Genomic DNA, 144,179 nt, shown 5'->3' on the forward strand with positions numbered 1-144,179 from the left:
TTGTACTCGATGATTGGCCTAATGAGGGAAGAGTAGAGGGAGACAATGATCTCTTTCTTCCTGGATGCAAAACCCTTTGTAATGTCATGTGCCACATAAAAGGACTTTCTGACCACAGTGGCAATGTGGTGGTCAAAAGAGAGGTTGCTGTCAACCTATGTTCCCAGATCTCTTATAATGCCTTCTGAGTTCAGTGGACTACCATCAATGTGGTAATTCATGGGAGCTGGGTTTTTCCCAAAGGGGATGATGACACATTTTTTGGCATTGAGCTTAAGGCCATGGTTCTGACACCAGTCATCGGTCTCAGTGAGGCCTTTCTGTAGGATGTCAACATCACTTGGGGAGTTAATAATAGCACCCAACTTGCAATCATCTGTGAACTTTGTCAGCCAGAGTCCCTTTGTGTTGGCCTGGACTTCAGAGAAGTAGATACCACACAGGAGAGTACCCAGGACTGAACCCTGTGGGGCTCCACTCATGACTGGTTGGCAGTCTGACTTGGAGTCAACTACTTTCATACTGTGGGTTCTACCTGTGAGCCAGTTTGCAACCCACCTAGTGATATAGGTGTTGATGCCTAGCTTAGTGAGTTTTTCTATGATTCCTGAGTGGGGAATGGTATCAAAGGCCTTGGCTAGATCAAGGTAGGCTGTATGAACCACCTTGCTTTCATCCACAGCTCTGGTGACTGACTCAAAGAAGTTGACCAAGTTGAGCAGGCATGATCTAACCTTCACAAAACCAAACTGTGTGGGATCCAAAGTTTGGAGATTCCTTATATCCTTGTTTATTAGGTCCATGATGATGCATTCCATAGCTTTGCACATCAGACTTGTCAGACTAGTGAGGTGATAGTTCCCACGGTCTGTAGTCGCTCCTCCTTTGTGGAGAGGGATGACTGTAGCAGTGCGCTATTCAGTAGGGACAAAGCCTGAGGTGAGGCTGTGATTGAACAAGGGACACAGGTGAGGTGCCAGTTCAATCTGTAGTTCATGTAAAACACAGCCAGGGATATTGTCAGGTCCCATAGAAGCTGTATTCTTGGCCTTGGACAGTGCTGTTTTAACCTGTGCAGCAATAATACTGGGTGCCTGGCAATCTACTGGTATTGTGACTGGTCCCTTAGGGGGGGAGAGAGGGGTAAAGTTGGCACTGAATCTGTTGGCCAGTATATTGGCAATATCTGTTGGCTTGGTATAAGAGGTACCATTGTGCAGTAGCTCAGAGCAAATCTGGGTATTGCCATGGAGATTCTTTGCATAACTATAGAAGGCCTTGTGGTTGTCTTTACTATCTGCTGCAATTCTCTTTTCATAGCTAGCTTTAGAGGATCTGATGAGGGATCTCAACTTTTTGTTGAGGCTGATAAGGGAGTTTTTCCAGTCTTGGGACTTCACCTTATTCCACATCAGTTTCCTCCTTATGGTGTAGAGTTTGTTTATGGCAGGGGACCACCAGATTGGCTTCCTGTTTTTGGAGGAGAGTGTCTTGGTCTATTGGGTATGGCGAGAGCCATGCATTTGTGTACATGTTTCTACAGTGCATTGGTGTATGATTCAGCAGTCATGCAACTGATCTCCATTTGACACCTGTGTTTTTAGGAGCCCAAAGTTAGCTTTGAAGAAGTTTTTCATTGTGGTTACCTTTGCGGGGGGGGGGGGGGATTTCCCAGGTGATTAGTTTGTGGTCGGATCTAACCAGGGAGGAGGTGACTATTGGTGTAGAGCAATGATCGCCCGTGTTAGTAATGACCAGGTCAAGGATGTTGCTACCTCTAGTGAGGGTAAGAACAATCTGGTCCAGGGCATTAGAATTAGTGAATTTCAGGAAATGTTGGGCAAGTGTATTGGTATATGAGTAGTTTTACCGGTTAATGGAGGGGTAGTTGAAGTCACCCAGTATGAGCGTGTTAGGTTGTACCTTAATATACTCCAGGGTGCTTAGGAACATGGACTGTGAGTCTTGGGACATGGTTGGGGACCTATAGCAGGCTATGACCTGAATCGCTGTCTTACCCAATGTTAGCTGCTCCTGAAGTATCTCAGATGCATTATGTTGGGCTACCAGTCTGGAGGTGTGTGCATCCTTTATGAATATGGAAACACAACCGTCTTTGGAGCTTCGGTCCAAGTTCTGGGGCCGAAAAGGTCTGGAATGAGTTATAGCCCAATAGTGCAGGGGTGCTTTCTGTTACCTTGAACCAGGTCTCTGTTATGGCACAAATGTCGATGTTCTCCATTTTAAGGAGTGCTTTGAGCGAGTGCATTTTGAGATTTAGACTTCTAGCATTGAGCAGCATGACCCTCAGATTGCATTTGTTTGTAGCTGTTATGGTGGTAATTTGGTTATTGGAGCACCACCTAAAAAAGGCACTATAGGGGTGGCAAGAGCCTAGGCCAGTATCCGGAAGCCCAAGGGTGACAGATGCCAACCATCTCTGGGAAACATCAAGGTCTGTCAATCATGTCATCCAAGGCAGACAGATACTGGAGCCCCTTAGAATGACACCAGAAACTTAGACAATTGTTGAAATAAATCATTGTCTGCTTGATTGGTCGCAAGAGGCATTGGATCACTTGGAGAGGAATACAAGAAAAATGTTTCAAGCTTATCAAATATGTAAAAGTTGCCTCCTTGAAATGGATTAAGTGTTTAGATCTGCAATCATAGGACTGCATACACATCTGCTGACTTCATCAGATCCAAACATAGTGAAAGTTTTAAAACATGTGATGAAGTCTAACATGACCTCCTGCTTAGTTTAGCAGTATCTATCAGTGTCAAGTGGGAATGGAAATCAAGCCAGAAGTAGACAAAAAATCAGGCAAGAACTGAATGTGCCAAAAAAACAAAACAAAAGAAAGAATAAAAAGAGAAGGATCAGATGATAAAGTAAGAAATCTATTAGAAGCATAAATATTGTTGCAAGTGCAGAAAACACCTGGAGCAACATCATGTTAATCAGGATCTGACAAATGAATGGCTAAGGAGAGGTGAATTTAAACCAGAAAATGAAAGGTTAATATTGGCAACCCAGGATCGTGGACTAAGTACATGTATTCACAAAGTCCATTGAACATGCAAGAGAAACAGAAAAATGCAGATTCTGTAAAACCAAACTGGAAACAGTTACACATGTTGTAGATGGGTGTGATACATTAATGGCAGAGGGCCTGTATACTGAAAGGCGTAATGTGGCAACACTGTTGTATTGGGGATTGTGTAAACATTGTAAGTAGCTGAGAAGGATTGGAAACATGAGCCACAAAGCCTTATAGAGAATGATGAAGTTTATATCATATGGGACAATCCATTACCAAGAGTTCAGAAAATCAACGCAAGAAAACCAGATATAGTAGTCCACGAAAAGAAGACAAAATTAGCATTCATTACTGAAATTGCTACACCCATTTATTACAGTGTCTTACATACAGAGAGACACAAATTCATAAAGTACCAGGATTTGCAGGGAGAAACGAAGTCAGTGTGGAAGAAAGATACCCAGATAGTTCCAAAAGTAGTAGGAGCAATGGGTTTCATAAAAAAGAACTTAGAGTAATTTACAGTACCAGTATATGTAACTCAATAAAGATATCTAGTCACCACCACTACAAAGTCCCCACCCAATACAATGTTACTATTTTCTCTGCTACCCCTTATGCTTGTTCCATATCTCCTCACCTGTTACAAAAATCAGTATTACCTAGGATTTAATTACCCAAAATGCCTAACCACCACCCCAATAGTATCAAATATGACAGACTACCTAATAAATCACCCTATAGCCAACTCCTTAACCTGTATAAACTATCAACCTTTAAGTTCCAGATACATTAGCTCTAAATCCAAACACTACCAAAAACTAATAAATAAATTCTTGAAGCTTATAATAAGCTTACACTATAACTTCACAATGGATGGGGATATCCCCCCAAACCCTGGCCCATCCACTCTTAATAAATCTAACTCCTGTACTAGTTACCCTACCAAAACACTATTAATAAATAGTCCCCCAAACTCCCTCCTGGCCTGTCACCTAAACATTAGAAGCATATACAATAAGGTACATAACATGCATGGTTCACTCCCCTGATAGACTTTGTCTAACCAAAACCTGGCTAAAACCATCAACTTTAGATAATTAGGTATTACCACCTGGGTATAACATACATAGGCTAGACCACACTGCCAGGAAGTGAGGTGGGGTGGCTGTACTCTATAAATCTACACTAGATGTTAATATGGACCCCACACAACCACCCCAAGTTAATAATGCAGAAATTCTGTCTACCAAACTGCAAATTAATAAAAACAAATGTATAAATATTATTTGTATGAATATTTCCCCAGGGAATAATGCAACTACCCTAGAAGATATCCTCCACTGGTTATCTAGTTCCTATCCTCAAGAAACAATAGTACTTGGAGATTTTAATATAGACTGGAACATCTGTTCCTCAGAATCTCCGACCATCCATATAAACCTATATGAGTTTACACAGATGATATCCACCCCCACCAGGATAGGCAGACCTAATCATAAAGAAAGTATACTAGATTGGATACTCATCAATAGTCATCCCCAACTGCATATGTCAGGGACCACCCTGATGACCTAAGTGATCACTTACTTACCTATATAATTAAACATAAAGCCATCAACCCCCACCAGCCCACCCTCAGAACAGTGAGAAACAATAAGAACTTTAACCCTACCAAATTCCAGGATGAACTCAAATCATGCAATTGGTCAGTCCTAAAACACTTTCCCCTGGAAGAAGCTGTTGTTCACTTTAATAACAAATCCCTTGCTGTTCTTAATTCTGATGCTCCTGCTCGCTCCATTAGAACTAAAACAAAAGTTGCACCATGGCTTTCTAGAGACACAAAATCAAAAATCACACTCAGAAACAAAGCATGGGCCATGTGGCATACCACAACCCCCCAGATCAAATTAGATATCGACAGCTAAGGAATGAAAAATTTGTCTAGAAAAAATCCATTTTACTAGATAAAAAAAAAGAACTACTATTGCTATCTACGACATAAAAATCAAAACAACCCTCAAAAGTTTTGGGCAGGTATAAATAAACTACTGCACCCAGGACAAACCACCACTCCAACCCCCGCAGCCTCTATTGATAAACCCCCAGAGGATATTGCTAACACCTTCAATAGTTTCTTGACTGAAACTATCCAGTCCCTGGCTTGCCAGCTACCTCCAAGTTGCCCTAGATCAAAGACAGCTATTCCCAGTACCCAACTCTCCTTCAGCTTTCAACCGGTTTCCTCATAGCTATATTGTCACCACTGGCTAAAATTATGGAAAAGTTCATCCATTGACAACTGCTGCAATATCTGATCCAGAACAATCTCTTGGCTAACTCTCAGCATGGCTACCACACAACACGGTTTCCGTCCACATCACAGCACTACCACAATCCTTCTATTCTTCACTAATCATATAAACCTTCACAGGAATGATAACAAATATGTATCAGCCATTTTCCTAGACCTCTCAAAAGCATTTGATATGGTCTCCCACTCCATTCTACTAGACTCACTAACATCATTATCCTTCACCTCCTCTGCTATAGCCTGGTTCAGAAGCTACCTATCTGACAGGCAACAAAGAGTCCAGTGGAAAGGAACTCTGTCTACACTACTTCCAACCACCATAGGACTCCCACAGGGCTCTATACTAGGCCCACTATTGTTCTCTTTTCAGAAATAGCCTCAATAGCTCTACACAACATGCCACAATCATACAATATGCGGATGATTCAAACCTGATCTGCTCCGCCTCATCTCCCACCACCCTACATACACTTACTTAAGATACCTTTAACTCAGTAGAAAAATGGATATCAGGTATCTAACTAATTCTAAATCTCAAAAAGACAAAACTGCTACTATTTACCCCTAATAGATAAAAAAACCCTCTCCTTTATCATAACATCTAAGGACGGCACCACCATCTCCCCTTCTAACCACACCAAATGTCTGGGCATTGAAATAGACAATAATCTTCATTTTGATGTTCACATCTCATATACCATAAAACTAGTACACAAAAAGCTAGGCTCCCTATACAGGCACAAGTCCTTTCTCTCACAGAAACCAAGAGTCACTCTTGCACAAAGCCACCTCCTCTCAACTCTATTATACCCAGCACCAATCTTTTTACCCAAATCAGACAATATGACCTAGGCAAACTAGAATCATGCTACAATAAAATAGTAAAGTTTGCTACTAACTCAACCTATAGAACCCATCACTGTACTGCACTAAAAGAACTAAAATTGCTTGAGCTTCCACAGCTACTAAACTATCACCAGCTGGGCACAGCCTACAACATTCTCAAATATCCTGAAAAAACCCTCATTATCCAACCTACTTACTGCCTAAGATCTAGTGAAAAATCTCTCCTCTTCATCACCAAGGCTAACAATAATGCAAGGAAAGCACTCTACTCCCACAACATTGCCAGAAACTGGAACTCTCTTCCCCTATCCATGCCCACTGCCCCCTCCACATCCAAATTAAAAACTCCCTCAAATCGCATCTTCTTAGTACCTGGTAATGCCCTTGTATCACATAACCCTACCCACACTGCTATTAACTCCCCAAACTCCTCTCTGATCACATGCTGGATCTCTGATCCCCTGTAGGCTTGGTCATCTCAAAGGGTACTTTTAACTGTAGAATCTTACTTGACATATTTTCTTCTGTTTACAATGTATAACTGACATTGTCTTTTTACCTATGTTCTATATCTTCTTTTACATGGAGTGTTTTATTAATTTCTTGTTATATTACTATGCTCAGCATACATGATGCAACCTGGTTTGTATATTATGCTGGATGTACTGTATTTGTATAACTTGATGCCGGAGCTTTTCTCCCTGGGCCTCTGCTTAAACTGGACCTGGTCCAGTTGGAATTTCCCAGTTAACAAATGTGAAATAAAATAAATAATAATAAATAATAAATGGCTTCAAGCCTTATCATAGCACCACCTCAGCCTTCCTAGCCTTCTCTAATGCCATAAACCATAACCGAAACAATAACAAATTATCCTCAGCCCTCTTTTTAGATATCTCCTTGACTTTCAATAAGGGTGACCACCAACTACTAATCCACACTCTGAAATCAATTTGCTTAGATAGTTAAGCCCTCCAGTGGTTCCAATCTTATCTGAGTGATAGACAACAGGCCATCCTACCTAACACACTGGGAGTCGCCCAGGGTCTATACTAGTTCTATACTATACTACTCTTCTGTTTTACATATTTATTAATGACCTCTAGACTATCATCCCATATGCAAACTGCATTCAATATGCGGATGACTCCACTTTGATTTGCTCTGCTACCTCCCAGTCAGATCTGTGGACATTATTCCAGAATACTTTTAACATATTCGAAAAGTGGCTTTCTGATCATCATCTGATCTTAAACCCCAACAAAACTAATCTGCTACTTTTCTCCCCTACTCATAGGTCCTCTGCATTAACCTTTTCCATAAAATCTAATAATGACACTATAATCTCTCCAGATGCCTATATGAAACTCCTAGGTGTTATTGTAGACAACCTTAAATTTGATATCCACGTCAGTCAAACTATCAAAACCACCAATACAAAACTTGGCTCACTATATAAGATTAAACCTTTCCTAACCCCACCTGCTAGAACTGCCATCACACACTCTTATCTACTTTTGACTCTTCTTTATGCTTCCCTTTTACTTACCAGCTTAAGCAAAACTGATCTTAATAAACTCTCTAGCTGCTATAATCACATTGCCAGATTTGCCACTGGCATGCCCTACAGGATAAACCACTGTAATAACCTAACTTATCTTGGGTGGCTAGAACTGCCCAGCCTAATTCAGTACAACCAGCTTATAGTAGCATATAAAGTGCTTAACCAACTGGAAAATACACCAACACTTAAACACAGTATACCCCCTTACAGTAACCTCAGACCACTCCGTTCTTATAATAGACTCCTAGTTCAAACTGTCAAAACCAACAATTCAGCCGGTGGCTCTCTGTTTCCCAACTCTGTTGGTAAAACTTGGAACTCACTTCCTGCTGACATTACTCTAGAACCCATCAATTCAATTCAAAAGTCAATTCAAGAAAAGTCTCAAACAATATTTTAAATCACACTGGCTATGTCCTTGCACCAAGCCTGACTAGCTCTCTCCCTATGATTGTGTGCATATATTATTCATTTGCAACTCTGCTGAGTCATATGTTTAGGTCTTTTACCTTATGAAATCTTAATTTTGACAGATTGTATAACTTGCTTGTCTGAACAGAGTCTGTAAACTGTTTTTATCATGTATTATGTAATGTTTCTTCTGTCTGTACCTTGAAGCTTTTCTCCCCAGGCCTCCACTGAAAATGGACATGTATCCAGTTGGACTATCCCGGTCAACAAATGTAAAATAAAATAAAAATAAATAAATAAATAAATAACTCAATATGAATTACAGAAGGAGTGAATACTGGACACATTACTGGAGGTGCGAAGAGCACTTTTGGCTAACATCAAAGACTGAAACAATACTAATTTCGTGAACGTTAATCATACTTGGACTTATGAATGGAGTCCATTCCTGTCATAGTACTAGAAACCCAGAAATTTGGAAAAATTAAACTGAATTCTCTCTGTATTGCTTTCCTTCTGGTACTTGTAACTCTTTGCAGATCCCTTCCTGGACTCTTCTAATGAAAAGGTCAGGAATTTGCTAAGCATTTTATCAATTATCCAGTTTGACAGCAGCTGTTTGGCTGTCTCAAGCTGCCAAATGAATGACTACTGAAGTAGATGGTTGATTGATTTGTGCAACAGAGATAGTTGCTTCCTTGGTAATGTTCCCCTTAGGAGGTCATGGTTGTGTGACCATGTAGTATGTATATAACAATTAAGGATGTCAGGACAGAGCCCAACCCCCAAATAAAGTATGTGTTTGTGGTGTGCATGCTAGTTTCTCTTACTGATCACAAAAGTATGCTATATGTGCTCCTTGCTTGCCTGGGTTACTTTTGGTGATTTTTTTTTTTTGTAATCAGTAGAATGTGCTCTAGTCAAAATGCTGTTACATCAGTGAAGCATGCATTGATGTAATAGCATGTCAACTATTGAAAACATACCCATACATTTTATATACATACATATATATATATATATATATATATATATATATATATATATATATATATATATATATATATATATATATATATATATATATATATATATATATATATGTATATATATATATATATATATATATATATATATATATATATATATATATATATATATATATATATATATATATATATATATATATATATATATATATATATATATATATATATATATATATATATATATATATATATATATATATAGATAGATATATATATGGGTCCCCTATGAAATGCTGAATGCACAGAATCCCGATGCAAAAAATACTGAGACAAAAAGCCCGAAACCCCACATTACCGAAAGACCAGAAGCGCAAAATTCAAAATCCTGATGTTAAGGGATTTTGAGTTAGTGCTTCTGGTGTTGCGGTTCAGGTAAATATGTGTGTGTAAGTGTGTTTGTGAGGGGCTTTAGTGTGTGTAAGTGTGTGTGTGTGTGTGTGTGTGTGTGTGTGTGTGTGTGTGTGTGTGTGTGTGTGTGTGTGTGTGTGTGTGCGTGTGTGTGCGTGTGTGTGTGAGGGACTGTAATGTGTGGGTGCGAGTTTGCCTTGTGTATATGTTTGTGCGATCTTGGAGTTAAAATAATAAAATAGGGGGGCTGTTGGGGGCACAGCCCCCCACATGGGGAGTGCAGGGGGGTGAAGACCCACCTGCTTATCTTTAGTGTAGGGTGGTTTGTTTGGTTATGGGGGGAGGGTGTGTGTATGTTTGTGTGTGTGCTGTATGTATGCATTAGTTTCGCGATTTTGAATTTCGCGCTTTCAACGTTTCGGTAATGTGGGGTTTCGGGCTTTTCGTCTCAGTATTTTGGGCATCGGGATTCTGTGCGTTTGGGATTTCGTAGGGGATATATATATATATATATATATATATATATATATATATATATATATATATATATATACACACACACACACACACACACACACACACACACACACACACACACACACACACACACACACACACATATTGTAATATCCTCTATTGAATGTATATTATATTAAAAGGTTATACTGCTGTTAGTTCAAATCAAAAGTCACTTTTGTCAACTTCCATAAATTTTGAACCGATGGTTAATCAGCTTTTGTTCATAGTTTCATAGGTTCATAGGTAGGTACTAGGCTATTGGCCCAATGGCCTATATAAGCCTAGCCAAAAAGGTACCCTGGCTTTCTCCACCCAAGAAAATTATTTTCCTGTGTCCCTGTTGAGCAGAGCCACAGAAGTGATCCCCGGGTTGAATTTCCTATTTCCCATCCAATCATCAAGATTTTTCTTGAAGAGTGCTAACGAGGAGCTCTGCTTGACATAGATAGGTAGTCTGTTCCAGATTATGGGAAGTGTCTGGGACAGGAATCTATCCCTCCAGCATGTTCTGTTTATTGTGGTGACAAGGTTTAGGTCCCTACAGCATGTAGCTCGGAGGGATTGGGATTTTGTTAAGTGGAGCATGTTCAACAGCTCTGGGCTTGACATAGCTTTGTATGTTAGGCAGAGACTGCCTCTGAGTAGGTGATATGCGACGGAATAAAGCTGGAGTTTTTTGAGATGGTCTGCGTATGGCATCTGTTTGAGGCCAGTAATTCTCTGTGAGGTATGGTACATACCAAAAGGGCATTGTACTCTATAATGGGTCTAATGAGTGATGAATAGAGGGGAACAATGACCTCTTTTTTTCCTGGATAAGAAACCTTTTGTGATGAGATGTGCCACATAGAAGGATTTCCTGACCACTGTGGCAATGTGATTATCAAAGGAGAGACTACTGTCCACCTGTGTCCCAAGGTCTCTTATCACACTTTCAGTGTTAAGTAGACTACCAGCTATGTGGTAGTTCATGGCTACAGAGTTTTTACCAAAGGGGATGACAATGCACTTTTTGGCATTGAGCTCGAGGCCATGGCTTTGACACCAGGCATCTGTCTCAGTGAGGCCCTTTTGTAGGATGTCCACATCGTTAGGAGTTTTGATTATGGCCCCTAGTTTGCAGTCATCTGCAAACTTCATTAGCCAAAGAACTTCTGTGTTAGTCTGTACTTCAGAGAAGTAGATACCAAACAGGAGAGGACCCAGGACTGAACCCTGTGGTACTCCACTTGTCACTGGTCTGAAGTCGGATTTGGAGTCTGCTACTTTCACAGTGTGGGTTCTGTCCGTGAGCCAGTTGGCAACCCATCTTGTGACATAGGGATTTATACCTAGTTTAGTGAGTTTATCTATAATTCCAGAGTGGGGGATGGTGCCGAAAGCCTTGGTGAGATCTAGATAGGCTGTGTGAACCACCTTACCCTCATCTATGGGTTTGGTGACTGCTTCAAAGAAGTCTATCAGATTTAGGAGACATGATCTGTCTTTTACAAACCCAAACTGAGTGGGGTCCAGAGTTTGGAGATTACCAATGTCTTTGTTTATGAGTTCCATGATGATACATTCCATGGTCTTGCAGACCAGGCTCGGCAGGCTAATGGGGCAGTAGTTCCCGGGGTCCGTCATGGCTCTCCCTTTGTAGAGTGGGATAACCATCATGGTGCACCATTCAGTAGGCACAAAGCCTGATGGGAGGCTATGACTGAACATGGTACTTAGGTGGGGTGCCAGTTCATTCTGTAGTTCATGTAGAATGCAGCCTGGGATATTGTCAGGTCCCATGGATGCTGTGTTCTTGGCTTTGGACAGTATGTATTTTACCTGTGCAGCCGTGATTACAGGATTTTTGCATTTGTCTGGTATAGAGATGGGCCCTCTAGGGTGTGACAGGGGGGTAAAGTTAGCACTGAACCTATCTGCCAGGATGTTGGCAATATCAGTTGGTTCTGTATATTTAGTGCCATTGTGTTGTAATTCAGAGCAGATCTGAGTGTTGCCATTGAGATTCTTGACATAGCTATAGAATGCTTTGTGGTTGCCTTTAGAGTCAGTGGCATTTTTATTTTCGTAACTAGCTTTGGAGGATTTTATGAGGGATCTCAGCTTCTTACTGAGGCTGACCAGGGAGTTACTCCAGTCATGGCATTTTACTCTTTTTTGCAACAGTTTCTTTCGTCTGTTGTAGAGTTTGTTTATGGCAGAGGACCACCAGATTGGCTTCCCTGTTTTTGGAGGATAGCATCTTGGTTCTGTTAGGGATAGCATGATCCATGCACTCGTGTAAGTGCTTATAAAGTGCATTTATGTAGGATTCAGCAATCGTACCTCTATTGTCCGTCTGCATGGGTGTCATGAAGTTTGCCATTTCTGTCTTAAGAAGTGTGAAGTTGGCTTTGAAGAAGTTCTTTACGGTGGTTTCCCTAATGGCGGGGTGGGGGTGGGATGTGGATGTCTAGGGTGATGAGCTTGTGGTCGGATCTGACCAACGAGGAATTGACCTCTGGTGTGGAACACCAGTCGCCCATGTTGGTAATGACCAGGTCTAGGATATTGCTGACCCTGATAGGGGTGTGAATAAGTTGATCCAAGGCGTTGGAATTTATGAATTCCAGAAAGCATTGAGCAAAAGAGTTGGTACATGAGTAGTTTTCCCAGTTAATGGTGGAATAGTTGAAATCGACCATTATGAGGGTGTTGGGTTGTACCCTAATATTTTCCAGTGTATCAAGAAATGAAGAATGGGAATCCTGGGGCATGGTGGTGGGTCTGTAGCAAGCTACAATTTGGATTGCGTTCTTGCCCAGAATTAGTTGCACTTGGATAATCTCGGATGCATTATGCTGTGCAACTAGCCTGGAGGTGTGGATATCCTTAATGAATATAGACCACCTCCACCTTTAGTGCTTCGGTCCAGGTTAGGTGGCCGAAAGGTGTGATATGAATTATAGCCTGGTAATGCAGGGGTGCTCTCTGGAGCTTTGAACCTGGTGTGTTGGCAGTACTTGCATGTAGGCAAGCAGAGATTTCTTTTAAGGCCATGCTTTTGGAAATACTGAAAGTGTCAGCATTAGCAGTCAAAGTGTGTGTAAGTGCGACTTTTTGCAGATTAGGGTTGAATTTAGGGCTAGGAAAAGGGATACATTTAATGCCTTGTGTGTGTTTGAATTTTTTATGGGATGTGAGTGTGGGTGTGAGTGCTTTTGGGTAGGGGATAGAGCAAGGGCTAGGTGAGGAGATAGCCTGTATTTTCTTTGTATGATAACTTATGTTCACTGTGTGTATATGTGTGTCAGAGTGTCTTGCATAGTGGTTTTGTTAGTGAAAAGGTTATTGGTAAGATAATGTGTACACATGGGGTTAGAGGCAAAAGCAGGATTAGGGCTAAAATACATAAGGAGGGTGGTATAGAGATTGGCAAACTTTGAGGGTTATAATGGTAATGCCCATCACCACAGCTTGGTATTGCTGTCTATCTACTTGCTCAACTCAGTTATCAAGTTAAAATGCCTTCCCAGTAAGTAGTATTTCAAGGAATAAAGGGCCCACCTAATTGTTAAACACCCTCCTTCTGTGGTGAAGTATATCCTTCCCACATTGCATGTGTTGGAATACCGCAGTTCCTAAACTTTTCTCTAAAGTATCAGTATATAAGGTGAACTATTTAGTAAAATCAGGAATGACCAAAACAGATTCAGAACACAGCTTCTTTTCTAGTTCATTAAATGTTCTGTCATCCTCAAGAGACCATTGCACCTTGACAAAAACTTTGCCTCTTATGTAATATGTCAAAGGATAGGCAGTACCTACATAATTAGGCACAAACTTTCTGTAGTATCCAGCTAGCCCCAGAAAAGTCTTCACCTATCTTTTCATTAAAGCTACAGGCCAGATTTTTATGGCTTTTATTTTTCCTTGATTATGACATACCACTCCTCTTTTTATGCAATATCCTAACATCTTGGCTTCCACCATACTCTGTTTACTTTTTTTTTAGCATCCACATCTGCCTGTCTTATGTGCTCTAACATGGCCTGCTCTTTTGGCAAGTGAGACTCAGTCCCCTGAATGATGAAATAGCTCAGATGGGAGCAGGGGTGCCCTAGGCAAAGGGCTCCCGGTGTGCCCCCCCACACACCATCTGGTGATGGATGGGAGAGCGTTTCTCAGGATGAACCTGAAAATGGTCTATTTGTGTCAGTGTTTTACCACATTTAACAAATGAACAAATAAATGACCATCTCAAGTAGGTATGCTGCAGTATATTGGGAATGAGGCTTCAATATATTATCCATCATGGTCTGAAAGGTAGCTCCATGTAGGTCAAATAGCAACACTAGGTACTTTAACAGACAATCAGGAATTACAAAGACTTTTTCTGAGAGGGCAAGTGATATCTATCACCATCCCTTTCTCAAACCCAGTATTGTCAAGTATCTGGTGTTTCCTAGCTTCTCTGTCTGCGGATCACTTCTGGCCATGCTATTCAACTTTTCAAAGTCACTACAAAATCTAATACTTCCATCAGGGATAGGGACTAGCACTGCTATACTGTTCCATTCACTTTGTTACTTTTCTCTCACTCCTACCTCGAGCATTGTTTGAATTTCCTCTCTTAATGTTTTTGTGATTCTTCTGTTCTGTACAGTCTTAGTCTAACCATTTCAGATGTTGTGTCTGTATTTTTTCCATCAGTTTTTTTCTCCCCAACACTGCTGAAAATATTCTCTTATTACTTAAGAAAAATTCTATTAGATCTTTCCTTTGTATGGTTTATAAGAATTCTTCTAGGCATACTTCACTTGGAGTTTATTTGGTCTTTCCTGTGTGAACTTCATCTTGAAAGCTCTCCACAGAGGTTTCTATTTCTTTCTATGACTCCAGTAAATTAACATGTTAGACCTGATATGTGTTTCTCTTTCTTGGTTAGCTAACCTTATACTTCACTGCATGTACTGTTTAAATCACTTTGAATGACTGAATGATCTTTGCCACGTGGACAAAAATTAGTTTTCTGTAGGAAGCATTAATATTAAGAACATATCTCCTGAATTAAACACTTTAAGTGGACATTTTTATTATAAACTCATTGTTGCATCTTCTGAGCTTTTGTCATGTGTTCCTTCACGAAGGCATGACCAGACCGTTTATCCAACAAACTAATGTAGTATTTTGTCACATTTTTCAATAATGTCTTCTCTCCTTCCAAATTTACTAATCAGTGTCATACATTAGTTTTGGATATCTGCTATATAAATATTCAAAGGGAGCAAACCAAGCTGAAGCTTGTGACACCTGTCTTACAGCAAACAGTAAGTAGGATAAGAACTGGTTCCAGTTCTTGGCATCCAATTTACTAATTTCTTTTAGCATGAACTAGGCTGATATCTTCAACTATTTGATTAATTTTAAAGCACTGACATAACTGATTTAGTACCAATGACATAAGGGAACTGCCTTGGTAAGTAAGTATCTCTTTAAGGATACTCAGTCTGGAGATTAATAATACCAGTTTTCTGGTGATACCCTTAGCATTAGATTTGCATTGTACCATTCTTTCTGGAAACCTTGTAACCTAGTTCAATATGACTAGTATGTATTGATATACATTATTAAATTGTATTAATGGCATCCACAATGTTCATAGGTTCATAGGTAGGTATTAGGCTATCGGCCCAAGGGCCTAAGTAAGCCTAGCCAACAAGGTTCCCTGGCTTACGCCACCCAAGAAAGTTAATTTACTGTGCCCCTGTCGAGCAGAGCCACAGAAGTGATCACTGGGGTGTATTTCCTATTTTCCATCCACTCATCAAGATTTTTCTTGAAAAGTGCTAATGAGCAACTTTGCTTGACAGATGGGTAGTTTGTTCCAGGGTATAGGAAGTCTCTGGGACAGGAATCTATCCCTCCAGCATGTCCTGTTTATTGTGGTGACAAGGTTTAGGTCCTTAGAGTGTGTAGCTTGGAGGGATTGGGATTTCTTTAGGTGTAGCATGTCCAACAGCTCTGGGTTTAACATAGCTTTATACGTTAGACAGAGATCTCCTCAGAGTAGGCGACATGCTACAGAGTAAAGCTGGAGTTTTTTGAGACAGTCAGTGTAGGGCATCTGTTTGAGGCCAGTAATCCTCTTTGTGAGGTACTTCTGTGGCCTTTCCAGCTGCTGCAGATGTCTTGTGAGGTACATTTCAAAAGGGATGTTGTACTCTATAATGGGTCTAATGAGTGCCAAGTAGAGGGGAACAATGAACTATTTTGTGATGAGGTGTGCCACACAGAAGGATTTCCTGACTACTGTGGCGATGTAATTATCAAAGGAGAGACTACTGTCCACCTGGGTCCCAAGGTCTCTTATCACACATTCGGCATTAAGTAGACTGCTGTTTATGTGGTAGTTCATGGGTACAGAGTTTTTTACCAAAGGGGATGACAATGCACTTTTTGGCATTGAGCTTGAGGCCATGCCTCTGACACCAAGCATCTGTCTCAGTGAGGCCCTTCTGTAGGATGCCCACATCATTTTGGGGACTCGACTATGGCTCCTAGTTTGCAGTCATCTGAGAACTTCATTAGCCAGGGGCCTTCTGTGTTAGCCTGTACTTCAGAGAAGTACATACCAAACAGGAGAGGTCCCAGGACTAAACTCTGTGGTACTCCACTTGTCACTGCTTTGAAGTCAGATTTGGAGTCTGCAACTTTTACAGCTTGGGTTCTGTCAGTGAGCCAGTTGGCAAACCATCTTGTGATGTAGGGATTTATACCTAGTTTAGTGAATTTAGCTATAATTCTGGAATGGGGATGGTGTTGAAAGCCTTGGTGAGGTCAAGATAGGCTGTGTGAACCACATTACCCTCATCTACAGCTTTGGTGACTACCTCAAAGAAGTCAATCAGGTTCAGAAGGTATGATCTGCCTTTCACAAACCCGAACTGGGTGGGATCCAGAGTTTGGAGGTTGCCAATGTCTTTGTTTATGAGTTCCATGGCTTTGCAGACCAGGCTCATTAAGGTAATAGGGCGATAGTTCCCAGCATCAGTAGTGGCTCCCCCGTTGTGGAGTGGGATAACTGTTGCTGTGCACCATTCAGTGGGCACAAAGCCTGACATGAGACTATGATTGAACATGGTGCTTAGGTGGGGATCTGTTCGTTCTGAAGTTCATGTAAAATGCAGCCTTGGATGTTGTCCAGTCCTATGAATGCTGTGTTTTTGGTTTTAGAGAGTGCAGCTGTTACCTGCACAAATGTGATTACAGGGACTATGCATTCTTCCTTTATAGATATGGGACTTTTATGGGGTGGGGGGTAAAGTTAGCACTGAACCTGTCTGCCAGGATGTTGGAAATATCAGTTGGTTCTGTAATTTTCTTGCCATTGTACTGTAACTCAGTGCAGATCTGGGTGTTGCCATTGAGATTCTTGACATAGCTATAGAATGCTTTGTGGCTGCCCTTAGAATCAGTGGTGATTTTGTTTTCGTAGCTAGCTTTGGAGGATCTTATAAGGGATCTCAGCTTCTTACTGAGGCTGACCAGGAGCTCCTCCACTCATGGGATTTTACTCTCTTTTGCAACAGTTTCTTCCTTCTGTTGTAGAGTTTGTTTATGACAGGGGACCACCAGATTGGCTTCCTTTTTTTGGAGGATAGTGTCTTGGTTCTGGTTGGGATAGCATGATCCATGCACTCATTTAAGTGCTTATATAGTTCATTTGTGTAGGATTCAGCAGTCGTAACTATTGTCCATCTGCATGGGTGTCATGAAGTTCACCACTTCTGTCTTTAGAAGCATGAAGTTGGCTTTGGAGAAATGTTTTACCGTGGTTTCCTTAATGGTGGTGGGGGCGGGATGTGGATATCAAGGGTGATTAGCTTATGGTCAGATCTGACCAACGAGGAGTTGACTTCAGGTGTGGAACACCGGTCACTCATGTTGGTAATGACTAGGTCTAGGATATTGTTGCCCCTAGTGGGGGTGTGGATAAGTTGATCCAGGGCATTGGAATTTGTGAATTCCAGAAAGCGTGGAGTGAAGGAGTTGGTACATGAGTAGCTTTCCCAGTGAATGGTGGGGTAGTTGAAATTGTCCATTATTAGGGTGTTTAGTTGAACCCTAATATTTTCCAGTATATCAAAAAAAGAGGAGTGGGAATTCTGGAGCATGGTGTGGGATGTGTAGCAAGCTACAATTTGAATTGCAGTTTTGCCCAGAGTTAGTTGCACTTGGATAGCCTTGGATGCATTATGCTGGTCAGCTACTCTCGAGATGTGGATATCCTTAATGAATATGAACATACCTCTGCCTTTGGTGTTCTGGTCCAGGTTAGATGGCAGAAAAGTGTGGTATGAGTTATAGCCTGGTAATGCAGGGGTGCTCTCTAGAGCCTTGAACCAGGTCTCAGTCACTGCACAGATATCAATGTTCTCCATTTTAAGGAGTGTCTTGAGTGAGTGCATTTTGAGATTTAGACTTCTAGCATTGTGTAGCATTACCCTCAGTTTTTGCTTACCTGTTCCTGTTACGGTGGTGAATTTGTCATTTGAACCTTGCCTAAAAAAGGCACTATATGGGTGGTAAGACCCTTAGCCAGTATCTGGAATCCCAGGGGCGACAGGTGCAGGCTATCTCTGGCAAAGCACTGTGGTCTGTCGACCATGTCGTCCCAGGCAGACAGATACTGGATCTCCTTAGAATGACACCAGAAGGTTAGTCAATTGTTGAAGTCAATCATTTTGTCCTTGTACTGTGGTATCATTCTGGGTGATAGCAGAATGCTACTCAGGGCTGGGTTCATACCAGCCTGGGCTATAAGATCAGAGTGCTCTTCCATGTCTCTTTTCATGTAGTCCAGGGAGGTAAGTCTCAGGTATTTCACACCAACATGGACAATGATAGAGTCATATTTGTACTTATTTTGGAGTGACCTGAGTGCATGCATTATGTGCTGACAGGCAGCTGACAGTAACCTTCTCCTTGTTTAGCCTGGTGAGTGGGACATCAGTGTGCCTGACTATAGAGTCACCTATGCCTAATGTATTGGGTATGTTATTTTGCTTTATGGGCTGTGGTTTATTGGCATGGTGAGTCTGTGGGCTATGTGTCATTTGGGTTGTGTTGGGGGGGTGGAGGTTGCTTGCGTCACCAGGCTAAACAAGAGTTGCGGGAGCTAGGTCTGACTCTAAACCGGTTACAAGTGGCGTTCCCCAGGGCTCAGTCCTAGGACCCCTCCTATTCAGCATATACTTCTCAGAGGTACAGGCAAGCACATGAGGACTATGGCTGACTAAGTTCACAGATGACTGCAAACTAAGGGCTATAATTGACTCTCTGGCTGACACAGACATTCTCCAAAAGGGTCTCACTGAGATTGATACCTGGTGTCAAAACCATGGCCTCATGCTAAATGCCAAAAAGTGCATAGTCATCCCCTTTGGAAAAAACAAAGTACCCACAAACTATCATGTGGGTGGTAGTCCCCTAAATATGGAAGATGTAATAAGGGATCTGGGGACCCAAGTAGATAGTAATCTCTCCTTTGATAATCACATTGCCAAAGTGGTTAGAAAATCCTTCTATATGGCCCACCTAATCACAAAAGGGTTTGCATCCAGATCGAAAGAGGTCATTGGGCCCCTCTACGCATCACTCATCAGACCCATCATAGAGTACAATGCCCCATTTGTGATGTACCTTACAAGACACCTGCAACAACTGGAAAGACCACAGAAGTACCTCACCAAGAGGATCACTGGCCTGAAGCAGATGCCCTATGCAGCTTGACTGAAGAAACTCCAGCTGTACTCGGTTGCATACTGCCTACTCAAAGGTGATTTCTGCCTGACATACAAGGCCATATCCAACCCAGAATTGATGGACATGCTCCACCTAAAGAAAACCATATCCCTTCGAGCCACACGCTCCAGGGATCTAAACCTCACCACAACAATAAATAGGATGTGCTGGAGGGATAGATTCCTGTTCCAGTGACTTCCCATGCTCTGGACAAGATTCCAATCTACATTAGGCAGAGCTCCTCGCTAACCCTCTTCAAGAGGAACCTTGATGAGTGGATGGGAAACAGAAAGTTTACCCCAGGGATCACTTCACTGGCTCTGCTGGACAGAGGCACAGGGAACTAATCTAAGGGGGAGGCTAAAGCCAACACATTCCGGCTAGGCTTATAAATGTCTTCGGGCAGATAGCCTAGTACCTAACTATGAACCTATGAACCTATTTCTGCTTTGGAGGTCTCTGTTGCTTGAACAGATTATTATTAAGAGCCTCCGCAAATGTTTTTGTGTTTCTATGTGTGGATTTTGATGGTGTAGGTTTAGTGGGACTATGTGATGTGTGTGGTGTGGTGCAAGTGTTTACCTTCTCCTCTTGACTGTCAATTTCAGTCTTGGTTGAAGAGAGCTTTACCTCCAGTTCGGCTAGATAAGTACATCTCTCACAGGCTGTGGTGTTGGGTGGTAGGAGGAGAGGGTTGTCTGTGTACATGAGGCAATTGCTACATTGCCCCAAGATGCCCAGATTCATCAGATAGAGAGGAGAGAACACTGGGAGCTGACCCTTGGACATGCCTGGATAAAAAATTACTTTCCTCTAGACAAGTGAGGAAAGTGAGTATAAGAGCTGCTTTTCTCTAATCAACTGAGGAAAATAAGTACAAAAACTGCTTTCCTCTAGGTAAAGAGGAAGGGTGAGTGCTGTAGTAATTTGTAGCTTATTTAGTTCTAACAACAAGTTCTGAACAAGTGCTGAGTACGAATAAGCAAATTCAAGTGCTAAAACTAAGAATCTCTACCTGGATCTTGTGGTAGATAGGCTACCTAGTGCTTACCACAGCACATTCAAATGGGATCTCTGTGGTAGATGTTGAGATCAATAGTCTTTAAAATCCAGGATGGGGTGCTATTTTCTGCCAGTCTGAACAAGAAGCACAGGAATGTTCTAACTCTTCATTATGCCTGGCCAATAAAATCTGGCTAGCACTCTTGTCTTAACTTTGTCCATTTCCAGGTGACCTTCTAACCTGTCACTTTGAGCTAGTTCATCGGTCCATAGGTTCATAGGTAGGTACTAGGCTATTGGCCCAAAGGCCTACATAAGCCTAGCCAGCAAGGTACCATAGCTTACGCCACCCAAGAAAGTTATTTTCCTGTGCCACTGTCCAGCAGAGACACATAAGTGATCCCGGGGTGAATTTCCTATTTCCCATCCACTCATCAAGATTTTTTTTGAAGAGTGCTAATGAAGAACGTTGCTTGACATAGATGGGCAGCTTTTTCCAGAGTATAGGAAGTGCCTAGGACAGGAATCTATCCCTCTAGCATGTCCTGTTTATTGTGGTGGCAAGATTTAGGTTTGTAGAGCATGTAGCTTGGAGGGATTGCGATTTCTTTAGGTGTAGCATGTCCAACAGCTCTGGGTTTGACATAGCTTTATATGTTAGGCAGAGATCACCTCGGAGTAGGCAATATGCTACAGAGTAAAGCTGGAGTTTTTTGAGGCACTCAGTGTACGGCATTTGTTTGAGGCCAGTAATCCTCTTTGTGAGGTACTTCTGTGGCCTTTCCAGCTGCTGCAGATGTCTTGTTAGGTACATTCCAAAAGGGGTGTTGTACTCTATAATGGGTCTAATGAGTGACGAGTAGAGGGGAACAATGACCTCTTTTTTCCTGGATGAGAACCCATTTATGATGAGGTGTGCCACGTAGAAGGACTTCCTGACTACTGTGGCGATGTGACTATCAAAGGAGAGATTACTGTCCACCTGGGTTCCAAGGTCTCTTATCACACATTTGGTGTCAAGTAGATTGCTGCCTATATGGTAGTTCATGGGTACAGAGTTTTTACCAAAGGGGATGACACTGCACTTTTTGGCATTGAGCTTGACACCAGGCATCTGTCTCAGTGAGGCCCTTCTGTAGGATGTCCACATCATTTGGGGACTTGACTATGGCACCTAGTTTGCAGTCATCTGCAAACTTCATTAGCCAGATGCTTTCTGTGTTAGCCTGTACTTCAGAAATGTAGATACCAAACAGGAGAGGTCCCAGGACGGAACCCTGTGGTACTCCACTTGTCACTGCTTTGAGGTCAGATTTGGAGTCTGCAACTTTTACAGTGTGAGTTCTGTCAGTGAGCGAGTTGGCCACCCATCTTGTGACATAGGGATTTATACCTAGTTTAGTGAGTTTAGCTATATTTCCAGAATGGGGGATGGTGCCGAAAGCCTTGGTGAGGTCAAGATAGGTTGTGTGAACCACCTTACCCTCATCCACAGCTTTGATGACTGCCTCAAAGAAGTCGTTCAGGTTCAGGAGGCATGATCTGCCTTTCACAAACCCGAACTGGGTGGGATCCAGAGTTTGGAGATTACCAATGTCTTTGTTTAGGAGTTCCATGATGATATGTTCCATGGACTTGCAGACCAGGCTCGTCAGACTAATAGGTCGATAGTTCCCGGGTTCAGTGGTGGCTCCCCCTTTGTGGAGTGGGATAACTGTTGCCGTGCACCATTCATGGGCACAAAGCCTGATACGAGGCTATTATTGAACATGGTGCTTAAGTGGGGAGCCAGTTCGTTCTGAAGTTCATGTAAAATGCAGCCTGGGATGTTGTCCAGTCCCATGGATAATGTGTTTTTGGCTTTAGAGAGTTCAGCTTTTACCTGTGTATTTGTGATTACAGGGACTCTGCATTCTTCCTGTATAGATATGGGCCCTTCATTACTAGTGCTCTGTAAAGTTTTGCATGTGAACTTTATGTAGGATTTCTTCCCTTCATTGCTTTCTCTTTATAAGAGGCCATCTTTTAATTCAAAAGAAGGATAAGATGTAATACAAATTGTTGTTTACTATCCAGGTTATGTTGTCTCTTGACTTACTTAAACTATTATCTCCTTATTCTGCTTTTCTTTAGAGTTAATGTGTCTTACTTTTAGATCCAAGTTACTCAGAATTAGTTTCTTCAGAGACTTGTCTTGAGGTAGACACTATAGCTTGAGCACCCAAAAATAATGTAACTTCTTTTTTATGTTGTCCACTACCAAGGAAAAGTCTAGGTGAACCTCTTTACTGTCTCTGAAATCTGTGCATGCATCTTGAATACTCCCTTTCTGTAGGTTGCTCCTTCTCTAAGTATGAGTGAGTGGGGTACGCTCTTATTTTAGTACTCACTTAAGTAATGCTGTTCTTCTACTTTTGCTTCAATTTCTAAGCTAATTCTCTTCTTGTAAATTTCTGTCTGGACTTCTGCACTGAATTGATTTTTACTTTAGGGTTTCCTATCAGTTCACTGTAAGTCCCAGTAGTGATATATTTTACAGCTTTGGGTTTCTGTTGCTTTAGCTGTGGGACATGTTTGTGATAACTGTCAGGATAATTTTTATTAACCACAAACAAATTCTGGCTTCTTTTGCATGTTCTATAACAGCACCCTTACCCTGGTATATTTTTTGTATCTCTGTATGAGAGTTATTGTCTTACATTCCCCCCATTCTCATAATGAATGGGTGTATCTGCATATTCTTCTACCTCTTTTTGGTAAGTGTATCAGCCCACCACACTGTGTCTATGCATTTTCCATCCTCTCGAGTTTTTCACAGTACTTCAAAATAGGGAAAATATTTTCCTGGTATTATATCATGAGTCAAATGAGCAGTTACGGTCACAAAATCTAATAGTTTTCCAAAAACTGTTTTAATTATTATATGAGTAAGATTATATTCTTTGATAACAACAACAATCCATAGCATCCCTTCTTTTTAGATGTTTTCAGTGTTATGCATACATACTGGGGGCCCTTGACAAGAATAATCATGCTTCCAAAGTGTAGGATGACTTGAACTTCTCCTCCACTTAGACATATAGTACACTTGACTAGCTTGGTTGTAACACAATGATACAGTGCTGGTCCAAATATTCTAGCTATAGTGTTATCACATCTATAGAGACAACTTCATGTTCTAGTATGAATTTCAGTTTTCACTTTTCTACTACAAATATTCACTTTAGTATTATAGCACAGAACGTAACAAAGTGACATTTCTCTACCACATTGGAAATAAATACACATTGCTTTTTTTTTATTGTTTTTTTTTTTTATTTCCCAATGTCTCATTTCTTACTACAGTATGAAAGTTAGTATTAGACAATTTAGTTCTGAATATTGTGTCCCTAACTAATAAGAATTATACTAAAGTTACAAGTATATCAGAGTTTGTTGGAACCCTTTGCAGTATCTGTGTCCCTGCATTAATAACTTAGGCAAAGTTGTTTTAAAACTGTCTACTCTTAACATTTCTATCATTTTCAATGTCCTATTGATGTCATGGTCTAGCTGTAACAACTTTAAATATGTTTTAAATCATGCATCTGCACTGTTAATCATCGTGTCAACATTAACAATCTGGTTTTAATTGTTATTACTTGTAGGCTGTGACTTCTATTCTCACTCCAGGGGACTGGATTACTGATACAGAAGTGCAGTATTAGGGGGTGATGAACTTACTGTGTGATCTTTCAGATGGAATGTGAAAACAAAGTCCCATCTGCTTGAATTAGTGATTGCTCAGCTCATTGTAAAAGATCACATGGCACCTATAGAAAATAGAAGATGTCCTTTAATTAACACAACATGAACAGAACATTATTTACATATTTGCATTATATAGATATTTGCAGGTGCATATCTATACATTTACTATTTATAGTTATTATTCTTTCATAACTGGCCCCACTCCTTCTTCGACAACCATAATCTAATTTTTTGCAATATATCAACCAAAACCCTTTTCCCATAAAAACTTCTGTTCGCTCTTTCATTCCAAATAACCCATATCACATAAAATCTTCTTGGTTTTATAATATCCATACATAAGCATATTCATATATACATTGTTTACATCACTGACTTCTCAAAACAAATTTCTTCACACTGCTTTTTCCAAGGTTTAGCCACTTTTGTCCATTTAAAAAAATGCTCTGCTATATCTTACTCCAGAACAAACTAAACATATTCTTTCAAGTTTCTTTTTATATAACTCATTTAATACCTGTCTCCATAGGAAATACTCTACAATCTTAGTACAACACTTTGTGCTTACTTTTAATTACTTTTAGACTTTTGGTAAATTTTCCCATGGATCTACATAATAATATTGTTTTATTACATTATTATATTGCATCCTTCTACTCTTTTCTATCTCAAGTTTCATTCTCCATGTTAGTATTTTTTCTTGATAATTTTATTTTCTTAAGTCATATATTTATCTCTTTTTTATTATTCTTGCCATCTCCCACGTTTTTTTGTGTTTATAATTAAATAATGCCACTATTAATGTATCATTCTTTTCATTCACCTAATTTAATATTCTATACAAGTTTAAAGAAGCAAAATAAACTACTGGATTTATTTACCCCAATCACCCTGCATCTTCACTCATATAAAACACACTTCTTTTCATTGGATTCAGTCTTGAACCCCATATGAAAGAAAACATTAATTCCACAATTTCTTTTTCATATTTTTCTGGGATCATATACACATTTGACATATATGCTATTTTTCACATTAAAACAGAATTTACTCTATAAACACCCTTCCCTGAATGCTAATCTATAAATTATCCACATAAGACATATTTCTTTCATTTCTCTTATCAAACCCTCTCATTTCCTTATAACTACATCCTTTTCCCCAAATTTTATCCCTAACAAAGATAATTCATCAATTGAAAAATACACCCCTCCAATTTTCACATCCTATAAGACCTTACTTGTATCTCTATTCATGGTCATTCCTGTTTCACTTAAACATCCATTCAGACAAGCCAGCACTTCCCTCATCCATATTTTATTATTAGCAACAACTACTGTGTTGTCTATATATGTCAGGATTACTTGAATAACTCCTTCCTTTTGTATCACATATCTAACATCTTCCATTTTATAAGCTACTTCACTCACTATTGCTTTTATTACCAATGCAAACAATATTCCACTCATGGTCCTTCTTTTATACCATAATTCATGCATATTTCTTTACTCAGCCACCTATTCACTAACACTCTTATTTTTTTATTTTGATATGCTGACAGACTAATTATTGTACCTATTCCATACTCTTCCATAACTTCCCACAAAGCATTATGTCGAACTGTATCAAATTTCTTACTAATGTCAGCTACAATAAGTTTCACATCTTCACGTTTACTTATAATATCATCCACAATTTCTCAAACCACCAATAATAATTCCTGCCATACCTTCCCTTTTATACCATGTTTTCTTCCATAATCACCTTCATCCGTCCTTCCATTCTCCTCTATATTATTCTCATAAAAAATATATTCTGTAGTATTTAATGTGATAGGTCTTCATTCTTTTTTTTATTTCTTTCTTTTCATCTTTCTTCCATATAAATTTTAATATCCTACTATGTAAGTCTTCATAAACAAATCCATCTTTAAAACATTAATTCAAAACATTTACAAAACATTCTTTACCCCAATCACTTAAATTCAGATAAATTTCTTACCCTATACCATCTGGACCTGATACTGAATCATTTATTTTTCTCAGTATTTCATCTAATTCACTAACAAATTTATTTTTCAATTTTTTCTTTAACTTATTCTTGATTTTTTTTTTACTTTCCATTCTCTCTCATTTTCTTTCTTTTTACTCTTTACATATTTTCTACATGCTGTACTAGAATACGTATACACACGGTCCGATTACACTGTGTGCACATTGCACTGTGGTGCATACATGGTAGTACACTGTTTTAGATTCAGTAAATGGCTCTACAAAGTGTGTAGAGACATTAAAACAAGGTAAACAATGTAGTAATTGAAAAAAAATGTAAAGACCGAACTGCGAGTAAGAACAGTGTATTTAATGAAACGAGTTTCATTTTGTGATACAAAAACATCTTCAGATTTCAATATCAACAAAAAACGCATTTAAAAACCATACTGGATTGTCACATGAGTTACAACAACCAATATGTGTTCTCTTGGCATACCAGGAAGAACGACGTAATAATTAAAAGAACATTTACACGTTAAACATTTTAAGGGTAAACTAGATATAATACCAGTAAATAATCACACATTAAAAAATATATAAAAAATAATAGAAAAACTTCAACTGTAATTTATCAAAAATGTATTTCATCTTTTCAAACTTTTTAATTTTAATAAGCAAGTAATGCTACATGCCTCATTTATACCTAGATAACTAAAGGCATCCAGCATCAATTGCTAAAGTAATTCTAGCTCCTCTAAAAGTAACAAAACTGGTCCACCTCTCCCATCTAACTGTACTTGATCTATTGCTCTAAATGTAAAAAAATATCCCCTTGTCGTCTCAGAATGCTTTGCTAAAGCATTGTCAGTTTTATCCATTTCAATTGCATACAAGTGTTCATATACTCTTTCATGGAGGTTATGCTCCATCTTACCTATGTAAAATGTTGGGAAAAACTGACATTTAGCTAGATATAATACTAATTTTGAATTACAAGTAAATTTTTGTTTTAATTTAAACCTTCTGCCCTTCACTTCAAAAGTGCTCCCTATGTCCATGTGCTTACAAAATTTGCCCATTCCACATCTCTGCATGCCAGAATGTTTACTGAACCCTCTGTTTCTGCTTTCCAAGAGGTTCTTAAGATTACATCCTCTTCTGAACACTGTTCTTAGACATAAACCTAATTTACCTAAAAGGTGAACATCATTGTTTATTAGTTCCCAGTTTTTAAATATAATATGTGACACAATTGTGCTGTTCTTATTAAAAATTGTAATTAAACTGAGATTAAAATTAGTGTTCATATCCACCTGACTACCTTCCACATGAGGTAGCTGAAGTTGACCCCACGGTAATAAGCAATCAGGATTGTCGTGTGTCTCATTCTGGACTACTGAATTTTGCAGAATCTTTAAAATTATACCATTTGCCCTTTTATACTGGACTTCCTTTATTAAGGCTTCTATTAACTTGATGGGGTAACCTTGTCCTTTAAACATGTTACTTAAACATTCACATTTACCTATAAAATTCGAATCTAATGAGACTATTTTCGCTGCTCTAATTAATTGACCTTTTAATATGGTACACTTTTGTGTGAAAGGGTGGCAACTAGAGAAATGTAAGAAAGAGTTAGAATAAGTACTCTTTCTAAATATCCTAGACACATATCTCTTGTTGTCGAAATCTTTACTCAATTTAATATCTAAGTAATCTATTTCTTTATCATTAAACTGAAAGGTAAATTCAAGAAAGTTAGTTGCATTGTTCAGATAACTAACTAATGCAGTTGCTTGCTCAAAGTTTCCTTTTAACAAGATAAAGATGTCATCAAGGTAGCACAAATAAAAAAATAGCTTCTCCATGTGGTTTGGGTACTTAAACATATACTCCCTTTCCCAATAAGCCATCACAAGGTTGGCTAGGCTAGCACCACATGAGGAGCCCATGGCAATCCCTATTTTTTGGAGATAATATTCTTGGTCAAAAATAAATGTGACATGCTAATTACAGCATAAGCAGCCGAGTTGTATGCTAATCAACCAATCCATGATGGAGGAGCTATTCAACAAACTATAAAGCAACCATGTAGACTCAGTGCTGGTTTTCCCTACATATTCCAAAACCTATTGAAATACAGCCATGGAAAGGAGTCTACATAGAAACAATGTTAGGGGCTGCTGTTGCTTTAATTTATGTGTATGTGCAACAGGCTGAAGTCTATGCTGCTGTGCTGCTAACTGACCAAGAAAGAGAAGAGTTTTCAGACCACATTTAACTTATCATACTCTACATGACATGGAAATTGCAGAGTGCTACAGAGAGGATAGATATACACTACAGGAATTCTGCAATCTCTGTCATTCTCAACTCAGAGACAGGGCAAACTGAGGGGAACCCATACCAGTGCATAGCACTTAAACTTTTAGCCACAGGTACCTTTCAGACACCAACAGGAGACATGCTGGGGTGTAACAGGCATCAGCACCAATGATTCTCTATCATTTCCTGAATGCTATCCTCCAACATGGAAGTGACCACATATACTTTCCCAGTACTTCTGAGGACAGGACCATTAATATGCAGGAGTGCCACTCTGTAGCACACTACCCTGAAGTAGTGTGTGCCATAGATTGCACACATATAGAAATTAAGACACCACCTGGGAAACACTGAAGACTCTACATAAAGAGAATGGGCTTCCACTCTGTTAACTGTCAAATTGTGTGTAATGCCAAGGGAATCATCTTGAATGTGTGTGCTGGTAATCCAGGCAGTTAACACAACTCACATATCTGGCACACCTCCCAGATGTATCACACATTCACTAGGGGGATATCCCACATGGTCATTTACTAGGGGATGCAGGTTAAGCACTGAAACCATGGCTGATGACGCCCATCAAAAATGTACATACAGCTGCTGAAGAATGGCATAATGAGGCAAAACTCAGACCAGAAATATCACAGGGTGTCAGTTTGGGCTGCTGAAATCATGGTTCCAGAGCCTAGATACATCTGGGGAGTCCTTCAGTAAATCGCATGTACTGAAATATTCACTATGTACCATACTACACATAACTGAGAAAACAGAATCAACAAGGAGAAGGAGCACACATCCCTCTACCAATGGCTAGGTCTCCACAACCACATGCAGGTGAGGAGTCAGAGGGGGAACCAGCAACTTTTGTCTGTTTAGGCAGACATAGGCATGCTCAATATGCCATCGGATTGTCTAAGAGGCAATGCATAGCACACTCACTCACCACCTAAGGGGATAAACCCTTCATCCTATGCACATACATATAGTAACATTGACGCCAGGCAATGCTCACAACCTTTACCTACCCATGTAATGGCAGTGTACTACTAGCATCAGACAGAGTCAGCCCTGAACTAAAACTGTTTCACCTGCTGGATTTAGAAGGAAAGTGTTGAGCCTGGAGTGTATTGTGTAATAATACGAATGAAGGGAATATCCATGCATATTGTTACTTGGCAGTGTAAGCAAGCAAAAGGAGGGTGATTTGTTCAGAAATTACTTTAACATGTGGCAGCAGAGACTTACATGACTTGTATGTGTCCATTATAAAGTAGTAGGTTTCAGGCATCAAAGATTCGCACAGTCATACATCTCAAAAGTACTGATGGTCACCAAATGTCATATGTTTGTATTGGAAAAACATTAAAGAGAGAAGTTAGAAAGTAATGAGACACATTTCAGTTTCAAACTTCACAACACTCACAAGATCATTAACAATACTGATGCAAAAAATGTTTGATGCTATCAACTGTCTAACTTTCTAAGACCAATATAAGTCAAATGTACACTTACCAATTCAACATCACAAATGCAGATATAAGTCAGCTGTGCACCATGAGCATCAGACACAAAGCTTATGTATCCCTGAACCCAGAAGACAAAAAACATGGAAATGGCTCAGTTATCATCACTTGCACAGGGTATTGTAAGGGGGCAGGAAGCCGAGGCTTACATAAAAGGTTGGTGAGTGTCTGTGAGTAAAAAGAGAAGCAGACAGACATTTGGATAAAGTAACAAATGGCCAGTAAGACAAAATGAGTTTTAAGCTTCAAGGCTGAACCATGTAACTGTTGTGTGTGTGTCTGTATGGGTCCTCCAGGTGAAATTGGAGTGTGAATGCCTGCATGAACACAGCCAAGCTCTGTGCTAGCTGTATGTCTTGGTATGTCAGACAGGTGTGAGCTGTGCATGGTAGATGTGTCAGTTAATCATTGTCATACCCAACCATGAGAACTGTCTCTGCCAGCAGTTGCACTGGCACATCCATGCCCATAGTCAGATGCACTGCTGCTACCTGAACATGACTGATGTCTACTAGATGAGCCCCCACTTATGAGGATGCCCAGGGCAACAAACCTATGGCCTGTCACATCTGAGTATGGTAAAATGCTGCTCAAAGCTAGGGGTATACCTGCCTTGGACACATATTCAGAGAGCTGAATCATGTCTGTCTTCATATAGTCCAGAGAGTACATCTCAAGTTGTTCACACCAATATGAACTATGACGGAGGCATAATGGCATTTCAATTCTAAAAACACAATGTAGGCAAGGAATACGACAAAGGCACCTGAAGTAAAGTAAAATAAAACATTTATTCCAACCAAAACTAAGCACTTTTGACTGTATGTAACACTAACTTCTTCAGAATTAAAACTTAAAACAACAATCACTGTTTAAATTCCTTTGTGACAAGTCTCATAATCAGTAATTACCCAATAAAAAAGTTGGTGTTACATACAGATGAAAGTGCTTAATTTTGGTTGGAGTAAACATTTTATTTTACTTTATTTCATGTGCCACTATTGTATTCCTTACCTACATCGTATTTTTTTCGAATTGGAGTACGAGTTTGGTTCCTGATTCATTTTGGAGTCATAACAGTACTTGTTGTTCATAGGTTCATAGGTTCATAGGCAGGTACGAGGCTATCGGCCCAATGACCTATGTAAGCCTAGCCAGCAAGGTTCCCTGGCTTACACCACCCAAGAAAGTTATTTTCCTGTGCCACTGCCGAGCAGTCACACACAAGTGATCCCCTGGGTGTATTTCCTATTTCCCATCCACTCATCAAGATTTTTCTTGAAGAGTGCTAATGAAGAACTTTGCTTGACATAGATGGGTACTCTTTTCCAGAGTATGGGAAGTCTCTGAGACAGAAATCTATCTCTCCAGCATGTCCTGTTTATTGTGGTGACAAGGTTTAGGTTCCTAGAGCATGTAGCTCGGAGGGATTGGGATTTCTTTAGGTGTAGCATGTCCAACAGCTGTTAGTTTGACATAGCTTTATATGTTAGGAAGAGATCACCTCAGAGTAGGCGATATGCTACGGAGTAAAGCTGGAATTTTTTTAGATGGTCAGTTTAGGGCATTTGTTTGAGGCCAGTAATCCTCTTTGTGAGGTACTTCTGTGGCCTTTCCAGCTGCTGCAGATGTCTTGTGAGGTACATTCCAAAAGGGGCGTTGTACTCTATAATGGGTCTAATGAGTGTCGAGTAGAGGGGAACAGTGACCTCTTTTTTCCTGGATGAGAACCCCTTTATGATGAGGTGTGCCACATAGAAAGACTTCCTGACTACTGTGGCAATGTGACTACCAAAGGAGAGACTACTGTCCACCTGGGTCCCAAGGTCTCCTTTCACACATTCAGTGTTAAGTAGATTGCTGCCTATGTGGTAGTTCATGGGTACAGAGTTATTACCAAAGGGGATGACAATGCGCTTTTTGGCATTGAGCTTGAAGCCATGGCTCTGACACCAGGTATTTGTCTCAGCGAGGCCCTTCTGTGGGATGTCCACATCATTTGGGGACTTGACTATTGCTCCTAGTTTGCAGTCATCTGTGAACTTCATTAGCCAGAGGCCTTCTGTGTTAGCCTGTACTTCAGAGAAGTAGATACCAAACAGGAGAGGTCCCAGGACTGAACCCTGTGGTACCCCACTTGTCCTTGGTTTGAGGTCAGATTTGGAGTCGGCAAATTTTACAGTGTGGGTTCTGTCAGTGAGCCAGTTGGCAACCCATCTTGTGAAATAGGGATTTATACCTAGTTTAGTGAGTTTAGCTATAATTCCAGAATGGGGGATGGTGTTGAAAGCCTTGGCGAGGATAAGATAGGCTGTGTGAACCACATTACCCTCATCTACGGGCATTGGTGACTGCCTCAAAGAAGTCGATCAGGTTCAGGAAGCATAATCTGCCTTTCACAAACCCGAACTGGGTGGGATCCAGAGTTTGTAGGTTACCAATTTCTTTGTTTATGAGTTCCATGATGATACGTTCCATGGCCTTGCAGACCAGGCTCATCAGGCTAATAGGGCAATAGATCCCAGGATCAGGGGTGGCTCCCCCTTTGTGGAGTGGGATAACTGTTGCTGTGCACCATTCAGTGGGCACAAAGCCTGATGTGAGGATATTATTGAACACGGTGCTTAGGGGGGAGCCAGTTCATTCTGAAGTTCATGTAAAAGGCAGCTTGGGATGTTGTTTGGTCCCATGGATGCTGTGTTTTTGGCTTTAGAGAGTGCAGCTTTTACCTGCATAGTTGTGATTACAGGGACTCTGCATTCTTCCTGTATAGATATGGGCCCTTTAGGAGGTGAAGGGGGAGTAAAGTTAGCACTGAACCTATCGGCCAGGATGTTGGCAATGTCAGCTGATTCAGTAATTTTTGTGCCGTTGTGCTGTAACTCAGAGGAGATCTGGGTGTTGCCATTGAGATTCTTGACATAGCTATAGAATGATTTGTGGTTGTCCTTAGAATTAGTGGTGATTTTGTTCTCGTAGCTAGCTTTGGAGGATCTTATAAGGTATCTCAGCTTCTTACTGAGGCTGACCAGGGAGCTCCTCCACTCATGGGCTTTTACTCTCTTTTGCAACAGTTTCTTCCTTCTGTTGTAGAGTTTGTTTATGGCAGGGGACCACCAGCTTGGCTTCCTTTTTTTGGAGGATAGCGTCTTGGTTCTGTTTGTGATAGAACGATCCATGCACTCGTGTAAGTGCTTATAGAGTGCATTTGTGTAGGATTCAGCAGTTGTAAATGTATTGTCCATCTACATGGGTGTCATGAAGTTCACCACTTTTGTCTTAAGAAGCATGATGTTGGCTTTGAAGACATTTTTTACCATGGTTTCCTTAATGGGGGATGGGGGCAGGATGTGGATATCAAGGGTGATTAGCTTACGGTCGGATTGGACCATTGAGGAGTTGACTTCAGGTGTAGAACACCAGTCACTCATGTTGGTAATGACTAGGTCTAGGATATTGTTGCCCCTGGTGGGGGTCTGGATAAGTTGATTCAGGGCATTGGAGTTTATGAATTCCAGAAAGTGATGAGCTAAGGAGTTGGTACACAAGTAGTTTTTCCAGTTAATCGTGAGGTAGTTGAAGTTGCCCATTATTAGGGTGTTTGGTTGAACCCTAATATTTTCCAGTACATCAAAAAAAGAGGAGTGAGAATCCTGGGGCATGGTGGGGGATCTGTAGCAAGCAACAATTTGGATTGCAGTTTTCCCCAGAGTTAGTTGCACTTGGATAACCTCGGATGCATTATGCTGAGCAACTAGCCTGGAGGTGTGGATATCCTTAATGAATATGGACACACCTCCACCTTTGGTGTTTCGGTCCAGGTTACATGGCTGAAAAGTGTGGTATGAGTTATAGCCTGGTAGTGCAGGGGTGCTCTCTGGAGCCTTGAACTAGGTCTCAGTCACTGCACAGATATTGATGTTCTCCATTTTAAGGAATGTCTCGAGTGAGTGCATTTTGAGATTTAGACTTCTAGCATTGAGTAGCATTACCCTCCATTTTTGCTTGCCTGTTCCTGTTACGGTGGTGAATTTGTCATTTGAATCTTGCCTAAAAAAAAGCACTATAGGGGTGGCAAGAGCCTTAGCCAGTATCCAGAATTCCAGGGGCGATAATTGCAGGCCATCTCTGGCAAAGCATCGTGGTCTGTCGACCATGTCATCCCAAGCAGACAGATAATGGATGCCCTTAGAATGACACCAGAAGCTTAGCCAATTGTTGACGTCAATCATTTTGTCCTTGTACTGCGGTATCATTCTGGGTGATGGCAGAATGCTACTGAGGGCTAGGGTCATACCTGCCAGGGCTGCAAGATTGGAGAGCTCTTCCATGTCTCTTTTCATGTAGTCCAGGGAGGTACATCTCAGGTCATTCACACCAACACAGACAATGACAGAGTCATATTTGTATTTGCTGTAGAGTGACCTGAGTATGTGGGTTATGTGGCATATCCTGGCACCAAACAGGCAGCTGCCAGTAACCTTCTCCTTGTTTAGCCTGATGAGTGGGACATCAGTGTGCCTGACTATAAAGTTACCTATGACTAATGTGTTGGGTACGTTGTTTTGCCTTATTGGCTGTGGCGGTTGAGTGGCACACTGAGTCTGTGTGCTATGTGTCATTTGGGTTGTGTTGGGGATGGAGGTTGCGTTTCTGCTTTGGAGGTCTCTGTTGCTTAGACAGATTATTATTGAGAGCCTTCGCAAATGTTTTTGTGTTACTATGTGTGGATTTTAGTGGTGTAGATTTAGTAAGAGTATGTGATGAGTGTGATGTGGTGCAAATGTTTACCTTCTCCTCTTGACTGTCAAGTTCAGTCTTGGTTGGAGAGAGCTTTACCTCCAGTTTGTCTAGATAAGTGCATCTCTCACAGGCTGTAGTGTTGGGTGGTAGGAGGAGAGGTTTGTCTGTGTACATGAGGCAATTTCTACATTGCCTCAAGATGCCCAGATTCATCAGATAGACAGGAGAGAACACTGGGAGCTGATCCTTGGACATGCCTGAATAAAAAAATATTTTCCTCTAAATAAGTGAGGAAAGGGAGCACAAGAGCTGTTTTTCTCTAAGCAAGTGAGAAAAGTACAAAAACTCAAAGAAAACTGCAGTCTTAAGTACAAAAACTGTTTTCCTCTAGGTAATGAGGAATGTTGAGTGCTATAGTAATTAGTAGCTTATTTAGTGCTTACAAGTTTTGAACAAGTGCTGAGCATGAATAAGCAAATTTAAGTGCTAAAACTAACAATCTGTATCTGCACTAGACGAGTTACAGGACAGAAACAAGTGCAAATTCAGGCTTTAATATCAGAAAGTTGAGAGAGATGGAAAAATTGCCTTAACAGCCAATAACTACAATTTCTGGACCAGAACCACTCCTTATGTGGTAGACAGGTTACCTAGTGCTTACCATTCCCACTGATAAGCTAGAAGGCTTCCCTCCAACACAGAAAGGCTTGGGGGGCTCTGAAGCTTACATACAGTCCTGGATACAGCAAATCTTTATCTGGACTACACTGAAGACACAGCAGAAAATAGGGGGAGGTGGGGAAAACACTTTCAGCAGAGATATGAAAAACTATAAGCAACAATTAACAGTACAAACTCTAAAACCCCCCAAAAAATATTTAGCTCTGTAAATTACCAGATAGAAGCAGTCTCTCAGAATGCAGGTTCTAGCAATGAAATGCAGGCTGTTATTAACAGGTCTAATTTTATGCAAGTGATCCTTGAGTTAGATAACACACAAGCTGTAAAAAACAGTTATACCAACTGAAGACACAGCAGAAAATAGGGGGAGGTGGGGAAAACACTTTCAGCAGAGATCTGAAAAACTATAAGCAACAATTAACAGTACAAACTCGAAAACCAAAAAATATACATAGCTCTGTATAATTCCAGATAGAAGCAGTCTGTCAGAATACAGGTTCCAGCAATAAAATGCAGGCTGTTACTAACAGGTCTAATTTTATGCAAGTGATCCTTGCGTTAGATAACACCCAAGCTGTAAAAAAACGTTATATCAACTGAAGACACAGTAGAAAATAGGGGGAGGTGGGGAAAACACTTTCAGCAGAGATCTGAAAAACTATACACAACAATTAACAGTACAAACTCTAAAACCAAAACATATACTTAACTCTGTATATTTCTAGATAGAAGCAGTCTCTCAGAACACAGGTTCCAGCAATGAAATGCAGGCTGTTACTAACAGGTCTAATTTTATGCAAGTGATCCTTGAGTTTGATAACACACGCTGTAAAAACCAGTTATACCAACTGAAGACACGTTAGAAAATAGGGGGAGGTGGGGAAAACACTTTCAGCAGAGATCTGAAAAACTATATGCAACAATTAACAGTACAAACTCTAAAACCAAAAAAAAATACTTAGCTCTGTATATTTTCAGATAGAAGCAGTCTCTCAGAACACAGGTTCCAGCAATCAAATGCAGGCTGATTTTCAGTTAGATAACACACAAGCTGTAAAAATCAGTTATACCAACTGAAGACACAGCAGAAAATAGGGGGAGGTGGGGAAAACACTTTCAGCAGAGATCTGAAAAACTATAAGCAACAATTAACAGTGCAAACTCTAAAACCAAAAAAAAAAACTTAGCTCTGCATATTTCCAGATAGAAGCAGTCTCTCAGAACACAGGTTCCAGCAATAAAATGCAGAATGTTCCTGCAGTTGAAAGACTTACATGCATGTGTGATCTGAAGAATGCTTCCATCAGACAGACAGCTAACCATAACCTTGTCCTTGTTTAACATGGTGAGTGGGGCATCTGTATGTCTCAATATAGAGTAATCTATAATGAACACATTTTGAATAGATGCACATTGCCTTAAGCGCTTATTTGGTGAGACACTGGTGCAAGTGTTTTTATGTGTATTGGGTGGTTTGGTTGTAGTATTAGGTTTAGGATGTTTGTGTTTTGGAGGTCTCTGGTGTTTAGGTAGGTTTCTAGAGAGTACCTCCACATATGAAGCTTTATGTGTTGGGTGCATATTATGAGTAGGAGTTGTGTGTGAGCTAACAACTTGTACAGTGTTGCTGTTCTGGGCATGAGAGAGCAGTGATTCCAGATTCTTAGTTTAGGAGCATCTCTCACAAATTGTACTTGACTGATTTAGGGGTAAGGGATTGTCAGTGTACCTGAGGCAGTTGCTGCACTACCTCAAAAAACCCATGTCAACCAAGCTAGCAGGAGAAATAGAGGAAAACTGACAGACCATAAAGCAAGGTTTGAAACTGGTATCTCCAAAGGTAAGGAGAAAAAGATGGTGTATATGTTAGGGTGCTATTTTTGGGGGACTAACTTATGGGTTGTACAGTAGGAGGCCTATACAAATGGGGATCTATAGGGTCTGATGTTGATAGGCAAGAGTGAAAAACACTGCTGAGTGGTTCACTGAACAGCTCTGCTAGATAGCAGCTGCTTCTAAGAAAAAATACATCTATTGGAGCATTTGCATCTATAACCGCCAGGAGTTACCCCCTCTGCGCAGCAGTGCATGATGGTGCACTATGAGCAAACAAAAGCAAAGCAGCTAATACAAAGAAACAAGTGAAAAAGCTCAAACTGAGATCTAAACCAATTTAATAGCTCAAACTTAGGGCTGAACCAATGAAATAGCTCAAACTGAGCCATGAACCAGTAATCTTCAGTAAGATAGTCCTCCTCTGCACTCCTCCCATGAGGATATGGGGGGATTCTCCAAAAGAACATGTCCTGATTTTTTTTTAGAGCTCAGTCCTCAAACAGAACTGGATTCAGCCAGTCTAAATCTAATCTATACTATGGTCAACAGAAGTACAACAGAACAACAGAATTAAAGCAGAACACTTTTTTCTCTTAAAATAAATAGGCAACAGAGTAAAAAGCAGCACAGTTTTTTTCTTAAATTAAATATAGCAATGGAGAAAAACAGCAGAACAGATCTTTTCTTAAATAAGTAAAAGCAGCAGTTGGTGTGAAATACAGTCAAGTGCAACAAATGCAGTAGCAAAACTGAAACTTAGCATTCGTAGTTCTCTCAGATGGTTTGATTGATGTAGAAAGGCTCCAGTAGGGTATTTAACAACTGAGATACATAATCCTACCTGGAAGATCTTTCTGGGACTTACTTTCTTTCCCTGAAATAGTAGCACCAATGTCAAGGACATGTTCTTCTGCACTTTGTTGCGAGCTTTCTGGATCCTTAACAGTGTACAGGAACTCTTCATTTGCTGTCAGTGGTGGCTCTGTAGCAGGCCCCCCCTGGTACCCCATCTAATCATGGGCCACTGCAGCTGCTCTCCTCCATGCAGATCAGATCAAGTCAGTTGCCCTATGGTGCACCTCATCATATGTCCTGCTGTGGCCACCTACTGCATTCACATCTCCAACTATCTGCTGCCAAGTTTGCATTGTGCCTAAAATATCTCCACATCCTCTCTCAAGCAGAAATGCACCATTTTGCCTAAAAGCTTCCACAATGACTTGATTCTCATGGTAACTGAAGGGTGGTTTTCAGGGATTGAGACACCTGGGTGCCATAGACCTAGGTGTTCTAAAACACAACAGAAGGATAATACACATAAGCAACACATAACTAAAAAAATTCCTGTTCACAGATGAAACAGAAAAGGTAGCATTTCAGTATTACCCACTAGAGAAACATAAAACCGTCTAAATATTTTAAATGTGAAAAACAAAAATTGTGTTGTTGTAACCTATTACCTTCGCACAGAAAGCAAGGCTGGATGCAAAACAAGGGAGAGTAACAATAGCAGCATAACCTTGTTTGTGCCAAAACAGAAATTCAGCTTTGCTCCCCAACCCCAAAAGAACAGGCAAATTACACATTTTGCTAACAAACCATCAGTGAAATGCTAAAAGTGCTATCAAATAAATTGTCCCTGAAACCTGCATACAGATTTAACACAGAACATTCCATTTAAGCTATTACCAATCATGTACACCCCTGAAATGCCCTGACAAACATCAGTTCATAGGTTCATAGGTGTGTACTAGGCTAATGGCCCTGAAGCCTTTACAAGCCTAGTCCATACGATTACCCTGGCATCATGCCCCCCGAATTTGTTCCCAGTGCCTCTGTCGAGTAGAGCCACTGGAGTGATCTCTGGGGTGAATTTTCTATTTCCCATCCACTCGTCAAGATTTCTCTTGAAGAGGGCCAGTGAGGTGCTCTGCTTGACATGTATGGGAAGAATATTCAAGAGCATGGGCAGTCTCTGGGTTATGAACATGTCCCTTCAGCATGTTCTGATGATTGTGGTAATGAGGTTGAGGTCTCTGGAGTGTGTGGTGTGGAGGGGTTGGTATTTCTTTAGATGTAACATTTCTAACAGGGCTGGGTCAGGCATGGCTTTGTAAGTCAAGCAGAGATCACCTCTAAGTAGGCAATATGAGACAGAGAATAGTTGGAGTTTTTTGAGTCTGTCCATATAGGACAAGTGTTTAAGGCCTAGGATCCTCTTTGGGAGGTACTTTTGTGGTCTCTCCGGTTGTTGCAGGTGTCTAGTAAGGTACATGCCAAATGGGGCATTGTACTCAATGATTGGCCTAATGAAAAAAGAGTAGAGGGAGGCAATGACCTATTTCTTCCTGGATGCAAAACCCTTAGTAATGAGATGTGCCACATAGAAGGACTTTCTGACCACAGTGGCAATGTGGTGGTCAAAAGACAGGTTGCTGTCAACCTGTGTTCCCAGATCTGTTATAACGCCTTCTGTGTTCAGTGGACTACCATCGATGTGGTAATTCAAGGAAACCAGGTTTTTCCCAAGGGGGATGATGACACATTTTTCGGCATTGAGCTTAAGGCCATGGTTCTGACACCAGTCGTTGGCCTCAGTGAGGCCTTTTGGTAGAATGTCAACATCACTTGGGGAGTTAATAATAGCTCCTAACTTGCAATTGTCTGCGAATGTTGTCAGCCAGTGTCCCTTTGTGTTGGCCTGGACTTCAGAGAAGTAGATACCAAACAGGAGAGGACCGAACCTTGTGGGACTCCACTCATGACTGGTCAGCAGTCTGACTTGGAGTCAGCTACTTTCACACTGTGGTTTCTCTCTGTGAGCCAGTTTGCAACCCACCTAGTGATGTAGGGTTTGATGCCCAGCTTAGTTTTTCTATGATTCCTGAGTAGGGAATGGTATCAAAGGCCTTGGCCAGATCAAGGTGGGCAGTATGAACCAACTTGACTTCATCCACAGTGCCGGTGACTGACTCAAAGAAGTTGACCAAGTTGAGCAGGCATGAGCTACACTTCACAAAACCAAACTGTGTAGGATCCTGAATTTGGAGATTCCCTATATCCTTATTTATTAGGTCAGTGATGATGTGTTCCATAGCTTTGCATATCAGACTCATCAGGCTAATGGAGCGATAGTTCCCAGGGTCTGCAGTCACTCCTCCTTTGTGGAGAGGGATCACTGTAGAAGTGCGCCATTTGGTAGGGACAAAGCTTGAAGTGAGGCTGTGATTAAACAGGTCACACAGGTGAGGTGCCAGTTTACTCTGTAGTTCATGTAGAACACAGCCAGGGATATTGCCAGCTCACATAGAAGCTGTATTCTTGGCCTTGGACAGTGCTGTTTTAACCTGTGCAGCAGTAATACTGGGTGTCTGGCAATCTACTGGTATCGTGATTGGTCCTTTGGGGGGAGAAGGGTAAATTTGGCACTGAATCTGTCGGCCAGTATATTGGCAATATCTGTTGGCTCGGTATTAGAAGTACCATTGTGCAGTAGCTCAAAGCAAATCTGGGTATTGCCATGGAGATTCTTTACATAACTATAGAAGGCCTTGTGATTGTCTTTACTATCTGCTGCAATTCTGTTTTCATAGCTAGCTTTAGAGGATATGATGAGGGATCTCAATTTTTTGTTGAGGCTGATAAGGGAGTTTTTCCAGTCTTGTGACTTTACCTTATTCTGCATCAGTTTCCTCCTTCTGTTGTAGAGTTTGTTTATGGCAGGGGACCACCAGATTGGCTTCTTTTTTTTGGAGGTAAGCATCTTGGTTCTGTTGGGTATGGTGAGATCCATGCATTTGTTTACATGTTCTTACAGTGCATTGGTGTATGATTTGGCGGTCATGCAGCTATTCTCCATTTGCATGGGTCCCGTGAAGTTAACCACCTCTGTTTTTAGGAGCCAAAAGTTAGCTTTGGAGAAGTTTTTCATGGTGGCTACCTTTGCGGTGGATGGGGGTTGGGGGGTGAAAGGGATGTGGATTTCCAAGGTGATTAACTTGTGGTTGGATCTAACCAGGGAGGAGTTGACTATTGGTGTACAGCAGTGGTTGCTCATGTTAGTAATGACTAGGTCACGGATGTTGCTACCTCTAGTGGGGGTAAGAACGAGCTGGTCCAGGACATTGGAATTAATGAATTCTGGGAGACGTTGGGCAAGTGTATTGTTACATGAGTAGTTTTCTCAGTTAATGAAGGAGTAGTTGAAGTCACCCAGTATGAGAGTGTTATATTAGACCCTAATATTCTCCAGGGTGCTTAGGAACATGGAGTGTGAGTCTTGGGACATGGTTGGGGACCTATAGCAGGCTACAACCTGAATCAATGTCTTACCCAATGTTAGTTGCACCTGAAGTATCTCAGATGCAATATGTGGGGCTATCAATCTAGAGGTGTGTGCATCCTTTATGAATATGGAAACACCACCGCCTGTGGAGCTTCGGTCCAAGTTCTTGTTCCGAAAGGTGTGGAATGAGTTATAGCCTGGTAGTACAGGGGTGCTTTTTGCTGCCTTGAACCAGGTCTCTGTTACAGCACAAATGTCAATGTTCTCCATTTTAAGGAGTGCTTCGAGTGAGTGCATTTTGAGATTTAGACTTCTAGCATTGAGCAGCATGACCCTCATATTGCATTTGTCTGTGGCTGTTATGGTGGTAATTTGGTCTTTGGAACACAACCTAGAAAAGGCACTATAGGTGTGGCAAGTATCTGGATGCCCAGGGCACTATAGGGGTGGCAAGAGCCTTGGCAAGTATCCGGATGCCCAGGGGTGACAGATGCAGGCCATCACTGGCAAAGCATCGAGGTCTGTCAATCATGTGATCACATGCAGACAGATATTGGCTCACCTTAGAATGACACCAGAAACTTAGTCAGTTGTTGAAATCAATCATGCCATCAGTACCCTTCTAAGTAATGCATACAGATTTTTCTTGATGACATTTCAGCATCTGTAGTATATAGCTTAAAAATGCAAGCATACCTTTTCCAGTTTAGTCTTCTGGGCAGATATATGCCAAACTAATAGCCTCTTCTGTGTTCTCAACATAAATAAGTCTCTTCACCTTCAGGTTCACTAGTTAAATGGTTGGCTTTCTATGGTGTAGATTCAGGGCTGTTAGCTTGGTGAAGATACAAATGAGGTGTGAACTCATTAGAATTGCTAAATCCCAAATACTTGGCTCTGTGAACAGATGTAAATGTAGTGCAGACACTCCCTTAGTGTTTGTTGCTAATGGACTGCAACTTTGAATGATTACTGGTGGGGAAAAAGCAAACACCACAGCAATGCAGACTGCCCTACCTCCAGTGGATGTGTCACATTATACTTATAAAGTGTATAGAAGTCATTTTTATCAAGGTTGGAAATGTAAGTAAGCAGCACAAAATTCACAGGTTCTGTTCATTAATATCCAACTCCCCCCTTTCATTTGTTGACAACTGTATATTGTTGCCATTTAATAAGCCCACATGTTTTAAGGTCAATGATATAGAATACATTACAGAATGCATGTCTCAGATTACTAGTCAAACAAGACAAGAATGAGCAACAAACACAGAAATTAAGACAAAGCTACGTTTTGCAAGCCATAGTCATAAATGATTGAGTGATCACTCAGTACACTATATCTAAAATTAATACACGTACAAATAATTATGTGGTTTCTTAGTACTGTGGATGATGTTGCACTCGGTTGTCTGCAGAAAGATTTCAGTTTCCTGCTGCAAAGCTGTTTGTGTGGCAAAGAGGGATAATGCACCCTTACTGTGTTGTGAAGGTTAATTGGAGTGAGAGTTCAAATCCAGACCTATATAGAACTAGTTCATGTGTACTAATAAACATTTTGTAGTGTTTATTTCATAGCCTGCTTTTCTTCATTTCAACTACTTTTCATTTGTAGTTATTTCTTTATTTGTTTATTTATTTATTTATTCATTTTTGCCAGTGTTTGCACAGTGTGCGGCTTAGTGCAAACAATGGAAACAGAGAAAATGAATGTCAGGTTTGGCTGTGCTTATCTTGTTTGTGCAACCCTTAGCAGTGTGCAAACCTGCACTAGAGGCCCACACAGGAAGCAGACAGAGCATCTGTAAAAGTGTGAAGGTCAAAAAAGGATACATTGTTACAATTCTTGCTTTACATCATGCAACATGGCTAAGCAGCGTGTTGTGCAGCAGTAAGCAAGGTTCCCCAACACCTGCAGCCATTGAACACCTGCAGACAGGGCACAGACAGTCAATCACTGAAAATGGATACATGCAATTAATTCTGTTGGGCATAGCACAAGCATGTTAAGCAGTGATGTGTGGCAGTTAACACAGAGAACTTAAGAATAAGTAGGAAATTATGGAACCACCATCTTACTAGTCCTGGGGCAGCAGGTGTAAATGTAGTGCTGGAATACAGATGGTCCTGGATTCTAGTACAGGGTGTGCAACCTACTTTTACTAACAGCACAGTTTATAGAAACTAATTGAAAAATAAGCAAATGTTTCAACATTCTTGTGGCAACAGGTGCAAGTATAGGGCTACCATACACATGGTCCTGGGTTCTAATACAGGATATTCCACATACTTTTACTGTTGTTGCACTTCCCATTATATTCAATCTTACTTATAACACTTTAGATAGTGGAACTGATATGAATTATATGGATGAGGGATAAGACACCCTTATTGTGTTTTCAGATGTATGTGTGAGGGTGTAATGTCTACTATATTTCTGTAAGTATGATTCTGCTATCTGGACTTGCAAGGCCTTCAGAATTAAATAAGACACATACACAACTGGATTTATGTACAAGAACCTTGGCAGGTCATACACATACATGTGTAAGACCTCAAACTGTCAACTGTATTTATGAATGATTCCTGACTACGTGTGAGCAGCACTTCTTCTGTGGCAAATATGGAAAATCACCACTTGGAAGAAAATGTTTTGTCCCTTATGCCTTGGTTTGAGTCCCACACTTTAAAAATCAATTTTACCAGTGAAAATGGTTTGCATGTCTGCAAACTTAACTAAGTGGCACCTTCTAATTTTCAATATATATTTCCAAGCTGCAACAGCAAACACCCCTCAAACTATGGTCACATGTCAGATTGACCTTCCAATTTAAAATAATGTTTCCCTTCCTGCTTGGCACTGCTGCTTTCCACTTAACATCATGCAAACGTGGTTGGCATCATTGATCAGGTTTGTGCACTACCTGTAAACACGATAACAGGAATTGGTGGGAAAACATTAGTTCCCATTGCTCTTCTTTGGTTGTTAGACATGTCTGGTGTTAGAGGGGAAGCTGCCCAGTTTGGGGCACAGAGCTGGGGTGTCCAGGTGTCCAGGATATTTACTGGACTCCTGGTAAAGTACCACATCCAAAGGCTTCTACAGAGGGACTATTTGGCCTCCCAGTACAAGCCTGAGGCTTGGAGTACTTTGACTCAGGCTGTATCCAGAGCTACTGGCATCCCACACACTGGACGACAGTGTAGGCATCATATTAATGACCTATAGAGGCACAAAAGGAATACCCTCAATCAGTGGTTGAATGAATTTCAAACTGCTGACATCCCACAGCTGTGTAAGTATAATAATAAGAGAGTTCATAGGTTGGTACTAGGCTATCAGCCCTAAGGCCTATACAAGCCTAGCCATAACAATTCCCTGGGTATTTCTTCCCACATTATTTACTTTCCTGGACCCCTGTCTAGCAGGGTGACTGACGTGATCCCTGGGGTGAATTTCCTTTCTCCCATCCAGTCGTCAAGGTTCCTTTTGAAGAGGTCCAAAGAGGCACTCTGCTTGATATGTATGGGCAATCTATTCCAGAGTCTGGGGAGTCTCTGGGTCAGGAACCTATCCCTCCAGCATGTTTTGTTTATTGTGATGACAAGGTTTAGATCCCTGGAGCGTAGCTCTGACGGATTGGGATTTCTTTAAGTGTAGCATGTCCAACAGCTCTGGGTTTGACATGGCCTTGTATGTTAAGCAGAGATGCCTCTAAGTAGGCGATATGCGACAGAGTATAGCTGGAGTTTTTAAAGGGGTCAGCGTGGGCATCTGCTTTAGGCCTGTGATTCCTTTAGTGAGGTATTTCTGAGGCCTTTCCAGTTGTTGCTGATGTCTTGAGAGGTACATACCAAATGGGGCGTTGTATTCTATAATGGGTATAATGAGGGATGAGTACAGTGGGACAATGACCTCTTTTTTCTGGATGAAAAGCCCTTCGTGATGAGGTGTGCCACATAGAAGGATTTCCTGACTGTTGTATGTGGTTATCGAAGGTGAGACCACTGTCCACCTGTGTCCCTAAGTCTCTTATCACACTTTCTGTTTTTAGTGTACTGCCACCTATATGGTAATTCATGGATACATGTTTTTCCCAAAGGGATAACAATACATTTCTTGGCATTGAGCTTGAGCCCATGGCTCTGGCACCAAGCATCTGTTTCTGTAAGGCCCTTTTGTAGAGTATCCACATCATTTGGGGATTCAATAATGGCTCCCAGTTTGCAGTCATCTGTAAACTTTGTTACTTAGTGTTGACCTGAGTAGATGCCAAACAAGAGCGGCCCCAGGACTGAACCCTGAGGTACTCCACTTGTCACTTGTCTGGAGCTGGATTTGGAGTCAGCTACTTTTATAGTGTGGGTTCTATCAGTAAGCCATTTAGCAACCCATTGGGTGACATAGGGATTAATGCCTAACTTAGTAAGTTTATCTATGATTCCAGAGTGGGGATGGTGTCAAAGGCCTTGGCAAGGTCTAGATAGGCTGTGTGGACCACCTTACCCTTGTCCATGGCTCTGGAGACTGATTCAAAGAAGTTAATCAGGTTCAGGAGACAAGATCGGCCCTTCACAAACCCAAACTGGGTGGGGTCCAGTGTTTGAAGGTTGCCAATGTCTTTGTTTATAAGTTCCATGATAATACATGGCCTTGCAGATAAGGCTTGTCAGACTGATGGGACGGTAGTTTCCGGGATCCAAGGTGGATCCCCTTGTGGATTGGGATAACTGTAGCTCTGCCACTCAGTGGGCACAAAACCTGAGGTGAGGCTATGATTAAACATGACACTTAGGTGAGGTGCCAGTTCATATTGTAGTTCATGTAGTACACAGCCCGGGATGTCATCTGGTCCCATGGATGCTGTATTCTTGGCTTTAGAGAGTGCGTTTTGTACCTGTGTGGCCGTTATTACTGGAATTTGGCAATCTTCCGTATTGAGATGGGCCATTTAGGGGTGAGAGGGTGGTGCAGTTGGCACTGAATCGATCTGCCAGGATATTGGCAATATCCTTTGGATCAGTATATTTAATGCCATTCTGTTTTAGCTCAGAGCAGATCTGAGCATTGCCATTTAGATTTTGACATAGTTATAGAATGCTTTGTGGTTGTCTTTGGAATCTTTGGCAATTTTATTTTCGTAACTAGCTTTGGAGGATTTTATGAGGCATCTCAGTTTCTTACTGAGGCTAGTAAGGGAGTTTTTTGCATCCTGGGATTTTCCTCTTTTCTGCAAAAGTTTCTTCCTTTTGTGTAAAGTTTGTTTATGGCAGGGGACCACCAGATTGGCTTCCTTGTTTTGGATGAGAGCATTTTGGTTCTATTTGGGATGGCACGATTCATGCATGAGTGGATGTGCTCAGTGCCTTAGTGTAGGATTCAGCAGTTTCAGTTCCCGTCTGCATGGGTGTCATGAAGTTTGTCACTTCTGACTTGAGTAGCATGAAGTTGGCTTTGAAGAAGTTTTTTATGGTGGTTTCTTTACTGGGGGTGGGGTGGGATGTGGATGTTAAGGGTGATTAGCTTATGGTCAGACCTGACTAACGAGGGGGGTGACCATAGGTATGGAGCATTGATTTCCCATGTTGGTAATGACCAGGTCTAGGATATTGGAGCCCCTGGTAGGACTATGGATTAGTTGATCCAGGGCATTGGAATTTATGAATTCCAAGAACCGCTAAAGGTGTTGGGACATGAGTAGTTTTCCCAGTTAATGGCAGGGTAGTTAAAATCACCCAGTATTAGGGTGTTTGGTTCTATCTTAATATTTTCCAGTATGTTTAGAAAGGTGTAGTGAGAATCTTGGGGTATGGTGGGGGATCTGTAGCAAGCTACAATTTGGATTGCAGTCTTACCTAGTGTTAGTTGCACTTGGAGAATTTCAGACACATTGTGTTGGCCAACTAGCCTGGTGGTGTGAATATCCTTAGTGAATATTGACACTCCTCCTGAGTATATGTAATACACAGAAAATATAGGCAAGACTGCTATGCATAATACTCTTCTGTACTTTTCTGTTCTTTCCACATTAAAATGCTGAAAGAGACTTCAATAGATGAGCTCATGCTGACTGAATGGAGAAACTGAGGGAATCAAGTGGCATGTATGTAGCACAAGAGAAGTATTGTAGCTTTAAACGTTAAATATAAACTTATAGATTTTTATACAGTTGTAGCAAATTGAACATGCATAGCCTAACTCTAAAATCAAGTATGCATGCATTAGTCTGTAGCACAACCCAACATTAAGACTAAAGTATAAGACTGTAGTTAGAGGTTGTGGGTTCAAATGCCACAAGTAACAACTATACAATATTGCATATCTTTAATAATGTTATATTAACTTAAAATCTATACAAGTGGCATAAATGCCCTGCTGTTACCTGTAATCTGTACAACTGGACAAAGCATATGTGAAATATATGCACATTTCAAGAATTACTTTCAGCAATCTGTACTTATAGTGTACAGTTGCTAGAACATATACTTAAATGTAATACTTCAGATAAAATAGTTGTACAATTGTGTTAATGCATTGCATGTCACATATGATGGTACTAATTTTATTTTTTTTTCTCTCACTCCAACCACTATCTCTCTTTTTTATTTTCTATTATGTGTCATCAAAATGTCTCCATGTCATCCATCTGTATCAAATCACTAAATGCTTCACAGGAGAGCAAGGTAAGCCAGCCCCAGTGGGTCAGCCAGTCCCTGCTTCACCAGCTCCAGTACAATGCCCAGCACATCTGAGACCTCCCTGGCAGCACTGCCTCTGCTGCCCCTGTACTACCTGCACCCTCAGGTAGTACTGCCTGGCAGCTGGTGCTGTGGTACCCTCCAGGAGAAGTGGCTGAGGTGGGGATTTCATCACCCACCAAGAGATACCAGGGTTGGTGAGTAGGGTTGTGCACTCCACTATTCATGTATGCCAGCTCCGCATGGAGAGGCTTCTCTCCCTCATGGTACATAGGAGGAGGAGACCCAAGCACTCCAGCAGCCAGAGGATTAAGGGGACAGTGATAACAGTCCACTGGGGTCTAGATTCTCACTGTCTCCATTTTTGATGGGCATGAGCTGGGGCTGTCACCTCCCTCACCCCAACCATGGTGTCCCCATCCTTTTGTGTCCCTCACTGTCCCTTTTTCTTGTCTTATTTGTTTGCATTTGCTTCCTCACCTATCCAAGCTACCTCTTTACCCTCTTTTAAGCACAACCTGGATAACTGGATGGGAAGCAGAAAATATAGCCCTGGGATTCCACCCATTTCCATACTGGACAGGGGCATCAGCTGCTGACTTGTCTATACATGGGCTAAACTCTTGGCTAGGCTTATAAGGGCCTCAGGGTCAATAGCCTAGTAACCTCATATTATCTTATGATCCAACTTATCTGACCCAGAAATACCCATGTCTCTTACCCAGCATTCCGCTCTTCCACAAAAAAAAAAAATGGGCACCTCTCCCCACCAAAAAAAAAAAAGTCATCCCATACATAGCTCTCCATTTCACATGTGTCTTCTTGACAGACTTGATTCAGTCCAATTGGCTATACAACATGATTATATTGTCACCCCTCTTTCTGGAGGTGACAGTTCATATTCAGCTAATATTCTGCACACGTTTTCAGTTTTCACTGTTGAAGAAATGGATACCTGTGATTCTTTCTTACCTCCTTCCTGCATATTCCTGTATTGATTTCCCTTTGTACTTCACCTTGCTTGCTCCCCATTTCTCCACTTTCCTATCTACCCCATTTTAACACTTATAATCTGGTCAAAAGCTAGAATAACACACACCACACATACGTACCAGAAAAAGCAAGGGATCACTTCATTTTTTAGCCTCTATGTTTGCGTGAAGTCTGGCATCACACATCAATGCCAAGCAATGGTGAACAGCCCTACAATGCTGTGGTTACCTCTGCACAATGCTGCTTAAACACATTGCACTATGCCAACATATAGAAACACATGTACTATAAAGAACTGATGTCAATGCATTTTCACTGCTTACTTGAAATTATTAGATTTGCATGGATTCCAACCCAGTATCATCTGGGCTCAAAAAGAAATGCATCAATGCATTTACACCTGCTGTCTCAGAGTCAGCTAAGCAGCAGGTGCATTTCATAGACTCAATACTAACTCTCAGAATTTTAGCAATGTGGCTTGTGTTAGCACACTGCTTAACTATGCGCAAACAGGGAAAGTAATGGAAATATGTATCTCACATGTGCAAGCACTTTGCCACCCCGCAAACCCACTGCTCGCTGCTGCACTATGCAGTCGCTATTAGCATGTATTAGTGCTGCTTACTGTCCATTTAATCTTTATGCCATGAAATTACATATGGAATCATAACAACCTGAAGGCCCTCTCTAACAAGATGTCACATATTTACAATGCAGCCATGTGTTACCTCCACCCAGGCACTGTAACCCTGGTCTCTCAGTATTTATTCACAAATATATCAACAACACTACATAAACTAATAACAAATGTGTGACATGCAATGGACATCAATCTGTTAACATGCAGAACTAGAGCTATCTTCATGGTTGAGCATGACTACACATCCATCAACTGACCCTGGGAACTATCGACCCATAACCCATAAGCTTAACCAGCCTTATCTGAAAGGCTATGGAAAGAATTATCACGGACCTTATCCACAAGGACATAGGCAACCTTCAAAACCTTTGACCTGGCCCAGTTTAGCTTTGTCAGGGGTAGATCTTGCTTATTAAACCTAGTGGACTTCTTTGAGAATGTCACCAAAGCCCTGGATGGGGGAAAACAGTACATACCGCATATCTTGTTTTAGCCAAGGCCTTTGATATAATCCCCCATTCAGGTATCATAGAGAAATTCTCCCATCTGGGGATTAACCCATACATTACTAGATGGGTAGACAACTGTCTCACAGATGGAATGCACACTGTCAAAGTTGAGGAGTCCACCTCCACCAGTAAACCAGTTACCAGTGGAGTGTCACAAGGATCTGGGCCTGGCCGTCTGCTGTTTGGAAACTATTTATTTCAAGTCCAGGTGAAGGTAAATAGCCTGTGGCTTATCAAGTTTGCAGAGAACTGTAAACTGGGTGCAATCATAGAGAGTCCCCCAGCATTTTTAATATATTACAGAAAGGGCTGACACAGACAAATGATTGGTGCCAAACTCACAGACTTGAAACTTAACACAAAAAATGCCTCATTCTCCACTTTGGCAAAGAAGTAGCCCCTGCTAATTATGGTATACATAGCACCCCCTAAGTTCAAACTCAGTGGTGAGAGACTTGGGAACACAGGTTGATAGCAATCTATACTTCGATCACCATGTGTCCATAGTGGTAAGAAAAACATTCTACATTGTGCACCTCATAAATAAGGACATTGTGTCCAAGACTAGTGAGGTCTCTGATCTTATCAGACCACTAATTGAGTACAATGCTCCCTTCTGTACATATCTCACCAGACACCTGAAGCAACTGGAGAGACCACAGAGGTTTCTGACCAAGATAATCCAGGGCCTACAAAACATGACATACATGGAAAGACTGAAAGCCCTGTCAATGTACTCAGTATTACACAGGCTACTGAGAGGTGACCTGTGCCTGACCTACACAGCAGTCTTGGACTCTGCCCTAATGGAAATGCTAGACATCTGCAAATCAAATGGGACAAGAATAACCTGCTCCAGGGATCTCAACCTAGCCTGTAACATAAACAGAACATGCTGGAGAGACAGATTTACCTCCCAGTGATTGATGCTCCTCTGGAATAGGCTCCCACTGCATGTGAAGCAGAGCTCCTCAATGACCCTATATAAGCGCAACCTTGACAACTGGATGGGTGACCGTACATTCACCCTGGGGTGGCACCTATGTCCCTCATGGATAGGGTCAGTCAGTGCTGATCACAAAATCACTCTGCTAACAATGACCATCTAAGTGTACTCAGGTTTTTACACACCTAGGCTTGTAAAGGCCCCAGGGCCATTATCCTAGTAATCTCCTATGAACCTATGAACAGATGAACATATACAAGCCTCCCAACATCTTCTCTCCTACATCCACTGCTGATGTCATCCACTATAAGTTGTCCTGCAGCCTATAAAAGTCAGAGTTGTGTCATGGCACTTGAGCAAAGTACTGAGCTCTGTAGTTTGTATGCTCAGATAGGTAGGGGACTCTGTTCTCAATGCAGTCAACTGATGTGTGTGTGTGTGTGTGTGTGTGTGTGTGTGTGTGTGTGTGTGTGTGTGTGTGTGTGTGTGTGTGTGTGTGTGCGTGCCTGTGTGTGCATGTGTGTGGATTGACACTATTTTGACACTTTCACATGCCTGCACATTCATTTCGTGCAGGCCTCCCAAAATCTTCTCTCCAACATGCACTGCTGATGTCATCCAATATAAGTTGTCCTACAGCCTTTCAAAAGTCTGACTTGTGCTGTGGATCTTGCATAAAGTACTGAGCTCTGTAGTCTGTATATATATATATATATATATATATATATATATATATATATATATATATATATATATATATATATATATATAAATAGATAGGTAGGGGGTTCTGCTCTCACTGCAGTTAACTGAGGTATGTCATGTGTACGTGTCTATCTAGCCAGAAGAGCATAAGTTTGTATCCTACAGTTACCATTCCAATCCCATTGACTGGTAACATTTTGACACTTGCACATGCCTACAAATCCATTTCATGCAGGCCTCCCAACATCTTCTCTCCAACATCCACTGCTGATGCCATCCACCATAAGTTGTCCTGCAGCCTTCTAAAAGTCAGACTTGTGCCATGGCACTTGCCTAAAATACAGAGTTCTGTAGTCTGTGTTCTTAGATAGGTACGGGTTCTGTTCTCACACTGTGTGTGTGTGTGTGTGTGTGTGTGTGTGTGTGTGTGTGTGTGTGTGTGTGTGTGTGTGTGTGTGTGTGTGTGTGTGCATGTATTTGTGCATTTGCTTGACAGCACAGAGAGCCCATTACACCAGCATGTGGGACACTGTTATTACCATATTCTCCTCAACAGACACTGCTGATATCATCAGCTATGAAGTGTCATCTGAGACACTCCATGTCAGTCTTGAGCTGTAGCGCTTACCTTAAATACAAACTTCTGTAGTCTGTGTATGTAGATAGGTAGGGGTTCTGATCTCAACTGCAGTCAACTGGGGGTGTTTGTGTACTTGCTTGACATTACAGACAGCCTTTTACACCAACATGTGGGACACTGTTATTACCATATTCTCCTCACCAGACACTGTTGATGTCATCAGCTATATCTGATTTGTGGATGTGCACCATTGCCACCAGGGAAGTGTCAGAGACTGGCCTGGATGCCAGGCAGAAGTCACTTCACCCTATATGATACAGATGACAGTGACATGGCATTCAGTATATCCACATAGATTATGCCATGGTTTGTAGACCCTGTGTTTTTTTGATGAGAAACCCCTGCGGTCTCTCCAGCTGCTGTATGTGTCCGGTGAGCTACATGCAAAATAGACCATTATACTCTCTTAGTGTTCTGATGAGGTTTGAGTACAGTGCTGTAGTATAACCTTCAGATCTGAATATGATGGCATGATTTATGATGTGCACAACATAAGCTTCATTATCAATGTGGACACTTGGTGGTCGAAGTTCACATCGCTATCTAAGTATGTTCCCAAGTCTTGAATCACTGGATTTCAGCATAGCGGGACTGTTGTCAATGCTGTAATTACCAGGGAATTCCACTTTGCAGAAGGTCAAAATAAAGACACTTTTTTTGCATTTATTTGCAGACTGCGTGGCTTTGTCATTAATCATTTATCTGTGTTGCCCTGCCCTGTAGCAGGTTATCTCATTGGTGGATTCAATTATTGCACCCAGTATGCAAGAATAAGCAAATCCATACTCCCAAAGGCCATATACTTTAGCCAGAACTGTCAAGAAATAAATTCCAAACAGTAAAGAGCCAAGCACAGATCCCTGGGGTATGCCAATGGTGACAGCTCCACTGGTACAGGTAGATTCCTCAACTTTCACATAATGTGTTCTGTCAGTTAGACAACTGGATATCCATCTAGTGACATAAAGGTTATCCCCAGCTGGGAGTGTTTCTCAATGATACCTGCATTGGGAATTGTGTCCATACCATGGGCCAATTCAGGATAGTCAGTATGCACTATCTTACCTTCATCCAGGCATATTTATTTAAGATTTGTTTACAGTGAAAGTCCATCCTGGAATGAAGCCAATTTTCAGCTGGGGCCCAGGGAGAAACACTCCAGATGTATGTCTTTGTGATGTGGGAGGAAATCAAAGCACCCAGAGTAAACGCACAGGAACACAGGGAGGACATGCAGACTCCACACAGAAGGCACCCCAGCTGAGAATCTAACCAGAGAACCTCTTGCTGTGAGGCGACAACACTACTGCTGAACCACTGCACCATTCACACAGAATCAATGGGTTACGATAACAACACAGATCACCTATAGTGTGACTCAGCACCTATACCTTCCTGCCACGGTTGAATACACACTTCAACACACCATCCACATAGACTACCTTCCTGTAGAAGGGTGTACATCAACATGCATCCATCTGAGTTGGGGGGAACAGTACCCGATGCATACATATATAGACACATCCTGACTCTCCTCATCTGTGAGGTAGACCAACATGTCATCACGGACGTTTACTAAATAGACACTAGTAATATCCCAGCTGTAAATAACAGACCTGTGTGAGTTATTAATGGTACACCATGTCTGTTACATCTGTTAGATGCCTTCAAAGAGTTTATTGAGGGCATGAATGACAACACTATCATCCTTTTCAACCTGAAAACACCTAAGGCATTTGATACAAATCCACAGTGAGGTATTCACTGAACACTGTCAGATGTGGCCACAAACACCTATATCACCAAGTAGGGAGACCAGTATATCACATACATTGTATTTAATTATGTTGAAATGTGTGAAATGACCTATATCTTAGGATCAGTGATCATGTCTGTACATCATGGCTGCCTGCTAGGTCCTTTCCTGTCCATTACTTAAGTCACAGATGTCACAAATTACAAACACATCCTGTGTCCACACAGCTGCTGAAGGACTACAGAGAGTGGGCAATCATTGACTCCAACTGGGATATTAGTATAATGCAGGCAGTATCAATACACACCAAAGATTGCTGCCACAGCCATGACAACATCTGCAATGAAAGAAAAACATGGAGGGATATGTTACGTCAGGAAAACAACAACCCAAGGATAATGTAGCCATCACACCCTATAATCAGACCACAAGGTACGGGAAGATGGTATGTGGAATGTCCACCAGCAGGTGGCCACAGTGTTGACTACTCCCTTGTATGTAACACACCTACCGAGTATGTGAAGGACATCAGCATCACAGGCCATAATACCTCCATAGTTCACATCCTTCATCACACCAATAACTGAGTACAATGCTCCCTTCTTCATGTACATCCCTATACATCTTTCAGTGATGTGTAACTGAAGTGTACCATCTTTGCTACAATGACTTGTCACACATCTTATTGGCCATACCTAGGCATTCCTTTTTGTGGCATAGACATTACTATTTGATGCATGTATACTACCTGTTCCAGTGATGCATAAATTACATACCTAGATGTTTGATCACATTGGGTAACATTCATGACAGTGTGAATTGTGCCATATATATGCCATGCACACCAGTCAACTAGCCTGTATTGATCGTAATGTCAAGTACAGGTTTAGCAGTGTTCCTCCTAACACATCCAGCAGATGTTACAATGTCAGCACACTATGCATCATTACCTTCATAGAGTGTGGACATGCCATAATAGTTGTACAAGTGTGTTTGTGCGAAACCATCTCAGATCACTCTAAATCATATATACTATGTCAGAGACATGGTATTATTCTGATATTGTCTATGACTGTGCATGCTTCTTTTACTGTTGCCCATAAGCCACTACCTGTGTCCCACTTGCTGGAGACCTCTGATGAGATTACACTCATATCCAGGCAAATCAGTTTGCACAGCTTCACAATATGCACTCTACCACAATTGTATATAACATCCATGATAGATATCCTCTGCATTGATCATGTAATGATGCTTATCTCACACAGACATCTTCCCCATTGTTATGTCACCTTGTGTGACAGTTACATAATACGAATTTTCAAGCACAGTCCGTAATGTACCATATTGATATGTGATTGGTGTTTCTGCTACAGCTGTCTTCCATTGACATGCCCTCATCTGGCGTACATTGGGTTGTTTCACCTGTCCTCCTTCCCTGTGTTCATTTCTATACTTCATCTGTGTGTCCCTATTCAATACACACACTTCCTCTGAGTGTTTATTTTACATGGCAGTCCATGTACCCTTACAGATCATTTACACATCTTCGGTACAGAATGCCTACAATGGAATTTTTCAATACTCTTCACTGTATACACTGTCCTGTACTATGATTGGACCATATACATAACTATCACACCTCTCAATTGTCCAGATTTGTGCAGAGTGTCCAGATTTTTGCCATACATCTTTTGGTCTGTTCTTCATTAAATGTTTGGGATGATTTCAGGACTGAAGTCACTAAATAATTACATACATTTGAGTTTCAGACTTCAAATCCTTCAGAAAATGTATCAACACAAACCTTGCTATTCTAGCAGATTTCTAATTTTAAAAGAGCAAATATGTAAAATCTGTCTCTATATCTGGACCATTGTCCCCCACTATGTTGGGCTTTGTCCAGAATTTTTTCACTAAGAAGTAGAGAGATAAGATAACTACACGTTAAGCCCTGGTGATCATTGCGGCATTCTGGGCAAACCATCTAACCTACTGTGCTCTGATATAGACAGGTTTGCTACCCATGTTTCTTTACACAGTTTCCTGGCCGGCAACACCTTTGCCAGCTATGAAACTGCTGTTGTTTATGTTTAAATGTGGTGCACAGCATGAATATGTAATTAGCAATGCTGCTCACCTCGTATACTACCACACACACATGTAAACTCCATGTAGGCTTCGCATGAAGCCTACACAGAGCTTACAGAATCCCAGGGATAATTTGCTCTTGTGTTCTTTTTACCTCTCCTTTTACATTTTTCATTTCTCTCATTATACAAATATCCTCCATTACTATTTTACCAAAATATGCATATACCTCCTACCGTATTCCTTGTAAATATCTCTGCTTTAACAGTAATATCTTATTTTTTTCTCAGTTTCTTTTATATATTTCCTTTTCCATATCACAATACTCTCTTGTATTCATCTCTAAATTCAATACATTTCTATACACGTTTTCATACTTTGCTTTCTCCTCCCTTCTCACATCATCCTGCCATGTTATACTTCTTTTTACATTCAATCCAAAATTAAGACCAATTTTTATAAAAGTACTTGATGGTTATATGATCCCACCATAAATGCAGTACTTCCCACACTCCAAATTTATCACATAATTTATCATTTATTCTTTTTGTTCCCTTCCCTATTTTAGTAGTATACTCCCTTTTGTCTATCATCTTCACCCGTACTGCTAAATTATCTGAAAACCCATCTTTACTGTATCTGCTGCACCCCAAACATTCCAATATTGCAAAATAATCAATTTCAACTCCAACTGCTCATCTTCTATACATACTCCACACAACTAACTTACCTACATTTTATCACTTCTTTTATTTTTCAAACATCTGTTCCTGCCTTTTTACATTTCCCCTTAAATCATAATTAAAGTCCCCTGCAAAAATAAATTCCATGTTAACCACCCCATAATTTAAATTTGATGAAATATGTTCTCTCTTTCATTGCCATTTGTATCTCCATATAGTGCTATAATTCTTAAATGTATTTTCTCTACCTCACATTCATAACGGCTAACCTGCCCGTCCTTACCAACATTGCATCCTATATTTTTCCTGTTTGCTTTTTTTTTTACAAAATACAACCACTGCAGAACAACATTCACTTCCTAAATTCCATATTAGTTTTCAACCCCACAGTTTTCCTGTTTGCAATCTTTCTTCACTTGTTAGGAAACTTACATCCCCTGTAAGAATCAAATCTAGATGACATTTAGTACACAATTCCAGTATCCTTAATCTTCTCATAATATGAATAATACTATTCACATTTATTTAAAGCACTATAAAAAAGTAATGTCTTTCGGCTTTTCCTGGTTAGGGGATACCACAGCGGAACTCCAGTCCGCTAATGATTGGCAGTGGATCTTTATGGTGCCGAGTTGCCAGCCCGACGCCTAAACTTCAAAGAAGGCATACCCATTCATGCACGCACCTACCTGCATGTCTTTAACATCACTCAGCCATGGGGAGAACATGCAGACTCCACACAGAAGGTGCTCTAGCTTTCTGTGTGGAGTCTGCATGTCCTCCCCGCGGTCGAGTGACATTAAAGACATGCAGGTGGGTGCGTGCGTGAATGGGTGTGCCTTCTTTGAAGGTTGGGCATCGGGCTGGCAACTCGGCTTAAAGCACTGTAAAATTATTAATTTTCATTCTTTTTAAGTTTAAGGGAAGTATTTTAAATGTTTGTTTTCTTATTTTGATTTCTTTCCCCAGATTAATGCTTTTTCTGAGTTTATGTACTTAATCTTTGAGGATCCTTGATCCTAAGAATCAGGATTTTCACTATTTTCATTAACTGGAAACATCTGAGCTACTTCTTCCCTTTCTTTTTAATCTTTGGTGATGTATTTTTCAGTCTTCTTTTCCTCACCCTGTCCTTTGCACCTATTGAGTTTCTTTTCTTATCATCCTTTACAATCCCTTCACAAACATTTGATGTTTCACTTTCAATTTCTTCTTCATTTTCGACACAGATATCTTTGTCCTCCTGAAATATAACATTTTTTAACTAAGTCATCTTTTATTACTTCACCCTCTTTTCATTAACACATTTTCCCCTGTTGTCTACTTTCTTATTGATTTCAGACATAGCAATACTTTCATCATTATATTGCTAATGCCTTTTGCAATCAAACTAACAATGCCCTTCACTTTTACATACTCTACAATTTTTTACACTTATTCCTCACATTAACTTTTCCCTCATCTTGATTACATCTTTGTATACCCTTTTTATGAGATGACTGAAATCATCACAAATTAAAAATACATTTTTTGCTGTATCATACACCTAATTGTTTATTTACACATATTGCACTTGGTAAATGCTTTATCGCATATTTTTCATATTTTAAAATAATATCCACTTTCCACCCCCCATTCCAAATACCATTTTATTCTTTAACTTTCACAATATCAGAAAATGAATGATGCATAAACTCAATTTCATCAGGATGAAACTGAACAATCACTTTTTTTTAATTGAGTCCCTTGCCTGGAAAATATACACTCATTCTAAGGGTAAAGAGCTTTTTTTCAGAAATAAACAAAAATCTTTCCATTAAGTCTTCACTCTGAAATGTTAATTTACAAAATGTCTCTTTCCCCAAATAAATCAAGGGTCTAATGTCTTTTGCTTCAGTACTCAAAGGTAGCATTAAATTATACCACACAAAATATGTATTATTTATTTTTTCATCTTTCTTATCCAAAAAAGACTTTTTATTTTTTAACAAAGTTTATAGTGCCTTCTGTTCTTCTAACTGCATCAGCATATGATTTTCCAGATTACATCCCACCTGTAACTTATGTCCATGCAACTCATGGCTCATTTGCTTTCTGTCCAACTCACTGTACATTACAAAATTATGTTCCATCATATCCAACCACGAAATCTCCAACTCTTCTCCAGGATTACCTTTATTCAATAAATCAACAGTTTTGTGATTAGGCAAACCTGCAGAAGCAATTTCATGTACAACTTCTTCAAAATCCTGAGGTTTAAGGTCAGTTAGATGAAGACTATTTGTACTGTCTACTTGCTTTTCAACAGTTTTCTACTTGACTGACAGAAACACATTGCTATCACAGACAGAATGACTCCCTCCATTACTTCATAGCTTCTCCTAGCTGCCTCCACACCAGGAACAGCAGCAGGAAGTGCAGCAGGAAAAATGTTCCCCCCTCACAACATAAGAAGTAGGGAAATATTCCTGATGCCCTGACTAAATTTTCATTAGTAGCTGAAATACCACCTTGGGTCTCCTGTGAAAAGAAGTTACTAACCTAGTTGGACTAATATGATCAACAAAGGATTAATAAAAATAAAATAAATATTTTAGAAGTATTTCTTGCCCTAGAAAAAGGTCAATTTTTATGTTTATCATAGTCTATATAATCAGTTACCTCCCCTACCCATATACATTTTTAGAACATCTCTTATTGGTTGGAATAACAGGATTTTTCCCACAATCTGTTTAGTCAAAGTTCTCTGTGGTGGTATAACAGCCAAAAGCCACAAGTTAAAATATGTGCTGATCCTCCTTGGTCATTTGTTCATGTCTGGTACATTCTGGTTATCAGCTGCACTGACCAAGACAATCAACTACTGCTGTAGCTCAACAGGCTTCAGATGACTTCCTATGTTTTACTCGAAAAACACTTTTAGTAAATCTTCCATGATTGGGGTTTTCAGGATATTAGCAGCAGAAACTCATTTGGGAAACACTGGCAGCAGTTATAATGAATCAGTAGCTCAAAATGTAATGTTCTTGGCTGCAGCAGTATTGGGAGAAACACATATATGGTGAATCACTGGCAGATTGCACATACATGCATACATACATGCATATGTTCACCATGACTGCAAGTCCAAAGAACAGTGACAGCACCAGTATACAAAAAAAAAGGTTTGTTATGCACATGCACAACAAAAAATGTGCATTTTCTTTGTTTTATATAATGCACACATCTTCTCCAGTAACTATGCCATCTAGAACATGTGCCCAGTCAATATGCCTTGAAAAAGCCCTATCATGGACTATCATGGACCCTTCACTATCTACACTCAGCAGATTATCCCCAGTCGGGATGATGTATACTATGCCTCCAGAGTAATCCTTTTTTTTTTTTCTCCAAACCTTTTGGGTTTTTAAAACCATGATGGGAATGGACCCCATTCCTAAGTCAAAGTGCAATTGAAGTTCATGAAATTAGTATTGTTTCAGTCTTTGATGTCAGCCAAAAGTGCTCTTTGGAGCACCCGCAGTATGCCCAGTAATGACTCCTTCTGCAATTTGTATGGAGTTACATAGATTGGTAAGATATCTAAATACAATTGTAGATTCTTTTTTATAAGATCTATTGCTCCTACTACTATTGGAACTGATGGGTATCTTTCTTCCACATTGCTCTTGTTTCTGCCTGCAGATCCTGATATTTTATGACTTTGTGTCTCTCTGTATGCAAGATACTGTAGTCACTGGGTGTAGCGATTTCAATGATCAATGCTACTCTTGTCTTCTTTCCTTGAACCACTATATCCGGTTTTCTAGCATCTATCTTTTGAACTGTTGGAAATGGGTGGTCCCATGTGATATAAACCATAATTTTCTATGATGCTTTGTGGCTCATGTTTCCAGTCTTTTTCAGCCACTTCAGTATCATAATGTTTCCATAATCCCCAGTGCAACAATCCTGTCACATTATTATGCCTTTCAGTATACAATCCTTCTGCCATTAGTATGTCGCAACCTACAAGGTGTGCAACTGTTTCCAATTCAGTTTTACAAAACCTACATTTGTCTGTTTCTTCCACATGTTCAATGGACTTATAAACCAATGTGTATGTAGCCCACTATCTTGGGCTGCCAATATTAATCTTTCATCTCTTGGTTTGAATTTGCCTCCCATTAACTATTCCTGCATTCGTTCCTGATCAACATGAGGTTCTTCCAGAAGTTTTCTATACTTGCAACTATATTTATGATTTTTCCACATTTCTTGTCTTCTCATCTGGTCCTTCACCTTATATTCTTTCTTTTGTTTTTTGGCACATTCAGTTGCTGCCTGATTTCTATCCACTTCTGGTCTGATTTCCATTCCAGCTTGACACCAATATGTTTCTGCTAAATTAAGCAGAGAAGTCATCTTAAATTTATTCTCCTCATGTTTTAAAACTTTCACTATGTTTGGGTCTTGTGAGGTCAGTAGATATATGTGGAGTCCCACGATTGCAGATCTATACATATAATCAATTTCAAGGAGGCCTAACCCTCCTTCAGAATGGAGAATATATAATCTTGGTATGCACTGATTTTTATAAATCATTTGGTGAGCATGAAGCATCCTTCTTGTTTTCCTATCTAATCTATCCAACACATTTTGGGGTCAGTCAATCACTCCAAAACTGTAAGTTAGGACAGGAAGAGCAAATTGGTTTATAGCTTGAATTTTGTTCAAAGATGTCAGTGCTATTTTCAGGATTAATTTAAGTCTTCTGAAATATTCCTTATTAAGTTTTATTCACATTTGTTCGTGTTTTATTGTTGATCCTTCATCGGTTCCCAAGTATTTATACACTCCCTCTTGCTCAAGTTCTTTTATATCACGTTCTTGTCCCAAACTGATGTTTTCCTGACATTGCAGTTTTCCTGTTTTAAATGTTGTTTTTGTACATTTATCAAGACCAAATTACATTCTTATATCATCTGAAAAAGTTTTGACAATTTGCAGTTGTGCTTTCAATTCTCATCCGATGAGTTATACAGTTTTAAATCATCAACAAAGAGAAGATGAGAAGTCTTTACACTTTGTTGTTTTCTAGGAGCCAAATTATAGCCATGGCCTAAGCTGTTAAGTAGACAACTTAATGGGTTAAGGGCAAGGCAAGAATAGAAGTGGTGACAGGGAGTCACCCTGGAATATCCCTCTTTGAGTTTTTATCCCTGGGATAATAATTTGTCCTTTATCATGGCTTAATTGCAGAGTGGTCTGCTACTGTTTAATGGTCCCTGTAATTTAGTCGATCAGTGTACGGTGTATCTTATACATTTTAGGGACTCTTTTATCCATGAATGTGGGATATTATCAAATGATTTTTTGTAGTCAATCCATGCCATACTTAGATTCTTCCCCTTTTTACAGTTCTCCACTATGACTTTATTTAACAACAATGATCCTTTGTTCCATATGACTTTCTTTTATTGCTCTTTTGTTCTACTGCCATAATTGAGTTTTCTTCTAAATGACTATAAACTCTGTCAGCATCATCAATTCCTATGTATAGTTTATACGTCATTGGAAGTCAAGTTATTGGTCTATAATTTTTAGGGTAACTTGCAGATTCACTCTTAAGTAGGAGCATTGATGTTTCTGTTGTTAACCAGGTTGGTGTCTGTTCGGGGTGTGCCTATAAAAAGTTCTTACTCGTGGCTAAATCTTCGTGCAAAGATGTTAATACTTTCAGCCAAAAATTAGGTACAGCATCTGGGCCTGGGGTTTTCCAATTAGAGGCTTTTCTTAATTTTGCTTCAATCTCTCTGGCTGTTACTTCATCCCATTTCATGTCCTGTATCTTTGAATCTCTTATTCTTTCTTTAACTTCTTCTATCCATTCAGCTTCTTTGTTATGTTCCACAGGATCTTCGTAGATACTTCTCCAAACTGTATCTGTCTTTTTTTTTGGTAGTCTTTCAATTCCTTCTACCTTATTTCCCAGTTCTCTGTAAAACTTTTTTGGATCATCAATAAATTGCTTATTCGGTATTTTTCCTTTATATTTATTTTCATATCTTCTAAGTCTTTCCACCTGTGCTGAAATTTTTAGTTTGTTATTTGCAATAGTGCACAATAGATCCTGGTCTGCTCTAATACTGCACATTACTTTTATCACATCTATTTTTCTTAGTATTTTTGTTGATCTGTTCCCTCTTCTGTAATTTTCCAACAGTGACACTTCTTATCTTAACTGCTTTATAGTTTTCTCTATTCGATACTTCCATGATGGTATTCAATTTCTCCCCTTCTTTTCCCTCACTACCCTGTGTTCTTGTGGTAGAATTTTATCAGTTATTAATTTAGCTGCACAGTTTTATATCCTGTTTACTTCTGTTATATCGCATGGGTCTCTATGAACAGTCCTAATTACTGTGTTCATTTCTATCTATGAACCTATCTATCTATCTATCTATCTATCTATCTATCTATCTATCTATCTATCTATCTATCTATCTATGAACCTATCTATCTATCTATCTATCTATCTATCTATCTATCTATCTATCTATCTATCTATCTCTATGAACAGTCCTAATTACTGTGTTCATTTGTTTTATCAAACTTCTGACTTTTTGGGTTTTATTAACCTACTGCAGTCTATGGGCAGGATTCACGAAGGCTTGCACGGAGTGTAAGAGACATGTAACACTCCATGCAAGCCTCGCGATCCAGGAACAGCCCGAAACTCCATGTAAGAGACCAGCTAAAACGTCTCTTACACGGACTGAGCGTGGATATGCTAAATACCTCACTTGCAGCTGAAAGGCATGCAAATGAGGTAGAGTAGAAATCCATGAAACAGAAAGCAGCCCGTATAAGAGCCGTTTTAGCTGCAGAAATGTACTCAGTTGACAACTGAGTACGTTTCTGCAAAAATCACAATGGAGCCATGTCAGCTCCAAATAAAGGGTGCATATGTGTCAGACAGCATGCCAATGGCCAAATATGTGGCCATTGGCAAGGTAAACTGATGCAAATATTAAAAAAATATAATTTTTTTTCGGCGATGTTTAAATGCAGCCCAGCGGCAAAGCTGCGCTGTATAAAACATAAAAATGAAGGTTATAAACCCACACATGTGGGTTTTATGCAATACATGGAATGACAATGGAGGGACCAGCAGACCAAAAACAACATGGCCACCATGTTGTGGTTGCTAAGGGGGAAAGCTGAGTCTAAGACATGTAACTAAGCATTAGTAGGCAATCTGATGTAAATGAGGGTTAGGACACTGAATCCCACAGTCACATAGCAAATGAGCACAGTCTGAGTAGTGTAAGAGATACATAAGGGGGAGGAATAGAGTAGGAGATAGGTGACATAACAGGGGGGAATGGTAGAAAGAAATGCAGTTCATTGGAGGTCAGTGTTACATGACAGATGACAGACACAGATCATGGAAAGAGGAGTGCCACAAGATAAGCATGGGAAAGTCAAGAAATGGAAGGTGTACACTGTTACTTACACCAAAGTTTCTTGCTGGGCGTGCATGCGCACGTGTGCGTGCCATGAAGCGCGAGTAGGGCAGTGTGGGCACGTGTAAGGCAGACTGAGCATGTGGGAGCATATTGGTAGATTTGTAACACTGTTTGCGCTGGTGTGTGCACGTTTTAACCCGAATATGACTTTCTTTTATGCGTGTAAGCATGTGTGCACGCGTGTAAGCCACTATGAGCGTGTTTCTGCTGGTATGCACGCTGCTCCCTCCTGAGGAAACAGAAAGGAAAAAGGAAGCAACGGAATTAGTAGGAAGCTAACAGGGAATACTGCTGGAGCTAGCAGGTGACAACAATTAGAAGCAGGCAATTACACAGGCAGAATAGTAGCCCAGCCCAGCACTTAAAACTCTGCAAACAGCAGTGCAGGATGTTTCTCTCATTTCATGTCCTATATCTGATCATAATTCAATTGTTTTTGAATTCATGATAAAAAATACTCATAATGTTCAGATCAAAAGGATACCAGCATACTTAACTCAACTAAAAGACTATAAAGAATATATACTTTCAGAAGTACAACATTTTCTAGACATAAATAATACTCCTGAAGTCTCCATTGTCTATGTTTGGGATGCCTTAAAATCATATCTATATGGACAAAGTATAAGATGGTATAATAATAAAAGGAAATCTTGGGATAAGGAATTGTTAGATATTCAAAGTAAATTAGACTCTTATAAACATAATAATAAAGAAAATATTATGGATAAGAAAGTCATTGAAGAAATAAACAAACTAAATGAGAAATACAAAGAAATTTTAACTCATAAAGTTAAAATAACTCTAGAGAAATGCAAGTTTTTGTCTTACTCAATAAGCCCCAAATACTTACATAGACTTAAAAATAAAACAAAAAGGTTGAATAAACAAAACCATATCAAAGAAATCTTTTCTCTAAGGAAAAAGAAGAATGTTTCTAGTCTACCAGAAATGCTAGATGAATTTAGAAATCACTTTCACAATATTAACAATAATGACATTAACATGGAACCTAAAGATAAAATAAAGGAGTTTATAACCACAAACATGAATAAAAAGCTTAATAAATAACAGATTAAACTATTGGACAAAAGTATTTCATATACAGAGGTTATTACACAAATAAATAAGCTTAAATCAAACAAAGCACCGGGTAATGATGGTATTATACCAGAGATATATAAAATCCTTTCTAAAAGTACATATTCATTAATACATAAGGTTTTATTTTGGCCCAAACTGAGTTAATAACCCCCCCCCATCTTGGCAATATACATTTATTTCGCCAATTTTAAAACCTAATAAAGATCCAACTAGATGTACTTCATATCGGCCCATCTCATTACTTAATGTTGATTATAAAATGTTTATGAGTATTTTTGCTGATAGATTGAAGACAATCATTCCCGGCATTATAGATATAGATCAGACAGGCTTCATTGTAAATAGAAATACTTTTGATAATATAAGAAGAACTTTAACAATAATTGATTTTGCAAATAGGAAAAGAAAGATTTAACACTTATTAGTCTTGATATAAGTTCAGCATTTGATTCAGTAAGTTGGGACTATCTGTTTACCTTACTGAAGTGCACAAACTTCTCAGATGCATTTGTAAATCTAATTGAGCATTTATACAAAGGAATGTTGGCTTATATTAAGGTAGGAACATATGTTTCACAAAAATACCCATTCTTAAAGGTACAAAACAAGGATGTCCACTTTCTCCACTATTATTCACTTTAGTAATGGAGCCTTGGGCTAATTTGATCAGAAACAGTACTGACATAGAGGGTTTTGAAATAGATGAAAATACAACATCCAAAATTCAACTTTTTGCAGATGATGTTCTAATTACATCAGCAGGATCTAATTCTTCTATGCAGTCTCTATTTGATAAAATTATGAATTTTAAAAGTATTTCTGGTTTAATATTCAATGAAGAAAAAACTAAAATACTACCTATATATACACGAAAAAATATTCTCATTAGTGATTTTACTAAATATGTACCCAATTCAGGTCAGATAACTTATTTAGGTATAATACTATCTAAAGATATTAAATCTATTATATATAATAATTATAATACCTGTTTTCTTAATATACAAAATCTTTTTAATACCTGGAATAATATGTTTTTACTATGGAGGAGAGACTTACAATTATTAAAATGATAATATTCCCCAAGATTTTATACTTAATACAATCAATGATACTTCCACCTACAAAAATAATTATCAAGAAACTGAATACACTAATGTTAAATTTCCTATGGGCACCTAATAGACCTAGGATTGCATTAAAGAAACATACTAATAGCTGGTCTCAAGGGGGTATTTCTTTTCCAGACTTTAATTTATGTACTATCTCTTCTATTGTAAAAGTTATTACTTTATTAATAGATCAGTCATATGTCGCAAAATGGAAAGATTACTGGGAGCTAATTAGTATGCACTTCATGAAAATCTCATTAACACATAAAAATATGATTGTAAATAACTCCATGTTATGGTTACTAAAGGAATTTTGTACTTCACCTATTACACCTAAACATATGGTTTGTTACCCATTAAATATTATTATTAGCTATCGTAACTTTATATTCATGCACCCTAAGTATAGGGAATGGAATTTTATTATATTCCCTATAATGTATACTCAGGGTATGCTTTTGTCATCTACTTCTGAAGGAACTCATTTAGCTATAGATAATGATCTAAAGTACTGGTATCAGTTGATATCTGATAATAAAGTTAAAATCTAGATTTCTTAAAACAAGAATTTGATCTAAGAGAAACTTGCTGGTTAGAGGTTCAGACCTTTAGACAACATCTCATTGATAGAATAGATCTAATATCTATAACAGTTAAAGAATCTATTCCAACACTGATTGATTACTTGATATTAAATTTACAACATAAAGTTTCTGATAAAGGTAAACTTTCATACATACATAAAATTATCAGACAAGAAACTTTTTACAGTGTAGATACATACTGAAATTATTTCACTTCTATTAATGGGGACCCACCAAATCAACAAGATAAACAATATATATTGGAATCTGCCTATAGAACTACGCCTTCCATTGTCTGGAGACTTTATACATGGAAATTTTACATAGATCTTTTTATACACCTTTGATGATGAATAAAATAAATAATAAAGATAATCTATGTAAGAGATGTAATGTAGAAATTAATGCTGACTGGGCTCATATGTTTTATGACTGTATAAAATTGAAAGAATACTGGAAGTCAGTTAATGAATTTTTGCAGGCTCTTTTACAGATAATTTCATTATTTCTAAATCTCTTATATTATTCAACACACCTGTACCTCAAAGTGTTAAAAATGTTAAGCTTCCCTTGTTATGGTCTATTCTAGCAGTGGCTAGGAAAATAATAACCAGAAATTGGATTTCAGATACACCTCCTTCGTTCAATGAATTTAAAAATGTTATGAATATAGTGTGCCATATGGAAATAAACACAATTAGGTCAAGAACAACTAGAAAAACATCTTATTATATTGTATGGGATAATTTACAAAATTTGTTAAAAAAATCCTAATTTCAATAGCATGGTATTTTAGTTTAATTAATTGATCTGATTGTAGTGGATGTCTTTGTAAATACTTTAGTTGTTTTGTTGAATGTTATAATCATATCTATTTTTAATTACTTGTATAAAATTGTTATGATATTTCTCTTGTATGTTAAAACAATAAACCTGTTTTAAAAAAAAAAGAGACACTGCAAGACAGGAGTAAGCTATTAGAAGTGAAAACTGAAAAAGCTGAACTCAGAGCAGAAATGCTAGGGGCTGCCATAGCTGTCATAATGAGACATAGGCGACTTGCTGAAGGTGGTGACAATGCAGATGGTGCCAGACAACCCACAGTGAGGAGACAGAGAAGAGTGTACAGGCCCAGGGTCACCTACCACGGGTTACATGAGCTGGAGATAGAGCGCTATAGAGTGAGCTCCTGCAGCAAATAGTCGAGCTGTGCAGGCCACGCCTCACACACAGAACCAACAGAGGGGAACCCATCCCAGTGGAAACCAAGGTATGTGTTGGCCTAAGAATACTAGCAACATGTACCTTCCAAAGACCAACTGGTGATATGATGGGGATATCACAGGCATCAGCCTCCAGGGTACTGCACCAATTCCTGGATGCCATGTCAGCACATGTCGATGATCATGTATATTTCCCCAATGCCCGTGAGGTATTGGCCAGCAATATGCGTCTCTTCCAGCAAATAGCGGAATACCCTGAGGTAGTGGGTGCAATAGACTGCACGCACATATGCATCAAAGCACCAGCCGGTGAGCGGGGTAGGGCCTACATTAACCGCAAGGGCTTCCCCTCCATCAACTGCCAGGTCATGTGTGATGCCCAGGGCATAATAATGAATGTGTGTGCTGGCTGCCCTGGGAGCTACCATGATTCCCACATCTGGCATTTGACGCAGCTGTACCAGATATTTGCCAGTGGGGACATCTCACACGGACACCTAGTGGGGGAGGCAGGTTATGCACTGGAGCCGTGACTGATGACACCCATCAGAAATGCACACACACCTGAACAGGAATGCCATAATGAGGCACATGCACAAACACGTAATGTAATAGAGCATGTGTTTGGGCTCCTCAAGTCATGGTTCCGGTGTCTGGACACATCTGGTGGAACCTTGCAGTACTCACCAACTACATGTACCCAAATTGTCATGGTATGTGCTATGCTACATAATATGATCTTGCAAAAACAGCTGCAGCAGGACCAGCATAGGGCTGGGCCAAACAGCCCCCCACCATTGCCAAAACCATCACAGGCAGAGCGTGACTCGGAGGAGGAACAACCTGAGCCTGCCCCAGTAGGCAGAAGGAGGCATGCCCAGTATGCCCTGGCCTTGGCAAAGAGGCAATGCATAGCACATACACTGGCTCAGTAGGAACCCTGGGAATGATACCCCTCTCTGACTCACTCAAATAATAACAGGGATGCCTAAAATGACATGACCTGCTCACAAACGTGTACAGGGAGTGTAATATGTGCATCCGACAGAGGCAGCCCTGCAGCACCACCTGAGGCATGAATGCCATGTGTTAAGTAATGTAACATCATGTACTATATGCACACTTGAGAACCCTGACTAACATCCACCCTCACCAAGCATGAAGCCACAAAATGACGATGGGATGATCAATTGCAATAACTGGCTGAAGTAATGCAGTTAGTCAAAGAGGAGCCAATGTGTTTCAGCCTAGGAAGACATGCTGAGCATGACATGATGCACCACCTGCTAGGGGTGGCATGTACCTATCAGTCCAGGCCCCATGGATACTGGCAAAGGCTGTCAGTACCCACAGCGTGCCCTGAATAGGTAAGTCTCAAGACACAAACCCACCTTCATAGGTCAAGAAAATTTAAAACAAACCAAACCAATATGAACAAGAGCGAGGTCCTTGTTAGAAGCAAATCCAACACAAATTCTGTCTTAACGTGTTTATTAAAAGCAAAGGCGTTTTCGCCACGGAAATCCGTAGCTTCTTCAGAGAATAAAAACAACCAGTTTAAACGTAAATTCAATTTAAAAAGGTAACAAGAGGAAATGACATCATCAAATTTCCTCAAACAACAATGAGCATGTTAAAAACTTTCTTTAAGGAATTTTTATACACTAAACGTATTTTTAACGTCACAAATATCCCTATTACTTAATACAGTGCGTGTAAAATAGTGTGCTAAATATAAAAAGACTTATCAAAATAGCAGGTTACAAATCTTGACGCTATATTTTCATCATAGTAGTTTGTAACCTCATAATAATATGCAAAAGACATCTCATACAACAGACCAACTATTCTAAACACAATAAAAGACAAAATGTTCAAGTGTATATTAATGAGCATATTTTAAAACGTACATGAGTACAAGTTCCTATTAGAATACCCATACAAAACAATAAGTAACCTAACCTTTAATGAAAATAACAAAATTTTTTATTTTTTATTTTGTTCCTATGTTTTTAACACTGCACCGTATTACAAATACATGTGCGTGTTTTTACATAGTACACCTAATCTTACACCTATTGACAGCCTACAAACCAACTGTGGTTTGATGGTACGTTATCCAAGATAAATCATCTTAGGTAACTTTTTAATTTTAGGACTGGAGCTATATTGCAGTTACTATTTAAGCCTGGATCGCAAAACGCGTCCAAGCGTAACTGCCATTCTAATTCCCTGTTTTCCAGAATTAATGAGAAAGGGCCTCCTCCAACAGAATGGTATTGAAAATCTGACTACTTCTGGTATAGGCCTTCCCGTGATGAAATTACCCAGCGTGTTTAACCCCCCTTTACATAATACCTTGGAATTATTTGAGAGAATTTGTGAAATGGACTTTAGGTTTTTAGCTACTAACAACAATGACAAATTCGGAGAAATTAACTCAAATATTTCCAAGGAGCAAATGTTATTATTAGACGAGATCTGTCGGTTGCCCATCCGTTTATTAAAACCTGATAAGGGTGGGGGTCTTGTCCTATTTGATAATATAACATATAATGAAAAAATGGTTAAAGTATTGGACACAGATGCATATGTGAAGTCATCTAGAAGTGAAGTTAATGGCAGCATCCAGAGGATAAGAGGTTATTTTAGGGACCTTTTCTTGGCAGGAAAAATAGACATCAATTTATATAATTATATTGACATTAGTTGTCCAAAAATTCCTGCCATGTTTGGGATCCCTAAAATTCACAAAAGCATCCAAGACCCTCCCATGAGAGCATTGATCGATGGTAGATCTTCGATCATTTACCCCTGTTCCAAACTTATCACAAAAATTTTGGATAAGTATATTAAAGGGATCACGAGTTTGTGTAAGGACTCCTGGTCCTTTTTGGATGACATCAATGGCATTTTGTATAATGATAATAACAATTTTTTGACCATTGATGTTATCGACCTATATACTTCAATCCCACACCAGGAAGCGGTGGAATGGACAGGGTCTATGCTTGAAGGTTTTGGTGCTTCAAAACTTGAAGTCGACCTTGTAACAGAACTGTTAGATATTGTATTAACATCTAACTATTTTACATTTAATGGCGACTTCTTTCTCCAAAAATGTGGAGTCGCGATGGGCTCTCCATGTGGGGGTGGGGTAGCAAACTATGTGATGGGATATTGGGAAGCCAATATTTTGAAAATGTGTCCAGGATTAATGGAACCTGTTTTGTATTATACGCGATTCCTGGATGACATTTTCATCCTGTTTAGAGGCACTGAGCTGGAAGCTACATCCTTTGTGAATACTATAAATTCTACTACTGGGTTTTTAAAATTCACATCAAAATTTTCTATCAAAGAAATTGATTACCTCGACGTTAAATTAGAAAAGGATCTTACAGATCAATGTTTAACGTCAACAGTGTACAGGAAACAGACATATTGTAACGCATTTTTACACTTCTCCAGCTTTCACCCATATAGACAGAAAAGATCTATTGTAAAAGGGCAACTGGTGAGGGCTGGTAGAATGTGTAGTACCATATTGGAGTTTGAAAAAGAATGTGAATTGTTAAAAACAATGTTTAGTAACAGGGGATATCCCGATCAATTGCTATGTGATTTGATTGATGAGGTTAGCAGAAAAAGGGCTAGTGGCTTTTACAAGCCCCTATTGTGTCAATGTAGGTCTACCATCAGTGACTTAGTCATCAATGGTAGTTTAATTGGCAGTGAACAGGAAGGTAATGAGGAAGGGACTATTGCTCACACAGGTGAAGACATTGATTACTCCTTGAGTTTTGTTACTACATTCAGTAGGAACTCTAAGGGTATTCTGTCCATTATACACAAAAATTGGCATTTTATATCTACAAACTCACATTTGGTAAAAAAATTAGGTAGAAAACCAAGATTTATTTTCAAGAGATCGAATAATCTTAAGGAACTACTACAGAGAGAGACATCCCCGAATTCTTTTTATAAGAGAAAAGGGATGTTTAAATGTGGGTTTTGTAAGTATTGCCAAGAGGTGAGGGTAGGTGAAGCATTTGTGATTAGGGACAGAAAATATATGATACATCACACGTTAAACTGTGAGAGCAAGTCTATCATTTACATCGCTATGTGTAAATGTTGTGACGCGTTTTACATTGGTAAAACGGACCGTCGCTTAAGGGACCGAGTATACGAACATCTGTATGCCATTAAAAATAATAAGAGTGAAAATGCTTTAGCGAAGCATATAGGCATTAATTCTGGCCACAGTTTTCAATTTATGGCCATTGACCATGTCCCAATAAAAATTAGAGGAGGCCCTTTCTCATTAATTCTGGAAAACAGGGAATTAGAATGGCAGTTACGCTTGGACGCGTTTTGCGATCCTGACTTAAATAGTAACTGCAATATAGCCCCAGTTCTAAAATTAAAAAGTTACCTAAGATGATTTATCTTGGATAACGTACCATCAAACCACAGTTGGTTTGTAGGCTGTCAATAGGTGTAAGATTAGGTGTACTATGTAAAAACACGCACATGTATTTGTAATACGGTGCAGTGTTAAAAACATAGGAACAAAATAAAAAATAAAAAATGTTGTTATTTTCATTAAAGGTTAGGTTACTTATTGTTTTGTATGGGTATTCTAATAGGAACTTGTACTCATGTACGTTTTAAAATATGCTCATTAATATACACTTGAACATTTTGTCTTTTATTGTGTTTAGAATAGTTGGTCTGTTGTATGAGATGTCTTTTGCATATTATTATGAGGTTACAAACTACTATGATGAAAATATAGCGTCAAGATTTGTAACCTGCTATTTTGATAAGTCTTTTTATATTTAACACACTATTTTACACGCACTGTATTAAGTAATAGGGATATTTGTGACGTTAAAAATACGTTTAGTGTATAAAAATTCCTTAAAGAAAGTTTTTAACATGCTCATTGTTGTTTGAGGAAATTTGATGATGTCATTTCCTCTTGTTACCTTTTTAAATTGAATTTACGTTTAAACTGGTTGTTTTTATTCTCTGAAGAAGCTACGGATTTCCGTGGCGAAAACGCCTTTGCTTTTAATAAACACGTTAAGACAGAATTTGTGTTGGATTTGCTTCTAACAAGGACCTCGCTCTTGTCCACCTTCATAGGTACCACAAGGGATAGGAACCTAGATGTAATGCTACCCAGTGCCAGAAGTCTAAACAGCAAGATGCGTGCAGTGTAAACGCACACAGTATGGAGAATGTTGATATCAGTCCTGTAATAGAAAACTGGGTCAAGGCTCACATCAGCATCCTAACACTACCAGGTTACACCTCATACTGTGCTGTACAGCCTCAAAACATGGAACAAGCTACAAAAGGAGGGTGACTAGCAATAATTGTCAAGGATAACCACACCCCCATGTTGGTACCACAACAAGAAGCAGCATGGATTAGCCATGGTCAAATACCAGTGGCTAAAACTGCCTCCCAGTATATAGCCTGCTGCAGACTACCGTCCTAACACCAGGAACTGCACCTGGCCTATGTTGGAATACATGAATATATCAAGCCCCCCCAAACCACATTATATTGGTTGACTGAAAATACCCAGACATACACTGGGAGCATTATACTAGCACCAACACAGTAGGAGAAAAGTTCCCAGAATCCATAAACCAAAATGCCCAGGAACAACGTACCACTCCCACAAGAGGGGTAAGCATACTGGATGTGATAATCAGCAACATGCGTATTGGATGGCAAGAAGAGAAGTGTATCCCTCACTGGTAAGACCAGACCATAGAGTAATCACACCGGATATACACATCCTGACCACAGTCCCTGGCCAGAAAACCACAGTGAAAAACATGTGTAAAGCATAAGTTGCACCCCTCCAAACCGATGTGGAATCCACTAAAGGCCCTGTGCAGGTGCAGAATATGGGACACACCGCAGAACCTGTTATACAGGCATTCCATGAACACAGCCAGGAATGCTTGGATTATGCAATCACAAATAACAACAAGACACAATGCCATACACGCAGGCATCTGGCATGCTGGACTCCAGCCATTACCAAACCATGCAAGAGAATGAGGAAGCTACTACATGATAGAGCAAACATAAAAAGGGAAGTAATCACTGATCAGTAGTATGGCAATAAAATATGTCCACACATGCAATCCACTAAGGCCAGCCACAACAAGTAGAATCTGTGAATCCTGAGGCAATGTTACACCTGCCCCAAGTACACAGACAACCCTCAACTCCCCCCAATAAATACAAATATATGTGAGAGATGCAACCTTTTATCCAAACCGGAGGCTGAGCTCCCCCAACTCAGTACTGTCAAAACTAGTCAGGAGGAGAAGGTAACCACATACACCACAAACCCAGTCCCACAGAGACCTATCACAACTGTAAACCAAACACATAAACACAGAAAAACATTCCCGGAGGCCCTAATTACAAACACACCACACTAACAGAGGCCTCCAAAGCAAACCCCAAGCAACCACAACCTCCAAACATAGCACATGCAACACATAGTACACAAAGCTGGTGTGCCAAAGAGTCACAGGCCAGAAGGAGAAACAACATGCCTGATACAGTTGTAATAGGTGTCTGTATAGGCAGATACACTGCTGTCCCACTCACCAGACTGAACAAGGGAAAGGGTACAGTAAGCTGCCTGTATGCTGCCACAATATGCCACATAACACAAGTACGCAGGTCACCCCAAAGCAAGCAGAGATATGATCCACTCATTGTCCATGCTGGTGTGAATGACCCGAGATGTACCTCCCTGGACTACATGAAAAGAGACATGGATGAGCTCTCTGAGTATGTACTCCAGGCCAGTATGACACTGGCCGTTTGCAGCATCCAACCCTCACCAAGAATGATGCCACAGTACAAACACAGAATGATCAGCTTTAATAGGTGGCACAATTACAGCTGTCAGTCCAAGAGGGTCTAATGTCTGTCTGCTTGAGATGTCATGCATGACAAGCCATGCTGCTGTTCCAGGGGTGGCTTGCACCTGTTACCCCTGGGCGCCTGGATACTGGATGAGGCTTTTGCCACCTCCATAGAGCCGTACGTAGGCAAGGCCGAAAAGACTAACCCACCACCCTAGAAAACATAAGTGGTAAGAAACATAAGGGTAATGCTGACCAATGCCAGATGTGTAAACTGCAATATGCATGCTCCTGAGGCACTTCCCAGTATGGAGAACATCGATGTCTGTGCAGTGACAGAAGCCTGCTGCAAGCCTACTGACAGCACACCAGCACTACCAGGTTATACCTCATATCATGCGTTATGGCCCCAACACCTGGACCAAAACATCAAAGGAGGGGGAGTATCCGTATGCAGCACAGACACCTATACGGCCAGGTAACTGACAATGCACGAAGCAGCGGAGACCACCCATATGCACCTAACTGTAGTCAAAACTGCTGTACAGTCTGTAGCATGCGACAGACCACACTCACACACAGGAACCCCACCCAGACATCCTGAAGACACTGGACAGTATGAATGTCCCACCAAATACCAAACAAGGTACTTACAAATTACCACATAGGTGGTAAATCATTATGTATGCAAGGAGTAATCAGGGACCTAGGGACACAAGTCAACAGTAACCTGTCATGTGACACTCACAATGCCAATGTGGCTAGGAAGACTGTCTATATTGGACACCGTATCATGAAAGGATTCACATCTACATCAACAGAGGTCACTGTGCCCCTGTACTGTTCCCTTATCAGACCCATAATCTAGTACAATGACTCATATGGGATGTACCGTACCTGACACCTGCAGCGGTTAGGAAGACCTCAAAGGTACCTCACCAAGAGGATAAAGGGTGTCAAATATATGTCATATGCTGCCTGGCTGTAGACACCCCAGCTGAATGCAGTCACAGACTGCCTACACAGAGGCATTATATGTCTGTTGTACAAGACCATGTCCAACACAGCAGTAATGGACATGCTCCACCCCAGGAAATCAAAGCCATTGGAGCTGTGAGAGTGACAGATGTCAACCTCAACACATAATGAAATAGGATGTGCTGGAGGGACAGATAAATAACCCAGAGGCTCCCCACACCCTGGAACAGGATCCCACTCCATGTTAGGCAGAGCCCCTCACTGACACCCCTCAACAGGAATATTGCCAAGTGGATGGATGATCGTAGATGTACACTGGGGGTCTTCACTGTGTCACGTCCAGACAGAGGCACAGTAAAGAAAATCATAAATGGCCATAATATTCACATAGCAAGGGGCGGTGAAAGACACACACACTCTGGCTAGGCTTACTAATACCCTAGGGTGGATAGCCTAGTATGAACCTATGAACTTATGAAGATACAAATTGTACAGGACACTAAGGATAATCACAAGGCTTACTCAACTGATGGTAGGAAACATGTTGGGAATTCACAGATATGCTCCGAATCACACAGATATTACAAATAACATACCAAACACACACACACATATTGCCAACATACAACCTGACAGGTGCAGTGCAAACCCCCCCCCCTCCCAGAATGCAAAATATCTATTCCAGCAGACTGCTGGCCCCCTGACATTGCAGATGCTGAGGTAACAGCCATCATCTACAAAGCAAAACACACAGCAGCAAAGGTATGAGATGTTGTCCTGGGCTGAGGCCAACATGGACTCCAAGAAGAATGGAATGCCAAATCACACTACTGCCCAATGTCAACCTTACCACAGGATATGTACCCAAAGAGCAGTGTACAACAACAGTGGTCCTTCACAACAAACGAGTTGCCTGAATGGATACTGCAAACTACCACCCCAGGATCCTGACAAGCTTGGTCTGCACAGCTATGGAAAGGATCAGCATGTACTGCAGACATAAAGCTATCGGGGACCTACTGACACCGGACCATACCCAGTGTGGCTGTCATAAGTGCAGATCCTGCCCCTAAACATGTTTGACCCATTTGAAACAGTCATTAAGGTCATCGATGAGGGCAATGTGGTCCACACAGCGTAGCTGGACCGTGCAAATGCTTCTAGACAATACCCTACGTGTTCAGTATGGATATGTTCACCAGCTTAAATATAAACCCCTATGTCAGTAGAGGGGTTGCAAACCAGACCAAGGACAGAACTGACATGGTCAGACATACTGCATCCATGTCAGACTACAAAGCAGATATAAGTGGCATCCCACAAGGCTTGGTCCTGGGACCTCCCCCGTTCCGTATATATATATGTCCCATAGGTACAGGTCAACATGGAAGGACTGTGACTGAACATGTATGCAGAGGTGTACAAACTGCCCACCATATCTGACCCCCAGCTGACACAAGCAACCCACAAAAGGGCCACAGAGAAACAGACAACTGGAGCCATAGCCATGTCAGGAAGCTAATTGCAGAAATGGGTATAGACAACCACCGTGGATATACAGTAAGTGCCCACCAATTACCACACAGGTGTTAACCCATTACGTACCTAACATGTAATAAGAGACCTGGGGACACAAGGTGATAGATATCCTGCATTGGACAAACATGTGGCTGTAGTGTTCACAGAAACATACCATATACCCACCCAATCATGAAGGTTGTCAGATCTAGAAAAGGGGAGGTCACTGTGGCTCTGCAGTCATCCTTCATCAGCGTCACAACTGACTACAATAGCCCCTGTGGGATGTACCTCAGCAGACACCTCCATCAACTGTAAAGTCCACAACAGTACCTCACCAGGAGTAGCAAAGAGCATGAACAGATGCCATGTGTTGCCTGATTAAACAAACTGCAGCTCCACACACTGCCATACTGCCCACCCAGAGGCAAGCTGTGCCTGATGTATGAAGCCATGTCCAAGCTGGAATCAGTGAACATGCTGCACCTTGTACAATCTGAATGGCAGTGAGCTATGCACATGAGAGACCTGAACCCCAGCACTGACATACATAGAACAAGCTGTACTGAATGATCCATAACACAGATGCCACCCCCCACTCTTGAGTAAACTCCCAGTACAGGTTAGCCAGAGAGTCACCTATCGACACCCCTCAAGAGGAATCCTGATGAGTGGATGGGAGATGGTAGGTTTACCCTGGGTATCACTGTTATGTCAGAGGTAGACGGAGGCACAGTATACTAACCATGACATATGTCATGGCAAACTCCAGTTACAATGTGTGTCGAAGGACAAACACACTCTCTGACTAGCATCAGAAATGGCCTAGGGAACATCACTAGTGTTTGCCAATGTCCACCTGTGTTGTGGAATACACTACCAATGTTGGACAAGCCTGGTGTAGGTAGTCCATATCTGAACATAATGCAACATGGTCATATGTGCACAACTGGCCCCTACACAGTCTGTTGTGCTCACTATGAAGCTGTCAAGCAGTGATAGGACTAAAGCCCAGGATACTGTCCACCACAGTGAAAGTGTTAGGTCATTATGAAAGGATGTTGACAACTGTATGCAAAGTATCCCATGCAATCAAGTCTGTTCTTTATTTTTTCCCTTAGAACTGCTCTACTAGTAATCTAAACAGTATATCCCTTAACTAAAAAGCGCAGCACTTGTTCCTAAAAGCTTTTACTTGTCTTAAAAGCATCTTCTTTTCAGGTTTAGCACTTTTGTATTATACAAAGTCCCTCACTAGCAAAACCCCCAGGAGTACCCACTTCCTTACTAAGTCCTCTCTTATTCAGTTACACCCCTAACTTCTAAATTTCTCTAGCATGTCGAAGGGCCAGATGCTGGCGTCCTCTCCTGTCCAGTTGGTGAATTTGGGAATATTGAGGCAATGTTACAATTGCCTCATGTACACTGACAACCCTCTCCTCCTCCCACATAACACAAATACTTGCGAGAGATGCAGCTATTTAGCCAAACTGGAGGCTGAGCTCTCTCAACTCAGGACTGGCAAGACCAGACAGGAGGAGAAGGCAACTACACACACCACAAAACCAGTCTCACATAAAGCTATCACAACAATGAATCAAACACATAAACACACAAAGTCATACTCGGAGGCTCTGAGCAAAAATTTACCTAAACAGCAGAGGCCTCCAAAGCAGACATCCAAGCAACTGCCACCTCATGACACACCACAGGCAACAAATAAACCACAAAATCAGTGTGCAAAGCAGTCAGTCACAGCCCTTAAGGCCAAATACAACACCAAACATACTTGTCATAGGTGACTCCATAGTCAGACACACTGACGTCCCACTCAACAGGCTGAACAAGGAGAGAGTCACAGTAAGATGCCTATCGGGCGCTAGAATCCGCCACATAACACAAGCACTCAGGTCACTCCACAGCAAGTACAAATATGACACAGTCATTGTCCATGCTGGTGTGAACGACCTGAGACCTACCTCCCTGGACTACATGAAAAGAGACATAGAGGAGCTCTCTGATTATGTAGCCCAGGCAGGTATGACCCTGACACTGAGCAGTATCCTTCCTTCACCAAGAATGATGCCACAACATAGAGACAAGATGATCAGCTTTAACAATTGGCTTAATTTCTGGTGTCATTCAAAGGGGATCCAGAGTCTGTCTGCCTGGGATGACATGCTTGACAAGCCACGCTGCTTCTAAGGGATGGCTTGCACCTGTCACCCTGGGATTCGGATATTGGCTAGGCTCTTGCCACCCCATAGTGCCTTTTAGGCAAGGCTCAAATTCTAAACCTACCACCCTAGAAAACAAAAATAGGAAGAAACTAAGGGTAATGCTGCTCAATGCCAGAAGTCTAAATCTCAAAATGCATGCTCTCGAGGCCCTTCTCAGTATGGAGAACATCGATGTCTGTGCTGTGACTGAAACCTGGTTCAAGGCTCCTGAGAGCACCCGGCACTATCAGGTTTTACCTCATATCATGCCTTCCGCCCCAAAACCCGGACCACACCACAAAAGGAGGGTGTATCCATATTCATCAAGGATACCCACACCTCCAGGTTGGTGGCAATGCACGAAGCATCGTAAACCATCCAGGTGCAATTAACCATAGGCAAAACTGCTCTACAATTTGCAGCATGCTACAGGCCACCCTCTCAAACTCAGGAACCCCACACAGCCTTCCTGAAGACACTGGAGGGTATAAATGTATCTCCAAACACCATTATATTGGGTGACTTCAACTACCTGAATATAGACTGGGAACATTACTCAAGCCCCAACTTTCTAGCCCAAAGGTTCCTGGAGTTCATAAATTCAAATGCCATGGAACAACTAGTCACCGTTCCACAAGAGGAGAAAATATACTAGATCTCATCATCACAAACATGGGGACAAAATGCTCCACACCGAAGTATATCCTCATTGGTGAGATCAGATCACAAACTTATCTCACTGGAAATCCACATCCCGCCCCCACCCCAAACAAAAAAGACCACAGTGAAGAACTTCTCTAAAGCAAACTTCACACTACTCAAGACTGGTGTTGTATCCTTCAAGGCCCCCGAGCCAGTGGAAACCACAACCCAAGCTGCGGAAGCCCTTACAAATGCCTTCTACGAACACCTCCAGGACTGCATGGATCAGGCGATCCCTAATAAAACCAAGACTCTTTCCACCAAGGGCAAACGTCCAGTCTGGTGGACCACAGCCATAAACAAACTCTACAATAAGAGGAGAAAGCTGTTACATGATAGAGCAAAATCCATAAAAGAGAAGACACCCTTGATCATTATTAGTAAAAAAATACGAGCACTCATAAAATCATCCAAGGCCAAATTTGAGAAAAATTGCAATAGATTCAAAAGACAATCATAAGGCCTTCTTCAGCTATGTTAGAAACCTGGGTGGAAACTCCCAGATATGCGCAGAATTAGTCCAAAATGATACAAAAATCACTGAACCCACAGACATTGCCAACATACTGGCAGACAGGTTCAGTGCAAACTTCACGCCGCTCTCCCCCCCCAAAAGGAGACATAACTATCCCAGCGGAGTGTAGCCTCCCAGACATCTCTAATGCGCAGGTGAAAGCTGCTCTCTCTAAAGCTAAAAACACAGCATCAATGGGACCGGGTGGTATCCCCAGCTGTGTACTACACGAACTCAACGAGGAACTAAACCCGGATATAAGGCAGCTGTTTAATCTTAGCCTTAACACAGGATACATGCCCAAGGAGTGGCGTATGGCAACTGTGGTCCCACTCCACAAAGGCGGTACCTCTACGGACCCTGGAAATTACTGCCCCATAAGCTTAACAAGCCTGGTCTGCAAAGCTATGGAGAGGATCATAATCGAACTCATAAACAAAGACATAGGGGACTTGCAGACATTGGACCCGACCCAGTTTGGCTTTGTCAAGGGCAGATCATGCCTTTTGAACTTGGTCGACTTCTTCGAAACAGTCACCAAGGCCATTGATGAGGGAAAGGCAGTCCATACAGCCTACCTTGACCTTGCAAAAGCTGACACAATACCCCACTCGGGTATTATAGAGAAACTTACCAGCTTAAATGTAAACCCATATGTCACAAGATGGGTTGCAAACTGGCTAAAGGACAGAACCCACAGGGTTAGAGTTGCTGGCGCCATGTCAGACTCCAAGCCAGTCACAAGTGGGTCCCACAGGGCTCAGTCCTTGGCCCCTGTTGTTCGGCATCTACTTCTCAGAAGTACAGGCAAACATAGGTGGACTATGGCTGACAAAGTTTGCAGATGACTGCAAACTGGCTGCCATAGTGGAAAGTACATCGGACACAGATATCCTTCAGAGGGGTCTCAAGGAAACTGATAACTGGTGCCAGAGCCATGGCCTGGAGTTAAATGCCAAAAATGTATAGTCATACCCTTCGGGAAAAACAAGGTAACCCCAAGCTACCATATAGGTGGCAATCCATTAAGCACAGAAGAGGTTATCAGGGACCTGGGGACCCAGGTTGACAGTGGCCTTTCTTTTGACACTCACATTGCTAAAGTGGTTAGAAAGACCTTCTACATTGCCCACCTGATCATGAAGGGATTCACATCCAGATCAAGTGAGGTCATTGTTCCCCTGTACTCTTCACTTATCAGACCAATGATCGAGTACAATGCCCCATTCGGGATGTATCTCACCCGACACCTGCAGCAATTGGAGAGACCCCAAAAGTTCCTCACCAAAAGGATAAAGGGACTCCAAAATCTGTCATATGCTGCCAGACTGAAGAAACTCCAGTCGCATACCGCCTGCTCAGAGGTGACCTGTGCCTGACATACAAGGCCATGTCCAACCCGGAATTAATGGACATGCTCCACCTCAAAAAATCCAAATGTACCAGATCCACTAGAGCAAGCAACTTAAACCTTTGCACGGATATAAATAGGACATGCTGGAGGGATAGATTTGTCACCCAGAGACTCCCTATGCTGTGGAATAAAATCCCAGTCCATGTGAGGCAGAGCACCTCGATGGCTCTGTTCAAGAGAAATCTTGACCGGTGGATGGGAGATCGTAGGTTTGCCCCGGGAATCATCTCTGTGTCACTGCTGGACAGAGGCACAACAAACTAATGGGCACAGTATTTTTTAACATAAGGGGTGGCGTAAGCCACAAAACTTTGGGCTAGGCTTATAAATGCCTTAGGGCAGATAGCCTAGTATAAACCTATGAACCTACGAACCATAATCCCTGCAGGCACAGTATAATCCCTGTTGCGGTCAGACACGAAGCAGTTGGTCAGTAAGTACACAACATGACACCCAACACACAACCATAAATGTGAGATATTGTTGAAGTTCACACTCACCCAAATATGTGGTGGACTGCAGAGTTCAACATATGGAAAGCTCACACTGGGCATGCTCGCACACTTTGATAAATTAGGCATATGTCAGACAACATGCCATGGAAAGGCTGAACTGGGCATGCTCACACACTTAGGCCATATCTCCGTTTAGTGGTTGGCCACACATATCTGGTATTTGTACGTGTCATTCCAGGAACCAACCACAACACAGCAATCTGCCCAGTGCACACAGTAAATGACTACAGAGACATAAGTGATATAGTGGATCGTCCTCATATTCAAACATCTTCCACAGATACACAAGTTGTTCATAGAAACAGGGAATGCTATGGCAATAAAGACCTGAAAACAGTCTAACAGCAACAAATATTGTGCATCTGACAATTAAACATATGGGTGTAGAGGTCAATACTAGGCTGTTTGCCCTAGGGAATGACAGCTTAGCCAGAGTGTGCTTGGCATCTGCATCCCCAGTACAGTAGGCTACTGTGCCACTGTAAAGTAGGTCACATAAGGCAATGTGTGAGGCTAGTGTGCTGTGCCTCTGTCAAGCAGGGGCACAGTGGAGATCCCAGGGTTTGAATGTGCTAAGCCACATCCATGTTGTTGGTGGGTGCTGGAAGAGGGTTGCTGAGGACCTCTAACAGTAAGTGGGCATCAATAACAGACTGAGGGAGCCCTATCTGCATTGTCTGGACAATTCCACTGTCAACACTGTGTTGTGATGATTATGTGGGATTGAAGTGTCATGCCGGTACTGTTCACAGATGTCCTCCCTCTGTGGGCTACAGCTCTGCAATGTATTAGCTCACTCTGTCTGTTGGATGGCTCATATATGGCTGGTGTACACCTGACAGGTGTCCTGTTGTGGAGCAGTCATGGGTATATGTGGGATAGCATGATCAATGCAAACCTTACACATGCTCATAGAATGCAATTGTCAAGGATTATGCAGAGTGGCCAGTATAGTCCCCCACCATGGGTCCTTTGAAGTCGTCCACCCCAGTCTTCACAAGTGTAGAGTCTGCTTGTGCTAAATACAGTTTTTTTGCAGTGACAACCTTGCCTGGAGGTGGGGATCGGATATGGATGTCCAGGGAAGGTGGGTATGGTCAGATATCAACAATGGTGGTCTACCTCTGGTGTGGAACAGTGAGTACCCATGTTGCAGATGGAAAGGTGCAATATGTATTCCCCCATGTGGCTGTGGTGAGTGGTTCTGCCATAGCACATGGACCCACAAATTGTAGTGGTTGTAGGGTAAAGTTGTAGAGGCCTGAGTAGTTCCCACACACAATATGCCTGTACCTGATGTTAACAACTGGAATGGTGTATGTGAACACCTGCATATCCCGGCACTTTTCCCAGGGAAGAAAAGTGTGTGTCCTGGATGTGGGAGTGGTGTTCTGGACTGGTTGTGTTGTGTGTTACAGGTCCTGTGGTCACAAAGCATGGTATAGAACATAACCTGCCAGTGCGATGTGCATATCTGACCCTGACGTAGGTGGCTGCAAATGCATATATATGCTATCCCCCACCTGACAGGTTGTACTAGATGTACATACCTCTGTAGAAATAAAGATGTCAGCACCCTATAAATACTGCAGGTGCATAACAGATGCCCAGTAATTCGGATAGCGTGCTCTGTTAATGTGTCTCCCTCAAGTGCCATAATATAGTTAGGTAGGAGTTTGAACCATGCAAATGCTCAGTGTGTGTGGGTGAGCGGGGTTGATGTGTGTGCAAGTCTGTGTGAGGGAAGTGTCCCTTTTGGCAACTGGGAAAACCCTCTACAGGATGCACATTCCCTTATCTAAGCACTGATGATGTCAGCACCCTATAAGTACAGCAGGAGAAGGGAAACCTTCCAGTAATGTGAATAGCACGCTATGCTAATGCATTTATCATGAGTGTCAAAACATAGTTAGGTAGGGGTTTGAATCCTGCAACTGCCCAGTGTGTGTGGAGGGGGGTTAGTGTGTGTGTGCAAGTCTGTGTGAGGGAAATGTCCCTTTTGGCAACTGGGAAAACACTCTACAGGATGCACATTCCCCTATCTAAGCACTGGTGATGTCAGCACCCAATAAGTACAGCAGGAGAAGGGAAACCTCCCAATAATGCGAATAGCTCGCTCCGCTAATGCGTCTTTCACGAGTGTCATAACATAGTTAGGTAGGGGTTTGAATCCTGCAATTGCCCAGTGTGTGGGGAGGGGGTTTAGTGTGTGTGCACATCTGTGTGAGAGGAAATGTCCCTTTTGGCAACTGGGAAAACACTCTACAGGATGCACATTCCCCTATCTAAGCACTGATGATGTCAGCACCCTATAAGTACAGCAGGAGAAGGGAAACCTCACAGTAATGTAAAAAGCACACTCTGCTAATGCGTCTGTCATGAGTGTCATAACATAGTTAAGTAGGGGTTTGAATCCTGCAACTGCCCAGTGTGTGTGCAAGTCTGTGTGAGGGAAATGTCCCTTTTGGCAACTGGGAAAACATTCTACAGGATGCACATTCCCCTATCTAAGCACTGATGATGTCAGCACCCTATAAGTACAGCAGGAGAAGGGAAACCTCCCAGTAATCCGAATAACGCACTCCGCTAATGCATCGCTCTCAAGTGTCATAATATAGTTAGGTAGGGGTTTGAAACCTGCAAATATCAAGTGTGTGTGTTTGGATGAGGGGTGTTTGTGTGTGTGCAATTCTGTATGAAAAACATGTGCTTTTTGGCAATCAGGAGATCACACTACATGATGCACATTACCCTTTCCAAACACTGATGATGTCAGCACCCTATAAGTACAACCGGAGAAGAGGAACTTCCTAGTAATCCGAATATTGCGCTTGGCTAATGTGTCTCTCTCACGTGTCGTGACATAGTTAGGTAGGCGGTATGAATCCACAAGTGTGTGTGTGTGTATGTGTGTGTGTGGGGGTAGTAGGGTGTGTGTAATTGCAAGTGTGAGAAAACAGATCCTTTTGGCAAATACTACAATACACCAGATGCTGCATATTCCCCCAGTAAACACAGGGGATGTCACCACACTATCAGTACAGCCAAACAGGGCTACTTGCCCAGTAATGCCAATAGTGCACTCCGCTACTGGGTCTATTACCACTGTCAGAGCACAGATAGGTATGTTTTGGAAACCCACAACTGCCACGTGTGGTTGTGTCACACAATATGACCATGTGTGGGTTGTTGTTCATAACAATGCATGCCATTGCCTAAACCAGCAATGGCAATGCACACATGATGTATGTGTGTGACACATACACATATATACCTGTGACCTTCAGTAGTTACCATGTCTGACATGTGCCTCAAGTGGATAAATGGTATTCACAATGCATAACAATATGACTGTGTCTTACTGTGCAGGGGCCGCACGCGGTATGTGTCTATACAGTGTGGGTTGTATATGGTATAATACCTACAGCAGGGGATACACATCTGGTCTGGGCCATATAGTCTACATGTAGTCGATGAACAAGTGCTGCATGTTCCCACTTGTTGTGGGAGTGGTAACATGTTGTTCCACTGCAATTCAGTGACTACATGCTGGGAACCTTTCAGCTAGTGTGTTGTAGCTACAGTAATGCTCACGCACAATGTTTGGCTGGATGCAGTCCAGCCATATAAAGACATTTCTTGAGACTGTCATATTGCCAGTGTTGTTAGGGAGGATAGGTGGGTTTCCTGTGTATGGGAGGGTTGTGTGTGCCAGGCTATGAACCAGAAGGCAGTCCAACACACTGTTAGCTGCTCATGGATAGGCCCTGATGCTTTGTGCTGTGCCAACAACCTGGAAGTGTGTGTATCTGTGGTGCCTTGAGATACCACCCCCTGTCCATGTGTGTTACATGTGTAGGGGACGACAGGCATGGTATGAGGTATAACCTGGCAGTGATGGGTTGCACCTGTGAGCCGTGAATCAGGAATCTGGTACTGCACAGATATTGCAGTTCACTGTGCTGAGGACAGTGTCCAGTGCATGCATCTTGCGGTGTACACTGCTGGTGTTGTGTAGCATCACTGTTAGTGTCCTATCCTGTGTGATACCCGCGGAGGTGGCTATGTAATCTGTGTCCTGCAGCAAAAGGCACTATGTGTGTATCAAGGGGCTTCGCCAATATACAATGGCCCATGGGTGTCAAGTGCAAGCTGCCCTCAGAAATCATTGTGGCTTCCCTAGCATGTAAGCACACGTTGACAGCCATTGGATACCCTATGAATGACATTGGAGATTGAGCAGAGTGTAGACATAGAACACCCTTCCTACATATTGTGGTAGCATACCTGGTGAGGGTATGATGACAACCAAGATCAGGCTTATACTGGCCCATGCCACATGCTGAGAGATCCCTTCTATGTTCCCTATCATGTAGTCCAGGGAGGTATGTCTCAGGTCATCCATAGTGGCATGGTCAATGACTGAGTGATATGTGTCCATGCCTCTGACTGACCTGTATGCATGTGTTTTGTGGTGGACCATAGTGTCCCACAGGCATATCACTGTGACCTTCACCATGTACAGCCTGTTGAGCGGGACCCCACTGCAGCGGCCAAGAGAGGTACCTGACACATCTGTAGCAGGTGTGTTGTGTAGCCCTACAGGCTGTGAGTGTGTGGCACATGGGATGTGTGTGCCATGTGTGGCATGTGCTCTTTTCCGACGTTACGTATGCCTGCGTGCCAGCTGCGGAGGTGTGTGATGCTCAGGCAGGATGGTATTCTGAGTCTCCAAGTATGCCCCAGTGTGTTCGGATTGCTGTCAGTGCGGGTCTATGTCAGACTGGTATTGTAGTCACTGTAGTATGTCATGCCACCTGACAGGGTATGGCAGTACTGGGTTCAGAGTGCTCAGTCCCCATATTGGCTATGTGGTGGCATCCCACACATGTGTTGTACGTTCCTGGCCAGGGGAGTGGGTTGACTGCATACATGTGGCAGCTGTGACATTGCCACATGACTCACATAAACCACAACTGGACCATAGAGGTGATTCTCAGGTTACCTTTGCACATGCTACCATAGTAGTGTGATTGCCATGGTGATTACCAACGCATAGGGCTAATGGGGAACAACATACTGAAGGTGGGTATGTGTGGGTGTACTGCTACTGATTTCATAGCATTGGCATACATGACTGCACACGTGGGTAAATGCCAGGTAAGTCATGTGCAATGTGTCACAGGCAACGTACATGCGAACAGGACAGACAGTGACGTTCTGTCATGTGGAAACTTGACATACGTATAGTACGCTATGCAGATGTCACTAGGAATCCACAGAAGCTCTGCAACTCTGCATTGCAGGTGGAAGCAGTGTTCCAGGGAACCCCAAGCAAACATGCATGCAAACAAAGCTACAGTAAGCAGGGCTGAAAGTAGTCCATTGTACAACAAAGAAGGGGTAACACTTACAGTAGGTAACAGTGCAAATATGTAGGCACTATCAACATGTACCCAGGAATGCACAGCTCAGATGTCCATGGTAGAACTGATATTATGTCATAGTTAATTGTGATTTGTATTACATTGGTACTGCACACATATCAACATGCGCAAACATCCACATTGCATAGTCGTTGTGGGCAACTTGCCACCATTACTGTACATGTCCATCATTGCGTATCACTACTTGCATTAGCTTCTCCCCTATGCTACCTATGTATGTGGCTATCTGTTGACATCCTTACCACCGGTATGCAATAATGTGCAGCTGTTACACTATGGTACTTACTATGGGTGTAGAAAACAATTCAGGACAGTCATACAGTTACTGCATCAGGCATGCTGGGATATACACACAGTCATATCAGCACACTGTACTGTTACCAACATGATACTAGTAATACACTTCTATGTAGTCACCCTGTGCATCAGCAACATGTTTACCTGTTCCTGCACTGATGTTGAAGATTGCAGGAGATGGCACAGTTTCATCATATGCACAGGGTGTGAATTAGGTATGCCTGAGTCTGCCACTGATACCACCAATTGACATGTGTGTGTATGTGTGTTGGTGAGGGACAGCAGTACAGGGTGGGGCACTGTTGGTGCAGTGTGTGCATGTATGTGGTAGCCCTAGGTGTTAACATTTCGCATGTGTGTATGCATGCACACAGTTCCACCTCATGGCTGCCATATACTGGAGTTTGTGGACAGCCACAGACTGCACCTGGCAGGTCATACAGATCAGTGACTGTGGGCACGGACATGGTACCTGTGCCTGGCAGGGGTGCTATGGACCGTATCCGGTACTAAGCCAGACTGGGTACTGTCATCAGAAGCGGGAGTGTGTTGACTGGACACAGGTCCCTGTTGGGACTGTCCAGAGCCACGTGCACGTGGTCTCCTGGGACATTCTGATGACAGCACAGACCCAGCATTGCTGGGGCTGCTGCTGGCACTATGGGGGCATCCGCGGGCCTGTTGTTGCCCGTGCCGACTGCCAGCTGCTGCTGTTGCTGGCATACGGCCATGTCGACGCCGCAACCATCTACCATTGCCCTTGCTCATGAACATGTGGTTGTGGAACTGCTGTAATATGTCCCCACAAAGTCTGTCTATGACATCTGTGAAATTATGGATAGCATCCACGATGTCATGCATACTGTCAGTCATGGCTGTGCAACATGCTCGCAGCTCCCTCAGACCCTGTCTGGTGTCCCTTTCCATACGCAACTGTGCCTGCATGACAGCTCAAAACATAGCTGAGGTTGACAGACCTCTTTGGGCATGTCATCCAGAGGTAGTACGCCCACGGATGCTCCCACGAGAACCCATGGGCAACTGTCTGTGTGGTACCATCGCAGGACCCTGCCCTTGGCTGCTGTGTGGGGAAGCATGTGCCACATATACCACATTACCTTGGTCAATGCCCACTGTATCCTGTCCATCACCTAGGGACAATGGTGACATAGGATGTACTGGCAGGATGACTGTGCGCAATGATGGGGTTGACAGCTGTGTACTGTCAATTGGCTGACCAATGACGGACCCTGACACACCTTCCTGTGCCATTACACAGATATCATCATTATCAGTACCTGTGGCACCAGATTCAGGTTCCCTGCTGCAGGACACCAGAGCAGCACCAGAACCTGTGGGAGGAAGACAGGAAACACAGTTTACAATGTCTACACAATGTTACCAGTGATGCACTAATGCACACATGCACACATGCACACGTGGACACAGGCACACATGCACACATGCACACGTGGACACAGGCACACATGCACACATGCACACATGCACACGTGGACACAGGTACACATGCACACATGCACACGTGGACACAGGCACACATGCACACATGCACACATGCACACGTGGACACAGGCACACATGCACACATGCACACCCCGCAGTATACACACAGAGCACTACTGAGTTACACTAGTATTACTAGCACTATCAGGACTATTATAGGTATTGTTAAAACACACTCACCAGCATGGATGGGCTGCCTTGCTGTAACACTGGAGGGACCTGCAGAAATGAGGAGATTAATGTCAGTGGGTACAACTGTGCCATTGATACTGCGTATGATACAGTGCAGTAGTACACCAGTTGCCTTTCACATGTCAGCTGCTGATATTGGCAATATCACACCTGCACAATTACATACTATGTTGACAGCTACATACCACGGACACACCTTACACATGCATAAACTAACAGTGTACAGAACAGTCAAGTGTACATATGGCATATTACCTGCATGCTCCATGTCATGTTGCTGTGTGGATCCAGCCTCCATCATGATGCAGGTGTGTTGCTGTTGATGTTCTGGGGCTGGAGCCACAACACTTAGGAGTAGCCCCTCCAGTCTGGTGAGGGGGGATGTGTGGCCACCCCACCTCCTGTGGTGACTTGTTGCCTGTGGATATCCGACGCACGCTGACGGACATTTCTGATTAAATCACTGCAGTGATGTCGTACCTGCTCATATGTCCTATTATGCGTACCAATGTCATTTACCCAACGGACAAGGTCTTGCCACAGTGCAGCCCTCTCCTGCTGATTCTGGCTGGTGCGGGAAAACAGTATGTCATAATCCTGCACCAGACTCTGGTGTATCTCTTCATCTTCTGCAGAAGAGTAGGCAGGATTTCGCTGACGCACCATGTCCCTGTTAGAGAACACAAACAGGATATCATCAGACTATGTCAGCAATATATGGCACACATACTATACATGATACTCAACTGTAGTGATATACTACTACTCCCATATGTAGCACGTGTGTGTCTCTTGGTGGATACACAAGTACATGGCCAGATATCGGTGCTCAGCCAACACCTGTGCAACAATACCTGCCACATTCCATACAACATAGTAGCATGCCCCATCGGTCAGCACACTGAGACAGGTCCAATGCACAACCTCACTCTGGGGGTTCATACCAAGGTACTGTATGTGGAACGCCATCCACTAGTGTGATCTGGATACAAATTACTTGGCCTGGATATACATATCCCACCACCGCCACCACCAGCACAGTAGACTACTTTGATATATATGTGATTAGACAGATATTCACTTGTTAGGACTGACATGGTATCCATGCAGCCCACTGGGCCAGTGGAAGCCACAACCCACACTGCTGACCCCTTTGCGAATGCTTCCCATGGACATCCCAAAGAATGCATGGAGCATGCACACACATTTCTAACCCAGACCCTATGCACAAAGGTTAGGCATCCTGTCTGGTGGACCCCAGCCAAAGGCAGATTGTATAACGATAGAAGGAGGCTACTGCAGGACAGAGCAGATTCACATAAAGGGAAGGCATCTGTGGTCAGCACTGGTAATAAGCTACGGTCTCTCATAACAACATCCACAGCCTACTCTGGGAGGGAAATGGCCACGAATACTATAGATAACCACAAGGCCTTCTTCAGTTATGTTAGACATATGGACCAAATGCCTCAGATATGCTCTGAGTTACTACACACCTACTTAACATTCACTGAGCACACAGATATTGGCAACATTCTGGCAGACAGGTTCAGTGCACGTATCCCCCCTCCTTCTCCCCCACACTTAGAAATACTTATCACAGCTGAATGTAACCTCCCTATCATCTCAGATGTCCAGGTGAGGGCCGCCCTCAGCAAAGCAGAACACACAGCATCAATGTGACCTGGTGGTATCCCTGGATGTGTGCTACGTGAACTCCAAGAGGACATACAACCGCATATAAGACTGATATTTAACCTTGGCCGTACTACGGGATATGTACCTGAACACTGGCATACAGCAACAGTGGTCCCACTCCACTAAGGAGGCACCTCTACTGACCCTGGGAACTACCACCCCATAAGCTTAACCAGCCTGGTCTGCAAAGCTATGGAATGATTCAGTATGGGACGCATATACAGCGATATTGGGTACCTGCAGACACTTGATCCCAGCCAGTTTGCCTTTGTGATGGGGTGATCCTGCCTTTTGAACCTGGTTGACCTTTCAAAACAGTCACTACAGCCATTGATGAGGGCAACGCAGTCCATACAGCCTACCTGGACTTGCCTAAGGTCTTCAACACAGTACTCCACTCAGGCATCATAGACAAGCTCATTAGCTTACATGTTACTACATATGTCACATGATGGGTTGCACACTGGTTGACATACAGAATCCATAATATCGATATTGCAGGAGTCATGTCAGACTCAATGCCAGTCACATGTGGTATCACACAGGACTCTGTCCTAGGACCCCTCTTGTTTGGCATTTACTTCTCAGATGTGAAAGCAAACATGTGTGGGTTGTGGATGACAAAGTTCCCAGATGACTGCAAACTAAGCACCGTAGTCGTTACACCAGCTGACACACACATCATACAGACAGGCCTCACTGAAATGGACAACTGGTGTCAGGATCATGGCCTAACACTGAATGACATGTAATGTATAGTCATCCCCTTTGGGTGGAACTACGTGCACACAACATATCACATGGACATACCTATAGATACAGACCTATGACACATATGGAGGGTTCACAGTATGTAGACTATTAACTTGTTACTTTACATTACCTGTGTTTGTCGCAGCTGGTTGCGTTACCATTACTACAGCTTCCTGCTGCTGCTAGCCCAGCTTGGTACTGACACTGCTGACAGCTTCAACTTAGTTTGTGTAACGTGTGTTGTTGTTTGTGTTCTTATTTTCTTTTTTTTTTTTTCTTTCTCTCTCTCTCTCTCTCTGTCTGCCTCCAGACTGTACAATGAAAGCATTGCATGTGTGGAGTGTGAGTACAGGATGCTTTTGTAGGTATCTGCATGAGTCCATGTGATGGCCTCTGCACCAATTGTAAGCCAGCATTTGCTAATTGCATGCAGCCAGTTGTGTACTGATTGCAGTTCTCACTGTGATTTCAGGACAGTGCTATAAAAGGGTATGTGAGATAGGCATTGCCCTTTCAGATTGTAAGGGCGGGGACCATGCTGGTATGCTGTGGACACTGTTCTGTGAGTGTAAAGGTTAGTATCTCTCTCATGATTCAGGCTGTGTTGCAGATTCACATTTCTCCATTCCTCTCTCCTGTTTCCTGTAGTAAGTGTGTATGCACACTGACACCTACAACTATATATATATATATATATATATATATATATATATATATATATGTAAATATACATACATTTAAATATGTACATTAACTGACATTATTACCTACTAGCTACCAACTAGCATGACTGTTTCTGTTCACACACTACTATTATAGAAATCCACTAGATTTGACAGTAAGTATACATGACATGCTTTGTGTACTACACATCCTATATTTCCTTTACATTCATTCCTACTATTACATGATATATTTATTTTAGCACAATGTTCTTGTATAACAGTCATGGCTTAGTGGTAGATCATGCAGACTACTGTTTCCAAGGTCCTGGGTTCGGAACTGACAGTGGGATTTTATTTTGCTTTTGAGCTGACTACAGGACCTGTCAATCAGAGTGACTAAGGCACTTTTAAGCAGTTGTAACCGGGTTAGCGCTGGTTTGCGCGGAGCTCCTGCATGCACACTATCGTTCAGCTCCGCGCACACACGCTTACAACCGCATAACACTGCTTACTCTGGAGCACACACATGCTATTTTCTTTGAAAGAAATGAAAATGGGGAGACAGGAAAGTGGTGAAAAAGGGGTCACAAAGAGGGTAAGACAGTAGGGAAACAAGCTTGGGTTTTGCAGGAGGGATGTAGGTAAGGCCCATAGCTGCCCATTTCTTCATCAGCAACAGCTGTGCATATGTTTGTAATTTGGTGTGACATGTGAAACCTTCCACCCCTGAGAGAGGTGTCAGGACAACAATAATACTTGTTGTACAGCCAATTGTAATTGATAGTTTCCATGTCCAGCAGACATGTGTGTGGAATGGGCAGCTATGTATGGGGCGTAATTTTTTTGTGGGTACAGAGTGCCCTTTTTTTTTCAGGTGAGAGTGGTATGTCAAGTAAAGGAAGTCAGTATAGCTGGGGAGGTAGGTTGGGTAGGTCAACAGACAAGACAAACAAGATGCATACAGGGGCAGTGTATGACACTTATGGGGGGGTTACACAATTGATGGGGACGGATGTTTGGATATCCAGAGCCCATGAGCCCACAGATGGCAGCAGTGGAACTGATATCCCCACCCATGGGCAGTTGCCACTGTTCCTTCACTTCCCAGGACAGGGCTGTGCTGGGGACTGTGTAGGCCGGGCAACAGGCATGCCCATAAGTTGTGCCACCTGTGCCTCAAGCTGGTGTAGGGGCCCAAGAACAGAATCCCGGATCTCCCTACGCACCACAGTCCGGATGCTATGGAGGGTGAGTGGTGGTTCTCCTCCGGCCACACTTGCAGAGGGGGGATGGGCCCCATCCCCTGCAGCGCTTCCACCCACAGGTGGCACAGGGACACTGGAGGAGGGTCCAGACTGGGCACTAGTGCCAGTTGCACTCGCCAGCTGAGGTGGGAGAGGTGGGTCCGCTGGAACCCGCCTTCCCTGTCGTCCTATGTTTTGCATTATGTCATGACAGTTTGGGTTAGTAACATACAATACCATTCGCAATTTGTTGTAACAGCATGCATTAGTATTCCCATTAACCAAACACCCAGATATTCACACCATTGAACAGCGAGCATAACACATGCATAATTTGAACAGCAATACACAGTCCAACAACATGCAGGGTTGATTGATGGCAACAGGCCATCAGGTTTGGATGTATGAACAGGGCAGATGCATCAACGTACATGCAAATATTTATAACCCAACAGGACAAATGTCCAGGGGTGTTAATTGTGATTGCACATACCAATTTCACGTGGAATGGATTATATGTGGTTATAGGGTGGGGTGAAGAAAATATTATTAACACCTTTGAATACCAATACATATGCTGTACATTTCTAATAGCTGCAGAGATATACACACTACTGTTCTAACTACAGTTTCCTATATGATAACTACTTCCATTTGGTGATAGGACTGTTACTGCTACATCAATATACATTGTATTGTTATTCATACACGTTCATATCTGGCTTTGTTCAGCTACATCATCCTGCTACATTTGCTTTATATAGCTATAGACAACTGTGGATGTTTGGTATTTCAGACAATCATACTATCTGCATATTGCAGACTGAGAGCAACATATCCAGATTTTGGGATACACATTCCAGCTGCAGCAACACTTTGAACACATTTCGCTGTTTGGTTCTGCTTGTCACATTCATTTCATTCTGTACTGACTGCAGTATACTTTATTCAGGGGTTATTATTACTTTATTGGTGGATTCATAACTCTTTCTCACACTCTCTCACTTGTTTTCATTTTACTATTCAGGATGGTACTTACTTCTAGGCTTTATTGACATGTTTTACCTGTAGTTATTACAATCATTTCCAGCAGTCTCACTTCTGTCATGTTTCAGTATTTCAACAAGGATACATTTCACACATGTGATTTGCTCATCTTCTGCAGCTGTACTTTTCAGCCTGCTGCAGGTTGTGTACTATTATATTACAGGTGGGGCATCTTTATTTCAGACTTTATTTCAGACATTTTCATTTTTCTGTTTGGATTACAGACTGCAACACACTTTTGTAATCAAGCAATACTTGCAAACACTCTTACACTGTTACTTGCACATTTTATTACTTAGTGACTACACTGCACTCTTTTGCTAACTGTCATACTTTTATATTTCTTTACAGTTACTGGGAGAGGATTACTGACCTGCCTGGTGGCTCAACCGCACCAGCCTATCGCCATAGCCACTGTGGTTCACAGAACGGACACTTGCAGCTGTAATATAAATGAAGTAATATTGGAATACACATCTCCATAATATCAGCTAGTTTAATTTCTTACATACATAATTAAATGTAACTTACTCAGTAGTGGGGCATTGGGCATTTGCTGGGCCTCCTGGATCCAAAGGTTCAATTGGTCCTGCTTACGTCTCTTCAGGTCCGCATGGTGGTGATGGACCTGCTCACCAGTCCTTGGAATCCCTGTGGCACTGGTGAGATCATGAGCCAACCGGTCCCACGCCTCAGCCCTATATGTTCCCCACAGGACCTGGCCCTGCATGAGTTGGGCCTCATGATTGTGGACTAGGAGCCAGACCATATATCTGGACTCTTCAATGCCCCACCTCTGTGCTCGAAAGCAACTACCCTCACCTACTCCTGACATTCTGGCTGCAAGTTAGTTCTACAATCATTTATGCTGTGTATTCTCGCCTATGGAGCTTATATATGCTGTTTTTCCCGCACTTATCTGTGATTGGCCATTTTGGAATTGTATCAACTTCACAAAACCTGCTTTGTCATTCTCCAATTTCTATTCATTCCTATATATTTGCTATTACTGCATTTCTAAGTGCAGTTGTCATGGCTTAGTGGTACAGTACCTTGACTATGGTGCATGGTATCCTGGGTTCGAACCTGGCCACTGCTTTTTATATTTTATGACTGTCTAGACAGGCTAGGGGGTGTGTCTGTGTAAAGGCAGTTTTGTTACAGCTTGCTCAATGTTGCCCGTTGGTTAGCTTGTTGGCGCGGTGCGCAGCTCCGTGCAAACGGGTTACACTGGTTTACACCTCATTTGGCTGTCAGCATGCATATTACGCTCAGCTCAGCTAGGGGCACACAGTTTCAGCGTGTTAAACCACTGCTCACCTTCGGGCACTCATTTTGCACCTGTTAAACCACTGCTCATCTACGGGCACTCATTTTACACCTGTTAAACCACTACAGGCAGATGCACTCACCTTCTTAAACTGTAGCTCAGCTATAGGCACATCAGGCATTTTTTCTTATTTTGTTATCTCATATTTCTTCAGAATAAATGGCCTATTTCATTACATTTTACATAAAATATAATTTTATATGTGTACATATATGTCAGGGACTTGTTTCGTGCTTATTTTACTAAAAATAAAAATTGATGTTGGGGGGCTTGAACCATGACTATCTGCTCTTCAGCCGACGTCTCTACCGCTACGCTATTGCTTTTTGGCTTACTTTGCATAGTTAGTTCTTATATGCTTTTCCACTTACTGCTAACTGTGGCTGAGCTACGGGCATGCCCGCGCAAATGAGCACACTCACGGGCAAACATCCTTACAATTTTAAAAAATATATATAACATGTTCATTTATATATTTTGTGTTCATAGTCTGTGGGGCATGTGTTGTGTTGTGTTGTGTTTATTCACATTTCCATGGACTCTGTCATGGGTGTTTACTTTGGGCACTTTTACTCTTCTGGGGGCATGTCCGCTTGCAGGGCTTGGCCTACGGACACGTCCCCTACTGTCTTCCACGGACCGTGTTAGCCTTAGGTGTGATTCAGCATGCCCTCATGCATATGCATGACATGCTGACGTCACACCATTTAACTGCAGCCTCCGTGTAAGCCTTGTATCTCTTACACGGAGGCTTCGTGAATCCTGCCCTATTTCTTTCATTGATCTTGATATATTTGTCCATGTCTATTAAATCAAGCAACTCTTCTCTTAGCTCATTTTCTTCCAAACTGAGGGCACATCCCTTATTTTTTGTTTAATGCAAGCATTCTATAGAAGATTCTATGGCATCTTCCTCTGGCACATTCTCTTCAACTTCATCCCATGCCATCCATTGCTCTATCATATGGGAACTCACTGGCTTATCACTCCTCAACATTGACTGTATCAGAGTTTCCACAATTTCCTGTTTCTTCCCTTGCTGTCTTGCTTCACGTGAATGTTTAAACTGGTTTCCTGTGGAAGGCTCCAAATTATCCTCATATGGCACCTGACCAATTGCTTCCTGTTCCACTGATTTCCCCTTAATTTGGATATCCATTACTCTATCCTGTTGTGCTTTCTGAATTAGATTTTTCTACCCTGAATCCTTCACTTTGCAGGTACTCCATGACCTCAGTTTCTGTTTTTTTAACATCTCCATTACTAATCTCATTTTCTACTTTTCCTCTTTGTCTTCTTATTTTTTGCATTATAAAGTTGTCCATGTCTGGATTTCTTTGCCTGTATTTCTCTTCAAATATCTTTGGTGCTGCTCTTTTTGCATTGGTTTGTTTTGCTTTCTTCTCTGCATAAATATTACACCATATTAAATCTCTTTTTCTTTCCCATGTCCATATGTCTTCTTCAGATTTTTCCTGATCTTCCTGTTTCTCCCTACTTTGGGGACTCACTCCATCCTGCTGTGATGTAACCTGTGCTAGGCTTTCTAAACCAAATCCTTCACTTCGCAGGCACCCCATAAGTTCACCATCTATTTTTTAACTTCTGCTTTACTAATCTTCTTTTCTACGTTCCTTCTTTGTGATGTTATTTTTTTATTGTGAACTTTTCCATATCTGGATGCCTTTGCCTGTATTTCTCTTCGAACATTTTTGGGGCTGCCTTCTTCACATTGATTAATTTGGCTTTCTCCTTTGCATAAATATTGCACCATATCAAATCTCTCTTTATTTCCCATGTCCATATTTCCTTTTTACACTTTTCAAGTATCTCTTGGTTTTGTTGTTTGTATTTTCACACTTTCTCAGATGTTTCTTTTTCCAAAGAGGTCAAGGTTCCTTGATCTATATACTGTTTTCACAAATCTGTTGTATCAATGAACAGAAATTTTCATTTGAAGCTTCTGACAGTTTTTCTTGCAGAAGAATTTTTCTTTCTTCCAATTTCTCTCTTAATCATTTTGTATATCTTGTATCTGGAAATTCTGGGCTTTTTGCATAATAGTAACAATACATAATTTCTTTATTATCCTTAATAGTCCACTTTATCGTCTTTATGGCTCTTCTTTGGCCTATCAGTTTTTGTTTTTTTTCTGGACTTTCTGGAAGACTGCTACTTCCTTCTACAACAGGGGGGCCATCCTCCCTCTGGGCCTGGCCAGCCGTATTGTAGGAATGTTTCTGTATTTTGAGGATTCTACACTGTCATCTTTTCCAGTACTGGCACCAGTGTGCCTACCAGAATTGGGCACCTTTTTATCCTGGGTCTTGTGCACCCAGCTATCTTTTTTTAGTTTTTAACCTACTTCTGTCCATGATATATGCTATATAAATGCATCCTTCTTGATGGTCCTCGAGATGAGGAACTAAATTCCTGAAGTTCTTGGAAGTGGCACCTTCCTTTCATATCATGGCAATATGTAATTAAGATCTAATTACTGGATTAATACATAGTAGTTTCCTGACTGTCTGGGGTGGTGATCACATTATTCACAGACCCCTACTCCATCACAGACTTCAAAAAGACAACACATTGTCACCATCCTAAAAAAGTATTTATCAGAGAATATCTATCAAACACAAACATGCTGCACTAATAAAAATAGACCAGTAAATCAATAAAAAAAAACATACACCAGAAATATACACCCAAACTCAAAATAGGATCATGAATCAACCAAACATTCTTTATAGCAACAAAAACACTAAAGAAAACCTTCAACTTTAAGTACATTACCTAATCAGGAACAGTAAAAGGCTTCCAAAAAGCTAGAAAAAAAAATACCCACCTGAAGAAAGTGAAAGTATAAACCTCCCTAAAACAGAAAATAAAGCAATGCAGGTCAGGACAAGAAGTGCACAATATGAAGCATAAAGAGCAATTTCCTTAGCAACAGGAAAAACAAAACACTTTAGCATCAGAGTCAAATTACACATATACACAAATGCAAAACAAAGACTCTGACAGGCATTATTTGACCTAAAGGTAAATATGAAGATACAGTATGCAAAAGTAAAACACTGAAGCAACACAAGTCATATTAAATGGAAAAGAAACACATATAAACATTGGCAAAAATCCCCAATAAAGGCAGCAAGTAAACTATCAACTAAACTAAGTTAAGAAAAATGACAGTGCTGGCAGTGACATCACTGCTTCCCTTACATATATATGCTTTTCAGCTCTTGGGAACTGCCACCAAAATAATTACTGATGTGAGTATTTATAGGATATAATAAGTATGTCATCAAATATATCAGCTGGAAAAGAAGATGTAGGGGGAACATTACTGATTACATGTATGACTTTCAGTTCTTGGAGTTCCCCCAGAATGGTTACTCTTAGGAACATTTTTTTATTTAGTTATTTATTTGTTGACATTTGATTAAGTGTAAAGTGTAATTGGGCAGGTGTCCATTTTCAGCAGAAGTCCAGGAACAAAAGCTTCATAGTATTACAAAAACATGTTAAGAACAGTCATTTTACAGTGTGTTCAAAAATAATACAAAAACATCTACAGTTTATATAATTATACTAAATTAGACATATTGGGAAACATTTGTTAACATTAACTATAAGTTATTTGACAATGATTTAATATTAAGAGAAATTTTAGCTAGTTTATGGTTCATAGGTTCAGAGGTTGGTACTAGACTATCGGCCCTAGGACCTGTACAAGCCTAGCCATAACAATTCCCTGGCTATTTTTTCCCACAGTATTTAATTCCCTGGACCCCTGTCTAGCAGGGTGACTGACATGATCCCCAGGGTGAATTTTCTATCTCCTATCCAATTATCAAGGTTCCTTTTGAAGAGGGCCAAAGAGGCACTCTGCTTGACGTGTATGGGCAGTCTTTTCCAGAGTCTGGGGAGTCTCTGGGTCAGGAACCTATCCCTCCAGCATGTTTTGTACATTGTGATGACAAGGTTTAGATCCCTGGAGTGTGTGTCTCTGAGGGATTTGGATTTCTTTAAGTGTAGCATGTCCAACAGTTCTGGGTTTGACATGGCCTTGTATGTTAAGCAGAGATCGTCTCTGAGTAGACGATATGCGACAGAGTATAGGTGGAGTTTTTTAAGATGGTCAACATAGGGCATCTCCTTTAGGCCTGTGATTCTTTTAGTGAGGTATTTCTGCGGCCTTTCCAGTTGTTGCAGATGTCTTGAGAGGTACGTACCAAACGGGGCATTGTATTCTATAATGGGTCTAATGAGGGATGAGTACAGTGGGACAGTGGGACAATGACCTCCTTTTTTTCTGGATGAAAAGCCCTTAGTGATGAGGTGTGCCACATAGAAGGATTTCCTGACTGTTGTGGAGATGTGGTTATCGAAGGTGAGACCACTGTCCATCTGTGTCCCTAAGTCTCTTATCACACTTTCTGTGTTTAGTGTACTGCCACCTATCTGGTAATTTACGGGTACATGTTTTTTCACAAAGGGGATAACTATACATTTCTTGGCATTGAGCTTGAGCCCATGGGTCTGGCACCAAGCATCTGTTTCTGTAAGGCCCTTTTGTAGAATATCCACATCATTTGGGGATTCAATAATGGCTCCCACTTTGCACTCATCTGCAAACTTTGTTAGCCAGAGTCCCTTAGTGTTGGCCTGTACTTCAGAGAAGTTAAGTTAGTAGAACACAAACAGGATTTTTGAGGCTATGCTACCTGGAAAACAGTTCACGTTTGTGTTACTGATATGCAGTCTCCTCATCTCCATGCCAGAACACAACTGAGGTGTTATTTAGTGTTATAACCATTTAGTAAACTTAAATGTACAATCGCACACAACAGTTTCACAGAACGGTACACTAAATGACTGTTCTAATTACACACAGTTAAAACAGTTTTAAACCTGTACATTTATTTAGCTAAAATGAGCAGAGGAATTATTTTAGATTAAAATGCATGACAAACATATAATTCTCATACATAAACTATAAAATGTAAAATTCAAGCTGCTAATAAATAAATAAACAAACAAAAATGTATACCCGTTTCATAAATTCCACAATGCAAATAATGCACTTGAGGACGTGCATGGTACAGATATTGCTACATGCCTAGGAACTGTAAGTATTCACCCTTTAGATTCATACCTAATAACACCTCTGGTCATGTGATAATATATGTATCATATATACCACCTCCTGACTTACTGCATACTTATGTGGGTCTACTTCTAATAATCGAAAGGCCACTTACCCAAAGATGGCTTTACCAAGAATACAACACCAAACTGTTAATTTACTGAATGATCACACTACAGATTTTTTTTAACTGGAAAAGTATGCACTTGGCCAACATTAAACAAAGAAACATACTGCAGTATGTTAAACCCACCCAGGTGGGGGAGTTACACCACGCACAACCCCCACCCCCCCCAATTAAATATACCAACTCCAGGATTGCACTACAGTGGGGAAAAGGGAAAATTTCCTCATGTTGGTCAAGTGCATATGTTTCCTGTTAAAATATTCACTAGTGTGATTGTTCAGTAAATTAACAGTTTGGTGTTGTCATCTCAATAAAGTCATCTTCGGGTAAGTGGTCTTTCAATTATTAGAAGTAGACCCACTTATGCACATACATAATATGGGTGTTTGAGTGTATTTCATACTTGTGTGTAATATAGGGGTTTGAGTGTGTTTCATACGTGTGTGTGTGTGTGTGTCTGTGTGTGTGTGTGTGTGTGTGTGTGTGTGTGTGTGTGTGTGTGTGTGTGTGTGTGTGTGTGTGTGTGTGTGTGTGTGTGTGTGTGTGCAGATGTCATGCAACTCAATAAAAATATGCTGAGATAAACTAAAGGGCACAGTTCCAAAATGTAGCTATTCAGACAGTCCAAAAATGGATAAAACGACAAAAAGCATGTGGTTAACAATGCTAAACTTCAAGCACATTTTAACTCAAAAGCTTGTCTATACTACATAAATCCCACAGAATACATTACTACTTTTTAAATCTGCATTTTGTTATATTGAAATACACAAAGTTAAATGCTATGTGAAAGATAAATATTACACACCCTGACTCATCAGTGTCACTGTTCCAACTATTACTTAATTTGGCTTGTTTATGTCTGGAAACAAAATAAACTATGTTCTGAAACATTTGTGAAGAAGACAGTACAGACTGGGATGCTCATTCCAAAACTATTGTTTCAATTAATTTGACATGTCATAATATATGAATCAGGCTTAATGTAATATGTTACAGATAACAGCTGTATACATTAGATTTATATGCATCACAATGCTGATCTTATTTATTTAGTCTGTACATTTTGCAAGTACTTTTTTGTGATGTATATGTGTATTTCTTCCGTGTGTGTGTGTGTGTGTGTGTGTGTGTGTGTGTGTGTGTGTGTGGGTGGGCGCATGTGTGTGTTTGTTTATATTTGTGTCTGTCTATCTGTTATGATGCCTATGGAGTCATAATTTCTCTGCAGGATACAATTTTCAATTTCATAAGTGTTATATACTATGACAACCAGTTTTGAGACTAAGAAAATCATTTAAAAACAACCTGCATAGTATGCTTCTTTGCTGATTTCAGACATAAGCAGGATATTGATGATCGTATTACATATATAAGCGCCTATATGCACATTTATATAGTTTCACTACATTTGGTCAAATGCTTCTTTGGTCAGCAAAGTGTAGTGCAGGGACACTTGTGCAAATGGTAGATTGAGCAGTTGCTGTTTTGAACAACTGTGTTTTGTCAACAAAGGTAATCAAATGTGTGGTAAGGGTGGAAGAGTCTCTAGGTCAGTGTTAGAGCAGTGGTTAGGAAAAAGAATAGGTTTAGTGTATGTGGAACTGTATGTTTTAGGGTAAGAGTAAGTGTTAGATATAGGAGTAGATTTATTGCTTTGTATGCATGTCTATGTGTACATGGTGAATGTCTGAGCTGTCTTGTGCAGTGGTAGTATTATGGAAAGGTTTTTTTCTAAGATAAGGTGTATAGATGGGGGTTAGGGGCAGGGTAAGAATAAGAGATAGGGTTAGCATGCATGACTAAACTGGAGTGTGGGGGCGAAGCCCCCATCAACCTTAGTAATCTGTCTTAACCCTAACCCTAAGCATATATCTTATCTTAGAAAAAACCCTTTCACTAACACTACCACAATTCAGATAAATTTGATATGAATGGTTTAGTAGGGTTAAGGTCTGTAGATCACAAAATGAATCTGTTTTCCTTTTTGATCTACTTATTTTTGTTTTTTAGGTATTTGCATTGTCAGTGAAATTAATGATCAGCATGATAAGGTCAGCATTTTGTATATTGACCATTTAACGTATCGAATATTCATAATGATAGATACATAGAAAGATAGACAGCTGAATATACATACAAACATCACAAACACATACATCTGATTTATGTGATATGTAACACTATAACAGGCATGCTGCTACATACACGAATGACAAGCAAATGTTTTGTTATTCAGAAACATTGCAGTTGTAACCTGTGGAAGTGAAATAAGAAAGTGCAAATTAGAAGTGTGCAATAGTCCATTGTGATCAAGGCAACTTTGGGTACTGAGAATCAATTGTACTTTTTTTTTTAATTTGGTTTAGCTGTACAATAATTAGGTAGATGAGTGAGTCATCTTAGACAACTTTCAGCCAAGACACTGTGGAGTAACAAATCAACTTGCAAATGTTTGAAGGGTGTTAGGAACATGTAGAAAGCATGTAGACACAGGGAGAGCATGCAAACTCTACACAGATAGTGAATGAAGGTCAAAATTGAGCCCTTGACCCTATGGATCTGAGGCAAAGCTCTTAATAAGCTACAATGCTGCCTAGAAAGGGCAGGTAGTACAGATACCTATGCTAGCTAATGGTCTTCTGAGAAAATAACTGCCACAGCTTGCACAGCTAACTTAAATGTGAAAAATTTTCTAGAAGCGTGCATTATATAAACTCCAACAAGGTAGACTTTGGCCTACTCAGGCCAATCTGCAAATGTGTAAAAACTTAATATCAAGATAAGTGTCATAAGTACACATTGACATGTAGGTCACACTGAATAAAAAGTCTACTATGTATTAATTACTGTGTTAAAATAGTTGCATGCAATGCACTGTATTGCATTACTTGTACTTCTCTGCTTTAGACAGTTCTACATGACAGCATAATCAGATGTTTTACCACCCATCACCATATACAGAGGTGACAGGGATGACAGCATACATCAGAAGGGAAATAAACACAGTGCAAGACAAATGACACACAATGTGAGTGGGTCAGAATACATTTCATCACTGGTGTGGGATCACCTACTGGGTATTTCATATGATATGTTATGTGGTGTCCCTCATCATGTTCTTTGAGGTGTTCTCAGGATACTCTGCATAGTCTTTCTTAGGGTGCTCTGTGCAGTGATCTCCATGGTGTTTTAGTCTGTGTTTCTTACAGAGCTCTATAAGGCATTCTCTTAAATGTTCCCTGGGTGTGCTACTCTGAGGCATTGTGGAAGGCAATTTGTGGAATACATGCTTGGTGGTAGCCTGACCTAGAATGTAATTCCTTATCATCTTCCCATTGTCCTCCACATAACTATGCGTTTTTAAGAGAAACTTAGGATTTTAATTGAAATAGTAATGCAATGCCATGGTTGGATGGGAGTTTTGCCCATGTTAGAGACAGTGCTGCCATCTGATTTTCCATACTATTAATACCACTATTACTCTAGTGCCTCTATCAGATTTTTATGACCACCTACCACATGCAACATGCACATACACTTTGTAGGTCCTCACTTATTTGACCACATCCTTAGAAGATGGCCTCAAGATATAGGCAGCATCATCAGACACAATATGGTGCCCACATCAGCCACATGTCCTTAGTACTGGACAAAGGAATGTACATCAGCAGTCTTTCCTGGAAAATAATGCAAACATTAAACATAAATAATAAGGTGCCAACAAAAGGTAACTAGTGAATAAGTTGTATGCAGTGCTAAATCCATCAAAAGTGAGCTATACAGTTAGAAAGCAATAACTGGGTTAGAGACATGTGTAATCATAATCTCTGATGTGTCTACAAAGGAAATATTGGGGCAGGACAAATGAAAATGATTTTTATATACATATATATATATATATATATATATATATATATATATATATATAGATAGATATTCTTTTCATATGTATTTGCTAAGCATCTGTGTACTGTGCTGACCAAGCTGATCATTCTGGAGACCTTGGGGCTCCAGACACTACCAGTACCAAAAATACAGTTGCCAACAGGAATGATTGTTTTCACCTCTTTCACAGTCATCTGTGTAGAAGAGGCCCCACTTGTGGTTTTACACTTTGCAACACTGTTGTTAGCCTTTTTCAAGGCATGGTCAGTCAGTTTTGGTGGCATTTGAGTGGCTGTACAGGAAACTCCTACCATGTTGAAAGATGGTAGCATGGCTAGCATTGAATGACTTTGTCTGTCATTTGTCATTGTCATTTGTCATTTTTCCTTCATTCCTTTCTTTTTTTTTCTCCTGCCATTTTATACTGTCCCCTTGTGTTGTCTTCTAGGATGGTTTTTATGTTTGGACTCAGATCATTGTAGATACCCGCCTCTATTTTGGATTTTATTTGTGTTTTGTATCACCTTGTCATTTTGACAGTGTCATTTTATTGGTGTCGTAGCATTCTGATGTGTGGTGCTTACATGTTGATCAATTGTAAAGACACTGGATCTTGTGATGTCTCCTGGTCACTGTTTTGGGAAACCAAACTGCAAGATTTCCAAGCCTGGAATTAGTGGATGCTGAGTTGTGGACAAGTGGCTTGTAATACCTGGTTGTTGGACTATATTTGGCTTGGTACCAATGGGATGCTTTGCATTTCCTTGGACCTATTCCAGACTTCACCAATATAGCTGCTGCAAGTTTGAGATTTTTCCTTTTATAGTATACCATTTTGTTCTGTTTAAACACAAACTTTAATTTAAGTAATATTTTTGAGATTAATATTTCTATATTAGGTTCATAGATTGGTGCTAAGCTAACTGCCTTTGCGAGCCATTTTAAGCCTAGCCAATTATCCCTTGTGAGACTCAAACCTTGCACCTTGTGTTTAGAAGGCAAGCACCTTAACCATTAGGCCACCCTTCCGACCCTTTAGCTTTGAAGTTCTTAACTCTCAGTTTGATATTAGATATTTGTTTTGTGCTCAGGGCACCTCATGAAAAGCCTTACACTATTTATTTTCTTAGATTTAGTGCATGCATTGCATTGATTCTCTTCAATGATTGCGTGGGACAATAGCACTAACATAAGCTGAAGAGGAATCCCCTCATGACCACAAATTGCATTCACCAGACATACGAAACACTGCTATTCTACTTATGCTGTTCCTGGAAGGGACACGCCTTGCCCACCAACATTACACCAGGCTTACTCAGGTCTTTCAAAAGGACTGCCTTGTCATAATCTGAGTTTTCCTGTCCCAGCCTTCAATTTCCCCTTGGCTAAGGGCAATATACAAAACATAAGAAACATAGGGAACACACTAGTTTGTGGCATTCATCAGTTTCCAAAGCGAAGCAGCCAGCTATGCATTCCTGTGAATGTGATGACTGTTATGAATGTTGTCTTATAACACAGGTTGTTTGTCAGAATTTGAGGAACATCTTATTAACATTCTATATGCAAACACTGAGAACCTGCTCATTACTGCTTAGACATAAACTGCTGATAAGTCAGTGTGCATTGTACAATGGTTGTCAGGTTGACTGAGCCTCATTCTGACTACCCATGCTTTCAGTTATAGATTGTGAGCTTACCTTTCCAATGCTACAGTTGAGAACTCCTTGGAAAAAAAAGTTACCGGTTCCTTTGGAAGGATCTCTGGGGTAGTAAAGCTCCACAGTGTGCATCACAGTTGCAGCCATTTTTACTCTGCTACTATTAACTAACCACTGTTCCTTCCATGCCAACATAATTTGTTTTATAAAAATAAGTGTATACCCACAACCTCTTACAGCCTATGAATGTACATATTCCACTTCACTTACATCATTTCCTGACCTCTGCAGCCCATACAATACATACTATCTGCCTCTCACATCCATCCATCCATCCATCCATCCATCCATCCATCCATCTATCCACAATCCTCTTTCCCATTTCTGCACATGGGGTTGGGGTGTCACTTCAACAATGCTAATCATCTAGAGCCAAAGTTCACACTGCTGCGTGGCTAGCCCTACCTCCCAAATAAATTTGTAGAATTCTGGCAACTCTCCGTAACTTCAAAGTCTTAGAACTTACCTCATTGCTGTGCTGATTAAGTACATCTATATATCTCCTATCCTTTTACCTCACTGTGACAGGAACAAACAATAAATAAATAAATAAATTAATTAATTAATTAATTAATTAATTAATTAATTATTTTTGTAGATATCGAGTTCAGTCCAGGACCATAGCTTCCTAGCCATACTACATGCAGTACTCCTAATATCCAATACTACAAAGATCTAATGACAGGGCCCATAAAGATCATGTTATACATAATGAATGAAGCCTACTTGGGTCCTGGATAAGCTCACAATGACCATATATGCTAACAATAAAAGAATCATGGCTAAAGATGATTTCTGTCCACCCAGTTATATTCAACATGCTTACATGCTCCATATTGATAATAGACGTACCCAAAGAATTGGCAGAGTTTTATTCCAACTCAAAAATAAAATCTTTCCTATAGAAATTTCACTATGGAAATATCATTCCTATAGAAATATCACATATCAAAAGAGCTACGTTCTCACACTATGTTTCTCCGAATTGACTGAAAGTCTATATCTCACAAGGAAAGGCAAAACTGTAGCTAGGTCATCTGGTGCCCTGGGTAGTCTTCAAACTGGTGTCTTCTTTAGTTTGAGGATGAGGGCAAAAAGGTCTTCTGAAGATGAAAACCAAAAAGCAAACTGTCAAGCTATGAAATGTGGCAAGTAGCTTCCACAAGCTGCTAAATAGTAAAATAATGCAATATCATAAAAGGTTTCTTAAATGAATACCTGTAATGCCCTATCTACCTATGGGCAATTGGCATTCAATTCCCATTACAGCTTGTCCCTCAGACAGCTGAACCCTTCACTCCACTCTTGTTGTGGTTCTGAGGAAAAAGAACATCTTTCTGAGTGGAAGTGATCTATAACTCCCCGCTTTCTATGTTGTCATCTCTTGAGCCGATATTAGAAACAAGTCTACATTGCTGGGTGACTTTATCATCCAGCTGCTGTTCAGCTTTAAAGATGCATCAGCCTAAATGGTATAAATCAACTAGTAAAATAACCCGCAAGAGTCCATTCCCAGCAAAGGCTCCAACACAATAACAACTCATGTATTAGCTAGCATATCACACAGGTGGATCACTATAATAGTCATACCTTATTCACTGTATAACCATTGCCTATAGTTAGCAGCTGTTCAAATCACACAGAAGACTTCCTTATGCTATGGTAGGATATCCATTCTCCAAAATCAAAGAATCAAGCATGCATACTCTGCTGTGGAATTTTGAGTGGCCACCCTTATTTTCAGATAGAAATTCTGACACAGCTGTCAAGAACAAAGGAAACACTTTTCCCACATAAATGTAGATAGATCAGAAGACAACTATGCCCATGGATAACTGTAGATATCAAAGACCTAATAAAACAAGCCTGCAAAACATGTGGAAATAATTAAACGTGCATATTCTTTATCACAGATGCCTAGTACTAAGATAAAAAAATGCAAAATAGCAACAAAGTCAGCAAAAATCTAAATACCTAAGAAATATGCGATTAGCTCTCATAACTTCACTCAGAGTAAAATTCATCATACAATTAACCAGTCACGTCACTGCCATTTTTCTCAAAACAGTCTATCTGTGTAACAAAGAACAAACAAGTTCAAACAGTATTTATCAGCCTCACTAATTACAATCCAAAATCTGATGGCTACAAAATCAACTACTCAGGGTCACTCGTTCCCAACATAACAGAAATGCACCTTAACAGAAATCTGTCCCACATTCTACTTCAAACAAATTGAACCAAGAAACATTCACAACCATAGTAAAATTTGGAAAATCACCAGGAACTAGACTAAGTAACCTGCATCTAATGTTCCTCAAAACAGTAGCCAAGTATATTAGCAGACTACTGGCCTACATATTTAATCTTTCATTTACATCACATATAGTCCCTGATCTGATCAAGCACAAAAATTTAGTACCCTTGACCGATAACCAAGTCCCATTCTCAAAAAACCCTATTGACCTATTGCCAATTTATATCCAGTAACACAAATTTAGTTTCCTCTGTGATGCTCAGCATAACTTTCAACAAGAATTTGGAGCTATCCATGTTCTCTGTATGGCAATTAGTATAATTAATGACTCTTCTACAGACCTTCCTTCACTTTACCTGAAACTGTGCACTTACAATATACTCTTATTATGCCTGATAGGTCAATAAAGAAAAAGAAACAAATGTGCAAGTGGACATCAGTCAAAAATGTATGCAGACAAACAAAAATAAACTTTTACTGAACTCCAGGAAATTAGCTATGATGTTGTTTGCTTCAGCTCATAAACAATAAGTAATGCTGTCAGTCGCCTGGACACATACCAGTACTAAACATAGTTTCAAGCATCCTTCAGGCAAAGCCATTCCCACGGTGAATGAGGAAAAATACCATGATCTCTTTCTTTTTTTTCACTAAATATTTTTTTTATTATTTCAAATAAGATGTCTTAAACATTACATGAAATAAAGATAAATAACATATTTACAATTCTAAAACATTACTAACTTCAAACCATTATATAACTATTTACATTGGTGTCTATGCAAATAACATTGAAATTCTATATTATATAGAGTTAGAAACATAAGATGATATATCTTCTTCGATATTTTCAAGTATTTCCAGTACTTTCATCCAAGAGTAATAGTAAGAAGTAGATCTTTTAGTTCTGTTCTTCACTGTTAATATTTCCATGTGAGCAACTGTTGTTGTTAAAGTCTCAAATTCCTTGAACGTGGTGAGCCTCATTTTTCCAGTGTATAGTTATGATTTGAAATTGCCAATAGTGACCATAGGATTTTAGTGTCTTTTTTGGTACACAGTTTGGAATAGGAGAGTTGAATAAAATTAAAGACTTTGTTAATTGAAAATTATCATTATAAACAGTCTGAAAAATAATTAATGGATTTCCAGTACATATTGAGACATATACATTCATAAAAACATGCTGCCAATCTGCTTTTATCTTGATATGGCATCTCCAACATTGATCTTCAATAGAATACATTTTGGCTAACCTATGTGGTGTATAGAAACTTCTGTGTAGATATCTCCAAGTGAATAATTGCCAGTATTTTGATAATGTAGAAAATTTGGAAGATTTTAGAATATTACTTTTTTCTTCTTCAACTGGAGGATGGTTGTTTATTAAAGTATAATAATCCCAGTATGATTTTTCATGATAGTTTTTGTTTTTAACAATTTTATAGATATTAGACAAATAACCTGTACCCTGATAAGGCTGTTTTGTGATAAGAATAAGGTATTCAATGAGTTTTGGAGCTACATGTCTAACTGAAGGTTGCATTTGTTCTATTTTATTTATAAGAAAATGCCTTAGATTTTGTAAAACAGCCAATTGTCTTTATTTATATTATAATTATAAATTATCTGTTCCTTTGTTAGAATTTTCCCTTTCTCTATAAGTTGATGCCAAAAGAGTAATGTTTCTTCTTTAAGTATATTTATTTTAGATATTTGGAATGTATCTAGAATATTTGGTGTAAAAGCTATAGGGAAAATAAGAAAAATCCAAGAATTAATATTTGGTATTTTGTTTATATATGTTCTGAACACTGAAAGTGTAGAACTTACATAGTTTGATGGCAATTTATTAATATTATTCCTTTTCCCTAAAAATAATCTTTTAACATCCATATAAGGGGTGATGGTATTACTGTTAAGTTGTCTTGTATGTGATTATAATTGATTTCTATGTAAATCTGCTCATGGGCTTGTTTCTAGGTGTGTATGAATTATTTAACCATAGTGTTATGTTTTTAATAACAGATGAGGTAATATATAAATCACTATCCGTAAATTAATTCCACCATCTTCCCAATCTGGCAAATGTTTATTTAAGGCTATGGGTTTATTTGGAAACCATAGAAAATTTAAAATTAGTTTATTGTATCTTTGAATAATATATTTGGGAGGTGGCAATGAAAAATTTTGTATTAAGTATAATATTTTGGGAAATATGATTATTTTAATAAGATATAATCTGTCTGCTGTTGAAAAGATATATTTATTCCAGTAACCAATTGTTTGTTCTATTTTGTCTAGTATTTTATTATAGTTAAATATTAGAGAATCTGTTAATTCATTGAGTAGATTTATTCCCAGATATAATAATTTACTTTCTGTTACTATATATTTGGAAAATCTTTTGTTTATATTATTTTTTTTTACAATTACAGGGCATAATTTTAGTTTTGTTTTCATTAAATTTTAAGCCTGAAATATTTTGAAATTTATTCATGGAGTTAAATAGAGCATTCAAAGACTCATTTGCATCTGAGAGAGTTAATAGTATGTCATCAGCAAAGAGTTGGATTTTAAGGTTTAACATTTTATTAATACAAATGCCCTTTATGTTATTGTTTGATCTGATTTGATTTGCAAAGGGTTCTATGAGTAATGCAAATAACAATGGTGATAAAGGGCAACCTTGTTTAGTTCCCTTTTTATTGTTATAGGGCCTGATCTATATGATCCCAGTTTAACATATGCAGTAGATTTTTCATATAGTATTTGGATAAGATTATTAAAATTAGAAGGAAAGTTATATTCTTTTAAAACTAGTGAAAGAAAGTTCCAATTAACCAAATCAAAAGCTTTATTAATATCTAATGAGATTACATTTAAATTTAGGACTTTATGTTTGCTATAATCTATTAATGTTAGTATTCTTTTAATATTATCTGAAGTATTTCTTCCTTTAATAAAACCTGTTTGATCTTTGTGAATTAAGAAAGGAAGAAAGTGTTTGATCCTATCTGCGATATAGCCATAAACATCTTGTAGTCTATATTGAGTAATGATATTGGCCTATATGAGGAACACTGTTTCTCATCTTTATCTGGTTTGATAATTGGGGATATCAATGAATATTTCCAAGAGGGTGGTATATTCAAATCTTTATTGGCTATATCATATACTTTTAATAATAAAGATATGGCTTGATTGGGTATTAATTTATACATTTCTGGTAGCATATTGTCTGGGCCAGGTGCTTTATTTGTCTTGAGCTTTTTAATTTGTGATTTTAATTCTGTCATATTGATTGGTTTGTTTATAATGTCTATTTGTTCTTGTGTTAATTTAATATGAATATTGTTTTCTAAGTATTTTTTATATCCTTAGTAGGTGTATCTTGAGTACTTATGGAATTATCAATGTTAAATTGAGTCTGAATGCTTCTAAAATATCATTTAGTTCTTTGTTAGTATTGGGAATAAATATTTCTTTTATTTGCTTAGATTTAATTATTTTTTGTTCTATTAGTTAAGTATCTCAGGTGTGCTGAATTAGTAGAGTATGAGTTTATTTTTATCTTTTCTAAGTTAATCATAATCTTATGGTGTAGCAATTCTGTATACTTCTTATTGATTCGTGTAAGTTCTTGAACTTGAGTAGCATTACCCTTTTGTATTTCCAGTTTCAATTTATCTGCTTTGTTTTGTAAGTCTAGCATATCTTTATTCCATAACTTCCTTTTATTTATGTACCAGGATAATATCTTCCCATATGTAACTGCTTTTAATGAATCCCAGACATGTATTTCTGAAATATCTTCTGTGTAATTTATTTCTAGAAAGTTTTTGATTGTTTCTTCATAAAATTCTTTGAAATCTCTCAATTTTGTGATATAGGAAGGTATCCTAGTAATGGGATTTGAATAAAATGGTGTAAGCTCTATCTCAAAGACTATGGCATTATGATCAGATAAAGGACAATTTATGATTTTGACTTTGTCAATTTTGTTATTAGGTCATTGGCAACATATATTCTATCAATTCTAGAGTTAGTTTTATATCTATGAGAATAAAATGTGAAGATTAGTGAGTCTGGTTCTGCAAATTCATTTATATCTTTTAAATACAATGTATCTATAAATTTTGATAGTGCTTTAGAGATGGGTTGTTTTCTTCTTTTGGATTTAGAATCTGTATCTTTTCATTCATTATACAGTTGAAGTCTCAATATCAGGCTACCCTTAGTTAAATGAATTATCTCTTCAAAATGCTGTTTAACTGTTTTTAATCCTAGTCCTGGGATCCAATATAGATTTACTAACATATAGATTCTCTTATTTAACTCTATTGAAACTAGACAAAACATACCTGATGTATCTTGATGAGTAGTAATTATTTTAGGTGTTATAGTTGAGTTGCTAAGTAGTATAGCTACTCCTCTTTTTTGTTTTGTATTGAGAGTTTATTAGTACTGTGTAATTATTAATATTTAAGTTGTTTATATCTCTATCTAATAAGTGTGTCTCTTGTAAAAGACTATTTGTGGTTTATGTAAGTTTATGTACTTGAATAGGCTTCTCCTTTTATTACTATTATTTAGACCATTAACATTTATGGATAAACATTTCATTTCCTAGTTTTGAGTTTGTTTTATGTGTGAGTTTATGTAAATATTGTTTATTCTTAGTTCCATCTTGGATACAGAATTCAAAAAGTTTTTCTTGTATGATTTTTGCATGTTTCTGAGTGACACCAAAGTGATAGAATAAAAAAAAACAAAGAACTTCCAAACTTGTAATTCTTAACCTAAAACCATTCCCTATTGGTATGAGGTAATATACCTCTTCGTTTGGTTAGTGAATCTAACCAAACAAACTTTCTACCCTCACAAATAATATTTGGATCAGCTTCTCTTATCCTCTTAGTTTTAAATAAAGATAATTGAATAATATATTAAGATAATCTAATCAGCTAAAATATATACATATATTCTTTACTCATCTTATTGTAATTCAATAATACTTACTTCTAAGCAGGTTTCAAAAGGTACAAATATTTAGATTAAGGTAGTATCATTTCAAAATAATTTAGGGTATTAATAAACATCATGTTAAAATCTATAACTGTATATTTCATACATCTGTTGAAAACTATTTACTGACATTACTGTATAATACAGTACCATTGTTGTGCAATTGTTTTAGACTACTCAAGTCCGAAACCAGTGTTTAAATTAATATTTGCAAAGTCATATTGGAATAAAACATGAATAGTTCTGAAACCACATCATATTTCATGTTTAACATAAACTGAAATGCGATACAATGTATAAGTATATTAATATTTATTTAGTAGACATTAAATATGTTCCTCTGATTGCATTTTTCAGCTTTTCAATGACAATTCCATGGCTGGAGACAACAAGATCACAATTTAGACAGCTCCCTTATCCAAGAGACCACTCATAATGTTGTTACCTGATTGAGTGTCTTGTTGCCAACACTTCCATCAACCCTCAGAAGGACCCTGCACAATGAAAACTGACACAGTACAGAGGTAAAACTGCAGCGCACTTGACCACACCCTCAAAGCAAACATCTATGTATATCACACATCAACTCCCACAGCTTAGACTGACACCCAACCAGTGAGTCTATCTGCTGACAACAAGTGCTGGAGATACAATCCTGACCTACTCAACACCAGTAATTCAATCCTATGACTGAACAAAAGTATACTGAAGAACACATCAAAACAATGGAAGCTGCCAAGATTCAAACCACCATGTAATTCCCAACCCATTTTGCAGCAAAGAGACAAAACGATTCAAACCATGGGGTAACACCAAAGGTGTTTTTCCTCCAACATCGGAGGACAGCCACGATGATCCATGCACTGCAAGAGTACCATTTTATCCTGGCAATTGCTTCACGACTGTATATAGAAACATTTAATCCAAATCATTAACTGGCACCACAACAATATTTCTCAGAAAAGCTGTTTTACAGCCAATGACCAGACAGAACGCATCATTGAGAGGATACATTTATCAAATGTCAAGTGCCCCAGCCATAATACAAGTGTCTCCTCAAATCAATCCCCATCTACTGCCCACCAAACTTGCAGACCAATACTGGCATCCTTTCATGCAGTCACATTGAAACACAAAATACAGGTCCGCTGATCAGGAACAACCAGGCTCTCAACTGCCAGACAACACACCCGTCTGCAGAAAGGTCCAAGAATCATAGTTGCATTGTCAAGCATCCTTGTCCACACTAACAGTAACATGATATACCCGCATAACTAGTATTGTGTCATTCTTGATAATGTAAAAGCCAGACAATATTATAAGAAGGGTGAAGCCACAGCCAGGCAACATAACAAGAAGAGCACAGCCGCAGTCACCATTCAGATGAGCAAACGGAACAGCATGAGCCATCTAAGGATGGATAGAGTACCTGCCACAATGCATGCCCATAATGCATGGCAACCCAGTAACAAATTAGGGTGTGGGCTCCACTCAAATCAGATCCAACACAATATGTGTGTAGAACACAGATGCTTGACAAAGCCCAAAGCCACATGGGATATAAACATTGTATAATTGACACACGGGTCAAATCCACTGTTGTTATGTTACTCATTATAGTTGCCTATACAATCATTGCTTCCACTTTCTCCATCTAGTATACCATACCGCCATCTAAATGTTTGATTTGCCAAATGCACATCCAACCTTCTTGTTGCATCCCACCTGCCCAGACATCAGTAGTATTCTGCAGGAGCACCAGCGTGGGAAATGGCAACCCTCCCCAAAACAAACCTGTCAGTTGCTTGACATTTACTAGTTTCTTTAGAGAATTTGTAAAACAGCAGTGATTTTATTTGCTGATGATTAATTTCTGCTTTTTAAACTCTGCTGTATAAAACATAGTAAGGGATAGCTAAAATGTCTGGAAATCTAAACTGATAGAAAGACAAGCAGATATATGTCCTTATCTATCAAGGTGCTAGAAGACATCAGTAGCCATAAACTGAAAGTGCTTCAAAAATAAATATCTGTGTATATTTATATGAACCTTTATATTATTTATGTTTCCTTAGAAGGAATTTAGGTTTCTGTATCTTTAAATGTGATTTTCTGACTAAATTAGAAAGAGTCAGGGATGGCGCAAAAGTAAATCAATAAGTAACTCAAGTTTCTAGTGATGTTTGTGGCTGTTAAATTGTCTCGAGAACCAAGCAGGAAAAGGTATGTGTTTTTCTTTTTCTTTTCCCTCCTCTTATTTGGTGACAAACTCATGTAGTGTGCATAAGCACTCTAGTTAGTGTTCACAACTGTCAAACTTTGCATTTTAAACATGCAAAGACAACAGGATATCTAAGCTAGTCACAAGCATCTTTCAACTGATGTCTGGAGCCACAACACACATGACTTATAGCCTCAAAATATCACTTAAAACATATTTTTCACTGGACTATATCAGTATGTGCATATGGGTCAAAGGCAGAACATCTTTTAAGATTATTTAAAGTAGTCTTATGATACATCCTAACTGAAATACTTCATTTCAAAAGCAACACATTTCTGCCCAGCATTAGCGTTTATCCAAACAGGGACACTTTTAACTTATAAAAGTAATGCTATCAGGGATGTAACTAATAATTACTATACCTATTAAGCAATATAACCATATACTGATTAAAGTATTATAAGTTAATGAAGATTTAATAAAAGAAGAGAAGAATAAAACAACAAAACACAAAGAGAGAAAATAAATAAATAAATAAATAAATAAACTATTTGGGAACATTATTATGCATTGATTACTCTGATTAAGAATATGAAAATAATAGATGGATAATAATGAAAAATAGAGTAATGTTTAAATTATGCTTAGTATATTGATGTGATTTGAGATAAATGTATTTACATTTATGCTAATTTTGACATTTAAAATATAATTGTTTGTTGTTAGTATTATTATTTAGATTTTTACAGAATATAACATATGTAAGATTATTTGTCCTTTTTCTTTTGCTCAACAGTTTTCCAATTATTTACTTCAGCATTTCTCGTACTTATTGTCCAGTCCATAGATTCTTCATGTGTTAGGATGTTGTTGTTGGTGAATCTACTGTTTCAAAGATTTTATTCCATTTGGTAAAACTTTCAGTCTTGCTGGAAATAAAAGATGGACTTTCAGTTGCTTTTTCTTCAAGGTTTTATTGGTAGAAATTATTTTCTTTTGAAACCACCTTTGTAGAATAATCATTGTCAAATCTTATTAATGAATCATTGTATTTGATGGGAGAACTATACCATATGAAAGAGCTTCAGGTATTTTTGTTACATCTGGTATATTTCTAGTAAATATGTATTCTGTTGAAGTAAGAATTCAGTTTGTTGTTCTTCTATTTGGACTCTAGTGTCAATGTCACTTAATGACTGTTCAATAAGTGATATCTGTCCTTTCTGCTGTGTAAACATTGTCCATCTTGTCAATTTTTATTGTAAGTTCCTGTATATTTGTAATGAGAGACTGCAGGTCTTTTTTGAGAGAAGAGTCTTGTGCTGTATTCCTTAGATGACTCATGCTGTAAAGCTGATATTGATTTTCCAGTAATTAATTTGACAGGAATTATTCAAGTTCTGACAATAAAATTTTTCTTATAGATGCTCAGAGTTATTAGAAATAAGTTAGTAATAAAAATTTCTTCAAATTAAATATTATTTTGTAAAATTCCTGTCAGGAATTGTATTGAGGTAAGAGAGCTGAAATGAAGTGCAGCTATCAGTTCAGCATCCTAGCCACCATGATCTCTTTCTTGATTACTACCCTTTCATGAAAATGATCCAATGAGAAAGTAGCAAACAAAACTCTCATGATTAAAATTATGCAACAGAGTGTCAAATTTTCTGTCATATGAAACTTGCCTAACTATTGCACTGAATGTGTTTTTACCTAAATGAGAAATTGTATTCTTGTTACCACACTGCTTTCAGTGTGCAATACATTCTTACTACAGGAAACTGTTAATAAAATATCTTGCTTTGATTACATTGCAAGTTCCCTGACTCAGAACTGTGACATATTTCATTAGCTTTCAATCCATAGCATGACTAGCATTCTGTTTGATGCTTTACTATACAAAATATTAAAATCACAACACTGCCTATCACTGCATAATGAATTAGAGGACAGTAATACACTGTAGCCCTATAGAAATAACAGTCATGATTCAACTCTGCTAGCAAGACCACCACATGGTCTAATTAAAGGTGAAAAAGCTTTTCAAAAATTGGACCAGCCTCCTGGAATGGTATATCTGAAAAATTATATACATAAGTACAGGAAAATGTATCCACTTTCAAAACCGAATTAAAGGAGCACCAATTAAAAAAAAATGCATATAAACGCTTTAGAGACAATGATTAGCAAATCTCAGGTATAGGTACTGGCATATCTGTATGAAATGGCTTCTTCTGAAAACTGTACTAAAAGGAACCGGCTGATGAGTAATATTGAATGGAAATGCACTGTAAATTGTGCTGTGAAAACACCATAAATATTCCCTTATAAACAAGCAATGGGATTATCATTAAGATGCTATTGAAATGTAGTTAAACGTTTTATTCACATTACTGTAACTGCTCTGACATTTATTAATTAATGTATTTATTGATTGATTGATTGATTGCATTTGTTGACCAGGAAAGCACCACTTTGCAGAAGACCCTTTTCAACAGAGTCCCAGGGAGAAAAGCTCCAGCAAGTTACACTGAATACATTAAACAGTACAACTCAGTAATTCTGAACGAAACATTTCACAGCATTACATAGGATGTTATGTACTTAGAATAACAATACAAATAAAGCATGCATTCAACTTATAGAAAAACATAGGGTATTCAGAAATAAAATCATTGCATAATATTCAGATTAGAAGACATGGCATGACATTGCCTGGAATGTTCAGAAAAAATATTAAGTTCTGTTACATACAATATGACGTATAATGAAAGGCAGCAGACTTTTAACATATAATCTTAGTCAGGGGGTTTCACAAGACCAGAGACAATTATGAACAAGATGCTGCTTAAGTTCAGTTTTGAAGGAATTTAGGTTTTCAATTTATCTTATGAGAGTGGAAGAGAGTTCCACCTCCTAGTGACACAATTAGAGTACAGTGTCACCTACTGTATTTTTAGATTTAGATATCATAAGTAGCAGTTTGTCCTCAGAACAAAGATTTTTCTTGGGTGTATAAGTGAATGAATGATTTAAGACTTGGGCATTGTTCTGGTTTATAGAGTAGTTTATGGATTATCAGTGGTTGTGAGTAGGTAACTGTATGTAAGAGCTCTAGCCAGGTAAGGTCTGTAAATGCTGAGCAGTGGTATGCTCTATGGGGCAGATTAGTGACAATTTTCACAAATTTATTATAGCATTTTTGGAATTTGTGGGTTACTGTTGAGCTTAAGATGATCAGACCTGGGAAAGCATATAGTAACACTGGGAGGAGATAGGCAGCTGCAATGTTTTTCTTGGCTGTATCTGAGAAGAAAGGCTTAGATTGGTACAGACTGCCAACTTTTTAGTGCTTCCTTTTTTATTATTATTTATTTATTTTTACTATGGTCAAATTTCTGTTAGTTGTTTATAACAACTACTAGATGTTTTGTTTCTGTTACCTGGTCAACTTTTGTATTCTCCTTAGAGGTTATAGATAATAGTTCTTTTCGTGTGATGTACTCTTTTTAGGTGAATAGCATAAGTTTCATTTTCTTGACATTAAGAAAGAGTTGGGAGTTTTCCAGCCAGGTTTCAATTGAAGAGAAAGATTGTTCTGCAAGTTGTTGAAGTTTAAAGAGGTCTTTGGCAATGCATATAAATTTAGAGTCATCATCATATTAGACTATTGTGGCATGACTGGATGAAGTTTGTAAATCATTTATAACTAGGTTGAACAGTAAGGGGCCTAGGAGTGAACCATGAGGTACAGCAAGGGATATGGGTAAGAAAGATGAATAGCCATTGTCCCATTTAACAGCCTGCTGCCTTTTTGTCAAATAGCTGTAGAACCAAAAAAGGGTGGCGTCAGTGAGGCCTAATGATAGTTTGCGGTGACTAAGTGTATCAAAGGCCCTTGATAAGTCTAGGAAGAGGGTAGGTACAAGGTTATCAGAATTTATATTTTGTTTAACTGTGACACCGTGATGGGGGTCTGAACGCGTGTTGAGTGAGCGAGAGAAGATAGTGATGCAAAATTAATTTAAGATGCTGGGAATGGATACACTTTTAAGGGAGTTTTGAAAGAGGTGACACTGATTCTTTGCTTGGAGAGATTAGTAGAGGGGTCACCCTTATGCAGGGCTATGATGCCTTTAAAAATCACTGCACTCACATTTAACATCCTCATGGGAATGCCTGCACACCCACCCCTCATAGCCTATTCCCCACCTCCTACACACACATATATCATCATATATTACTAGACACCAATTTAGCCAACTGTAACAACATCTTATCATTTGACAATCCCTTCAATTCCCCCTCAACATATATATACACAACAGCAACACTTGCTCCTATACAGAACAATAAGAAAGCCTTTCTTTATCTTTTCTTTCATCTTCTTTTAATAAAACCCAAAAATAAAACCTGTATAACTTATCACTGTAACTGCTTAACCTTTTGTGTTTTTTTTTGTACTGAAAAAATAACTGAAATTATCTGTTTGTGTAATTTGTTTTTTGTTCTAATTAATCTATGATTGAAATTAATAAAACAAACTAATGAAATCTTTTGTAATCTTTTTTTTTCTTTTTTTCTCTGACTCCCCCCAAAATGAAAATGGCTGAAAATGGGGGAATGGACTTTCCTGGTAAAACTAAAAAAAAAAAAAAAAAAAAAAAAAAATAAATGATGACGGACTTTTTCCACAAATGTAGGGCATATTTTCATTTAATGAAAAGTTTATTAGGATGGATACTCAGTATGTTATTGCATCTTCAGCAGCCTTAATGTATTCTGTAGGGAGCTGGTCAGGTGCTGTAGTGACAGGTTTTAGTTTTTGAACGAGTTTTTTGATAATGTAGACTTAAGGCAGAAAGAGTTGACTATATTTGTTGTATGGGTTGGTGGAGTTAGGTTGCTGGGTGTAGTGGTTTTGATTAGGAAGGCTGTTGTTTTAATAAAGTGAGAGTTGAAATTTGAGGCAATATTTTCATATGATTTGAGTAGGTTGTTTGATTTTGCCTGGCTTGAGTAGATTATTAACTAATGCACAGAAAGTTTTTGGGTTTCACTTCTATTTGTCTTTAAGTTTTTTTTTTTTTGTTGGTTTTTGTCCAGTTTGGTCTTATGCTATATTTAGCGTGTTTTTTTTTTAATCTTCTAAGTTGAAGTGTTTTATAATTTTCAGGTAACTTTTCCAAGGATTATTTCTTTTTTTTCATTGTCAGTTTTGTATTTTTGGAAATCCAAAGAGCAATGTTGGTTTTAATTATTTTTGTTTGGATTGGAGGTAGCCTGTGGAATATTTTTTAAGAAGAGATTATTTGATTCAGGGACTACATCATCTAAGGGAAGATTTTTGAGTATATTCTAATTGTACTGATACAGAGTATTGAAAAAAGTTTCAGTGTGAAAAGTTGGTTGAGTTTCTAACCTTATTATACTAGTTTTTAAATAGTATGTGGGTTTGATTTTTAATTATATATGTAGGAAGGTGATCACTTAATGAGTTAGGTAATGTCCCATATGATGAATACTTTTATGGTTGGGATACAGTATCCAGTCCAAGAAAGTTTATTTTGCAGTATGTTCACTGTATCTTGTGGGAGACGTAAATTAGTTGAGTAAAGTCACATTGTTGAATGTTATTTGTTGGTTTGTCAGAGTGTAAGGTAATCTAGTCAATGTTACCATTGCCTAGGATTATATTTTCCTGATACGTGTTGGAGTTTGTCCAATATAAGATGCCCTCTAGAGTAGATGTATTGTTTCCTAAGGAATATACAGACCTACTATGACTACTCCTTAGTGGGAGTTGAGCTTGATGGATTTTATTAGTAATTCAGAGTTATCAAATTGTGGTATTCAGTATGGGGGGCTAATTCAAGTATGTTTTTGTAAATTATGACTGCCCCCCCCCCTGCTTTTTTTTATGTTTTTTTCTACTACCCTTAAAATATTGAAACCTGGAGTTCATGTTTCTTCATTTGTTATTTTTTGTTTCATCCAGGTTTCTGCTACACCTAGGATATCTGGGGAGTGGTAGACTAGCCAGGCATGTACCTCTGTGACCTTCTTACAAGTACTTCTCAGATTGGTGTGAACTATTCTTAGGCCTATGTGTTGCATGGGTTATAACTTGGGAGTGAAGTACTTGAGATCTGGGGTCTAATTGCTTGAATAGGTCAAGAATCAGGATGGATGTCAGCTCCAAGTTTTAATACTGTAGAAATATAGTAAGAAGAGTATAGCAATTTATAGATATGTATTATTTTAATGTTAAGTTTGACAGAATGTGATGTGTACTTTATTTTAAAAAAGTTTATGAAGTATGTTTGGTAGAGATATGGCTAGATGGGCAAGTTGGAGAATGTTGTTTTATCTCGAAGGCTGGCTGAGGTAGAAGAGGATATTTCACAGTAAATGTATGTATATTGACACATTGGGAGATGCGCTACTAATAAAGAAATGAGGACAAATGTTAGGATGTGGAGCATCTGAAAAAGAATGAGTAGAAAGTGATATAATTAAGTTTTGTATTTGGTTTGAGGGGGTGGGTGGGGTTAGAAGGTGGGAATTGGATATTACTGGTTATAGAGATAGTGAAGGTGGGCCTAAATAAAGTGTAAATGTAGACTTTGTGGGGATGGGTGAGAATTGGACGTAAGGTAGTGGAGTGAAGCCAAGTATAGCGAGGATGAACAGAGTGAAGCCAGACCTCCTGTGGGATCACAAACCAACAAAAAAAACAATTAGTTGCTGTCTAATTTCATGGTAAGACTGCAGAGTAGTAACTATTGCAGGTGAATACTATTTCTTAGAGAAAGAAAGGCAAACATAAATATGGAGAGGAGAACTATTGCGTTTGCTAGAGGTATGCAGTGAAGTATTAAGTGGGGTTCAAATTACTGACAGTAAAAAGAGATGTTTTGTAAATATGTTTGTTGTTGCTAGGAATTCAAAATTAAAAATGGGTTCACAGAGGAGGAAGGGTTCTAGCTTCATCAAGCCACAAAATTACTTCACTGAAATGCAGATTATTTAGCATTATAAGGTTAACCTACAGTTAGTTTTAATTTGCCTATCGGACTTGAATGAGGGGATTATTCTTCTAAGGATCGTCAGTCTCCTCTCACTTTTGTGGTGTCTTATATCCTGAATTAAATTAGAGCAGAGAAGGTTTACACCAAAGATAGACAGGAGAAAAAGAGAGAGGTTAAGCATGGCTATAGGAAAATTTGGAGTCACTGTGCAAATCATTTAAGTTTTATAGCTGAATACTAAAACATGTTGAGCCCAAGACCCTTAGCAGCATTCATTGTGCACTAAAAATATAACACGACTGAAGACTTGCTGAGCTGGAAATGAAAAGATAGTGCAGTCTGTTTACACATGCACAATAAAGTAAATGGATCTGGCATAAGATAACGAAGGATCATCCGCCTATTTGCCACCTAGGCTATGCGCATAGGTTAAATTGTAGAGTATAATTGCTGTTCAGACTGCTGGAGTAGCAGTCTAAGAAGTAAAGGTCCTAACAAGAGAAGGCAAGCAGCCTAACTGCCACCTAGTCTATGTGCAAAGGTAAGTGGTACAGTCTATCTGACACCTATGTAATGTGCAAAGGTAAGCAGTAAAATCTATCTGCTACTTATGCTATGTGCAAAGGTAAGTGGTACAGTCTACCTACCAACTAGACTATGTGCAAAGGTAGGTGGTATTGTCTATCTGACTCCGAAACTATGAGCAAAGGTAAATGGTACAGTCCATATGCCACCTAGACTATGTGCAAAGGTAAGCGGTACAGTCTAGCTGCCACCTAGACTGTGAGCAAAGGTAAGTGGTGCAGTCTATCTGCCAACTAAACTATGTGCAAAGGTATGTGGTACAGTCTACCTGCCATTAACTGGTAAAACTATTTGTGTGCCAACACCTTTGCCCAACAGTTCTTGGAATTCATAAATTCCAATTCCATGGATCAACTAATCCATAGTCCCACCATGGGGCTCCAATATCATAGACCTGGTCATTACCAACATGGGAAATCGATGCTCCACACCTATGGTCACCCCCTCATTGGTCAGGTATGACCATAAGCTAATCACCCTTGACATCCACCCCCCCCCCCCAGTAAGGAAACCTCCGTAAAAAACTTTTCCAAAGCCAACTACATGCTACTCAATTCAGAAGTGATAAACTTCATGACGCCCATGCAGACGGGAACTTAAAGTTTGACTGCTGAATCCTACACTAAGGCACTGTACAAGCACATCCACTTGTGCATGAATCGTGCCATCCCAAATAGAACAAATATATTCTCCTCCAAAAAAGGAAGCCAATCTGGTGGTCCCCTGCCATAAACAAACTTTACAACAAAATGTTGCAGAAAAGAGGAAAATCCCAGGATGCAAAAAACTCCCTTACCAGCCTCAGTAAGAAGCTGAGATCCCTCATAAAATCCTCCAAAGCTAGTTATGAAAATAAAATTGCCAAAGATTCCAAACACAACCACAAGGCATTTTATAGCTGTGTCAAGAATCTAAATGGCAATGCTCAGATCTGCTCTGAGCGACAACAGAATGGCATTAAATATACTGATCCCAAGGATATTGCCAATATCCTGGCAGATCGATTCAGTGCCAACTTCACCCCCTCTCACCCCCCAAAAGAGCCCATCTCAATACCAAAATATTGCCAAATTCTGGTAATAATGGCCACACAGGTAAAAAACGCACTCTCCAAAGCTAAGAATACAACATCCATGAGACCAGACAACATCCTGGGCTGTGTACTACATGAACTACAAAATGAACTGGCACCTCACCTAAGTGGCATATTTAATCATAGCCTCACCTCAGGCTTCGTACCCACTGATGGCACACAGCAACAGTTATCCCACTCCATAAGGGGGGATCCACCTTGGATCCTGGGAACTACCACCCCATCAGTCTGATGAGCCTGATCTGCAAGGCCATGGAACATATTATCATGGAACTTATAAACAAAGACATTGACAAATATCTATGAACCTACCTATGAACCTATGAACCTAACACAAGACCCCAACCAGTTTGGGTTTGTGGAGGGCCGATCTTGTCTCCTGAACCTGATTGGCTTCTTTGAATCAGCCTCCAGAGCTATGGACAAGGGTAAGGTGGTCCACACAGACTATCTGGACCTCGCCACAGCCTTCAACACCATCCCCCACTCTGGAATCATGGATAAACTTACTAAGCTGGGCATTAATCCCTACATCACTCAATGGGTTGCCAACTGGCTTACTGACAGAACCCACACTGTAAAAGTAGCCAACTCCAAATCCAGCTTCAGCCAAGTGACAAGTGGAGTACATCAGGGTTCAGTCCTGGGACTGCTCTTGTTTGGCATCTACTTCTCTGAAGTACAGGCCAACACTAAGGGACTCTGACTAACAAAGTTTGCAGATGACTGCAAACTGGGAGCCATTATTGAATCCCCAAATTATGTGGATATTCTACAAAAGGGCCTTACAGAAATAGATGATTGGTGCCAGAGCCATGGGCTCAAGCTCAATGCCAAGAAATGTATAGTTATCCCCTTTGGGAAAAAACATGTACCCATGAATTACCACATAGGTGGCAGTACACTAAACACCAAAACTGTGATAAGAGACTTAGGGACACAGGTGGACAGTGTTCTCACCTTCGATAACCACATCGCCACAACAGTCAGGAAATCCTTCTATGTGGCACACCTCATCACTAAGGGCTTTTCATACAGAAGAAAGGAGGTCATTGTCCCACTGTACTCATCCCTCATTAGAGCCATTATAGAATACAACACCCCGTTTGGTATGTACCTCTCAAGACATCTGCAACAACTGGAAATGCTGCAGAAACACCTCACTAAAAGAATCACAGAACTAAAGCAGATGCCCTATACTATGGGAAGAAATAGCCAGGGAATTGTTATGGCTAGACTTGTATAGGCCCTAGGGCCAATAGCCTTGTACCAACCTATGAACCTATTACAGTCTATTCTGTCACCAAGGCTATGTGCAAAGGTAAGCGGTACTAAGTGGAACAGTCTACCTGCCACCTATACTCTTGCAGTAGAAGTGTGGATGGTAGAACTGTTTTGATTAGCAATGAAGACATGCTTCTGAAGCATTTCTCCCCGGGCCTCTTCTGAAAACAGGATCTGTGGAACCTAGTCGGACTTTCCCGGTCAACAAATGTTAAATAAAAAAAATAAATAAATAAAAAAGACTAATAGGAAAGAGGATCTGGCAGAAGTAGAAGACATACTGCCTATATGCTACAGTGGCTTTGTGGAAAAGTTTACTGACATAACCTTTCTACAGCCTAGACTGTTGTGGTAATTATATAAAGGATGAAATAATCAGGACATAAGCATAGCTCAGAGGAGTAAAGAGTAGAGTGAAAGGGGGAGACATCTAGGAAAGGAAGAAATGGAAGAAAAAAAGGATGCAGCTTATATGAGCAAGTGTTGTTATAACAAAACACTTGAAACTTACTGTACACACAGTTTGTACGTGTACATGTTGCTGTTTACTCTGTAAATTCTGCTCATTTCTGAGCCCTAGTCATGTCTGAAAAGGGTTACTAGACAGGATGCTTTCCCAGTTAATAATTAGCTGAATGAAAGTGAATAAATATGCTGTCTGCATAAAGATAACTGGTATGATATTGACTAATGCAATATGTAATGAATGGAGCACACTGACTAAGCTCCTAAATTGCTGGAAAATAGCAATTTTGTAGCAAGGTTCAGATGTATGAACATAGATATAACAAGCTTACTATAGCAATATAATCATAGGCATGAAACTCTATTTAGGGAAGATTGTTCTGCCACAGACAGAAGGTACAGATCTACAGTGACAGGAGTCGTGTACGTCTTTAACTGAAAACTTCATCCCACAGATAACATTAAACAAGTGCTTCCTCACCAAAAATGCTAGGTATGCACCAAAGCATATATCTCATAAAAAATATCTCAATTAAATGTCAGTTACCCCCACTGGCATACAAATAAACTACAACATAACTCCCACCATATGATATGCACAGCAAAAAGTATGTCATAGAAACATGATAACTGATTCATAGGTGCCACCTTCGAATTTGTGCTTATATTTTGCTCCTGATGATAGAAGGAGCAGAGGATGTTGATTCCTGACTGTCTCTGTTTGGTCAATGAGTGTCTGTGTGGTGCATTCTTGATTGGTCTGGTTGCTATTCAAGGCATCTACCAGGAAAAGGCTACAACAAGCCGAAAGACCTCTGCATCATCTGGGACAAAACTGTTGATCATAAAACAGCCTATGGCCTGCTTTTGGTGCTACTGTTTTGCTTCTGGTGAGAGAAGAAGCAAAGGTGCATTGTATGCCAGCAGTATGAAGCTGTTGTGAGACCAGCACTAGTAGTAGCCAGGTAGCAGCCAATCAGGTGAATCCTCTCTTTTCATCGTTCTTTACAAAACTAATTCTTTCTTTACAGTAAGTACTGCTTTATTAGCTGCTGTCTAATCTAACTTCAAAAATAATCTTCCTAAATACTTCATCAATAAATCATCAGGGTCTACTTTAGTAGTTTCCCCTCTAGTGGAGGGATCCAACATGGATTTTGACCACGCCATAGTACCACCACTGTCCTAAGTAACTTCACCAACACCATAAACTCATACAGAAATCAAGGAAAACTTGTCTCTGCCACCTTCCTAGACTTATCCAAAGCATTTGACAGTTTCCCACAATAAACTCCTATCCTCCCTCTCCAAACTCAACCTTGAAAACTCTACCTTACAATGGTTCAGCACCTACCTAGATAACTGCTCTCAGTCTGTCAAATGGCTCAACTCCCTATCCCCCCACTCCCAGTCAAATGTGGCATACCTCAGGGCTCAATACTGGGCCCCCTTCTCTTCAACATTTTTACAAACCAACTCCAGTTAGCAACCACAAAAGCCAATATAGTCCAATACGCGGATGACACTACCCTAATCTGCTCTGTACCCAACATCTACCTTCTACAAATCCAAGCCCAAGAATCCTTTTCAGAAATAGAAAACTGGCTAAACAATTCTCAGCTCATACTGAACCCTAAAAAAACACAACTAGTACTATTCCACCCAATAAAGACTAATGACCCCACCTTCTCCATTCTCCCTGTCAATAACACCCTCATAACACCAGTTTCTGAGGCCAAACTACTAGGTCTTAACCATAACCTTAAATACAGTAAATACATATCCCTACCCATCTCCAAAGAACACAAAAAACTATGATGCCTCTATCGTAACAACAAGTTCTTAACCTCTGAATCCAGAGCTGCCATAACCAGAATTCATCTCTTATCAACACTACTCTATGCAACCCCAGTGTTAACAAATCTAAATAAAACCGACCTAAACAAACTTTCAACATGTTACAACAAAATAGCTGGGTTTTCAACCAATGCTAAATCATGCTGTCACCACTGCCAATCCTTACAGAAACTCCACTGGCTAGAATTCCCAAACTTAGTTCACTACCACCAGCTCAACTTAGGCCATCAAATACTATACCACCCAGATAAAACCCCTGCCCTAGTAGGCCTCCTAAACTTTTATAACACCAACAGGGAACTACAATCCGGTAACAAAGCCCTAATTGAAGTCACTCCATGTAAAAATAGCTCAGAGAATTATCTATTCCCTAATGAAGTTGCAAAAATATGGAACAACCTACCACCAGACCTCAGACTACTAAACCACACTGCCATATTCAAAAAACTCCCTAAATCGCACCTTTACGGAAAACATTGATGCAACTGTAATGACCCTCCCTGAACCCACCTCATCCTAGACTATCATTCATTTGCTGGCCCTGATGTACACTGTTCCACTGACTCTATGCTGTACCTAAGCAATTTTGTACATATGTAAATATCTAGTAAACCTGTTAATCACTATGAAATTCAATTGTATTGTATTGTATTTCAATTGCATTTTACTCTGTACCTTTGTTAAACTTATGTTATTGACTTTTTACTTTCTGTAACTCTGTGGAGCTTTTCTCCTGCAGGACTCCACTGAAAATGGGCACTTGTAGTCCAATCAGACTATCCTGGTAAGCAAATGTTAAATAAATAACTAAATAAATAAATAAATGAATAAATAAATAAATAGCATTTGGCAAGGGCAGCCATGGTGGTGCAGTCGTTAGCATTGTCGCCTCACATCAAGAGGTTCCCTGGTTTGATCCTTGGCTGGGGTGCCTTCTGTGTGGAGTCTGCATGTCCTCCCTGTGGTCGCGTGGGTTTCCTCCGGGTGCTCCAGTTTCCTTCCACATCCCAAAGACATGCTGTAGGCGTATTGGACACTCCAAATTGGCCCTAGGTGTGTGTATATGCCTTCTGTGGAAGGTTGGGTGTTGGGCTGGCAGTTTGACACTCAAAAACTCCACTGCCAATCATGAGCAGACAGGTGATCTGCTGTGGCGACCCCTAACCAAGAAGAAGAAAAAGTGTTTGGTAATGTCCTGTATAGATGCAGGCACCTTGAGTTGACATTTTTCCTGTAAAAGCATCCTTGAAACTTTGCCAATAAATAGTTACACACAGGGCAACTTGTTTGTAGTGACAAGCACTACCCCCAGAGTTGCAGACCAGATACTCCTGACATTAAGCACTTGGGCTACGGGCCAATTATTTTACATTAAGAAGGTGTGGTCTGCACTCTTATGGGAGGAGAGGGTGGATTCTGCCCTTCAGAGCTGGGAGTTTCTGGTTAAAGGCTTATTGTGCCTGCTTATTTGAACAGTTTTTTTTTCTGAAATTGGTACACCTTGTTTGCTGTAGCATAGACTGCATTCAGACCTGCTAAATCTAGCTTTGTTTGTATAACTTGAGCATTAATCCAGGCCATCCTTTTTGGAGAAGGTTTCCCTGCACCCTAGTGGCAGGAGTGTGCAGTTAGAACTTGTCTGATCAAAGACTGCTGGTACAGGGCTCAGCTTTTAGCTTTTTATTGGTTAATAGGTTAATTTGTTTAAATCGGTTTCCTCATTTGCTACTGTTATATAAAAAAATACACTTTATGCATCACCGCCTAGCTAGGGTTAAACTATTTCCGGTGCCATAAAGTCTGCTCTTCAAACTTTCCCTTAGAACTAGCCACTTTTTTAGTTTTAGCACTCAAATCTGTTTCTTTGACCTCAGCACTTGTTCAGAACTCGTTGCAAGTACTAAATAAGCTACAAATTACCATAGCACTCAGCTTTCCTCACTTGTCTACCCAGGCATGTCTAAGGGTCAGCTCCCGGTGTTTTCTCCTGTCTACCTGATGAATCTAGGCATCTTGGGGCAATGCAGCAATTGCCTCATGTACACAGACAACCCTCTCCTCCTACCACCCAACACTACAACCTGTGAGAGATGCACTTATATAGCCAAACTGGAAACAAAGCTCTTTTCAACCAAGACTGGACTAGACAGTCAAGAGGAGAAGGTAAACACTTGCACCACACAACACACATCACATAGTCCCTCAAAACCTACACCACCAAAACACACACATAGAAACATAAAACACGCACCTACATTCATGGTGGCTCTCATTAATAATCTGCCCAAGCAACAGAGACCTCCAAAGCAGAAACGCAAGCAACCTCATTCTCATCAACACATACAGACACATCCCATGGAGCCTTTACTTCTAAGCCCATAAGGCAAGCCACCACACAAACCAACATTTTTGTCATTGGAGACTCCATTGTGAGACACACTGATGTCTGTCTCACCAAACTGAATAAGAAGAAAGTCACAGGCAGTTGCTTATCAGGGGCCAGGATTCATCATTTTATGCATGTACTCGGGTCATTGGACTACAAGTACCAGTATGACTCAGTCATAGTCCATGTGGGTATAAATGACTTGAGGTATACCCCCCTGGAATATATAAAGAGAGACATCTTGGAGCTCTCAGAATATGTGCCCCAGGTTAGTCAAATTGCATTGAGCAGCATTATCCCTTCTTTTTCAAGAATGATGCACAATAGGAACATGACTGGCTTTATTAATTGGCTTAGTTTCTAGCATCATTCTAAGGGAGTGCAATATTTGTCAGCATGAAAGGAGATGGTTAACAGACCATGCTGCTTTGCCAAGGATGATCTGCATATTTCCACTCTAGGCTGTCAAACATTAGCTAAAATATTGTCCTCCCCATACCACCTTTTTAGGCAATGCCAAACTGAAAGAATTTCTGACATAGCAAATCAAAACCAAGAGAATCTAAAGGAATTACTGCTCAATGCTAGGAGTCTGAACAATAAAACAACACTACTTACAAGCTCTCCTTACCTTAGAGAATGGTGATGTCTGTGCAGTCACTGTGACATGGTTTAAAGCCATGGAGAGCACACTGACAGTGCAAGGTTATAATGCCCTTCATATATTTTGACCAGCTGCTGCACAGACAGGGACTAAAGGTGAAGGTTTCTCAATTTACATCAGAATTAAATATACCTCAAGGATGGTCAAACAGGATAATGCACTTCAGCTTCTCCATGTTCAAACTAACATATGCTAAATTCAGTACCACTTGCTACAGGTCCTTTTCTATGACCTAGGAAACCCATGACATGTATTTCACCTTACTGAAAACACTCACCATCCAACCCAATACTATATTTGTGGGTTACTTTAATTATCCCACTATTAACTGATAATCATATATGACGCCAAATGTGCAAGCAAAGAGATTTTTTAAACACAAACTCCCTGGACCAGATTGTCAGTATACTGACCATGGGAGCAATCGTACTAAATCTGGTCCTCACTAATATGGAACAGTGCTGTACACCCCCCCCCCAGTGTAATGACCTCTCTGTTAAGGTCAGATCTCAAAACGATCTCCTTTGAAGTAAAAAAAACCACGAACCCCAGCTAATCCTGTAATGGTCAGGAACTACTTTAAGGCTATTAAGTGATAACCTGGCAAAATATCAAGCCTCTAATAAGCCCTGAGAACTCTGGTGCCAACGCAAAACTGTTCACAGAAACCCTATACAAGTATGTTAATAGCTACATAGAGGCAGCAGTACACAGCAAGAACAAGTACAGAACTAACTCAAAAAAACAGCACCTGATAGAATTACAACATCAACAAACTCTTTGACAGAAGGAAGAAGATCATGGCAAAAATTAGGAGGTGCAGCACCCAGCAGGATAATGGCACTCTTGCCAAACTAAACAAACAACTCGGAAGACAAATAAAGGCTGCCAAAGTTAAATTTGAGGTAAATTTGGCCTCCCAGGACAAGGATAACCACAAGGAATTCTTTAGTTATGTCCACACCCTCAAAGGCAGTACACAGTTTTGTGCAGAGCTAATTGTTAATGGAGCCACTTATACTGAGCCAGAAGATATAGCAAACCTTCTGGCACACAACTTCATCTCTAACTTTATCCCTCCCTCCCCTTCAACCTCCCCTCAGGAAATTCCATCAAATGTAATTTCTCCTATTATCACTAGGGAACAGGTCCTCATTGCTCTCTCGAAGGCCAAGAACACTGCATCAGTGGGCCCAGACAATATCCCAGGATGCCTTCTAAATAGCATGAAACATGACCTACCAGGACCTCTGGAATTGCTATGTAAACACAGCCTCCAAACAGGCTTCATACCTATCAGATGAAGAACAGCAACAGTCATACCTCTACACAAAGGTGGGCCACCAACAGACTCAGGAAACTATAGACCCATAAGTCTCACTAGTCTCATATACAAAGCCATGGAAAGAATTACCATGGAAATGATAAATAATGGCATAAAAACTTACAGACACTGGCCCCAACATAGTCTGGTTTTATCAAGGACAGGTCATGCCTACTGAACCTGGTGGAATTATTTGAGATGCCCAACAAAGCAATGGATGAGGGCAAAATGGTTCATCCTGTCTACCTTGGCCAAGGCATTTGATACAATACTCCACTCAGGTGTTGTTGACAAACTCAAGAAATTAACTAAAAACCTGTTTACCACCCAGTGGATAGCCAGCTGGCTCACAGACAGGACCCAGGAAATTAGAACGGGGGAGGCCACCTCTACAAAGAGGCCAGTCCCAAGTGGAGTTCCTCAAGGATCAGGCATGCAACTGCTCCTTTTCATAATTTACTTCTCTGAAATCAAGATAAATGTCAAGGACCTTTGGCTGACCAAGTCTGCAGATGATTGCAAATTAGAAGCAGTCATAGAATCCACCACCGACATTAATGTTCTCTAGGAAGGGCTGCCACAGACATATAACTTGTGTCAGAACCATGAACTAAAACAAAATTCCAAGAAATGCATAACAGTGTATTTTGGGAAGTGATCCACCCATGGTAACTATCATACTGGCAACACACCCGTAAGAGTCCAGTCAGTAGTCTGAGATTCTGAGAAATACATAGTAATCTAACCTTTGTCCATCAAGTGTCTACAGTAGTGAAGAAATCATTCGATGTTGTGCAACTTATAAACAGAGGTATGGCATCTTGATCCAAGGAGGCCATTGTTCCACTGTATTCAGCATTAATCAGACTTATCACTGAGTACAATGCCCCATTTGATATGTACCTAATCAAGCACATCCAACAATTAGAATGCCCACATAAGTTCCTCACTAACAGAATACAGAGGATTGCCAACAACCTATACGACATCAGGCACAAGATACCGACAAATAAACTAGCAACAAACGCAACAAAAAAAACAGGACACGAAAGATTTAAGTTCCTGATATTCGAACAGCTGGAGAAGATCCCTTTCAATGGGGACTTCAACTCAAGATTAGAGAAAAAAGAACTTATCTGGCAGATACAACTTGAAGCAAGGCACCCTCCAGGTCTCAACTACATGGAGACCATCACCCCAGTCCTGAACCTCAGGGCACTTAACCATGCTAACTACAACTAATTGGCTCCTAGTAAGATATGCTATCTATTTCGCTCACTGTTTTCTCACTGGTATAAGGCATAATGTATTCATTTTTTGAACATTAATTGTTTATAAGCAGAACTAAAATTGCAGTAAGTTAATGTATCAGCCCTCACAAAAGTTACAATTGTTAGCTCAACTTTTAATAATTTTTAATTTAAAAGGTAAAATTTCAATGTCAAACTACAGTTAACTTTTTACTACCTAATGTACGCTCTCCCTGATGAAGGAGCGGCAGACAGGCTACCTTCCTATCTGCCCCGAAAGTGCCGGACATCTCAGAATCTTTCTCAGAACCAAGCTTGCTTCCAATGTTTTACAGATGGTAATGCCAAGTCTAAATTTAGAACTATAGTCAGTAACCCCAGATTTTTACAGTTCAATTTTATTTTTAAATTTAAATTTAATTTTAATTTTTATTATTTTTTATTTTTTGGTTAAATTTAAAATTAAATTTAAATTTAAGTTTTAGTACAGTTTTTTCAAACATAGGTATAATCATGACAAAGCAAAAGGCTCCAACGCATTGCTAGAGGTTAGGTATGGCACATATGAGCAAGTAGCTGGATAACAAAAAGGAACTAAATAAGAGGAATGAGATGCTTCCAACCAGGTCCGTCTTCACCTTGTAGGCCTACTAGGGCCACACCCCCAACTAGTCACTTCTCATTGGACATCTCTCAACCACGCCCCCTCCACAGTAGAATAAAAGCAGGACAGCAACAGCTCTCAGGTCATTCTGACCAGTGCTTGGGGAGCGCACAAATAGTCCTTTTTAGGACTCACACATAGCAAAAGAACCGAAGATCTGTTCAAGAAGGACAATGGAGATCGACACCACCGTGGAACACCGAAGGACACAACAGCAGCTCTTCCCAGAGCCTATCATGTCCATACACAAAACAGCTCTTTTCAGAGCTCACGTGGATCTGCTCCTTACGCCAAACAGCTCTTCTCAGAGCTCACAGTACACCAAATAGTTCTTCTCAGAGCTCACAGAGATCTGTAAAAGCTCTGGTAAGAGCAACTGGAGACACATTGAAAAATAAAACAAAAAAGTTCTTATTAGAGCTTCCACCAACACCCGAACGGGCATTCAAAACACAAATCGGCCCTTCTCAGAGCTCACAGAAATCTGTATCAGCTTCGGTAAGACCAGCTGAAGGCACAGACACAGCTTCGGTGAACCAAACAAAACAGTTCTTTTTAGAACTACCGCATCTTCCTGAAAGGGCATTCAAAACACAAAACAGCTCTTTTCAGAGCTCATAGAGATCTGTAACAGCTCTATATAGAGCTCCAGCTGCCCACAGGGCTAAAACAGCTCTTTTTAGAGCTAGCTCCACCACCGACTACACGTGGAAATCTGTTCACCGTTTAGGATCAAGAGTGAAAGGCTTTGTAAAATTGGTTATTCCTTCCCTCTGGGCAGGCATCACTAAGGATCGAAAACCCAAGAGGTCCACACCTATTTTTCTGGTTTTATAACAGAATACAGAGCTAATAAAATGCCTTATGCAGATCATCTCAAACCTTATTCCTATAAGCTGTCTCATATAGACTATTGAGGGGTATCTATGCCTGGCATACAAAGCATTTGTCAGACCCTACCATGATGGACCTCTTGCATATCCGCAAAACAAACAGCAGCAGCATTATGCATTCTAAAAACTTAAACCTGGCGTATGATATAAATAGATACTACTAAAATATATATATGTCCCAGAGACTACCTCTTCTCTAGGTAGGTTCCCCATCCATGTAAAGCATATTTCCTCCCTAACCTAATTCAAGTGTAACTTGGACAGATGGATGCAGGATAGGAAATTCATCCCTGGTTTGACACTTATGTATTACAGGCAGCCTGTAAATGGTTCCTCTCCCAGGCTCCTTCTTGTAAATGTTTCCTCTCCCAAGCCTCTGGTTACACTTACAAGGACACCAAAACTTATCAGACATTTGAAATGCATAGCTAGGCTTTAAAAGGCCCTAGTAGTCATTAATCTAATACACAACTATGTATCTATGATTATTTATATAGCATTTATACAGGATAGTAACTGAAGGCTTGAAGTGCTTTCAGTACACTATTGCTAACAAATCTAAAATAAATGCCACTGTATAAATGCAGTACTCACTCTGTCTTTAATTGATTTTATTATATATATACAACTGCAAGTATTTTAAAAGGATAGTAATATAGTACGTGAAGGCCTATAATGCTCTTGGTGCAGTACTGCAACCAAATCAAAAAGATATGTCAGTGTATAAATCCAGTATTCTGTCTTTAACTGATTTAATATATATATATATCTGCAAGCATTTATAAAGGATGGTTTCGTGTTACTATAGTACAGTGCAGATGTAAAACCTACAGACTTGATAGCTATACACTCAGTCTTACAAAGTATGCATAAGCACTTCCCATAGCATTGTTCCCATGTATACATAATCACTCCCCACAGCATTATTCCCATGTATAAATAATCAATTCCCATATCATTGTTCTCATGTATACATAATCACTTTCTGTACATTTTGTTATAGTTCAGTAAAGATTTAATTAAAGTAAAACTGATTAACAATAATAAATTGAATTCTGTCTTAACATTATGTGTGAATTTGTGTGTATTTCTTCTTTGCCCCCCAACTTCTTCTGTTTTTGTCTTATTTTAATTATGCATTCTTTTTTCCTTATTTATTTTCTTTCTCTCCCATTTCTGTTAATTGTTTTACAGATCCAAATTCCTCAGGAGCAGCCCAGCAGTATTCCTCCCAGATTAGGGAATGTTCATCCTCTGCTCACCCAGGGACATTCTCACAGGATCGGGGCAGTGGCACTGGCACTGTAAGCACCCTGGCAAGCCTCAATGAATTGGTGCTTCAGGACTTGGTGGAACAGATCATGGGCAAACAGCTTCAGCAAAATGAGGTTTCTCTTCAGCGGGTGTAAGACTCACTGCCCCACTTGGGCCCTACCAACATGCCACCTCAGGCCCCTTACCCCCTCTACTGCAACACAATCTGGCAGTGGAAACATTTGAGGCCTTTTGGACTGGGTATTGTTAATGGACGCCACTCATCTTCACCCCATTCCTTTCCTTATCCTCTCTCCCAATGCGATGGCAGGATGCTACTCAGGGCCAGGTTCATACCTGCCAGGGCTACATCTATCTAGCCAAACTGGGGGTAAAACTCTCGCCAGCCAAGACTGAACTTGACAGTCAAGAGAAGAAGGAAAACACTTGCACCACACCACACTCATCACATAGTGCCACTAAACCTACACCACCAAAATCCACACATAGAAATACAAAAGCATTCGCAGAGGCTCTCAATAATAATCTGCTCAAGCAACAATGACCTCCAAAGCAGAAACGCAAGCAACCTCCACCCTGCAGCACAGCCCTCTGGGAGGGTGGCCTAATGGTTAAGGTGTTTGCCTTACAAACACAAGGTGCAGGGTTTGAGTCTCACGAGGGATAATTGGCTAGGCTTAAAATGGCTCGCAAGGGCAGTTAGCTTTGTACTAATCTATGAACCTATGAACCTATTTCACACCCCTACTACTCTCTTATATCATAGGCATCTCCTCGAGCCAAACGCTCTAGGGATCTAAACCTCACCACAATGATAAATAGGATGTGCTGGAGGGATCCATTTCTGTCCCAGAGACTTCCCATGCTTTGGAACAAGATACCAATCTACATTAGGCAGAGCTCCTCGCTAACACTCTTCAAAAGAAACCTTGACGAGTGGATGGGAAACAGAAAGTTTACCCTGAGGATCATTTCTGTGGTTCTGCTGGACACAGGCACAGGGAACTAATCTAAGGGGGTGGCGAAAGTCAACACATTCTGGTTAGGCTTATAAATGCCTTCGGGCAGATAGCCTAGTACCTACCTATGAACCTATATAAAAAAAATTAAAAATATAGGGATTTGTCCCCTGCCAAAAATATAGTACCCCTCCTCTGCCACCTCCTCCAACACAACCATCTTGAAGTGTTCTTGTTGTGTTTCTCTCTTTGCTGTGTCTCGCCTATTTTAGTCTTTCCTGTCACTCTGTTTCCACCCTTTATTGACAACAATACAGTGTTAGCATAAGGATACTGCTATACAAAACATATTAACCCCCCTTATTTTTTTTAAATATTTAATATTTTTAAAATATTAATAATAAATGTTCTGTAGTCTGCCACTTGCCCTACATCTTTCAGGTGTGACTGCACATAGTTATTTTCATCCACAATATCTGAGTATATACAAAGTCATATGTAGCCTATGGCTTTCATTAGTCCTTTTCTTAGTCAAAGTGAATAACCTGCACTTACTTTTTTCACAGATAACTGCCACACAAGTACAGAAACTGAGACTATTAGTACAATGGGCTGGATTCACAAAGGCTTGCACAGAGTCTATGACTAGAGTAAGACTTCATGCAGCCGACATGTCTGCCGGGCAATCCAGGAACAGCTGGCAGGGGCGTGCAAGAGAGCTCCTAAAATGACTCTTGCACGGACAGGATTAGTTTATACAAATTACCTCATTTGCTGCTGAAAGCTATGCAAATGAGGTAAATTTGCGATCCAGGAAACAGTAACCTGTCCGAGCAAGAGTAGTGTTATTTGCAGAAATGTACTCGGTTGGCAACTGAGCACCGTTCTGCAAATAGCAAAACGGAGCCATGACAGCTCTAAATAAAGGATGCATCCAGTTGAGGAAGCATGCCAATGGCCAAATATACGGCCATTTGCATTTTTTTCCATTGCAAAATAAAAAAATATATATTTATTTTTCTTCGATCTCTGATATTTAAGTGTAGCGCAGCGCCGTGCAAATGTGCTGCACTCTAAAATCCAGAAAAACAAAAAATAAAAGCCACAAATAGGAATTTTATTCAAAATATTCATCTGCCATGCAAGTGATTGGCAGGCTGAAGACAACATAGCTACTGAGCAGAGGTTGCTAAGGGGGGAAGCTCAGTCTGAGAGATGTATGCAAGCATTAGTAGGCAATCCTATGCAAATGAGGATAAGGATAGTGAACCCCAATATTTCCTGCTATGTGAGCCATGTCCCTAGAGTGTAAGAGTAGGAAAAGGGGAGTAACAGAGTAGAAGATGGGTAACATCATGAGGGGATATGTATCAAAAAGACTATAAGCTTATTGGAGCAGAGTGGCATGTGTTTGCTGTGAGTTACTCAGGACTAGGAGAGATGTGTCTACAGTTGTCTAAACTGAAACCCAGAAACCGAAGGTGTACGCCGTGGCTATCACTAAAGTTTCTTGCAATGCTGCTTACACTGTGTGCATGCGTGTGCACCCGTGTGCACACGTGTAAACCCGTCTAAGCCTGTGTGTGCGGGTGTGCGGCCGTGTGAGCCTGTGTTAGGCCGTCTAAGCTTGTATACATGAATGTGCACCCACCTCAGCCTGTGTAAGCTTGTGTAAGCCTGTGTGCATGTGTTTGCTCTTGTTTGCGCGGTGCTGCCCCCTGTGGAAACAGAAAGGGAAAAGGAAGGAAAAGAAGTAGTAGGAAGTTAAACAAGGAGAACTAGCAGAGCTGCCAGGTGAAATCAATCAGAATCAGCCAATTACACAGGCAGTACAGTAGCCCAGCCCAGCCCAGCACTTAAAACTCTACAAACAACATTCCCCCATGTTTTTCTCAGAAACACTGCAACACTGCAGTCAACAAAGAGAAGTGAAAACTTAAAAAGCATAAACTGAGACATAAAAATGTTAGGGGCTGCCATTGCTGTTATAAGGCAACATGTGCAAGATGCTGAGGGTGGTGCCATTGCGAATGCTGCTGAGCAAGCCACAGTGAGGAGACAGAGAAGATTGTACAGACCCAGGGTAACCTACCAGGGGCTACATGAGCTGGAGATAGTGGAGCGCTATAGAGTGGACAGAGAGCTCCTGCAGCAAATTGTTGAGCTGTGCAGGCCACGCCTCACACACAGAACCAACAGAGGGGAACCCATCCCTGTGGAAACCAAGGTATGTGTTGGCCTAAGAATACTAGCAACAGGTACCTTCCAGAGACCAACTGGTGATATGATGGGGATTTCACAGGCATCAGCATCAAGGGTACTGCACCAGTTCCTGAATGCCATGTCAGCACATGTCGGTGATTATGTATATTTCCCCAATTCCTGTGAGGTATTGGCCAGCAATATGCGTCTCTTCCAGCAAATAGCGGAATACCCTGAGGTAGTGGGTGCAATTGACTGTACGCACATACACATCAAAGCACCAGCTGGTGATTGGGGTAGGGCCTACATCAACCACAAGGGCTTCCACTCCATCAACTGCCAGGTCATGTGTGATGCCCAGGGCATAATATTAAATGTGTGTGCTGGCTGCCCTGGAAGCTACTACGATTCCCATATCTGGCATCTGTCATAGCTGTACCAGACATTTGCCAATGGGGACATCCCTGACGGTCACCTAGTGGGGGATGCTGGATACACACTGGAGCCGTGGTTGATGACACCTATCAGAAATGCACACACACCTGAATAAGAACTCCATAATGAGGCACACACACAAACACTAAATGTAATTGAGCATGTGTTTGGTATGCTCAAGTCACAGTTCAGTTCCTGGACACATCTGGTGGAGCCTTGCAGTACTCACCAACTACATGTACCCAAATTGTCATGGTATGTGCCATGCTACACAATATGATTCTGCAAAAACAGCTGCAGCAGGAACGGCATGGGGCAGGGCCAAACAGCCCCCCACCATTGCCAAAGCCTGCACAGGCACAGCGTGACTCGGAGGAGGAACAACCAGAGCCTGCCCCAGTAGGCAGAAGGAGGCATGCCCAGTATGCCTTGTCCTTGGCAAAGAGGCAATGCATAGCACATACACTGGCTCAGTAGGAACCATGGAAATGATACCTCTCTCTGACTTGCACATAAAATAAAAGGGATACCTAACTTGACACTACCTGTTTCCAAACATGTATAGGCAGTGTAGTATGTGCATCTGACATAGGCAGCCCTGCAGCACCACCACCTGAGGCATGATTGCCATGTTTTAAGCAATATAAAGCAGTGCTAAGCAGCTTTCACCAATATCTAGTATATGTAAACAAAATTGCTCATGCAATGTTGGGCAAGGTCAGGGCAAGTTGAGCAAAGTCAGTTAAACATGCTCATATCTGCTTTACTCTTCCACATCTGAGTGATGCCTCCAGGTGTATCTACAGTTAACTCCTACTGATGCCTCTAGGCATCAAATATTGCTTCTTCATATTTGCATCAATAATTCTAAAACCATACTATGTACAAGGTTTTAAAAGATTTCGGGCCGGATTCACGAAGGCTTGCATGGAGTCTTAGAGTAGAGTAAGACTCCATGCAGCCATCATGTCCTATGAGCGATCCAGGAACAGCCTGTAGGGGCGTGTAAGAGAGCTCCTAAAGTGGCTCTTACATGGACAGGGCTGGGATATGCAAATTACCTCAATTGCAGGCGAAAGGCATGCAAATGAGGTAGATTTGCAATTCAGGAAACCCAAACCTGTCCAAGTAAGAGCAGTGTTATTTGCAGAAATGTACTCAGTTGACAACTGAGTACCATTCTGCAAATAGAAAAATGGAACCATGACAGCTCCAAATAAAGGTTGCA

Source organism: Protopterus annectens, chromosome 7.part1 (genome assembly GCF_019279795.1).
Source record: "Protopterus annectens isolate FY-2018-M chromosome 7.part1, PAN1.0, whole genome shotgun sequence".
In the NCBI taxonomy this organism is placed as follows: domain Eukaryota; kingdom Metazoa; phylum Chordata; order Ceratodontiformes; family Protopteridae; genus Protopterus; species Protopterus annectens.